Genomic DNA, 114889 nt, shown 5'->3' with positions numbered 1-114889 from the left:
AACAAAAGAGTGATTTTTAATAGCATTAAAGATCATATATGAACAGCCTTATCTGGTCAGCTAAATTTTCCACAGTATAACTAGAAAGTCGAGTTGATCACACAAGTATTTTTTTATCTTCGTCAGAATGCACGTCCATTGATTCAATAAAAATCTTCGGAGGAGGAAAGGAAATTGAACTTTTAATGTACAGTACAGAGATTAGTACACAAACCCAGTACCGCATATGCACAACCGGGACGGTGTCAGAATACATAGAGTATATGAGAATTACATGTTACAGACCAAGCAGTACAAAATGAATAATGGAGTAAGAGTAAAAACAAAAATAAAATAATATAAAATAAAATAAAGGAGTAAATACATTATGAAGGAATACAATGAATGAGCTATATACATAATAAAGCTTATAAACTATATACATTGGATAAACTTGTTAAAATACAATGGATGAGATATGAACATAAAGTAAACACACAGAAATATGGCTAAATAACACGAGTAAAATAAAATACAAAAGAAATATATACATGAGTAAGTACATAAACACACTAATGAATACCTTGAACCAGCGCCGGATTAAGCCTCTAGCGGGCCCTAGACAAAATTTAAATTGGAGCCCCATATAAATAAGTTGCTTGTAAACAAATCTTAAATAATGTCACTTAAAATTTTTATTAATAATAGAAAATACAAACACTAATACAATAGTAATTGTACAACAAAAGAGTTTCTGGTACTTTGCTTTGCACAGCTTGGTACAGCGCTTTGTGGTCTAGGAACGCATCCCCCGCTTAACGCGGGGGATGCGTTCCTAGACCACAAAGCGCTAAACGAGACCATTTTAACATAGAGTAAATAGGGATACGGGAACACGCGACCAAAAAATAAGCAATTTTACTATAATTTTAAGTAATTTTTATATAAATTTTCTCATAATAATATATGTTAAATAACACATAAACTTGTTTTTTGCGATGAAATCCTGTAGTTTCATTGGTCGCTTTCTTTTTCTTTCCTTAAGCAAATGTCGGTAGCAGAAGATCGCATCAAAAATGCCTCGTTTTGCTTTGGTACTCCTAACAAAATTTGGATCATTCGCTACAACGATATCGGTTATCGTTACCAAACTTTTCCTAAGGAAATCTGTAGCAAGTTCTTTGGTTCTTCGTCTTCAGAATCTTTATTTTCCAGTTCTACACGAATTCCTTGTTCTGCCAGTTCTTGAGTCGTTGGTAAGGCTCTTACCAGAAACCTGCAGTAACTCCCAGTTTCCTGCTCGCCTACATCTGTATCGATTAAGTTGACAATTTTGTCAACCTAACGATACAGCGATAGACTCTTCTCGATGAGAATTCTTGGATACCTCCAGCCATAACTTCTTCCACACTCCGTTCATGCATTTATCAGTTAATTCTTGCCAAGCGAAGTGTGTATTTCCTATGGCATCCATGATGTTATATTTTTTCTAAAATTGAACAAAACAAACGTAGATTTAAGGGAAGAACAACGCTACGACGAATTGCCACCTTTTGCAGATTGGTTCGTGTTTGGGAATAATTGTATTATATATGAATCAATGAAGTACTGCGTTAATTTGAATCAGCATAAATTTTGAGCGTTTTTTAGGCGTCGAGCAGACCGCGTTATATTGAATCAGCGTTAAGCGGAGTCTTACTGTATATAATTTTAGCCATTAATCAGCCTTTTGAATATTTAAATTTTTCGTTTTTGGATTTTCATTTCAGAAAATTGATCAATCTAGCCGTTTCAGAGTGTGTCTTTCTTTAGTAAGCATTGTTAAAGACAGCCTTTCCTGTCCTATCGAATTTCTTAAATAATTTTTTAACTCGTTTTAAAACAGAGAAAGATTCTGCACTGAAGCCGGGCCCCTCCGGATTACGGGCCCTAGACATTTGTCTAATTTGTCTATTGGTTAATCCGGCCCTGCCTTGAACCGTACAGAACCAGGGAAGCATTGGAGTCCTTGAAGCACTGTTCAGTTGATAGAAGTGCGGCGTAAATAGTTTTTCGCAAGGTCCAAAAGGGCTGAAGTCAGATTTTTATCCTGAAGGAGGAGGCTTTCTTGGCAGGGCCAGCTGCTGCCCAAAGGAAGAAGAAGACGAATAGGTTCTCTGAAGTCCTCCAGCATCGGGCAGTAGAAAATGTAGTGCCGGACTCCATCCGGAACACGACAGAGATGGCACAGGTCACTATCAGAATGACCAAACCTATGGAGGTAGCTGTTAAACCTACCATGGCCGGTCAGGAATTGACTGAGCTGGTGGGTGTCATGGCTGTAAATGGTTGGTTTACTGGTTGGGACGCTGGGTAAAAAGTTCCATGTTGTCCTTCCCTCCTGACAGTTGTCCCACCGTTCTTGCCAGGTGTTGATTGCCCCAGTTTTAAGGAGAGATTTAATGTAGGAGGCAGGAATGAGAGAGTAAAGACACTCATTCGAAGAGAGACTGGCAGCTTCCCTGGCCAGGAAGTCAGCCCTCTCATTGCCGAGCAGGCCTGTGTGTCCTCTTATCCGTGAGATGGCAAAGGTGTTTGTGGAGAGTCATATCTTTATCTGTTCAGCAGAGAATCTTCGTTAAAATACGTAACTGCTTGCTTTCAAACTTAGAGGAAGCCAACCAATGGCCGAGTAGATAAAACCTCTGAACTGATAGCTCAGGAGTGGCGAACAGTTTTTGCCCCCGGGCCGGATTAGAAAGAAAAATTTTTTCACGGGCCGAACGAAATATTAAAATTAAATCATGTTAAATACAAACACGCTGACTCGGGTGGCAGGTCATGTTTGTTCGAACAGAAGTTTCTGACGCAAGCGCAATGTCATTTTACAATGCGAAGAAACGTACAAGGAAAAAAAAAGAGAAAAAGAAAAAAGTCGACAAACAGGAGGCGCTGTGTGTCACATGTCAGCATAAACAGTGACATGGCGGAATGGCAGATGAGTTTCAGTGAGCGTGGGGTCTTTCGTTCTTCAGATAGTGTAAATTTATAACAGACGAATACAAAAGTTGTAAATCTCTACAATGAAATTTTTTTAAGAAATGAAGAAGTATCGCGAATCATCCATTCGACCAATTATTGGATGTTAAGTAGCTAATATTGAAAAATTAATCGCGGGCCGCATAAACCCATTACGCGGGCCGTATGTTGACCACCCCTGGGCTAGCTACTTGGAATTTTCCGGGTTTTCTTCGTGTGTTAAATAAGGAACAATTTCCCATACAAAATTCTCCCAGAGGTACTGCAATCTTCGTGCATTAAAACTTCCAATGAATCGGAAATATGTAGTCAACTTTTCAGAATTTCTTTCGTATGGCAATATTGAATTTAAAAAATTCTAAAACATGGTGGTTCTTTTAAAAATCGAAAAATTACACTTGACTACTGTATGAAGTCAATAAAATGATCTTGTTTCTATATCATCCTACTACTCTGAATAATGTTACCAGACGTCCTATATTCCAAAGGATAATCCCTCTTTTTAATTAAACTGTCCCCATGCTTTATTTAAATTATAAAGGATGCAATTTATTCAATTGTTGATATTTCCATTTTTAAATGCCGATGATTAAAGTTTGAGAATGATAACATTAATCATTTTTAAGTGTTCTTCAATCTTCATTTTTAAGTGTCCTTCAATCTAGTCGTAGAAATCTGACAACCTTGCCGCTGGAGAATCAAACCCAGGAAGATTCCTGGGATCGCTATCTTTAACGATTTTAGGGGTATTGTCCCGCACCTATTAGTCTTCATCCATCTCCACTATAGGGCCTGTCAAATCTGTTGTAGATCGAAAAAAGCCTTCTTAGTGCCCACACGATAAAATGCAACTATTATGGGTTCAGCATGGTCTACAAGGGAGCGGGATCCATAGTAAGCATAGTAAAACGTCTTTTTCAGTGCCGAAAGTGCAATGAAAATATTAGTGTTTTCTTGATGTTTTATTAAATATTCTCATTATCATTATTATTTAAAATAAAATATTTAATTTTTCGAAAAATTAATGTTTTAATGTAATCTGTCGATCTAGTGGCACGTAAACGTGTTAAAGTTGCAAGTTTGTCTTCATTTGAACATGAATGTTGTGTTTTCTCAGACTTTACAGAGAGAGTATACTACATATCTGTTGTTATTTGCAGCATTATATTTTTTCAAAATTAACAATGAAAACAATAATATGATCATGAACTTATAAAACATATGAAATTACTCTTTTATCAACAATTCAAATAAATAAATACAAAACAACACTAAAAAATTGATTATATGCTGAATTAGTTATTAAAAATATATGTATTTTGTTATTAATAAATATGCAAATATTCTATAATTCTGTGTTTTAAATTAATCATTAAGCAAACTCGTTTTAATTATAATTAATTAAATAGCACAATTACACATGATTTTTCTTTTATCATTAAACGATTGGTTTGATTGAATACAGCAACGCAACATGTGGGCAATCTGCCAAGGGGGAGGATTTTTTATGGTTAAATTGGTTACTATTTACACGTTAAACCTAGAAAACTACATGTGGCATGCATGATACTGAGATGCTACGGAAAAAAATGACCTCTATTTAGGTGTTACACACGTGAAGAAAACCCGGAAAACTCCACGTGGACGGCATGAGGTGCGAACCCACAACCATTGTTTACCAGTTTTACCCAATAAGCCTTTTATCATTCAAAAATTACAATTCTGGAAGTTTTCTGCCTTATTCTAAAATATAATATTAAAAATTTCTATGCTTCTGCTTATAATATTTCTGATTTGTTCAGTTGAAAACAGACTTTAATTAATCTAAAATTAAGAAAATTGTTTATAAAAATTCTGAGTTAGAAATTTGGTTTTTTTAATTTAAAATCTTGTTATTATTATTTTTTAAACAGCATAGTAACATATTTTAACCAAAATTATCATAACCAAATTTTCTTTTTATCATTAGCAAAGTTTAGAAGTGACATTGAAATTATCTCTTTAATTATATCATATAAAACAATACAAACAGATGGTAAGAAACTTATATTGTAGATAAACTCTGCTATAAAATATAAGATAGATACTTCACGTGTAATATAAAATTAAAGAGTATTTTATGATAACTTTTACTTACCAAGGCTTTAAATTAAAGTAAGAATTAAAGCTTAGTTTATTCTTTAAGCAAACCATTACTGATTTCCAATTAATAAGGATGGAAAGTAATGTGTATGCTTTAAGGGTTTGAAAACGTAAAAAAATATAACAATATTTTTCCATGTTTCAATACCTTATCAATTATTAGATTAGATTTAATTCTAATTTAATTTAGACTATTATTTATTATTAATTAATTAATATCAAATTATTTTATTTCAAGGAATAAACTACAGGTTTAATCATTAAAGCTTCATAGGTGATCATAAAATAATAAATAATATTAAGAAGAAATAATAAATTTTCATATTTTAGTAATATTAATGATCTTTCTATAATATTCATAAAGGACAACTTATATATTATTTACATGAAAAATGACAACTCTCATTTTTCATGTTCATAATATATAAGTTGTCCTTTATGGAGCTATACATTAAAATAACCCAATTTCTATATAATATTTACTCATAACTTACAGAAACAGGAAGAGATTAAAAGTCGTAAACGCACGTGGAAGATCTAAACATGTTTACATATTTGAATTTTGAATATACAAACCGGAAATTGCGTCATATCATTTTAAAAATCTAAAATTACTTGTAATCGATATCTTCTGTTTTCTTATCTGAATTGATATTTTTAGTTTAGAAAATATTGATATTAATTCAATTTATGACGCATTAGTAAAGTTTGATTTGAAGGAAAAAAATCGAATAAAAAAAAGCAGACGATTTTTAGCACTCGCCAAAATTCGTCTGCTATTTTTTTCATTTGAAATTTTTAAATAATACTATTTAATTTTTGAAAATAAATTAATCTAGTTTTATTATATTGTTATTCGTACCTCGATGCAATAAAATAATATATAATTAACGAATTTAATAATTTTTATTTTTAAATTAATGTCGATTTTACTTATCTCAAAACTAAATTTGATGATAATGTCATCCGAACAGCTGATGTTAATTTCTGATTATTAGTTTCTCATTAAATTTTAATAATGTTCATGAGTCAAGTTGTCAAAATATCTCGAGGACATTTATCACGTTGGGTTTAATTAGCGCACCTTTAATTCTTCATATTTTTCCATCTGATTTCATCGAAGAAGATAGAAAAATTTTCATAGAATTAATAGTAAAAACATTATCGGTAGCCGAAAATAAAGGAAATGAAAACGAGGAAGTTAGTTTGGCCTTCGGGAAAGCTAACTTTAGGGGAAGGGGTGTCGCTAAAACCTCACATATTACGTCACTAAGATTACGTTACGTCACATGCATAAGGTAGAAAAATCGCTTCGCCATCCCAGATGACACACACAGAACATCCAAACAGCAGAGATGCATTCGATAAGTATTTTTTCTATCTTCATATCTATAATTTACTCTGCTCAAGCAGATTTTAAGGTATATTGGGAAGTTCCTTCTTTTCTTTGCAGTAAAAAGTATAAAATTAATATAACACAAGACTTAACGAGTCATAAAGTATTAGTTAATCAGGGAGAGGGTTTTAATGGAGATAAAATAGTTATTTTTTATGAAAATCAACTCGGAAAATACCCTTATATCGATTCTACTAAAGGTGACGTTAATGGAGGCCTCTTACAAGTAAGTTATGACTTTCTTTACCTATTTCTCTTTGCTAAATTGAATTTATCAACTCTCTTATGTTCGAATTCTTAATCAAGGAGCACGAGTCATGAGTTAACCAATTATCACTTATTTTACTTTAAGTATGAGAATACTTATTGGTTAACTTCTGACTCAAACCCTCAATCCTTAGTTAAGAAAAGAGCGATGCAGTGAAAGGGCTACACTTTACTCCAAAAAATTAAATATTTCGTCAAGTTTTCCAGTAATCTTTATGCATGTATTACCCTCGATAAAAGCATCAAAAGTATATTTTTTAAAGTCACTTTTAATTCTTTTATTTTATCCATTTTTCCACAAAGCCTCTTCCAATTATAAAGTTATAGTTTGTTATCAGATAAAAGAGTTGAGGAATGAGTTTCAGAACCCGGAAGAGAATCTATTGAACTCTATATTTTAAAGGAAATGACGATAGTAAAGTTATAATATATCCGGTCAATATTATCTTTACCATGTTCTGGTTAAACAAAAAAAAAAAAAAAAAAAAAAAAAAGGTCATTGAACAAACAAACGTTGGTTACGTTCAGCCTTGAACCATAGCAAAATCCTTTTCTTTGGAATCATTAAGATAAGAAATCACTGCAAAGTTATTGAAACAAGGTCATGGAAGTTTTACATTATTAATCCACTTTCATTAAGTTAGAGCATGTATAAACCATACGAAACCATGATTCGTACTATTTATTAGCCTTGCAATACTTATTATTATTTATATAAAGATGATTCATATTTGAAACTGTATACAGTACACATTCATGACATATACAGTAAACAGAAATTTTGTTTAGAAAAGTTAAATTATGTTATAGAAGAATTTTATATTTACACAATAAATCAAAATGAAATTAATTATCAAACTGAATATGCAATTGTGCAATTTACAATCGAATGTATGAGAATGTCTGCTAAGAGAACATATGGCAATTTACCGAATTAATTATTAGACATATATGAATCGACTTTCAAGCATAAAGTTGCGTGTGGCATACAATAAAGGAATCATGTATACTAAGGTGGTGCCAAAATTTTTTGGTGCATGTCGATTTCCGGGAAGATAAATCAATAGAAGTAAGGGGCAATTACCTAACTTACAACCCCTGTCTGCACCCCTGCATGTATCGTAATGTGGTGTATTGTAAAATACCTCATTACCATTATTTACATTATGGATATGCAATAAGTATAAACGAACATGACTCAAATGATATGATGTGAGTGAATGCACTGAAGAATATGCATTGTTTTTATTTGGTTTATAAAAAGATGAAATAAAAATACACTAATAATTTCTCTATATGAAATATTGTTAAGAAATAACATTTTCATATAAAGAATGATTTATTTAACGGTTCAAAATCAACTTTTTTACATTAAAATATCTGAATTGTAGAGAATAATTACAAAGTTATGGCCTTTCTATTAATTTAAGAAAACCGAGTCTTATTCATAATTTATTTAAATGTTTAATTCATTTAAACGAAGGATTTATGACTATAATTTTTTAGCCGTTTTATAGTCTATTAGTAAATAAATCGAGCATCCTAAGATTTTATAAGTTACTAGCTGACCCGGCCACGCGTTGTTGTGGCTCAAAATGTATCTATTATAAATGTATAACACTTTCCCCGTGGGGAAAATTTGAAAAAAATCCCTTCTTAGTGTACATTCTCTTGACGTACCCTATTAAAACGCAATCAAAAACGCATCTAAAATAGTATAATAAAAGCCGAGTTCTTCAAAGTAAGCCTTAATCCTGTCCCTCTCCCCCGCAAGGAAATATCGAAAAATCCCTTTTTAGTGTATATTCTGTTGACGTAACCTATTAAAACGCAATTAAAAACGCAAAAAAAAAACCGCATCTAAAATAGTACAATAGAAGCCAAGTTCTTCACGGTAAGCCTTAATCCTGTCCATCTCCCCCCAATGGGGGGAATTCGACATATATATTATATAAAAACACGTGCATATTCGAATGCAACGTTGTGTCAAAATTTCAAAGGAATCGGTAGGAACAAACGAACGTTATATTTTATTTATATAAATAGATAGAAAATGATCTGCTTTAGTCCATTCTCACAGAAAAGCATAATGTCTCACAGAAAAGCAAACTTAGGTCGTCAGAGTTAGCGCCATCTGTTGGACATAAAAGCCTTAATCCATATATAAATATATTTTTGGAAGGGGGGAAATGGTGGTCTTCACATATGCCACAAACCTTCGCGGGAGTGTATTAAACAACTTCCCGAAGTTTCATGGCAATCGGATAAATGGTGTGGTAATGCATGAAGGACAAACACACACACAGACAGACATACATTCGTTTTTATATATATAGATAAATATCTTCATAAATTCAATCTTCTATTTTCTTAACTCTTTTCATCCTGCAACTACTAAGAGGATTTTTCCGTGTCATTAAGGATCCGATAAGGGTCACAATGAGAATAGCCAAGTATTAAAAAAATGGAATTCGATATATCTGAATGGTTTGACTTTGATTTGTCAACATCCATGAAGATTTCTGGAGATCCAATCTAATGGCGGATCCAGAAGAACCCAAAAGAGGCTAACTCAAAAAGTAAAAATGTATGAATAATTACAAGTATCTTTTATTAACATGATTATATTGCAGTGGTTTGATAAATCATACTTGCCATGATAACTAGTTTTTAAAAACAACTTTTGAAGTTCGAACAAATGAATTTTAATTGTTTTGTATCAATAAGAAAGGTTTAAGTCCTTGTAGCCTCCATGGAACTGCCTTTGATTCGAAATTTTCTCCAAGTGGTAAGCTTGTATCTTTACCTTCTTCTCCACTCCCCATTTTAATAATTTCATTGATAATTTTTAATCTTATTTTACTTTTTATGATTTACAAGTAGTGTTATTTGATTTAAAAAAGAAACGAAATGCTACTAAAACGCCATCGATTGATAATAATCGAAACAAATTTTTGAATGAAATTTTAAAGAAATGCAACTGTTAATGAATTATTACTACAGTGAAAATTTGTAATTATTAATGAATCAAGACAATTAAATGTTGAAAAAGGTAAATAATTAAGTAAACTGTTTTGCTTTTGATGAAACATTAGATTTTCTAATGTTTCATCAAAAGTTGTTCCTTCTATTGTTCCGGATTTACGTCCTATTCAAATACTACTTAATCCCATTGCGGGTCAGACCTTCCATAATGTAAAAAATCGAAGCCCGTCATATGTCTAACAGTGGCGTGCCGTGACATTTGATGATAGGGAAGCTGTGTTTCTGTAAGAAGCCGACTTTCAGGGGCAATCAATTAATTGCGCGTCAGGGCCCGTTCGTATTCGTTTGTCCGACAAGCCAGTAAAAACCGTATACTTCTTTAAATGTATTTTCAATAGATTATCTGACGTACTTAATAAATAAGAAAGTTCAATATAATTACCTCCGTTATTAGATTCAATAAATTTCCTACGCCCTCTAAATGCCAATTCTTGCTTTGAGAAAAAACATATAACATCTATTAATTTAGATATACCTATTAATCCTAATTATCTCGTTATAATTTTCAATATTTATTTTATATTGTTTACCAATGTTAAATTCTATTCTATTTTGATATCCAAATTGCTTCAATTTTACGAAAGAATCGTCATTCGTCATAAATTTTATCGTCAAAATGTCGAAATTTTTTGTTGACGTATTTATATTTAATTTAGGCATTGGTCTTTCTCTTTTAATAATGTTTTCTTTTTCATTATATGGTCTTGAGCCAAAACTTTTTTAAAATAAATTTTTGAATCACTAGCCACGATATGAAGGGCTAAAATTAAAATTATCAGAAAAACTTACTTGGTAAAACAAAATGTGTGACGAATATACATACCTAGTACAAAAAATTCTTCAATTGTATGAATATACTTTTAAAGAAACTTATAATTAAATATAACTTTGTGAAGAAACGTACATAAAAATAACAAAATATTCTTTACTTTTTAAATCTTAAAACAATCCACTTAGTGAAATAGCTCCCTACGAGTGGCTAATGAATGGAATCAGAGACGTCCTGGACAGTGGCGTAGCGAACATAACTGGCGCCCGAGGTACGACACTTTATTGGCGCCCCCTCTCCCTTCCAGAAACATATAGTTTGTCTTAAAGACCATTTGGGCGCCCCCTCCCCTTCCAGAAACACGTATAGTTTGTCTTGGAGGCCATTTGGGCACCCCTCTGCGAGTGGCGCCCGGAGCATGATACACCCCCTTGCAACCCCCTCGCTACGCTACTAGTCCTGGTAGGTGTGCGGCGCGTGCATACACCAAGTTGCCAAATCCCGAGGGTGCCGACCAATACCGGTCAATGTCAAATGCCTCTTTTGTCGCGTCATTAGTATATCTCAAAGGACGCCACAGGGCTGTTGTAAATTTTAAACGTTTCTCACCATAGCTGTAAAAATCTAAATATGTTAAAGTTAATAGTCATTTGTTTTCTAACTAATTCGTTTTAATACCAGGTGTACACGGAAATCAGTTCCCCACTGTACTGAGCTAGTGATTGGTTCGGTTGAGCTTTTGTTTAAGTAAAATTCTGGCTCTTTCAGCAGGGTTTTATTTATATCCCCATTCCCTAATTTCTTAATTATTTAACTACTTCTTAGTAGAAATAAAGTCGAAACCAGTTACTTTGTACTTGAATATCTGTAGTCTTGGGAAAACATTGGAAAGACACATTTTTATGACAACGGATATATGAATCGTAAATTTAAAGAAAATAAATTCTAGAGCTTTTTTTGTACCTTGTACGTCTCATTCATTAAATTTGGTTGTAAATGATGCTGCCAAAGTAACAGTTAATTTTTTAACATTATGCAAGAATTGTACACGTTTTTTCTGCATTCCCTTACAGATGGGACATACTATAATCGTAATATCACCGGTTTAACATTGAAATTCGTAAGTAATATAAGATGGGAGAGCAGAATAAACGTAGAATAAATATATCAAATATTTTAATGGATTTTTTTTTAAAAACTCCTGTCAACTATACAGAACTATCATAAAAACATGTCAGTAAACTCCTATCGGTTGGGTTATGTTATAAATCTAGTCTAGGATGAGCAACCGTTTTTATAACATGCGCCAGAATAAATTTTACGTTTTTTCCGCGGGCCGTAGTAGTCAATTGACGCCTTCTTGTGACTTGTAATTTTTTAGTCTGCAAATATGAAATAAATAAATAAAAAGTTTATTACTACATTTATTTCTCTTATCGTTTTCGAAAATTACAAAGAATTGGAAAAATAACTATTAATTAGTTATTTTTCCAATTCAATAATCTATTAAAGATCTCGCGGGCCGGATAGAAACTTTTCGCGAGCCGTAGCTGGCCCGCGGGCCGGGGGTTGCCCGCCGTTGATCTAGTCTGCTCATGATTCACATAATCGGGCGAGGGTGGCCGATTATCTAGCAGGCGGCTAACAGCTCAGAACCGGTCCGGGATATAAAGTCGGACTCTTTATGCGTGTGTTGCTTCTACCAGCTAAACCGGGTGAGGTTGGTGCACTGTAAACCGCATGTGCTAATGCCTATATAATCTGGCTGATTAGAAACTGACCAGGTTTCGACATTCCTTCCGCCACTGAATTATTCGAATATACAATAGCAATCTTATCGTTTTTTTCACATGTAGTATAGAAATTTTGTAAAAGATACATAATGCAGTTATAATAAAATATTAATTTTAATTAATGCAAAGTACGTTAAAATATGAAAATTTATATTTTATAAAATACAAGGGAAGGTCATTCGAAGGTGGAAGCGGCGCTTCCATCGCTTCCAATGACGGCACGCCACTGATGTCTAATTATATTGCGAATTCATTTTAAGACGGCTTAATACTCACAATTGCATCATCGTTACTATTATGGTTTTCTAACGTAAATAAAGTAGTGTTCATTGGCCGCTTTCAGATGGACCACTTAGTCTCATCCATTCACCTTTCCGAAGCTATGCTTTCACATGAGCGTTAGTGTCTCACGTCTGTGGTAACGAGTCGCAGATCTCCACCACAAGTGACACCACAATGGCGTGGAGCTTTTCGCACGGATTACCGAGAGATGTCACTTAGTGGCGCATCTGAGTCGTTGATACACGTGACTGAGTAGCGCAACCCAATGGCGTAACCGTCTAAAAGTGGCTTTTATCTTTTTAATAGTCTAATTTTATAATACTTTCTACTTTTAGGTAGCAGATTTAAAAGAGCATTTAAAGGTATCGAAAGATGATATTACGAAATTTATACCAAATCCAAAGTTCGATGGAATTGGTGTGATAGACTGGGAATCGTGGCGCCCTAGCTGGGATTTTAACTGGGGAAAAATGAAAGTATATAGAGAAAGATCGATAGATCTTGTGAAAAGTAAACATCCAGATTGGTCATCAAAGAGGATTGAAGAAGCTGCTAAAAAAGAATGGGAAGAAAGTGCCAAGTAAGATGACTTAATATTATCGAGTGATTTCAAAGGTATATTGTTTTAATTGAATATTAATGCTAACTTTCCTTGATTTTAGGGAATGGATGTTGAAAACATTGAAACTTGCTAAAGATATGAGGCCTGATGCAGGCTGGTGCTACTATTATTTTCCTGATTGTTATAATTATAATGGAAAAGATCAACCATCACAATTTACTTGTAATTTTAGAGTGCGGGAGCAAAATACCAGGTATATTTCTATCTCTTTTATCTTAGCAAATTATTTCGCAAAAGTTTTCACTACATCAATATTTTACAGACTATCTTGGCTATGGAATCAATCTACTGCACTTTGTCCATCTATTTATACTCAAGAATCTCATATCAAAAAATATAATATGTCTCAACGAGCTTGGTGGATTGATGCACGATTGAGGGAAACCATGAGAGTAGCCAACCCTAATACACCAATTTATCCGTACATAAATTATGTTTTACCGGGTACTAATGAAACAATACCATCGGTAGGTAAAAATTTATATATATATAATGATTTTTAAGAAACTATAATTCTTATATACACTTTATTAATGTGCAGATGGATTTCAAGAGAATGCTAGGGCAAATTGCTTCGCTTGGTTTAGATGGCGCTATCATTTGGGGTTCTTCTTATCACGTTTTAACTAAACAACAGTGTGAACTGACGGCTAAGTATGTGAAAGATGTGATGGCTCCTACAATAGCTACTGTGGTACTCAATACAAATCGTTGTAGTCAATTAATTTGCAAAGGAAGAGGACACTGTTATTGGCCAGATGAACCATTTACTTCATGGAAATATTTAATAGATCCTAAAATGCCTGTATTCAAACCTACTAATATCTCTTGCAAATGTAAAGGTTATACCGGACGTTATTGTCAAATCGCACCTTAATGTTGTATCTAAGATTGCATTGTAATTTTAACGTGTTCAATACTGAATTATTATTATTTAATGTAAATTTTAAGACTCTTTTAAATAATTTAATGATAAAAATTGTTTTTAACATATAAAATAAAGGGATGGTTTTGGCATAATGTTGTTCAATTATTTACATAATTGTTCTTAAGACGTATAAAAAATTCTCAAATGGCAATTTAAAATCGACATTCAATACCATATTAATACAAATAATTTACTGTTTTCTTATAGTTCTCATGCAATGTATGTAATGTATAAAGTAACATGCGTGGCCACCAGTGTCCAATTGAATAAAATTATTAAATTTTGAAAGTTGGGCGCGGGTTCGCGCCGGACCAACTGGCTGACCACGTAGAGTTTTCTTCACGAATCTAACGTTTAAGCGGGGACCAGTTTCCCATAGAAAGTTCTCTCAGGAGGCATCCCCTTGGCAGATTGACCAAGTGTCCTGTCGCTTTTTCCCATCAATCCAATCTAATCTAATTAATATGGAGTACAATATGTAATAATCATGAATCGACTGATTTAAGTCAACTGTCACAAATTATAATTAATTTAATATGTATAATTTGTCTTATCAAGGAATACTTAGTTAAGCAACATGCAACGCTTTTATTTATTCTTATTTATGTTGACTACGAACACAATATAGTGCTTTCGACGATCACTTGGCTTTTCTTCTCCCTGTTATTTAGTTGAGACAAGCATTACGTGCGTATGTAGCTCGTTTCGGGCCTAATATGCCCCTCTTCAGTCAACTAAATATTAAGACGATGACACTTTACAACCAATGTTTCAGGCAATGGCACTTTACAACTAATGTTAAGAACGTTGGTTTTAAAAACTTTTTAACTTTAAAACTTCGACTAAAATCAGTATTCTTTCCGTACATGGTAACTTAAAAAGGTCGCAGGAACCACAATTCACAATGCACTAATCAATACTAAACTGTCTGAATTATTCGTTCGTATCCTATCCGATTCTTGCTTCACGGCACTTCAGCTGTCGTGCTCATTAGCATATTCTATCGTGTCCGAGGTTAACTGATGCGGAGTTGGATTTTCGTGACTATGATTGAAGATAATAATTCTTATAATATGTTTTATAATATTTTTAGCCAATTTCCATTTATCTTAACGCCTGGGTATTTATTAATGCTGTTCTGACTCTTAAAAATTTCGACACTTTCTTTAAACTTCCTATTATATGCTTTAGGTTCTTTATGTAAAATTTTTATGTTATTTTGATCAATGTTACAACTGTTTATCGTGCAATGCTCGAGGAACGCTGAATTAATTCTACGATATTTGAGATCTGCTACGTGCTCTTTGAGTCTTATTTTCATTTGTCTCTTTGTTTCACCTATATAAACTTTTTTGGTACTGCATGTACATGGGATTTGGTAAACTATATTCGCATTTCTTCTATTGGTTGTGCTCCTTCTTTAACAGTTTGCCTAGCTTTGATTCTGGCCGATAGCTTGTCGTACTTGGGTGCTAATTTGATATTAATTTTTTGTGTTTCTTTATTTATTTCTTCGTATAGCCCTTTAATGTATGGGAACGTAACGTATTGGAGTTTTAAATTTTCTTTTTTACTTATAGTGATATCCGGATTGTTAAGCTCTCTTTCCCATGCGTCAAGTAATCGTCTCGGATAGCCATCTAAGATGAATTTTTTCTTTAGCTCCAGTATATTTTTTTGCGTATTAATTATTTTACTTGTTCTGTTTCTGATTTTTTTGTATTCCATGGTAAAAATGTTCCTTTTTATATGTAAAGGGATATTTGAGCTGTATTTTATGGTTGTATTTATTGCGCACGGTTTTTTGTAAACTTCAAACTCGAGTTCATTTTCTCTTCGTTTTATCGTAATATCTAAATAACTCAACTTGTGCTCTATGTTATCTTCTTCTTCCACTGTAAATTGTATATTTTCGCTTATATTATTTACCAACTTAATTATTTCTTCTATTTTTACTTGTGTTTCATTATATATAATCAAGATGTCGTCGACGTATCTCCTGTAAAATTTTATTCCGTTTATATTATCAATCAGTTTATCAATGTCTAACATTATCAGCTCGGCCGATTTAGGTCCTATAATAGACCACAGGCTGATACTTTCGACTTGTGTGTAGTATTTATCGTTTATTTGAAAATAGTTACTACGGTAACAAAATTCTATTAAATCTGTTTTTTCTTTTTCCATGTTAAGTTGTGTGAGTTTATTTTCGATTATATCTCATGTTATCGACGGGTACTGTACATATCCACTATATCTAAGCTGGGCAATTTTATATGTCTCTTCAATGTTAAGTTTTTTCAGTTCATGCAACAGTTCATCGGTGTTTTTAACAGTTCATTTTAGTAATAAGAAAAAGAAATATGTGACAATAAGTAAAGGAAAGACAGTTATCAGAGACAAAAGTTAGATGATAAACAAAAATGGTTCATACTCAGTGAGGATAATGAACGCACGCCTAAACTGAATATCCAATTAAAAACCCACAAGGTTGGTGAGAAAGTCAGGCCAATTGTAGATTTTAGGAATTCCACATTGTATAACCTAGAAAAATTTCTTAAACATGAACTGAGCCAATATCAAAATTCGTATTACTCCGTTAAAAACACCGATGAACTGTTGCATGAACTGAAAAACTTAACATTGAAGAGACATATAAAATTGCCCAGCTTAGATATAGTGGATATGTACAGTACCCGTCGATAACATGAGATATAATCGAAAATAAACTCACACAACTTAACATGGAAAAAGAAAAAACAGATTTAATAGAATTTTGTTACCGTAGTAACTATTTTCAAATAAACGATAAATACTACACACAAGTCGAAAGTATCAGCCTGTGGTCTATTATAGGACCTAAATCGGCCGAGCTGATAATGTTAGACATTGATAAACTGATTGATAATATAAACGGAATAAAATTTTACAGGAGATACGTCGACGACATCTTGATTATATATAATGAAACACAAGTAAAAATAGAAGAAATAATTAAGTTGGTAAATAATATAAGCGAAAATATACAATTTACAGTGGAAGAAGAAGATAACATAGAGCACAAGTTGAGTTATTTAGATATTACGATAAAACGAAGAGAAAATGAACTCGAGTTTGAAGTTTACAAAAAACCGTGCGCAATAAATACAACCATAAAATACAGCTCAAATATCCCTTTACATATAAAAAGGAACATTTTTACCATGGAATACAAAAAAATCAGAAACAGAACAAGTAAAATAATTAATACGCAAAAAAATATACTGGAGCTAAAGAAAAAATTCATCTTAGATGGCTATCCGAGACGATTACTTGACGCATGGGAAAGAGAGCTTAACAATCCGGATATCACTATAAGTAAAAAAGAAAATTTAAAACTCCAATACGTTACGTTCCCATACATTAAAGGGCTATACGAAGAAATAAATAAAGAAACACAAAAAATTAATATCAAATTAGCACCCAAGTACGACAAGCTATCGGCCAGAATCAAAGCTAGGCAAACTGTTAAAGAAGGAGCACAACCAATAGAAGAAATGCGAAATATAGTTTACCAAATCCCATGTACATGCAGTACCAAAAAAGTTTATATAGGTGAAACAAAGAGACAAATGAAAATAAGACTCAAAGAGCACGTAGCAGATCTCAAATATCGTAGAATTAATTCAGCGTTCCTCGAGCATTGCACGATAAACAGTTGTAACATTGATCAAAATAACATAAAAATTTTACATAAAGAACCTAAAGCATATAATAGGAAGTTTAAAGAAAGTGTCGAAATTTTTAAGAGTCAGAACAGCATTAATAAATACCCAGGCGTTAAGATAAATGGAAATTGGCTAAAAATATTATAAAACATATTATAAGAATTATTATCTTCAATCATAGTCACGAAAATCCAACTCCGCATCAGTTAACCTCGGACACGATAGAATATGCTAATGAGCACGACAGCTGAAGTGCCGTGAAGCAAGAATCGGATAGGATACGAACGAATAATTCAGACAGTTTAGTATTGATTAGTGCATTGTGAATTGTGGTTCCTGCGACCTTTTTAAGTTACCATGTACGGAAAGAATACTGATTTTAGTCGAAGTTTTAAAGTTAAAAAGTTTTTAAAACCAACGTTCTTAACATTAGTTGTAAAGTGCCATTGCCTGAAACATTGGTTGTAAAGTGTCATCGTCTTAATATTTAGTTGACTGAAGAGGGGCATATTAGGCCCGAAACGAGCTACATACGCACGTAATGCTTGTCTCAACTAAATAACAGGGAGAAGAAAAGCCAAGTGATCGTCGAAAGCACTATATTGTGTTCGTAGTCAACAAAAATCAAGCGCGACACGGTGTCAAGTCATTAATTATTCTTATTTATGTCATTCTGACAGCGGTATGATAAATGGTAAGATGCCAAAAGCCGTGTAGGATCCGAGTTCGAATTGAATCCTAATGCCATAATTTTATCATGCATAATATGAAGCATGCCCTGTCTTTCAGCAATGTTGTCTAGTAGTATTTGGATCTGGTTGTTTGTCATAAGAGAAATTGTGGAAGACCATAAAGCATTTATGTATTGGTTCTTAAGTAAAACCCTAAATTAGTCAAATCAATTAACTATATCATTATAAAAATGAATGAATGGCATTTCCAATATATACATAAACATACTGTATATACATACTAAACTTTGTTTTCAGTTTAACTCAAGGTTACGCGAAGTAATGTACAAAAATGCAAAATGTTTGGTTGCTTTCTCTCACTCATTGGGGTATTCTAATGTTTATGAACTTATTTGTTATAATTAAACAAGTGAATTTCATATCAATAAAGTAAAATAAAGTATAGATGTTTGTATCGTTAAAAAAAAAAAAAAATTATGATAGTGGACCGCGGGAGTTTAAAGAAAAAGTAATAAGTGTTATTAATCGGAACACGAAGTGCAATGACTCGGTAGATGAATGGTGGACACAGGTGGCCAGGGAAATACGAAGGATTGCAAAGGAACTTCTGGGAGAAACTAAGCCAGTTAGGAAAATAGAGAAGGAGGTATGGTGGTGGAATGAAGAAGTTAAGAAAGCTATAAGAGAGAAAAAAGATGCTTTTAAAAGTTGGCAGAATGAGAAAGGAGATAATAAGGTAAGGGAAGAGAAAAGAGTGGTCTATGTGCAGATGAAAAAGAAGGCGAAGACAGTGGTTGCCATAGCTAAGGCACAAGCCCAGGACGAAATGTATGGATCACTCACGGGAAAAGAGGGTAGAAAAGCCATATATAGACTTGCGAAAATGAGAGACAGAGGGAGTAAAGATATGTCCTATATCAAGTGTATAAAGGACACAAATGGCAAAGTGTTAACTAAAAATGAAGAAATTAAGGCCCGGTAGAAAACATACTTTAAAGACCTTATGAACGTGGAGAATGACAGACAAACTAACACTGAAAATGTAGAGCCAAATATTGGCCTAGTAGGCATGGTAGAGAAAGGGGAGGTAAAGCTGGCATTGAATAAAATGAAAAATGGGAAATCAGTGGGCCCGGATCAGATACCAATTGAGGTATGGAAAGTCCTAGGAGAGGAGGGAACAGACTGGTTAACAGAGCTGTTTAACAAAATACTGTTAGAGGGAACTATACCCAATGAATGGAGAAAAAGCTATTTAGTACCCATCTATAAAGAAAAAGGGGATGTGCAGGAATGTAATAATTATAGGGGGATAAAACTATTGGCTCACACAATGAAACTTTTTGAAAGGGTAATTGAACGAAGGATTAGAGAGGAAACTAGTGTCACTGAAGGCCAGTTTTGATTTATGCCTAGGAGGAGTACTACAGACGCCATATTCGTGGTGAGACAGGTGATGGAAAAGTACCGATCTGTGAGGAAAAACCTGCATATGGTGTTCATAGACTTGGAAAAAGCGTATGACAGAGTCCCGAGAGAAGTCCTTTGGTGGTCCCTTAGGAAGAAAGGTGTGCCGCTTCAGTACATTGCAACAATTGAAGATATGTACTATAGGGCCAGCACGCAGGTTAGAACTGCAGCCGGATTGACGGACATGTTTGAAGTAAGAGTGGGATTACATCAGGGGTCAGCACTCAGCCCATACCTCTTCCTATTAGTTATGGAGGCGATAACATCTGCTGTACAAGAGGACGTACCCTGGTGTGTGCTGTTTGCAGATGACATTGTCCTCATTGATGAGAACAGGGAAGAACTACAGAGACGGCTAAACAAATGGCAACACGTGCTGGAAAATGAGGGACTAAAAATCAGCCAAATGAAGACGGAGTATATGTTCTGTAATTTTGACGGTCTCCCTGGTACTGGTTCATTAAAACTAAATGGAATACCATTGCCAGAGAGTACTGAATTCCGCTATCTGGGATCTCTGTTGCAGAAAGATGGCAACATTGATAGGGAGATTACTAGAAGGATCAATGCAGGGTGGTTAAAGTGGAAACAGGTGACAGGAATAACTTGTGACAAACGCATGCCACTTAAAGTAAGAGGGCTAATATATAAAACTGTCATCAGACCCGTGCTTATGTATGGGTGCGAGTGCTGGCCAACGACAGCCACCGAAGAGAAGCCATTGCATGTGGCAGAGATGCGTATGCTGAGGTGGATGTGCGGGGTCACAAGGATGGATAGAATTAGAAATGACTACATTAGAGGAAATCTAAAGGTAGCATTTATCTCAGAAAAAATAAAAAGACTGACATGGTTTGGACATGTGGTGAGAAGGAATGAGGAACATGTAACAAAAAGGCACTAAATATGAAAGTACAGAGAGATAGAGGTAGAGGAAGACCTAAGAAGAGGTGGATTGAGTGTGTAAAAACGGATATGCTGGACTGGGGAGTGGATGAAGAAACAGTTAGAGATAGACCAACGTGGCGCAAATTGACATTCCGGGCTGACCCCAAATAATCTGGGATATAGCCAGGACAAAGAAGAAGAAGTGGACCGCGGGATTCAAAACTGAGTTTAGGAGTCGGTGAGGTCAGAATGGTTGGCAACCGCTGCCTTAGACGACGTTTTATGCTATCGCGATAGGCCGTTGGTCTTTAAAAGTAAACTTCATGTTGCTCTAAAGTGTAACAACCGTCACTTAATTAAATTTTGTTACACATTTAAGGAGACTGTTGATTAAATACAAATTACTGATGAGGGTCGTAAAATGTAAGTCTGCCGCCCCGAAATGCATCTATTAATGTGTGTAATGTGATAAGTAAATTTTAAGTTTTGGATCATTGAATCACTGGTAGAGTTCCTATACATCTGCAGACGCAGGATTACAGAATTTTCCAAGAATTATGCAATTGAAATATAGTCTGTGATTTCAACAACAAAGGAAATTAACAGTAATGTTTCTTACGGTAGGGCAACTAACGGATTTATAAATTTCTTATCAAAATTCATAAATATGCTACTTATTTTTAAAGTATGTGGCGATTTATACTTACAGCGTGTAAGCAATTGGCTATTTATACACGGTGGCGGATTCAGAGAAGACCAAATTAAAAAATTTAAAATATTAAAATAATAATAACCTTTCGTTAATATGTGCATAACGACTGTATTGTGGATGATCTGAAAAACCATATTTAACATCTCAAATGTTTTTAAAAACATTTTAAAGTTAGAATAGATAAATTTTTATTTTGTATTAATGGGGAGAGCTTATGCCACTGTAGCTCTCCCTTCGTGTAGCTAATTTATTTTATGTTAATTAGTTTGTGTTCAATATCAGATGTAAATAAAATAATAAAAAAATCATTTTTATCCTTCGACTTTGGAAAACCTGGCACCACTTAAAATATTATGGGGGCTAACTGATTTCGAGTCATTGGGGTTGGCGTCAATCATAACCTGATCTCTCACACTTCTAACATTCTGAGAATAGTGGGAAAACGACTATACAGGAAACTAAATTAATATGTAGGAGAAGAACAATTCGGATTCAGAAAAGTAATAAATACAGTAGAGAGTCGTTTATCGGAATCAGTTGGGGTTTGGGGTTGTTCAGATTAGTGATTTGTTCACATTACCGATTATGTACGAAAAAATATATTAACATGTCCGATGTTCAAATTTTTCTCCGTTGCGTGTCGCTTCGTGTTGAATTTTCGTCGATTTTAAGCCTAACGAAAATTTTTATAATAATAATCGAGGCTATCGTATCGTTAAAAATTATTTCTTCATTTTGTACAAACAAAATAAATATATTGAAGAATAGAAAAACATGAAAATTATACTTTAGAACTTTAGAAGTAAATCTAGTGTCAAAAACGTTCGATTCAGCACGACACAGTCCGACTGAAAATCGTTCCGATTACCGGGGTTCAGATTAACGACTCTCTACTGTACCAGGAATGAGATAGGAGTATCGAGAAGAATTGGAGATAGACAGTGGCGTGTTATAGCTTCGTAAGGCTCAGAAGAATCTGAAATAGGGGGTTCCATATACAGTGTTGACTTTAGACATTTTTCTTCGTTTCCAGGCAATTGCTTTTTTTGCCCATAGGACAACGCATCACTAGAGATGGATTTTTCGTAGGCATTTAGATAATGTGAATTGGAGAAAATTACTGGATATTTTAAGATAAAAAGATGTTGATTGGAAAGAAAAAAACATATGATTCTCAACCTATACAAATACTAGAGAGCGGTCATAAAAGTAAAAGGAAATTTCAGTGAAGAGTTTTGTTTTGGGAGGACATTAGACAGGAGAACCGTCTATTGCCAATTCTCTGTAATATATATTTGGAAGAAATGGTACGTGAGTCTCTTCGTGAAGAAGGAGGCACCAAAATAGGCGGAATAACAATACAATGTTTAAAATTTGCGGATGACATGTCTCCTCTTGCGGAAAACGAAAACCACATGTAATAGATGCTGAAGAGATTAAAAAGAAGTTGTGAGAGATATACGATGAACTTTAATGTAAGTAAAACTAAAGTATTCTGAATTGGAGAAGAGGAAAGAAGAACAAACACGAATTTATTATGAAGAAATTGAATAAGTCGATGGCTTCAGATATATGGGTACATGGATTGATTTTGATTGCAAAAGAGGAGAAAAAATAACAAGAAAACGAGAATGGAAAAAAAGAGGATTACAATAAAATGAAAAAGTATTGTGAATCAAAACCTGGACTCTGAGCAGAAAGACATAAAGAGAATAGAAACATTACAAATGTGGATCCGGAGAAGAATAGAAAAAAGTATATATAGCTAGATAAACAAGATGAGTAATGATGAAGTTTTGAAAAAAGGTGAATGAAAACGGGGACTTAACAAAATATGTTAAGAGAGAAACCGCTAACTGGTTAGGCCATGTGATTAGGGAAGGTGACCTACTAATGAATGCTTTAGAGGGAATGCTAATCAGCAGGAGAAAGAGAGAAAGAAGAAGAACAAAGATGATTGATGACCGAAAGGAAGGAATTATCAATAGCTACAAGGACTTAAAATCAAGACATGGAAGTCTTGATGTGGACCTGCTGGCAATAACAGAACCCCGAAGAGAAAGATATTCTTAAAATCCTAACTGTGACGAAAACAAGTACAGTCCACATTGCAACATAAAAGGAATTTTGTAGACTATACCGCTATAGTCTGTACAGTTTCTGTTTCTAGGCCTATACAATTCCAGAAAATACAATGTATCTAGTAGATGAATAAATCGAAAGAAAATAAAATACTAGATGCCATAATTAATCGAATTAATTAGTTTTGTGACGATTTCCGTTTTTTATTTTAAAACTTTTATTTTCGATTTAAAATATAATCTCTACTTTTCTACGGTAGCTTTTACACCAATTACAGTCGTGTGGTCAAAGTGACAGTCTACCGCTCCGAAGAACCCGAGTTCGAAACCGGACGGATCGATAAAATTCCAGGAATTTTTTAGGTATTATAATTATAATTAAAAACTTGTACTAAAATTATATAAAAGTACTGAAAACATTTTAAAGTAATACATTAAAAAACAATAAATAATTATAATAATTTCGCAGCCGGCAACACTGCTATTCGGTTGGACTTATTAATCAGACGATAAGAATGGTCGGCAATGGTGGAAAGGTCGTTCGGTTCTGAGCTAAACGGGAATATGTCCTCGGAAATTAATGATTTCCAGTGGAATGAGTCGCAGGAAGAATCTGTAGATCCAAGAGTACAAGTTAGTCCTAATATATAATATTGTATTGTTGAATTAAGGATTATGCTGTGATTTGATTACTTTAATATGGAAATTTGTGTAGACGTTACTTTTAGGTACTTTGCTGCTACATACACGTACATCAGAGAGACTTAAAGGTAACTTCTGCCGAAATTTTATCATTTCGTGCTTCAGATTCGTATAAATTGGAAAGCAAAGCTTTAATTTATGTGAATGATGCCATTTGTGTTCATTTTATAAATAAACTTCGCCATCTTGGAACCTTAGGTAACATTAACCATAAACTTTAATATGTGAAACATGTAAATTGTTTTTAATACATAATCTATGAAAATTTACTCAAAATCGTCATAAAAGTGCATTAAAAACACAAAAATTACACACCTGAATGAGACGGTTGGGGTGTTATCGGAGTGGTAGACTGAATTTGTACAAGCAAAAAAGTCAAAGGAACCGCACCTCTGTGTGTGACCCTAAGTGAGATACAGCCTTGTGAAATTGGTCCACTTCTGGGTCACGCGGGTTTGGGAATTGTATCACTCCGCCAGACTCTTGTTTAACTATTTGGTACTTTATGTTATGTGGTTTTAGGGGATGTGGGGAACGACTACAGTGAAGTGTCGATTGAGACGAGCAATAGCCAGCCTTGACCTATGCGGAGCGTAGAGAATAGGCAGTAGTACCGGTACACGGTAAAAACTGACTTTTGGAATATGTCGTAAAGGGCTGCATGCTTGGGCATGGTTCCATTAACTTTTTTATTTGTATGGGGGGTCTGTAACTCTGAGGGAGTGGCAAATCTCTCGTTCAGAGTTCACATCTTACTCTAAAATTTACTTATGATATTAAGAAAACATTGTAGAAATGATCTAGTTCATATTTATTAGAATAATTAATTTTAATTTGTTAAATTAGTTGTTAATGTGTGTTTTTGATTACAGACATAAGCTTTGTAGCATGGTTTCAAGGATGGAATTGAAGTTATTTTAATGATGAGGATCCTCAGTCAGTGTTAAGTCATCAGTGTTTAAAAAGCTGCATCCGGACCATTATGTGATTGGTTAAACTGCCTGTTAAACTTTTTAGTAACTTTACACTGACTGCATGTCCTTGTTGTCAATATAACCTAAATTCATTCCTCCTTATTTAGTATCATGCTGTGAAAGAATAAACAAACATTAATGTAACTCTTATGGGGCCAGACTTATGAGATACTCTGTAGTAACTAGAATTAATTCAAATTAAACATGTATATTAGGGATACATAGGTTTTATTACATTTTGAGGTGGATTTTATGGAGAATACTATTGAAACTATGGTTTATTTGGTCTATTTACTTGTATAGTGAGGACTTGCAATCTTTGTAAAGTCCAACAGTTTTTCAAATGAAAGTTAACTTTGGGAACTTGTACAGTACAAGCCTGTAACAGTTTCACTTTCTTCTGGACAGGTTCAAAGCTACTACTTAAGGCATTCCTGCTTGAGTTATGTAATTTTTGGTGTTTGGCTGTATAAGTGGTAAGCATTCTGGTTGTGATTCCTGTAAAAGATATATAGAATTTTAACAAAAATATTTAGAAATAAAGGTTTTGTTTTAGCCATATTTTCCCAACCCATCTCAGGTGGTTACTAACAAATGATATAGACAATCTTGTTCTATTGGAAAAATGTGGACTTTAAAAATCTCTGTTAAGCATTACAACTTGTGCTAGTGCATCTTAGCCCTTATTAGACTAGGCCGCCAGGTGGCGCAGCCAGTTGTGCCCTGGCGGCCTAGTCTAATAAGGGCCTTGTATAGAAGCCACAACCAGAATGCTGACCACTCATATTGCTGAACTTCAAAGGAACATTACACAGGCCAAACAGGCAACACAATTAAGTAGGAATGTCTTAAGGCAGGTGTGGCCAACAGTTTTTGCCCCTTGGGACAAATTGGAAAGAAAATTTTTTCAGCCGAATGAAATATTAAAATTAAAAAATGTTAAATACAAAAAAGATTCATTTACCTAAATACATGTTTAAATATATTAGTATTATATTCTAGCAAAGCACATGAATTACTAAGTTAAATTGAATATCACTTGTATATCTTGAATTACTATCTAACATATATTATTTTATGATAAATATTAATATTTTAAATTTATCATTTTTTTTTATTCTGGCACTATCACACAGACGAGTACAAAAATTGTAAATCTCTACAATGGAATTTTTTCAAAAAATAAAGAAGTATCGCGAATCCATTCGACCAATTATTGGAAGTTAAATAGCTAATATTGAAAAATTAATCGCGGGCCGCATAAATTTATTACGCAGGCTGGATCCAGCCTGCGGGCCGTATGTTGGCCATGCTTGTCTTAAGGGGTAACTTTGAATTTGTCTGGAAGAAAGTGTAACTGTTACAGGCTTGTACAAATTTCCAGGTTAACTTCTGTTTGGAAGAGAACACACATCTTACATAGCAACCCTTGTAATTCTGTGTTCAATGGTTTTTGACTTGGATGGTATTACAAGAAAATTATACATTAGCACCTTGCTTTTTTTTTTCTATTCTAGCTTTGATTGTAGTCCTTTTTGAAAATTTTGTGAAATTTTAATTCAGAAAAGTTGCATTTCTAGTTTTATTTATTTTTTAACAGGTTATAATTTCATTTCTCTTAATCTTAATAAAAATTTATTCATATTTAATATAAAATATTAATAAATTAAGATGAATAAAAGATAAATTAAGTTTGTAAATGTTTTATTAATAATAATTGATATTGTATTACTAAAACTCAATATTCTGTTAATTGATATTGCAAAAAATTAAGCAACATTTCCTCACAGGATTGATATAAACAAACTATTGAATATTTACATTAAGTAGCAAATAAAATAATGAATTAGTTGGAAATTGTAAGTACAAGATATGATATTAAATAATAATAGTAATGCCAAGCATTGGAAATATAAAAGAATTATGACATTGGCTGTAAAAAAAATTATTACATTTTGCAGCTTGATCTGACAATTATGCAGCAAAATATAATGAAGTAAGTTTCTAATATCTATGCTGAATTAATAAATTGATATCAATGTTATTGAATGACATATTGATAGATGAAATCAATTCAACAAGAGAATGAATTATTCTTGTTAAAATATTATCTTGTTAAGACTGGAGAAAGTAGAAGCTATGTAGAATTGTACAGAGTCACCAATGAAAGGATAGTAAAATGACAAAAATGTAAGAATTTGTGATTTTCTGATTAATTCTATCATTGACAAATTATAATTACACAAATTTCAATTGTAGAAGTACTATAAGACTGGATTAACTGTCAAGCTAGAACTTAGCTAATTAACTTCATGGATATTAGGTACATTCTAACTATACTTAATCCAGGCATATTTTTGGTCATTAGAATAATTCAGGCATGGTGGTGGTTATGTATTTATAGAAGTGTTGTTAATTTCCTATAAATTTTTTTTATTACTCTTGTAGCATATATAAAAAATGTTCTCTTGTATAGATATTAGGAAAACTGTTAATTTTTTACCTTATCAAAAAAGATCAATTCTAAGGAACTTTTTTTTCCTTTGGTTATCATTTATCATTTTATTTTTAATTTTTTTTAGTATATTCAGCTAATTTACATTTCCTTTTCTACTATCATTTTTTATGTTCCTGAAACTTTTTCTTCCTTACTAAGAATATTGTCATTGAGCTCTTAATAACTTTCAGAATAAATAACCTGAGTTGTATCTATGAATGTTTCTGGCCAATTATAGGTCTAAATTAGTTGTGAGCAGGCCACATGTGACCTCCAGGACTTTGGCAATTTAATTTTTCTCCTGTTTTCTGTTTTGTGTTGTTCATACAAACCAAATTAAGCTGCTGTTTGTGATGAAAATCCAAACCAAACTGGATCAGTAAACATGAGAATAAGCTATATATTACTAGTGTGCATATCATTAGTACGTATTATTTTAATACCTAGTGCACTGGCAGTTAAGAAGTATGCTGGTACTCAGCAGGTTTAAAGCCTGCAATTCCATAAGAAAAAATGAAATTTGAAATTTGCTTGTGGCCTGCATTTAGAAAAGGTTGTTTGTCGCTAATGTGTAGGTTTAGCCAAAACGCTACTCCATTTTATCGTAACCTTATTGTGGTTGTTGCTATAATATTTATCTACCGCAGATTTTTCTGGACTGCTTTAATTTCTCTTGAACCTTGTTGTGTGTTTGGATGTATTCTGTACCCTTGCAAACCAGAACTTCATTTTTTTTTAACACTGATATTTTTAATCTGTTTTATGGCTGGGTAAAAGTAATAAAAACGAACATTAAAATTTAAACCATATTGAAATCATACTTTAGGCCAAAGTCAAGTCAAATCAACTGTGTTATTTCAAGAACTTCTACATACAGATGATGACTCCTATACTTGTTGAATTTATCACTAAGAATATAATTCATGGACTGTGTAGCACTCTCCATTAATTATTAGTATGATTTTGTAATAATGCATTAAACTTAAATCATTACAAGGTATAGAGGGAATTAAATCGGTGGTGTCGATCTTTTACGATAGCCTATTTCTACCTCTGGATTCTAGAGTGTGATGGAAAAATTTGATCCAGATTGGTCAAAGGGTTTAGAAGTGTAAAGGAAATAGACAGACATTCAATTTTTATATATAGACAATTGTAATGCGTACAGAATAAATTTGTTGGAATAAAATTGAATTCAATGAGATAAGACTTTTATATATTCTATTAATTTTTAACACCTATAATAGTCATTCTACATATTGCTTCCAAATGCTCATCACTATCTTAAGCGTTGAAATCTTAAGTTCTATCAAATTAAATAGTTTTATTCTATTTAGAAGTTGTAATTTATTAACTATTTTAATGTAATTGTTCTGTTTTGCATTATTAAGAATAAAGCATTTTGTTAAAGTTTAGAGTTTACAATTAATGAAATAAAGGTTTTATTGTATACTGACCGATAGCATTAAGCAGGATAATCAAATGAAATTACAGTTAGTGGAAATATTGATTTTATTGACTCTGATATTAAAAGACTGTGTTAAAAGAATTAATAAATATCCAAGTTATAATCATTATTATTAATTAATTGGTGTTGTCTGTCTGCTGTCTTTTGCAATATCATTTTTTTACAATAACTTAATTGAAGTAAGAAATAACAAACAAGCAAACAATGATTAAAATTAACATTTAGTTTATAAGCACTGTTTACCTCGTAAGATTGATAACAATTGCCTGTTAACTGCCTGTTGAAGTTGGTAGTGGGAAAAGAACTTAAAAATACATATTTACCTTAAGACAATAACTGTTACTTAATTCTGATTGTTAACAAACAAAAGTAATTGAATATAACCCAGTATTCTTACAAAAATAAAAAATGTAATCACTAAGTTATAAAAGAAATTGACCTTATTATTCCCATTGATGATAATCATTACGAGCAAGTATAAAATTTCAGTTACTACAATTGCATTGTGAACTTGTGAAAAAAAAACAGCATGAAAATCTGTATTTAACATGCAAATTCTGATTTTCATTCCAAGCATGTATTTCTTCTACTTTTAGATAAATAATTAATGAAAAATTTATATAACATTTTCCCTATTAACTCAAAAAGTAAAAAATAAAAAAAAGCAATAATTTTGTTTATAAATCACTTCTGTAATATCTTTAGAATAATTTAATTTTATACTCAAAACTCTTTGAAATTAGATTATTTCAGGAAAAAAAAAATTATAATTTTTTGAAGAGTTCTATTTTATTTATTTCAACTATACTTCTTCCTGTAGACTGGATGAAACTTAATTCTTTCTTACACGAAAAACCTTGACAATCCAGTGTTTTTATATACAACTGCAAACGTTTTCAACCCCTTCGGGGTCTTCATCAGGCACAGCACAAAGGTAGTTTCAAATGCCCGTGAATGGAACCAAGAAACCAAAGCGAGTTCTATTCCAATTTTTGAAATCAAAGAAATTGGAAGATAAAAATGGAACATTATGCACGAGCTATTATCTATTATCTACGCCTGCGTACTATTTACGTTCACCGCTCTTTAAATTTAAAACAATTAATGCAATATTAAGTTATTTGTGGGTGTGGGATTCCCTCATAGCAAAATTTCCATGCTTGCGAGATGTTGATTGCATCCTTGTAGTTGATGCACGTGTTGTGCAAACCCGCTTTATATATCTCTAGGGTCTCCAGCGTTCTGAGTTGGTCCGTGTGTTGTGACATTCTGATTATACGGGCGTTTTTGAGGTCGGCAGTGATTCCCTGCTGTGTGGCATACGTTGCCAGTGTGGTAGATAGTTTATTATTGGCAATGTCGTACCTGTGCTCTCGGAGTCGCTGATGGAGGGAGCGTTTGGTCGAACCCACGTAGACCAGACTTCTATTAAATCTGTCATCCCACAGGGGAACCTCATATACGCCCGGTGCGTGTTTCATGTCCAAATTGTCCTTCCCATTTCGAAGTAAGCTGTAAACTGATCGCGGTCTCCTGTAAGTTATTTTATTTCGGGTGCTGGATGCGATTTCTCTGTATATCGCATCTAAATGGTGGTTGTACTCAACTATTTTTCTTGCACTAATATCTGCGGATCTTACCCCGGCTTGTAGGTTGTTACGAGTATTTCCCCGTGCGTACTTGCGTGCCATGTTGTACACTATTTTTCTATCATAACCGTGTTGAGATGCCACTTCCTGGATACGGCCTAGCTCGGCCACTGTGTCTTCATACTTCGAGTTGTGCGTGAATGCGCGCTTAATTAGTGCCCTAAAAGCCGCTATCTTATACGAATATGGATCCTCCGAGGAAGCTGGGATGAACAGAGGTACATGGCATTGTTTGTAAAATACTTTATGAGTGATTTTATTATCTCTTATTTGAATGTCCAAGTCGAGGAAATGTGCGGAGGTGTTGCTTTTTTGTTCCAATTTAACGCTTAGCCCATACCCGTTGTTGTTCATTGCATTGATAAACTCATTTATGTCTGGTTCTGCCTTCCATATGATAAGGATGTCATCTACATACCTCCTGTAGAGGAGGATGTTGGTAAGGAATGACGGGATTATTTGTTGTTCAAGTCTCCTGATCACTAGCTCGCATAAGTCACCCGATAGTGGGCTACCCATGGGGACACCTCGTTTTTGTACGTATGTTTTGTTATTAAACCGGAAAAAGGATGAGTAACAGAGGATATGCGCCAATTCTAGTATCTGTTTGCGGTGTGTATAGGCGTGTGGTCGGGCGAGTAATATATCCCTGAGCTCGCAAAAGCACGGCTGTATTTTAATGGATGGGAACAGTGATACAAAATCAAGAACGGTGATACACGTTGATTCTGTAGTGGTAAGAACCCTCAATGACTCCACCAGTTCGATCGGATTCCTGATAGCCCAAGGGTACGCCCTCATTTGGTCACACACAAGTTTGTGTATGGCCGATTCTAAAGCCCTGGTGGGGGATCTGGCCTTGTCTAGGACTGGTCAGAGAGAGGGTAGGTCCTTATGAGTTTTGGCAAAGGCGAACAGCCTTGGAACGTCAGGGGACGCCACAACCGCCCTACGCAAGCCCCACTCTCCAGCTAACTTGGTTTGTGTGAAACGTTTCACCCTTGCCTGTAACCTTTGGAGGTATCCATCTTCCGCGTTTTCACAGTCAGTGTCATTGATGTATCTTTGCATCATAGCCTCGTATGTGCATCTCTTCATTAGTACCAGGGACTTGCTTTTGTCAGCTCTGAGGATAACATTGTTTTGTTGCCTTAACCATTTCCTGGATGCATGTATAAGGCTCCAGAACCCGTCATCTTGCCTCCTCTTGTTGTTTTCGCTTATCTTGCTCACCACTTTCCACCTGTAATATTCCTTTTGGACCTCCGGAAGCCCGGTAATCAGGTGTTCCACGTCAGGCATAAACATCAGACACTGACTGTGAAAACGCGGAAGATGGATACCTCCAAAGGTTACAGGCAAGGGTGAAACGTTTCACACAAACCAAGTTAGCTGGAGAGTGGGGCTTGCGTAGGGCGGTTGTGGCGTCCCCCGACGTTCCAAGGCTGTTCGCCTTTGCCAAAACTCATAAGGACCTACCCTCTCTCTGACCAGTCCTAGACAAGGCCAGATCCCCCACCAGGGCTTTAGAATCGGCCATACACAAACTTGTGTGTGACCAAATGAGGGCGTACCCTTGGGCTATCAGGAATCCGATCGAACTGGTGGAGTCATTGAGGGTTCTTACCACTACAGAATCAACGTGTATCACCGTTCTTGATTTTGTATCACTGTTCCCATCCATTAAAATACAGCCGTGCTTTTGCGAGCTCAGGGATATATTACTCGCCCGACCACACGCCTATACACACCGCAAACAGATACTAGAATTGGCGCATATCCTCTGTTACTCATCCTTTTTCCGGTTTAATAACAAAACATACGTACAAAAACGAGGTGTCCCCATGGGTAGCCCACTATCGGGTGACTTATGCGAGCTAGTGATCAGGAGACTTGAACAACAAATAATCCCGTCATTCCTTACCAACATCCTCCTCTACAGGAGGTATGTAGATGACATCCTTATCATATGGAAGGCAGAACCAGACATAAATGAGTTTATCAATGCAATGAACAACAACGGGTATGGGCTAAGCGTTAAATTGGAACAAAAAAGCAACACCTCCGCACATTTCCTCGACTTGGACATTCAAATAAGAGATAATAAAATCACTCATAAAGTATTTTACAAACAATGCCATGTACCTCTGTTCATCCCAGCTTCCTCGGAGGATCCATATTCGTATAAGATAGCGGCTTTTAGGGCACTAATTAAGCGCGCATTCACGCACAACTCGAAGTATGAAGACACAGTGGCCGAGCTAGGCCGTATCCAGGAAGTGGCATCTCAACACGGTTATGATAGAAAAATAGTGTACAACATGGCACGCAAGTACGCACGGGGAAATACTCGTAACAACCTACAAGCCGGGGTAAGATCCGCAGATATTAGTGCAAGAAAAATAGTTGAGTACAACCACCATTTAGATGCGATATACAGAGAAATCGCATCCAGCACCCGAAATAAAATAACTTACAGGAGACCGCGATCAGTTTACAGCTTACTTCGAAATGGGAAGGACAATTTGGACATGAAACACGCACCGGGCGTATATGAGGTTCCCCTGTGGGATGACAGATTTAATAGAAGTCTGGTCTACGTGGGTTCGACCAAACGCTCCCTCCATCAGCGACTCCGAGAGCACAGGTACGACATTGCCAATAATAAACTATCTACCACACTGGCAACGTATGCCACACAGCAGGGAATCACTGCCGACCTCAAAAACGCCCGTATAATCAGAATGTCACAACACACGGACCAACTCAGAACGCTGGAGACCCTAGAGATATATAAAGCGGGTTTGCACAACACGTGCATCAACTACAAGGATGCAATCAACATCTCGCAAGCATGGAAATTTTGCTATGAGGGAATCCCACACCCACAAATAACTTAATATTGCATTAATTGTTTTAAATTTAAAGAGCGGTGAACGTAAATAGTACGCAGGCGTAGATAATAGATAATAGCTCGTGCATAATGTTCCATTTTTATCTTCCAATTTCTTTGATTTCAAAAATTGGAATAGAACTCGCTTTGGTTTCTTGGTTCCATTCACGGGCATTTGAAACTACCTTTGTGCTGTGCCTGATGAAGACCCCGAAGGGGTTGAAAACGTTTGCAGTTGTATATAAAAACACTGGATTGTCAAGGTTTTTCGTGTAAGAAAGAATTTATTTATTTCAGTTAAATATAAGAAATTATGTACCTTCTATCAGTGGAGTTTTATATATAAGTTCAATATAACAATATTTCATCACCTGTATGGTGTCATTATATCTATGTTTTGATGTTTTAATATTAATACACTGATACTTATCTAGAATGAATCACAAAATTAGAATAACTAATTGCCACCCTGATACAGATGTGAATGGCTGATTAGAATTTACTTAGAGATTACAGTATAAAAATAGTATTAATCATATTCATATCTATGAACTTGTTAAATATATATATATATATATATATATTATAATTATATATTAAATATATAATATATATATATATATAAATGAGTACAGTAATAAAAAAAATGAGTACAGTAATACCTCAACTTACGCGATTTTCAAATCTCGACGATTCATCTTTTGTTTGAGGTCCACGCAACTCTTGATTACTCATTCCCCCACACTATTGTTCAGCTTACATGTTCAGACGTGTCGCATGGAATTGACGCGTAGCTACAATTTATTTTGTGTTATTTATTTCTGTGTTTGTTATATCTATGGAGACTTGAGAGACTCTACTATGTCATCCAAACGAAGTAGAACCGATTCTTCTGCATCAAACAAAAGAAAAACTTTATCTTTGGAATGTTAAGTTAACATTATTAAAGACTTTGATATGAAAATGAAAATTTGTGAATTGGCAAAGAAGTTTGATCTACCAGAATCGACGGTCAGAACAATTATAAAAGATAAAGAAAAAATTTTCGAAGCTGTGAAAACTTGACAGAAGGCCTCAGTTCAATTGAATAGGGGTTACATATTTTAGAAAATATAGACTCCAACGAAGAGCACATTTCTTCTACAAAATGAGAAATAAAAAATTATTAGCATGCTACGAGGAAATTTTGCGGGAGAAAAAAAGCTTTGAGTCGTCAGACGAATTTGTTGGATTTTATGAAGCCTTCTACATCAAAATAACTTCGATTTACGATTTTAATAATATAATTTGTTATACATATGTATTATCTAAGATTTTATTAAACATTTTTTTTATAAATTATTGTTTTCTTTTGTCTCCAGCCCCAATTAAAAATAACTTGTATTTATATGCGAAATTATACCCCAACTTACGCGGTTATCGCTCGGTCCCACCTATCACGTAAGTTCGGGGTATTCCTGTAAGTGAAATTTCACTTCCTAATTGGATTTCCTTATTAAAATACAAAATTAATAGCCACGTTCAGATTGTCCTTAATATATTTTGCTCTTAGTGACAATACAAATGAAAATATTAATTTTTTTTATTATTGATTTTATAAACTTTGTAATTTAACAAAAAGGAAAAGTTTTCATTTAATTATCTTCTACAATAAAGAGTTAATACTTTTAATTATGTTCAGCTTGCAAATTTCACACACATTTTTGAGAGTGCATTTTTAAATCATAATTATATAATCTGATTCACTTCTTGAAATTGGCACTAAATCGAGTGTTGCACTAAACTGGAGTATCTCAATTGATATGAATTGTATTCTCATCACTACAAATGAGTGTTCAAAAGTCAAATGATTTGATGATAATGATGCTGTTTTCTTGCAAAATCATATATTTAGTAATTCATAGATACTGAAGGGTTTTTATTTAATATTTATGGATGGAAAAGATCTATTCACAAGTAAACTTATGAATGGATTTTTTCTATAAATATTTAAATAAAAACCTGACATGGAAATCATACAGTAACCTATGTAAAGAGGGATTGCATGGTACCAAACATTTTTTCTGTTTTGGCAGGTTGTTTTATGCCTTCATATATATATAGGTCATAGGTTCTCCAAAAAAAAGTTATCATTTTAAATTATTGTAAATATGTTAATTATTATCTGAGAATGTTGTAATGTACATTTAAAATGTTGGAAAACTATCCAAGTTTCAAATTTGCCCATTATAATTTCTCGATGCATGCGCCTTGTGTCGCATGGCACACATCCAACCAACCAATACTCATATTCTTCTTAAGCTCACTAGGGCATGTCTGTTGTCACTCTTCCCACGGCAGTCACAATTCTAAGGCTGCCACAAATTACTTGTGCTGCACAATGACGAGCAATTCCAATTTTGTGAATGCCAGAACACAAAATGCCTTCTCTGTTGTAGTGTAACTATTTTTATTTATCTGCTTCCTAGAAGTAGTAGACAGGGTGTTTAAGTGCAGATGGGAGAGGAAACTCAGATACTCTATCAATTGGTTTATGTCACATACTTCTCAGATAATAATAAACATAATTACAGTAATTTAAAATGGTAGCATTCATTTGGAAGCCCTGTATATACTGTACATACCTATATAATGATTTTTATCTTAGTCTTTAATAAAATTTTTAATTACTAAGATTTAAAACAACTCTCTAATTTAATTATACAAATAATCATGTATTAATTTTCACAAAAATAAATACGAGAATTTACAATTTTGTAGTTAATGACATTTTTGATGCAAGATTAAATGTAAATTCAATTTTTGTCCCAGAATAAAATAATTTATTTCAAAATAAAGCAAAAGAACAGAAAATAGAACAAAATATTTACGATTAATATATTATTAATGCCTTTTATTCAAGTAAATTGATTTACCATTTACCTCGCTCGTTATTTTATTGATTTTCTTTCCTTATTACCAGGAACATTATTACATGATTGAGAAAATTTAAAAGAAATGAAACTTTCCATATTTTTTTCCTTAAAAATATTAAAACTTAAAGAGCTATAGAACAGTTTATAATAATATTTATAAATTATACAGGACTATTTAAAAATATTTTATAGATTTTTAACAAAGAATTTTATTATTAAAATAAGTCTGAGATGAAGTGAAGGAAATAAACATATTTTTAACTCTAAGGTTAAAAGTTTAATGCTAAATTAGATAAGAAAAGAATGCTTGATTGATTTTAATGCCAAATTTTAAACTTGTAAAATTTTATGACTGAAAGAACATAAGACATATGACAAGACACAAGATTTATTATTTTGTGACACTGTAGAGGTTAAACATTATCGAATTGGCAGACAGGTTGTAACAATAATAAATCAATAGGAATTGTCTGTGTGCTTGGAATTTAATAATTTTCTTAGGTAATGGCATAATGTCTTGACACAATCGAACTGTAATTTAAAATTATATGTATTTCTTTTTAAATTTAATTTTATTAAATTGTATATTAAATAAATTTTACACTTCAAAATTAATTTAGCATTTTTTAAAAACATATCAGAAGTGTCTTCTATGTTTGATTTTTGAGACAAAAGAACATACAAATGTTTTAAAAATCTTCATACTTCTTTGGTTTTGAAGTCATAATTTATTTGAAAATATAAATTTTAATTTAATATTATTTAAATTTTTGATATTAAATTTTTTTTCATTATATAAATGTTTTCCTTCCCTGTAACTTGACATGCTATTTAAAATACCTTACATAAAATTGTTTTTAATAATGTAAAACAGGTCGGCAGCCTTTTTGTTCCTAAGGGCGCAATAAAAAATTTTAAAATTTGTCGAAAAAGTTTAATTTTTGAAAAGACAAAAAACATAATGTTGTAATAAATTAACAATGAAAAACCTAGTGTTCTAGACCAAACATTAGATGTTGGTCTGAGTGACGAATCAAGAGATGCCAAGGTATCTCATAATGTAGAAGTAGGGTATCTCATAATGGGGTAGAAAAGAATTAGAAAGCATGGGAGGTCAGTGTGGAAAGGAATATTGAAAAGAAAGAAGATTGGAAGAGGGAGAAGCAGAAGAGCATCTATGCTAAGAAGAAAAGGAAGGAGTAGGTGGAGGAATTGATATTAATATTTTTAAATTTGATTAATATTTTTAGAAATGCATCTTTATAAACAAAATTGCTGATTTATGCCTACAAAATAAATTGTATGAATATTATTTATCAATTTTTTATTACTTCTATTTTGGTAGATGTAGGAAAATTACATGCATTAATATTTTATATGCAATATAAAGATTAAATCTAATAAGATTATCAAATTCAAAAATAGCATTGTTCGAATTTAACAACTCATATTTGACCTAATATATTGTTTTTTTTTTAGTCAAGGCATACTTCAAAGAAATTGAATTTCATTCCTGAAATTCTAATTTAAGTAATGTTGTTTGTAATTCAACATTATTGTCATTTTTCTGTCTTATATTGATTCAATAATTTCATTTGTTGGAAAGAAATCATTTGAAAAATACTTAGCGATTGTAATAGAAAATAACTTAATAGTTATTTATTTTAATAAAATTAGAAACAAATTGTAAGTGGACTTATTTATACATCAACTTTATAAGAACTGTAAGGTACTTTCTTGACTGTTATGTATATAACATGGAAAAGTATTGTAATCATGTCAAATTTGACCCTCTAGATTTTTTGCAAATTTTGACATTTTGAGGCCTCCCGAACAAAAAAAAAAGGATAAAACTCCATGTGTTTGTATGTTGGCATCTATTTTGTTTAATATCTCAGGATGAGGTAAAGATAAGAAATGAAATTTGGCATGATAACTTGTATATAAGAGGGCATTGATGCTACTAAATTTTGCAGTATGGAACTTAGGGTGGGGAGATAGATGGAGGGCCATATGGGGTAAGATGTAATGAAACTTTTACTTGTGTGAGTTTAAGCTCTTTTTAGAAACTCATTGCTACCCTAAAAAATGAGCCTTTTGCCTTTTTATAATAATTAGTAATATAAAATTATTTTTTCATAAAATCTCATAACAGATGGTGCCATACACAATTGCTTTTCTGGCTGTTACAATGTAACACAGGAAAGTATTGTAACTGTGCCAAATTTAATCCTTTGGGTTTTTTTGCAAGTTTCAAAATTTTGAGACCTCAAACTCAAAAAAGTAAAAAAGAAAATTCTAAAGGAAGATATTTAATTGTTTAATCATAGAAAGGTGCCTTTTTGATATTGTGTGGTGAACACAAGGAAACTAATATCATTAAAGCTCTGAGAAACTTAAGACTTAAGCTTAATGTACTATTGTTTTATAAGGTTTATTTGTAAATAAAATAGTTACTTCTAATCATATAAAATATAATAAACATTAAAACTTATAATCGTATTTAGATTGATATTAATGTAATAAATTCTTTTATTTCTATTAATGACTCTACTTAAAGATAATTTAGAACTTTAAAATGATTCTCATAAATCATTAGTAAAGTTAATTTTGTTTGTAATTCTGATTAAATATTTAATTACAAGTATTTTATTTTAAATTATATTTCAGATAGAATTAGAGAGACTTAATACTGCAACAGATTTAATAAATAGATTGGAAATTGAATTGGATGTAAGTAGTGTGTATTTAATTAATTTTTAAATATCATTCAAATAATTATTTAATTTATTACAACTGACATGTAAATAGCTTCCAAGCCATATTGATCGGGAGAGTACACATACACTCATCAACTTGACAATACATTGATAGAAGAATCGGGAAAAACATGAAAATTTTGATGTAAAACAAAAAAAATTACATAAGTTAATCACCAATCATTTAGTTATTAATAAAATATTAATTGTTTATTATTCAAAATTTAATCATTATTATTCTTATAAACTCTATATAATAGTCAAATAATGTCATATTTTTAAGTAAGACATGCTAATTACCGAACATACTACTTTAAAGCTACATTTTTAAGTATTTAAAATTTGGAAGTGATTAGATGCTCCTACTTGGCAGAACTTTTATATGGAGTGATTTTATTGCTGTTTAATATTGACTTTTTGTTTGATGACAAATTCATTCATTTTTTAAATTATTGAAAAAGTTATGAATAGAAAGGTTTATACTTCTACTGATTAAATGAATAATAAGATCGAAATGGAATGGGTGGAAAAATGGTATCGTGCCAAGCTACTATCTGGCATTTGTCTCTGCTCTAAAAATCTGTTTTTTTTTTTTTTTTTTTCTTTTTTTTTCTGTTGAAGTGCTCTAAAGTTCTTATTTTAAAGAAGCCAGTTTTTATGAATTTCTTTAAATTAATAAAGTTTTTAAATTAGACTATTTTATATTTAGAAAGTTTTTAAGTGGAGAATAGAAAGGAAAAAAAGGAGGCTTTTAAAATTGAGCTTAACATATTTCTAGATGAAATCATTTTAAAATATTGATGTATATTTTGGAAAATAGTAGAAAATATAATATGGAATACTCTTGGGAATATAATTTAAAATACATCAATGTTTTAAGCTATATTTACCTAGTAAATATTTTAAGAATATTCTATTTAAATGCATTTCTCTATTTCCCGTTTGGAGAATTTGAGGATAAACAGTTTAATTCTGAAAAGTTAAATATATAAAAAAAGAATAATAAATTACTTCTGAATTTTAAGCAAGATACACATTGGCATAAGAGCCACTACGAAGTAGATACAAACTGCCAGCTTGTCCCATTTCAGAACTGTTCCCAATTCATTAGGAGTTAGAAATATCTCAACTTTTGTCAAACATCTGTTTGTTCAACGAATCAACTTTTCATGGCTAATGTTTAAATAATTTCAACCAATCACATTCTAACTCATTTTGTTTGTTTGTATGACAGTGTGACTCTTGCTTAGATGTTCTGTAATACATTAATCAAATAAGTTATATTTCTGAACCTTTTATTTATTTTCCTGGCTTAAATCTATAGAATGTTGGTCCAAATCCAGCTTTTTTCCAGATTATTTTTTAATTTGAATAAAATTGAATTTAAATAAATATTCAAGTCTTAATTTTTGATTTTGTGGCATCTCTAATATAAAAATATAGATAAGAAAAGTAAAAATGTTTTTGATTATGTAAAGCAATATTTTTAATTGTAATTTGATATGTATTTTGATTTTATTTTTTAAAATTTATTTTATAATCTGTTATTTGAAAACAGGAAGCACGTTCCAATTTTAGATTGTTATTGAGTGAATCATCTCAAAAAATAAATCAGTTAACCGGTAAATTAGGGTCTTGTATTGAGAAAGCTCGGCCATATTACGATGCTCGCATTAGAGCTAAAGAGGTAAGTTCATATGAAAGCAGTATTTGAATGTGATATCATAAATTAAAAATTTTAAAATACAGTTTTTATCAATTTTCAGATTCAGGCGGAATCACAGAAAGCTGCCCTACGTTATGAAAGAGCAAGCAGTGCTCATACTGTAGCTAAGGAAATGGTTCATTTGGCAGAAGAAGGTTTGCAGAAAGAAGGAAGAACATTTGATCCTGCATGGCAAGAGATGCTCAATCATGCAACCAAAAGGGTAAAATATAATTATTAGATATTTTAATAATAATAAACATATTACATTTTTCAATATTTAAATTTGTTTTTTTTTGTCAGGTCAATGAAGCAGAAATTGAAAGAGTTAGAAGTGAGAGAGAGCATCAAGAAACATCACTTGCTTACAATGAAGCCGAGCAAATGGTTTTACATTTACATCAAGAATTAAAGAGAGCGATTGTAAAATCAAGGTTTGTTGTAAACTAAATTTTTAATTACATTTCAGATTTTACATTAATTTGTGTGTTTTATTTTGTGTTGTTTTTAATTGAAAATTATTTACACTTTCATTATATTATTTCTTACACTGCCAATTATTTTATTTTGTTATGTATGTAAGACTGCAGTGAAATCTCAAAAATATATATTTATATCTAATAATGTACAGAATCATTTTTAAATATTTCAAAAGAGGTATTTTAATTTAAACATTAAAAATTTTTCTTAAATTGAGTTTGTCATACTACAGCTTATAACTTATTTGTTTAGAAATAGCATCAGTCACCACAGTAAATTTAATGTTTAGTAGCATTTGCATTATAACAATATTTATTTCATAATTTATAAATAAGTATAAATAGTGCAGGTGTAAAAATTGATTTAATGCAGAGACTATATAATGATAAAACTGTTTTATCCCAGATAATTAGTTTTCTCTTCAGTCTGCATAATAATATGAAATAGAAAATATATCTTCCAATATTTATTGTTTAAATTAATAATAAATATTGGAAGGTATAGTTTGTGTTTTATTATTAGATTTTTATATTTAAACTTTTTATAAGTTATGTTTCATTGACACACAGTTATATACATTGCTTGACAATTGCTAGGGAACAGTGCCAAATTTTGGCATAATCATTCATTAGTGGGCACTGCTAAAGGAAGAACTCCATATCATATTTAAATAGAGGCTCTCTGATGACATAATGAATATGATCTCTCTATTGACATAAAATGGCAGGCATTCGTTGCTATGGAAATGAACAGGACAACAAAAACAAGAAAAGTGTGCATATAGATCATTGTGGTATCATAACAGTAAATGCTTTGGCCCGTATGAATACTGCAGATTTGGCAAAATTAGTATGGTGTACCTCAAACAGCACGATTTGCATTTGTTTGGCATACTGTCCACAAGACTGTTTAGGAGTATGGTTGAGATGTTTTCCCATTCTTCTTTTTAAGGTTGTTTTAAGATCCTGAAGAGTCCCAGATGGTAGTTTTCTCTGTGCAAAACATCTGAGTATTCCTAGGCAAATAAGATTTCTGAAAGATCATTTAATATGATTAAAAATGTTTGAATAAAGAAAATTTTTACTGCATATGATGATTGTAGGATTGTTAGTTGTACAAGTGCAGTTTTTGTAGGAGTTAATAAGTTCCTAGGCAAGTTCTGTTGGGTTGAGATCCAAGGAATATGCAGGCAATTTCATGTGTTGAATGTACTGTACTTGAACATCTTGAGCAGTCCTGTGTGGATGGGCATTGTTGTCTATAAATACAAAGTTTGGACTCTGCTCCACGGAAAGACAAACACAATCTTCTGAATCTCGTGACGATACCACTCTCCAATGACTGACTCTGTTGAAAAGATGCAAAGTTGTTATTTTTCCATTAATCTTGATACCTGCTCAAACTATGACATATCAGGATCATAATTCTAAACTGCATGAATGCTTTGTTGTTGGTATCCTGTTTCTCATTCTTGCCATACCAACTAATATCCAGCATTGCGTACAACACTGAACTGGGATTTATTTGAATACATCCCCTTGTTCCCACTGCCGATGTTCCCAGTCACGATGCTCTCTACACCACTGTACTCTGGTATAACAATGACAAGATAATAATGGAAGCCCATGAAGTGTGTTCCAAGCGTATAGACCAACAGCATTCAGTCCATGATATGGTTCAGGGGATACTCAAGTGCCTGAAGCACTTGCTAGGTTGGCAGTTATGTGAAGGAATAGAAGTATAAACAGCAAAAGGTGTAAATAAGTGATAAACTCACTTATCAAGAGTCATTGATGATGTAAGTTCATAGCAAATGCAATTATTTGGTGTAAGTTGGAATTTATCAGTTTTAATTGTAATCTTTCTTAAAATTTATTATTTTAATATAATTTTGGTTTATATAGAAAAATGAATTTAAGTGAATTGTTAAATTTGGAAATATAACTCTTTTGTACAAGCAATTACGATATGTCCTTACTGTAAGCTTAAAAAAAAAATGATTTTATTGTTGTGAATTTTTTTATACACATTGTCTTATTTATTTATTTAATTATTTTTAGCTGTTTTTGGTAATACTGCTGATGAGGGGTATGTTAATCCAAAACACACATATGTGTATGTGTATAGAAAAAATTACTACTACAGGTGAATTTTAATAAAAGTTTTGTTTTTTTGATCTAACTGTCAATTTTGTATCAAATATCAAACTAAACACCAGTGTAACATCCTACTAATAAGCAATGTCCAAGTAGACAGTTAAAGATAAAAATAGAAGTACTGTTTCGTTCATACTTATTATTCTCTTGGAATGTTTTGCACCTTTTCTGACCACCACTGTGCATACATAAGGCTGTTCCTCTGGACTCAAAAGCTATTTTCAATTGGGAAATCACACTCTTAGACACACCCAATACTGCTACAACTTCAGTGATTCTGGCCTCTCTGAAGTTATCCAACTGTTCATCACATTGCAGTTACAGAAGAACAATGACATAAATGATGAATTAATAATTTTATTAATTTCAGACCAAAATTCTATAATATAAAGGTTTATGCACTGAGAACAACTGCTGATGAACACCTTTTATGCAAATTGCAGGAATTGTATAATAGTGCAGGTTGATTCAAGCAGTTGTGTTCCCATTGGGAAGCATTTCATGGGAAATATATCACTGTTCCCTAGCAATTGTCAAGCACTGTATATTATAAACTGAAATGCCAGATTCAATTATAGATAAGTTAGATTCAAGAAGACAAGGAATCATAGTTATTACAAACTTTAGTTTTTTTTATTGAAAAAATTGAAACTGTTCCAGTGATTATAATTTTGAAAAAATTATTAATTAAAATTAAAAGTTTTTAAAATATGCAAGTTGATTATGATTTGAAATGTTAATTTACTTCAAATATCATTCAATTTTTTGCATTTAAAACTTATCAGAGGAAAAAAATATGAAATTCAGCAGCACTTGTGTATATCTTTATTCTTATAAACTCGATAAAATTGATGAAAATAAATATAGCTGTATGTCAAAATATATGAAGAATTTGTTTTCTCATTAATTCATAAAAACAAAAAGTAATTTTTCATATTATGTACTGGCATAAAATAATTATTTTTATCGGTTATCTGTGTCTAGGTAGTGATTTATTGATAGATTTTTCGTTAATTTGTCAAGAAATTTGCTTAAGAATATTTTCATATTAAATTTGATATAGTTTATTGAATATGGTATGTAATATAAAAGATTCTAACTTTGGAAAAATATAAGATGAAATATTTATTTCATATTAATAACAAATGGAATCTTTGTAATGACTTGCCAAATTGCAGAGATTTTAAAAATTTTACTTAAAATGAGAAAGATTTAAGATTAAAAATATATTTAACAGATTTAAACCAAATGACAAACTTCTTTTAAGAAAAATTTGAATTAAAATTTAAAATATTTTAATTCCAAGTAGATTTTACTTTTCAAGAATTAAAACAATTGATTCAATTAAATATATTCTAGCAAAAATGTACAAAAAATCTTTACATATTATTATATTTAAAATATCTTTGTATAAAAATGCATAATATACGAATTTTGAATGAATTTAAATTCATGAATATTTATAAAATTTTCTAAATAACTTAATTTTAAAACATCTATATAAAATATCACACACTGATTTTGACCCAAAAATCTAAATACTGTTGAAGAAATGAATAAATTCATTTTTTCTAATATATTGATTTTTCTAAATCACAGTCTATCAACACGCAGAAGTTTACTTGAAATAAACAATCTAGCCAATCAACATCAGTTACAACTCTTGTAAGTATAGCAGTAGGTCATGAATACAAATTTTTATTTTATTTACTTTTTATTATCAGTATTTTTGGTTATGTTTTCTTTCTGTAATGAATCTTACAGTCTTATAAACACAGTTTGGTTTATTATTATTATTATTTTGTTTTACATGAATATATTTGTTATTTTATGTTCATGTTTAAATAAACAAAATTTTAATTTAAAAAATTATTGATTTATTCAAAAATTAATAGTAAACAAATGCAGTTGAATCTGGTTAATTTGAATTATTGGATAATTTTTACCTGACCTGAAATTTGTATTTCAGTTAGTGTTTAAAATATATACAGTTAGTTCAAATTTTTAAGTATAAATCCTGATAATTTGAAGCTAATATATTTTCTGTTTTAAATATAAAACTCAAAAAGAGAAAGCATGTGGTTAAACAATAATTTAAATTTTGTGTGTGTAATCTAAGAAGTTTTATATGATTGCACTAGATTCATTTTAAAAATATTTTTCAGCATTTAAAATGTAAAATGTTTAGTTAGAAGAAATTTTTTTTAATTATCTACATTATAAATATGTATGTTCGTTAGTAAAATATAAATGATCTGTAATTTAAAAAAATATTTTATTCTCTTAACATGTATTATTTTTTTAAAAAACCTTGCATGAGAGCCAACAATGCTCTGATTTATCATTTTAAGTTATAACTTACAAAAAATTATATTTTTGTACATGATTAATTTAATATTAAGATATTCTCATTAAATAATTTTAAAATACTTTATATGTAGTTGTTTTATAAAATTGTTTTTATATGTATGTGTATTTCTTTTCAGACCATACTTTGAAATGAAGGCTCAGTTTAATCAAATGCTAGAGGTCAGTTTTAATCACATATATCAGTACTATTGAAACATGTCTGTGAACCAGTGTCAGTCTGTGAATGATTTATTATTGAGCTCAAGCAAGATTTCACTTAAGATTTCATAATTTTATATATTAATTTAATAAAACAATTTTAAAATGTTTTAAAAGTCTATTATTTCATTATTTAAAAAGTTAGTGCTAGAGATGGACTGATGATTGAAATCAGCTTAGGAAATTTCTTGGCAATGCCCACAAACCCTTTTTTTCAGAATGATTAGAATTAAATTTTGTTTTTCATGCTAATTCAATCTAAAAATTAAAACAAAACAAAAAAAAAAATGCAACTCTTCTCTGTTTTATAATTATTTAATTTTATAAAAATACTGGTCTGCAAACATAGGGTTTGAGAAGCACTGATATAGATAATTTATATTTCCAAAATTTTATTGTTATTATTTTAGTTTATTATTAAATTTTCATGCATTTTGTTCACGAGCATGAGATCAAAAGCTTATCTTTATTATACTAATCTTATTGAAACTATTATATAAATTCTTTATGGAATTTGTTTTCATATTCATAAAGAAAATTATTAGACCATACATGAAAATTAATTCCAAAGTACTTTATTTATATGAAATTTTTATAATTATTTACTGAAGCTGACAAATTTCTCAAACATTAAAATGTAGTTACAGATGTTCAGATATTCTAATCTGTTCTAAAAAGCAAATGATCAATAATAATTCAGACAGATTCCAGATTACTTTACATTGTTTGAAAGCCATTATCAAATGTGTCATGAAAGTATTGTTAGTGCTATCTCAATTTGTTTGGCCAATAGGAGATGCAAAGTAAGTACTGTAATAAAATTGACAAATCCTGCCATATTACTTGTATTACATGAATAGCACTAATAAATGCTCTTCCAGTTATTGATTAGCTGCATATATTAGATGAATCATACTTTAAGAGAAGTAATTAATCTCTTTTTTTTATTTTTAAATTTCACTTTACAGCTCTTGTTATCACTGTCAATGTGAATCTGAAGAATGTCACCCAGCTTGTGACATCTTACTAGTGAGGTTGTGGCTGAAGTTTTCAATGCAAAAATGTGAACTTTGGACATTCAGTGCTGTCTTCCTGTAAGCCTAAAAGTTTGACAATGGTGTTTGGAACGTCAAGCATGATAAATAACATCACTAGACTCAATATACTATAAAGCTAGACTCCAACTAAATACCAAATTCTATTGGGCTAGATATGGCTAAATACTAAATAAATTATGCAACCAATTTGGCACTAGAGGGAGGCATTAGGCACCATCTCTTATTAACTTTAATAATTATAATTTTAATTAATTAATTTAAATAATTTAGAATTACTGGAAGAAAAAATTGGCCCATAGTGGGACTCAAACCCACAACTCCTGCTTACCATGCAGATGTGTTGCCAGTTACGCTATCTAGACCTCCAGTCCAATCTCCTCTTCCAGCATATATAAGCTTACGGTATAACCATCAATGGTTATAACATAAGCTTAATTATGTGGTGGTTGGTTGAGTGCCTTGGAAGATGTTTACAGGAAGTGTGCACTGAATGCGTCCCCAACTAGCATTGTAATAACTGTCAATGGTTATAACGTAAGCTTATAAATGTTGGAAGAGGAGATTGAACTGGAGGTCCGGATAGCGTAACTGGCAACTCATCTGCACGATAAGCAAGAATTGTGGGTTTGAGTCCTGCTCTGGGCCGATTTTTTTCTTCCAGTAATTCTAAATTATTTAAATTAATAATTATAATTTTAATTAATTAAAGTTAATAAGAGATGGTGCCTAACGCCTCCCTCCAGTGCCAAATTGGTTGCATAATTTATTTAGTATTTAGCCATATCTATGTGAAGATCAGGGTCTTTATATTGTGAACTTTAACATCTTTATGTAATTTTATAATCTTTTAATATCATCTTTATATAATCTTAATTAAAACATTTAACTACATTTTATACAAAAATGGAACAAAGTAGACCAAAAAGGGTTAGTTAATGGGAAATCAACTGATAAAACTTTCTGATAAGATCGGTTTGAACTCAATTCCCACGAGTTAAGTTCCTTGTTAAGATGAGTAAAATTTCTGTGTCACGACTATGTCACCCATCACTTTATTGGTCCAAGAAGATCATCTCCTCTGATGAAATCAAGGAAGGGCCTGCAAAACACCTCTCCATATAAAAAGGATGTACGATGAGTAAGACAGGGGAGGTTGTCACTTGACTGTGTGTGTGTCCCTGTTCGGATTTACCCATCGTCATCAAGCTCCTCCTCCACTGTTCATCCTCCTCGGACTAGCGTACAATTGGATTGAAATCTAGGACAATTGGATTAATCTACATTTAGCCTGAAATCTAGAATCGAAGATATTATATCATCTATCATATGTTCATCGATACGATCAGCATATATCCTAAGGTATTTATCCTACCCGCGAATATCTGTAAGCTCTCTCTCTAATCTGTGTAGAATTTACGTTCACAGATCGTGAGTCATGTATCTTATCAATCTCTCTGTAAAGTAACTGTCTTGTATCTAATTGGATATATGGGTAAATAAACGGGTATATTTTTATATATAAAAATCTCCGAGTGCGTTCCTTCCGTCCTCCTCTCCACTTGCTTCATTCCGGGTCTAACCCATATGTAACCGCTCGCGCAATTTTACGATTCTCTGTATCAATCTAAGGATACAGTGGTGTCATCCTGACACGGTATCAAAGAGATACCGGCCCTACGGTCACATCTAGCCTGATAGAATTTGGCATTTGGTTGGAGTCTAGCATCAAGCATGATTCCACTGACGTTCCAAACACCATTGTCAAACTTCTAGGCTTACAGGAAGGTGGCACTTAACGTCTGATGTTCACATTTTCATGTTGATAACTTTGGCCACAACCTCTCTACTTTGTCAATTTTTTGGATAGACCTTGTTAGTATTGTTGAAGAGGAACCTGTAAATAACTATGAACATTTGCTATAACCATTACTTCAAAATAATCAATGGTTTGGATTTTGGAGATTGTTGAATGATGCACAAGGAAGAGGATCAAGTACAAGAGGTGGATCTTATGATATGCTTTGACAAAGAACTATGAACTGATTGTAAGTTTGGAAGTAAAAGGCTTATCAGTCAGTCTCTAAAAGCAGATTATTCTATAGTTCAATTCCTACAAAAATGCCAAAGAACCTGGTATCTATAAGATAACAGGTTCCAGAATGAGGTAGACATTAGAATTGCACACAATAGAGATTTTTCAAGATTTTTCCTGGTTGTCACAGTAAGGATTCTGTTAGTAACAAATTTAACTTATGTAAGGAGCTTATCAAGTGCAGGTTTCTTGAGAAGCTCAAGAAATTACTCCATTATTCTTTAATGGTCTGTGGAAGCAGGACTATAAGATCATGATTGTCACTTTCTATTCTGATCTTGTGAAGTCAGCATAGAGATAAAACTCATGAACTTCAAAGCGTCAAAATCATGGGTTACAATATTTAAGATAGTAAATTACATTTCAGCCAGAAGATCAATAGAATTATTTACCAAAAGATTTGGTCACAAAGGGTCATCCAAGCAAAAGCTGAATAGTAAATCAGCAATATCAACAATGAAAAGGATGGCTTCCTGCTGTTAATGTATAACAGTGGTAAATTTGGATTTCAATATGAAAATCTGGAAGAACTGTTGATTATAAAGGAACTTTAATCATTACAGTAGAGCATCGTTTATCCGAATCAATTGGGGACTGGGGTTGTTTGGATAACCAATTATGTACGAAAAAATATATTAACCTATCCGATGTTGAAATTTTTCTCCGTTGCGTGTCGCTTCGTGTTGAATTTTCATTGATTTTAAGCCTTACAAAAATTTTTATAATAATAATCAAGACTATTGTATCGTTAAAAATCATTTCTTTATTTTGTACAAACAAAATAAATATATTGAAAAATATTTTTAAAAAAATATTATACTTTAGAAGTTAATCTAGTATCAAAAATGTTCAATTCAGCACGACACAGTCTGACTGGAAAGCTTTTGGGTAACCGACGTTTCGGTTGACCGGCTTTCGGATAAATGACTCTCTACTGTGCTTCTTTGGTTTAATCAGAAGATGCTAACCAATCACTCTTACACAATTCAATCTATGATCAGAATTGATTAATCTTGCTTCTATTTATATATTCGAGAAAACAGTGGTAATTTTCCTGAAAATCAAAGACAGCCTATTCTATCCATGGAAACATTTACTTGAAGTATTCATCATCTGGCAAGATTGATAAAAATCTGACTAAAGACTTGTTTACTGATGTTTTCTTTCCAGAAGTTGAAAAAAATGCTATCAAAGACAGCCATACCACTTCATGATGCTTGGCCTGGATTCAAATCCAGAGTGTCAAAGGACTTACCATCAATATGAGAATGATACCAGCCAAGACCACATAAATTGTTCTGCCTATAGATATGTTCTTCTGTACTTGGAAGACATATTTCTGACTACATTCTTCTGATGGTCATCAGTATTCCTCTGCAGCAGTGAAACACAATTGTGAATCTAGTCTTTTGTTTACTATTAATTCACTGCCAGTTGCTACAAAGAAATGATCAAATATTTTTGGTTTCAAGTGCAAGAGCTTCCAATGAGATATCATACTTGCTCTATTATTCAGCTTTGCAATCATTCTTCCAGAAAAGGATTGTTTGGGAAGCCTTTAAATTGTAAATCATTTGTATGCTGTGGTCACTGTGAGAACTATTTATGCTTCACTTGTTTTTCTGTATCCAATTCTGATACATATCATAAATGCATTGATTATTTTAGTCATTGAAATTTCAATAAAATGTATTCACTTTATCTTTTACTTGTATTTTTAACACTATTACAATATTGTAGCCCTTCCTTTTACCCAATTAATATTACTTCTAGACCAATATAACTTATATTAATGCATTTTTCTGTTGGGTGCTAATATGGCTATAGTGGCCAAACAAAATCAAGGCAGTGTTAAACTGACAACAGTATAATGACACACACAAAAGCTTTCAAATAACATACAGTATAATAAACTAGAATCTCTGAATCACTACTGACACTAATCAATATTAATATAAGATATAGTAATCAAATAACATATTCATCTACTACTAAATTCTTTTTTATTATTTCATTCAGGTTAATTCGAGGAGATATTACATATAACTTCAATAAAAATGACTTTTTAATGGTTTTGATTATGCTGTTAATAATTATATTTGATATTTCTGATGATTGGTGTGCATGCAAGCTTCTTAACTTGCAATAAACTTATGTAGTTTGATAAAAGTATGTAATTTCACTGATAAAACTAGCTAATTAATGTTTAAGTGCATTATAATTTAATAACAGTTATAATTTCGGTTATAAATATTATTTTTTCTTGATTTAATATAAATTAATTAATTTTATTTTATTGTAAATCAGAATTATTAATATAAAAATCAATTAGTAATTAGTATAATTAATTATATTTGTACAGGAACAAAAAAGAAAAGTCCAGCAGTTAGAAGAAAATGTAACAAAAGTAAAAATGAGTTATTCTGATGCCCTTCATAATTTGGAAGAAATTAGTGATGAAATACATCATAGGCGTAAATCCAAAGAACTACAGAATCAAGAGAGAGGTGAGGGAGTTGGAGCTGAATCACCTTTACCTTCACACCATCGTATACCATATATAAATGATGTGAAGAATGAGAGGAAACAGGTTAGAAACTATTTCTTGATTCAACCAATTATGTTATACTATGTGTCTACGTAATAGGGATGCAGTATATTCTAGATGTATATAAATTCACTTTAATCCAAAAAATTTGGTTTATTTTCTCACAGCAACTTCGGTTAGGTAATTTAAGACTTTATTGTATAAATTTAACACAGGTTATACATATGCATTTTGAGTTGTAATTTCACAATCTCTCCCTTAGTACTGCTAAAGAACAACAATATGATTAGAAACCCAACATCATCATTATCTTTTACAAAGATTTTACAATAACACTTACATTCTTTTAGAGAGAGAATAACAAACCTCCATTTTCATATTTGGGTTTTTTCCATAAATTCACTTGTTATCTTTATAACAAGTGAAAACCCAGTAAATACATAAAACTGGATGTAGATTTAAAGTTTATTGAATTCTATGTTTTATGTTGTTATAAATTTTATAGTAAATTACATTTTATATAATTTATGGAAAAACCCAGATATGAAAATGGAGGTTTTATGTTATTTTCTCTCTAAAAGAATGTAAGTGTTATTGTAAAATCTTTGTAAAAGATGATAATGATGTCGAGTTTCTAATCATATTGTTGTTCTTTGGCAGCACTGACGGAGAGGTTGTGAAATTACAACAACTTGAAATGCATATGTGTAACCTGTGTTAAATTTATACAATAAAGTCTTAAATTACCTAACCGAATTTATGACAAGACTATGTCTTGTTTATAAAATTGTACTGCCTGCTGTGTATGAAGCTTAGAGGTATGAAAGAGTACATGTCAGGAGTTGAAATTTGGCACAGAGTATTAGGTGCCCAAATCATGTACGTATAAAAAAAACCAGACTTGTAGGTAGTCAGGGGACCGAGAACTGAGTCAAAATAAAATACAAAATGGCGACACTCTCTACAAACAGGCAGTAGTGCAAGATTTGCGCATGCATTGCTGGTTGGGAAGTTGGAAATACGAATGTTGTGAAATCGAATTTTGACAAACGACTCTTTGAAAAATCCCATTTACCTGTCCCGTGTTGTTCCCCACGTATTTCCAGTCACCACGTACTAACCTTGACCGTTGACCAGAGATATCTTGTTTCATCATTGGAATGTTTTTGAAACCAGATGGCACGTCTTTATGATTTTATATTAAAACTAACTTCCGAAATATAATTATTTTTTCTTTTTACATTTATTAATATATATATATTTTGTTTGTGCAAAATAAAAAAATAATTTCAAACGATACAATAGCCACCATTATTTTTTTCAAAAATGGGAAATTTTCGCATTGACAAAAATTCAACCTGGGGTGTCATGCAACGGAGAGAAATTTCAACATTAGATATGTTAATTTTACTGAAAATGCATCGTGGATGACCTCATGGTCTTGGCTGTGGCTGGCGAAGTTTGAACACTTGTGCTCAAACCAGCGATACCAAAGATGATTGGAGAATGAGAACGAGACCCGCCGTGAGCGTCAAAATGATCCTGCTTAGTCCTAAGACATAGCCTTGTCCCAAATACGGCCTGGCCATTTTACTTGTTTCGGATTAAAGTGAATTTGTATACATCTACATACATTATACTATATGTACAACATAAAAGCTGTTTGAGTCATTGATTAAGATAAATCTTGTAAGATTAAATTAGTTTTCTAGTAGCAATTTCTTTTCACAAAGAAAATGATAAGTAAATAAACTGATAAAAATTTGATTCCTACAATACTAGTTTCCAGAAAAATCAAATTAGATTTGATGATAAAATTAAAATCAAATGTTAACATTAAATCATTTAAATATAATGACTTCACAGGAAGGGGGAAAACATATTTAGCTATTAATTTTTTTGAAAAAAAGTCAGTTTAAAGAAATGTTATCATAAAGCAGGGGTTGCAAACTGGCAGGCCGGATACAGCCCATTAAGGCTTCGTATCTTGCCTACAGCCTTGATGATTTCTTTTCTAAAAATCAATGTTTCTAACATCTTGCAGTAATAAAACAAGAAACATAACAGTTAGAAGTTTAAAATTTTCTAAGTTGTAAAGGCCTGGCAACAAAGGGGCCTTTGTAAGAACTCTTTAGAAAGTTTCCAGAAAGTGATTATTAGTCATAAACAGAATGCTATATTTATAATTAATTGATGCAAGCATAAACTTGTTAAGACTAGTTTTAGTCCATATCTAGCCCCATCAGACTTTTTTCAATTCTGAAATTTAAAAAAAAGATATTAAAGACATTTGCTGGTGATCAATAGATGGAGTGAAATGTTTTGTAGTGCAGTGGCTAGAATCAAAGAGAACTGATTTCTACCAGAAGAGCTTAAAAGAGTGATGAAACAGTATGGAAAAATGTTTTAATTTGAATAGAACATATGTTGAAAAATAAAGTGCTAAATTTGATTTGCTGTCTTTTTATTTAAATTTTCCAGGAACTTTTTGAATACCTCATGTACTTTTTACAAAAAATATTGCTTGAAAACTAAGTAATTGTTTTATGAGAAAAAATATATGTAAAACAATCTTTTAAATGTATTATGGTTCATCTATAGCAACTAATACAATCAGTTATAAGTCTAAGAAATAATTTTTTATGATGATATAGTAGAACCCCATTTAACAAGTGGTTTGTTAATACGATTTTAGTTTGTGAATTATCTCGCACAAAGATGCTCATTTCTGTAAATGAGTGGGAATTTGATTAAAGATACTGTTATGCCAATTTTGCTATTATTGCCTACGTATGAAATCGATAGTGATTGGTTCTCAGTTAAACCTTTTTAACAATTACAGTAAATGGTCCAGTGATAGAAATGATTGAACCACCAAACACTCTTCTGTGCTTCATTAACAGGCTGCTTGTGGATTTTTTTGAGTTTTCTTCATATATCTAACATTTAAATAGGGGCTAAGTTTCCTTTAAATGTTCTCCTGGGAGATAGTTCCCTTGGCAGATCACCCAAGTGTTGTTGTTCTATCAGTCTAATCCATTACAATAAATGTACAAGAAAGTTAGTTTATCACTACAGAGGTTTTTGATAGTATAAATGTGATTTTCCTTTCAAGTTAACACTTTGATTAATTTAAAGGAGATTATATAAACTGGAATTAATTCCTTATCCTATCAAAATAATAGATTCAGTTAACAAGTAATTTTGTGTGGTCATTAAATGAGAAACCACCATATTTATCAACTGTTACTAACAGTGGGGTGATACAAATGGCTGTTTATGTAATAAATATATCTGTTTAATCACGAGCACTTATTTTATAAATTTAAAAACACATTAAAGGAATCATTAATTATTTAATGTGTATTAAAAGAATTAATAATGTAAATTTTCTTGTTTTGAATTTTAAGAAACGAAATCTAAGTGATTTGAACTTCAATGCTATAATAATTATATCCCTCTGTTGTTTATTATTACAAATTACACACTTATAAAGTTTAATAGATCACAAAATTTGAATTGCATTTTCTTGTGAATGCAAATTAAAGAGAAGTCACTTCTAAATTGTATGATTTTTAAAGTATGGAGCAAATGAAGTAAAATTATGGCTGGATTTTGCTGGATCAAAATCCAACCATGTTTTTGCTCCATTAGGGTTTTCTTGTTACTTAAAGTAAGAAATACAGATCTCCACCAGCAGATTCTAGTTGATCTGTTATAGGATGCCACCTGCAAGTTCTCTCAAAAAATATGGTATTGCCTTTAGCACCAGAAGTGATCATATTTATAGTGAATAAACAAAAATTATAGGGTATAGACATCTGATATAAGAATGACAAATGAGCTATTGTACCAGAGAACAAAATTATTCCCAGAAAAATAATAAAGTAATCGAAAGTGTTATGAAAACTGATGAAAAGATTTTTTTGAAAGATTGTTAAACATAAAATTAGTTTCTCTTGGCATTCTGTAGTGTGTTTTGATAACATTTAAAAAAAATCTTTTGTTCATATTTGACTTGGTTTGGATGGGTGCAATTTTCTTTTAGTGGGTGTTGTAGTCTTTAAAGATATAAATTGATAAATTTTGATAAATTTCGATAAATTTCATAGTCCTAGTTCTTTTACAGTATTTGGAATTTTATCTCTAGTTAGCTAGTTCAACAACAAACTGAACATTTATGTTATGGAAGAGGATGTATACACTTTGTATAAATATTTCCAGATTATGTAATACAATTTTTTCAGCCATTATCAGCATGTGTGCACGTGTGGTGTGTGGTGTGTGTGTGTGTGTGTGTGTGTACCTGCAAACACACACACACTATATATATATATATATATAAGACATTGATATGAGGAAATGAAGATTGTTTTAAAAATGTGAATAAAGTCTACTTCTAAAGTGCACCTAAACTACCTTTTTTGTATGAAATTCTGACTCCTGTCTGGTCTCTATTTCCTGTTTGCCCATCATCTTGTCCTGTAGATTGATTCCCTCTACTTCCAGCTCTTGGAATCAGTCCAAATATAATACTATGTTTATATACTTGTTTAACAAGTGGTAAGGTCATAATATTGAAGAAAAGACATTTACTATAAACAAACTAATAGTAATATCAGTGCTATTACTGTTTCTTTGATAGGGTCATGAGCCACATACTACTCACTACTTTAGGATCACACATTTCTTTAGGATTTGTACAAAATATACATAAAATTTTCATGTGCATCCCATATTAAATGGTAGTGGTGATGACTAATTTAAAATTCAGATTTTAAATTCATTTCCAAAGAGATAAATTTTAAACTTAAATTGCATGTACCTTTTAAAACAATATTTAAATATAATAGACTCAGCTTTTTATAAAGTAACTAATTACTTTGTTATTCTTGTTGGTTTAAACAAATGCCAGACCGATAATGTTAAGTGGGGTAAGTAAATCAGATTATAATTAGAGGGAATTCTTGATTTTATCGATTCTGGCATTAAAAAGACATGTTATAATTAAAATATAATTAATAAATCTTCACATTATGCATAATTCATCTAATGTTAAAATTTCTAGCAGACAAACAATAACAACCGGTATAAAAATTTAAATTACTATATTTCAAGTAAATAAGAATTAACACTTAAAGCACTGGTTAAGACTGCAGCATGCAATCAGTAGGTCTTTTTAAGCACTCTTTGTGTTATCAGTCTCAAGCTTTGGCTGATAACACAAAAAAAAGAGCTTAAAAAACCTACTTATGTAAAGATGATGATAAAGGTATCACTTATTGATATCAGAATTTAAGTTGTTATTATGTATTTTAAAATGTAGCTTTACGGACTTGCTAATTCTGATAACATTAACTGGCTGGTAACAATACTTGGAGTGTACTTTACTTAATTTTACACAAATTGTATTTAATCACTATATAATTTTGTCAAGATCTGATTAGATAATTCACAAACCTATAAGAAATTAATGGAAGTTGGTGTCATATGTAAATAAACAGGAAACTCAAACTGCTTGTTAAAGTTTTCAGCTATTTAGCCTAAGTGGGCCAAAACATTTCTATCAAACCCTTATTTTTTCGACCTTATTTTGTAGCCCAACATGTCTAAATATATTTTGTACTTATTATAATAGACAATACCAAATAAAGATTTTGCTAAATTTGCTTTTTCTTCAAGAACATTTTTTATTGATGAAATTTATTAAATAATGTGTTGTCGCAGTTCTTACAAAACGTTTTTGTGATTATATTTGGATGTTAAAATCAGAAGTTGTAGTTAAATAAAACGGAGTTGGATTTCATTATTTAAAAAAAATCTTGCATCGTGAAGTCTTATAACATTTCCAAAGCAGTTCACTACATGAAACTTCTGAACGTGAAGCCAGAAAAATGCTCCTGAAAGTCAGTTTTGTATTAAAAACACATCTTACAGCACTTATTTGACTTTAGTATTTCTTTATGGATCTTGCTAAATTAAAGGCTTTGGATTAGTAAATAAAATTGAAATACTTTAAAAGTTTATTACTACTTTGATAATATTTGAATGCAAGTTTGCAGATTAGAGGAGCAATCTGCCAAAAAATTTTATCAGCTATTATCTCTATTAAAACAATGAGTTTCTTTTTTATAATGGAACAGTAGAGAATTCTCTGTATTTACTGACAACAAATATTTAAGTCAAACATAAAAATATTACGTTATTGGAGTCAAAAATGGTAAAAACAGCAATCCGTCTTTATGGATTATAAACAAAATCAAAATGTGAAACATTTATTCGGGATGTCTAAGTCTGGACCCGTAGGGGTCACATTGAGGTGAAGCATGTGCCAAGTAAGGTAGAATGAATTTGAGTTAATTTGATAATGACTCATTGCCAATGTCAAAAAGTTTAACGATTGTATCTAGACTTTCCACCAGTTGTGCATGATAGTCCAAATCTAGCCTTTCGAACTCTTCGGTGACTTTGTGCCGACTGAGGGTCCTTGCCAAGATAACTTCAGTTTGTTTTTCCTTACTCATTACCATGCTTCATTCATAAAAGAATAAACAAACATCAACGTAACTCCCATGGGATCAGACTTATAGTATTTGACTTTGTTTGAATTTTGTTTGCATTCCCTGAAGATAGATCTAAGAAGTCTAAATCTACTAGGAGAGTTGTTTTAGTTTTCTAGACTATTTTGATTCCACTTAAATTAGTATTTTTCTATTCCGTTCCAGTTTGTTACCTATTTCTGAAACCGTATCGGCATTAAATTATTTGGCAAATAAATCATTGGGTTCTAATAAATTAAGACAGAATTCAAACATTATAGAAATTAGACAAGACTGTGGAATTTTTGAATTTACTGTATTTAAACTCTATATAAATAATGTTGGAAATTGAATAAAATTAAATTTTTGTGTCCTGTAATAATGTAAATATTTATGGTATGAGACGAATAAAACTTGATAAGGCCTTTGATTATTATCCACAACATTGCTACTCGACATGGTTACCATCAAAAATTAAATATCTTAATATAACATATTAATAAGTTCTGTGCACACAATCCAGGTTTATATTTGTGCAAATTGACTAGTAATTCTGTAGAGTGTTGGTAAAACATGCCACCTTCAATTTCAGATTTTAGACCTATACTTAAAGGTTACATCTAAGTATAGAAAGTAGTCTGATGGTTCATGACAAAATGTTTACAATTTCAGCATGTTTGTGTACTAGCAGTGTAGTTTTAATGAAAGAATTGGAATTGGGAGTTTAAAAATCGAGGCACCAGGGTCAGCGGTTTGGTATACTAATTCCACTATCCCAATAAAAACATATTTAAGTTTATAAAATATGTTCTGCAAGTGCATAAATAATTGCAAAATGATTCTAGCTGCATAAAAAGCAAACAAATTCTCTCAAACAACATAATGTGTCTAAAATTTAATCTCACATTGTTTAATTTTAGAAAATAAATCACACTCCTAGAACCTATGTCTGGTGTGATGAAAAAAAATGAAAGGGCTCATCACAAACATTTTCGAACTGCTGCGAGTTCTTCCTCAGGTATAAAACAGTTTCTGATGGGATGGAGTGATTGGTTAATGAAAAACCGATTGCTCCGCTCATCAGAAACTCTGTTTTACACCTGAGGAAGAACTCGCAGCAGTTCGAAAATGTTTGTGGTGAGCCCTTTCATTTTTTTCGTCACACTGGATATAGGTTCTAGGAGTGCCATTTATTTTTTAACATTCCGGTGTTTTGTGTTGTTGTTGGTTTAATTTTAGGTTACCGACTTAAAAAATTTAATACTGGTTTCTAAAGTGGTGAAATCTCTATTTTACAAACATTTTACATACATGAAATTAAGGTATTTCCATCTGCAAACAAAATTGGATCACTTTCAAATTCATTTTCACTGCCAAATATAATTTTGAAAGCAAAATATATATACACAAACAAATGATTAAGATTTATATATGTGTGTATTTATAGAATCCACAATGATATGTTTCCAAAAGGAAGCTAAACAAACTATAAAATTAGAATTGCATTCAGTGATTTGTGATTCATAGTTTTTTAAAAGCATTTAAACATTTGAAAGTAGATGGGTGCTAAATAATATATATATATTATTTAGCTCTATATATAATATTAACTATAATAACTATATATAATTATATTATATTTGCATTATATATATAATGCAAACTTCCTGATGATAAAAAATATAATAAATTACAAAACAACACATTTTTTATGCATATTAGTAAATCTTAACTGTCTTTCATAAAATTTTACTTTGTATGCAAAGCTCTTATTTGAATTATTCTGTCAGGACAATTACATAATGCAGTTTTTATGCAGTTTCATTCAATTTATCTAGGTTTTTCCATATTTACATTTTAAATTAACTACTCGTCTGCACAACTGAAGATTGTTTTGACAGTTTTGTAAAAATAGTGCGTCAAGTTTGACAGACAAGTCGTTTGCAGCCATACCGAAGTGCAGCCAACCGCTGCTTTGATTTATTGACGACATTTTGTAGCGAGACAATAGATTGTTTTTAGTTTCTAAAAATGCCTACTACTTGTTTAAAAGGTTAAGTATTAATATGTAGTCAGAGTGTAAGGTAAATTTAGTATATGAGAGAGGAATTCCGAGGAAAAACATTTAAAATTTGCTAGTACATTGATGAGGGAAGAACAACTGTATTGGAATATTTTATGACAAAATTTACACACAAATGTTATTGATAATTAAATTGTTATATGGATAATTTATTAAGGTATTTGAATTAGAGCTTGAGAAATTTTCTTGCCATATTTGCATGACAAGAATAATGTTTATTCAAGAGAATCTGATTGATTTTCCCCAAGTTTAATTCGTTCTCCTTCATAGAAATTTTGAGAAAAATAGTTTACTAATTTTACTATTATAAAGTACTGTAGGTGTCACAGGGGGGGTCGGACGGCTTGATTCCAGGTGGGGCAAATGCCCCACCTGGAATCAAGTTAAAAATCCACAGATTATAATCGTAAAAGTGATCAAGGTACGTAACCTCACACCCTCGATTGAGGGAAACTTTGTCTATCTTTCAGTATCAATGCAATACTGTATTTTATAATTTGCTTGTGAAAAAACCCCAGAAAAATTAAAAATTCATTGATTTAATCATTTTTCTCCAAGATTCAACTGGAAACTTTTGTCAATATATGATCTAATAATAAAATTAAGTGTTAATACAGATTAGATATTCCAATACAGAGAAGAGAAAGGACACACTCCTAGTCAAGTATTTTATGTTAAATCTACAGAATATATGAAATGACAAAATAGTTTTCAGATATTTCTTACAGTCGGCTACGAGTCTGAGAAGCAATTTATTTTGAATCTATGAATGATTTATCAATTTCAGTTAAATTTTCCTTTATCAAACGAGCATTTTAATTTTGAAAGCCTTAAAAAATTCACTAAATTAAAGTCAGAAAATCACATGCATAAATATTATTTCCAAACTTGATTTTTTTTTAACAAAACAGTAAAATGTCCATACTACAAGTCAAGTTTATATAATGATCTTGCTTTACTAGTATACATGCAACTTTTATTTATCATTATTTATTAATATATATTTATAAAAAAAAAAAATATCAAGATCTGATGGCACGAAACAAATGTTTACTCTCGTTAGGTGATTTTGCACCTGGCACCTGTGAAATTAATGTAAAAAGTGACACGACTTTTTTTTTTTCCACTTAGGTTTAACAGCACAAGTCTGTGCTTATTCTTCCACAGAACAAATATTATACAAGACGTATTTATTTTTAATGTATTTTGAATGGTCGGTCGTATGTAAAAAGTAGCTTAAATCCAAAAATAGTTAACTATTATAGAATTTGGCTGAGGGGTGTGCAATTAAGCTTGATGATCTTATTAGTAAAATAAAAGATAAACACTAGCTCAAAAGTAGTTTAAGTACTGTTCAACTACTAGTGGTTTATTGAGTGTTTTCTTTAAACTATATGTTATATCAAAGGCCAGAATTTTGTCCATAAAGTTTGAAATTATTTTTGTAATTAAGTTTTATGCATTTGTGTTTAAACAATGCAGCAGCATAGAATTGTTTGGAAAGGAAGTGCTGTAATTATTATATTACATAAATCCATGGTGGCCAAACTGCTGCTCTTCTAGACCCTTATTGTGACTCTCGTATATTGGATGCTTATTACTTAAGTCAGACCCTCTACTCCTAAGTGCTATTCTTCTATATATGTGTAAGTATACACATTTCAATACAGGATGCCGCTCATGTATTTCTGATACACAGTATATGGTTCCAATCGTAATGACATTTGACCACCCCTAGTATATATACTAAATATTTACCCATTCAATTGTTGTTTTCTTTTTATTGGATATTTTGGCTGCATTTACTTGGCCTAATAATTGCAGATTTTGTTAAATGTAGCTTGATTGTCTAAAACCAGACAGTTGCATTCTTGCCTGAAGCATCGTGTTGAAAAGCTACCTGTTATTAATTAAATATGTAAATTGGTGTTCTTTTAAAAATTAAATTAATTTTTTCCCATCTTTTTGCCTTTAACCAGAAAACTAACACATTTTATAACTGCCTTTAAGCATTTCCTTCAAGTATTTATGCAGTATTATATTAACTTTTTCTGTTTGATATATTTACAGGAACAGAAACAAATCTGCAGGAGATCTATAGAAACGGAAACAGATGATATATATCTAAGGCTTCCCGATTCTCTGAGTGCTAAAACGGCCATTCTTGTTAATTCGTTCTCCTCGCCTTCATCGATAAAATCTTTTGATGATGGAGAATTACCAAATACTACTGTAAGTATTGACTTCAAATTTCCGCATAGGAAATTCTGTAAATTTTTCAAATAACTTTGATTTTTATATTTTTACCCATAGAATATTCAAACAGATAATCTGGATAGCAATAGACAAATCATCATATCTGCATCTGCATTAAATTCCAAAGAGAAAACGAATCAAAAGTTACTTAACGAATCCAAGAATGGGTCCCATCTTGATCCTACGGGTCACTCGCAAGACAGTTGCTCTCCTAGTCCTTCCGCGCTGAGTATCTGTGACGAATTAGATCAATCAAAGTACATGGGTGTTAATCAGTTGAATACGGGCGATGGAAACAAAAGTATACAATTGTTTCAAGAAGACAAGTATATTATTTCGTCAAACGGAGTATTTGACAGGTACGAAACGAAAACTCAGGACAACAATACTGTGACCAATCCGAACAGTCCCATAATACAGTCAAGGAAAGTCTCAGGTGCAGACTGCAACATGCTGCGCATTCAGAAAGAGGATCTCTCAGACACAGACAGCCTGGCGAGCGGAGGCACTGCAGACACACTAGACGATCATCAGATCGAGTGTCTACTGCTCGACAAATTCTTCGAGGAGGACTTTCAGACGTTGACGAACGCGTGTGAGGACCTGGCAATTAACTCCGACCTCTGAAAAAGTACTATTATCTAATTTTATAGATATTTGACATTACAAAATGAATCGGGATAAGTTTAATTTATAAGCGTTCTGTCGTTTAGAAAATTATTTATAAGTGATTGTTAACTCTTATACTTTGTTACTGTTATGTTTTTATTTTCCTAGAGCTTGATATTAGTACTGTGACAGCATACACACATAAATTATTAAATTTATTGTATTAGATACAGTCATTGCATCAGTTATCTGGATTATTTAAAGAAAGTTTTAACTATGTTACCAAATACCACACTGATTTTTAATTTTTTTATTTACGTGATGCAGAAATAATCCAGATGATTGACAGGTGACTGCACTAGATACTGTGATATATACATACATAAATAATTTTAAAGGCAGTTTATGGCTATGGGTAATTGTATCTTCAATGAAGACAATATTCTAGTGATTATCTTCTGTTTATGGAATGAGAGATTCCTTGACCATGCATAATTGTGGTATTGTTATCTTGTATTTGTATATAGTAGTGTATATACATATACACGTTAGTTTTAAGGTTTCACGGGTAATGTGATAATTTAGAACATTTATTTATTTAAATATTTTGTTAAGTTCTTTAAAGTTGTTTTATCTGTATATATGCAAGATGAGAGCTGGTTTGGAAGATAAAAAATGAGGAATATTTATGCAAGAAGTAGATTTATTTACAAACAATTTTGCTGAGTTCGATCTTTCTTGATAGCACTTTACGAAAATTATCATAGAATGTAGAAATAAAGGAAGCATGACGGCTAGAGTCACGAGCGATAAAGTGTAATTTCTTCTTGGCCCTGTATGGATTCGCTTCTGTAATGACTTGAGACATTCCAATTTATGATATTTTTTAAAACAACTGATCAAAGATGACAACCTCAAATATATACATTTGACGTCAGGCAATCAACAGTTCGATATTTTGTCTAGTTTCCATTATATGAATTTGCGTCTTAGATTTAGAAACCAAAGCAATATCACAAATGTGCAGCTATTAGAAAGTACACTAACGGAAATCAACTTCCTTTGCAATAATCATCGGCACAGTTTTTGAAACTTCACATAAAATACTTAATTTAGAATAATTTATTATGGTGCATCGTTTATGCTAATTATCGACACTACCTTTAAAATATTTTTGAGGAAAGTATTTTAATTTAAAACTACAAAAAGTATTTATTAGATTTAACCGATGTTTTAATGTAGGTTTCAAATTGCATAAAAATTAAGATGTTAAAAGATTTCTTTTTATTAATGTAATTTAAATACCTGTAAAATAAAATCATAGTTGGCAAGATTATAGTGTTGTGTGGTTGTGTATTGTGTATGGCAGACTAGTTGTTAAAATACTAGAAACAAAAACAAATCTACAAATCAATACAATATGAATTACAGCTGTAATGTATTCCCAAAGATGATTTTGAACATCAGGAAGTGTTTATTTCTTATGGGAAAATTCTAATGTTAACTTGTCCATCTGAATAACCCAAATGATGCTAAAACAATGCAAAATAACTGTTTGTAACATACTAAAAACTCCAATTTCCATGCAAGCATCACATAAGCATTCATTATTACTAATAATGCAATAAATAAATTGTTTCTAACAGGGGTGTTAAACAGTGTTTTCTTAATACACAATAGACAGCTATGGAAATGTAACATTGTTGTATAGTTTGTACAGGATCTTCCAAAACGAATACCATTTCAAATTACTGTAATTATGTTATTATCCAAGGAGTATGCAACGTGTAACCATAGAGTTTCATCACCTGTCTGCATTCAAGCATCTTGTGTACCACCTCTAGGAAGTGCCATAAACAAAAATGGCGACTTGGCGGGAGAGGACATTTCACGTTAAATTGTAATGGGCAAATGTGAAACTTTGACTGTTTTTTAATGTTTTAATCTACGTAACGTTCTCAGATAATAATTTAACATTGCTACCATTTTGAATTGTAATTTTCACTTTGGAAGATCCTGTATATAAATGACTATTGTACAAACAATACAACAATGAAAATAAAACAAACCTATAGTAGCGAGTCTATTGTAATGAACCATTTAGTGAATTTTATCACAAATTGCATAACTATTAGAATGTGTGCACACCATCAAAACAAAACAGACACCAATTGGAAAAATTCAAAAATTGCTTCAATGTTTTAAAGAAATTTGTAATAGCAGGATTGTTTAGTATCTGTTGCAATATACAAGTCAAAGAACGTTTGTTGTAGGCGAGATTCAGATACTGGAGTATTGCTGTATTTCATCTCCAATTTGAGAACTGTAGTGTGTTCCAGCTAATTTATACCATAATGATTTATAAAATTACGCTGAAATCACTAGTTTGCTATTGTTTGGATGTAACAGATACAGATGCCATTTGTGCTATGACTCAAATATTTGAATGGATGAATGACAAAAAGAAGTAACTAGACGGCAGCAGAAAAGTAAGTATAATTATTAAATAGAATAATGATTATAAATTCTATTTATAAAATCTTTTATTGTATATTAAAAATACTATATATAAATTTGTATAAAAGCAAATTAAGTAATTAAATTAGATAAATAATAATATTAATATTATAATCTACAAATAACACTGAGGTTTCAAATAATCTGGAGTCGTTAAGATCTGCGTTCTGTCAGACGATGTGTCCTGATTTTGTGTGACTTCGGCTTTCTGTTCCGTTTGATTCAGACTGTTACACGAGCATCCGGTGACTATCAGACACAGAACTACGGCCAGAATTGCCACACAGGCTATCGACGTGTGAAAGGCGAGCGTGTTGTTTGATTTCTGAGCAAATTTTTCCACCCAACTGGCAAGCGTAGAATTCAGTACTTCTTTGGTCAGGAGTAACATTGCTATTTGTTCTCTCACGCCGTCCAAATAGGGAATGGCCAGTTCACGGTGACCCCTCAGGGATCCTCCGGAGACGAGATCTTCTGCCATGGCACCCAGTACTTTCTGTACCCGGGGTTCCTGTTCCTGTAATTCCCACCATTTGGTTCGGGCTCTGGGCGTGAAGTGAAAGGCAGATTCCATCAGTTCGTCGCCACCCGTTCTCAGGGAGAGAAATTCAGACTTGTTTACGGGCAAATCGGATTTGACGTAGACGGTTCCGAAGGCCATTTCTCCGAATTTCTGAGTCATTCCCTTTAGAAACAAAGTATATGACAGACTGGGAATGGGAAGGTGTTGACCTGCGTAGTCAAGAAGGAAGCACTTTCTAATGATCATGTTATTTAGTTCTAAATAAAAATCTATAACTTGTAGAGGATTTGTATTCGGAGTTAATGTCTCTCGAAATTTATTCAGCTTCACTTCTATCGTGTCTAGAAGAGTCACGACGCTATGAACCCATCGTTGCGAACTGGTCTCTTGTATGTTCTCGAGCACACTATCGGTGAATTTCCAAGTGACAGATAGAATGTCTCTGTCTGTCACGTTTTCGGAAATTTTTGAGAGTAACCAATCGACAATAGACACTACAAAAAGATTTTTTTTTTAATTATAAAAAAAAGTCACAATTAAAACGTATCTAAAAGTTATTTTATATTAAACTAATTACCCAATTCATGTCCGAGTGCAAACGTTACTTTTCCAACGTCTTCGTGCGTGTGAAAAACTCTCGTAGTTTCTTCCGCTATGTGACTATCCTACAGAACGTTTAAAATTTATATTAACATACACTTTAATATTAAAAAATCCAAGATTTATGAAGTTTAAGAGTAATAAACGAAAGACACTACCTTGACTGCCCTCGATACTAGTAATCCAGCCAAAACTGCAGTCCAAATGACCAGAAAACCTAGGGCAAGCGAGACAAAAGCGAGATGTTTTGGCGGATAAATGTGCGACTGCGATGCCATGTGTTATCTAAAACAAATGCAAGATAATTTTTAGTGTTTAAGACTTCACAAAACAATTAATTGTAGGGTATACATTCCTCTTAACTCGCCTTGACTTATTGCCACTAAGAGGAGTTATGCAACTAATTTAAGAGCTAACTTGTCGACTTTTCACCGCACCCGAAACTAATTCAGAGAACTTTGACCGACACCCTCACTAAAAATACCTTTCACTCTTCGAATATATCTTGCTGCTCACCAATCCGCTTTTCCCCAACATTTCTGACTGTTTTTAGAGTTCAAGTAGTTCGAAAAAGGTAATGCTTGAGGCCACATTTGGGTAAGGGAAGGGCGTGGTGTGGTGCACTGTCAACACTCGAGTAGGAAGGGAGCAATTTGCATAAGACAGTATTAACCTCCGACAAAGGTTAAGTGGATTTTTACTTGACGATTTAAGTAATATTTTTGTATCTTAAAACTAGTAGAGTTCTTTTTACATCAAATCGAGATACCGGCAGCCAGAGGAACCATAAAATTTGTAAAGAAGCAATGACAAATATCAACATAGAGAACTTATGGTTGAAGGATAAGCTCGGATGGTTTTATAGCCCTTTTTTTAATGGTTACTTGTACTATATTTTCAAAAATCATAAAATATTATGGGTACTTTTCCAGTTTTAGTATAAAAAAAAAAATGTTAAACTGGAATGCATTGCTACATCCCTTTGATTTATACAGCTACATGTGTAGATACACAATAATTTAGTGCAGTTTACTGATTTTCAGTGAGAATGAATCATGTAAAATTGGCTAATTGATAAGATTAAAAGCAGAATACAGCTTAAAATCAGCTTCAATCGTGATTATGAGGCCAAATCAATTAACTGTTTGAACTGTGATGATTAAATTAATAGAAATAATTGATTTTAAGCATGATTTTCAATGAATAAATCAGAAGAGACTAATTTTGAGCATGATCTGTATCATTTAACTAAATTTTTGAAATGATTCATTGTTTAGATCATCCAAAATATTGGATTTTAGCTCAATAGTAACGTGTAAAAAGTCAAATATCCAGCAGAAAAAACAAAACAAAAATGGCGATTATTGTAGAGTTGCTTAGCATCATTTGACTATAAAACCATTCATGCCTTTTGTATCTTTCGAGTAAACAGGATGTTACCATAGTAATCGCCCTTTTGTGACCATTTCCTAGAAAACCGCCGCCAAAAAGTGGCATTAATATTACCCATTCGGTCATAAATTTAAAATTGTTGCCATGGTAATAGTTAAAAAAAAACAAAACATCTATTGCCATGGAAACTAACGAATGTTTTTAAAACTGTTACCACGGCGACGTCTGGTTTTACACTTTAAAAACGCGAATTCTGACAAATAGGCTTAATGTAAATTACGATTTTACGCGTAAAACCCCTCGAAAAATACTTTTTAAAAAAAATTCCCTCGTGTTTTACCGACGTAAAACCGTTGAAAATTAAAAAAATGCCCGAAAGGTAATTTTCGGTAACCGTGGCAACTCGGCGTTGTTTTAGTTACGGACGACAGGGGGCGAAATTTGAAATTTCAGATTTAAAACAGTCGAACTTACCTTGAACTCGAATCTACGCAACAATAACACGAAAAGCGACGAACGACTGAGAACAAATTCGCTGATCCTGAATCGTACGAGAAAGGAAACGGACGGAAACGCATCAGTTGGTCCGTTGCCATAGAAACGGTTCTACACGGCAGCACCTGGAGTCTAAGTGCAGCATCCACCCCACAACACACGACTGAACAAACCCCGGACGTAGCAGGTGTGCGCAACACCTGGTGGACGTTCACCTTTTTTTTATTTTTATTTTTATTTTCTTTTAAACATTTCGATTAACCCCCCGAGAAATAAAAAGACGTAAAAATGACCATCATAAAGTGTCTAACCGACGTGTTAGGCTTTTATGTAATAAATCCGCGTTAATTATTAACTAAAATTGGCAACAATGCTAAAATATAAACCAGACGATTATTGTTTAATCCGATTACGTCACCATTACGTAATTGTCTTAACCGATTTTATAAGTTTTAGCCGTAATTATTTTAACTTTTAGTTGATAAAAACGTTGCAATTTTGGAATAAATGCGTGTTTAAAATATTTAATTTATGTAATAAAAACAACAACTTTAATTAATCAATTAATAATTAATTAATTATTTAACCGAAATTGACATGTCAAAATCAAAACCAAACGATATTAACCTAAAACGTCACGCTAATTTCTTCGATTTTATTAATATTTTTAAAGTTAAATTGAAGAAAGGGCGTATCTCTCTATTTACTTAAAAAGGAAAACAAATCTTTAAAAATAATATAATATAATAATAACACTGTTTTAAACATAACGGAAATAATTTATAAAATTATTAATTTTTTTCGAAATTGGCAACAATGATAAAATCTGTGAAATTAAACCAATACGTCACAGTTACGTAAGTATTGTCTCCGATTCAAATTTTCAAATGTTATGTCTGAAAATGCGTCATTTTCAGACAAAACACGTCTTTAAAAGATTTTTACGATAGTTACAAGGATGATTATTGTTTAGATTGAATTTTTCAAAAGCGTAAAACAGAAAAAAAACAAGAAAAAAAAGGTTAAAACTTTGCTTGTCTGAAAATCGGTTGACTACATCTTCTTTCAGGCAAGACGAAGCGAAAAAAATGTTATACTTGGCTTTTAAACAGGTAAAAAACGAGACAATTTTATCGTGTTTCTACTTAATTTTTATCGATTTTTAGCGATAAACTTTTAAAGAAGTCGAAATAAATCTAAAATGTCGGCTCTTCTAAAGGTCATTTTTCCCTATTAAAGCTTCTAAATTACTTGGATATTTGTTAAAAATCTTATAAATTTAACAAAATTCGACTCGCACATTAAGCAGAATTCTATATATAAATTCTCCAATGGTTTCTTACTCTTGTCTGTCCGTCACGCTTTAAAACTCGAATATTATTGTTTTATTGAAATATGCGATTAAATAGGAATTTATCCCTTTTTAGGGCAATTATTTCATGTTTTTCTGTGCCATTTTACAACAAAATGGTCCATTTAAGAGGATATTTTGGCAGCAGAAATAATAGGAACAAATTGTCTTGATTTCAAATATATTCGGCATTTTAAAGAAAAGGTTGACATTATTACGCGGAAATTGCGCTTTGTAAAAAATAATTTTATATTTTATTCTAAAATTGTTTTTTCCAAAATGGTTGCGAGACGCGACGCGTCTCGTAGTATGTTTACGATAATACACAAATGGCATTTAATTATACGATAATAAGTTATAAATTAATTCGTTAAATAGTAAAATGTTTAAATATAAAATCTACAAATAAATTTATTGTAAATATACTTTTTAAGTTTCGTTATATACATCATGCGCTGCGGAAGGTTTCGCGTCGTAAATGCGACACGTCACGTATTAGAATAATGTATGTTTGCTTTCGATTTATTTTGATATTTTATACATAAGTATGTTACTAAGTTACTTAACGAATTGATTTAAAACGTACTAAATTACAATAAAGTTTTTAATATTTATTTTTTAGCGCTTCGTAATGCGTCGCGCATGGCGTCGTCGTCATGCGAAGCGACGCGCCTGACATAAAAATTATTCAAAACTTTATTAATTTGGAAGGAACCGAATGTAAAAATGTCGTATAACAGGTTATATTAACAGGAAATTGTTTAATGACGTTTAATTATAATTATACTAAATTGAAATAATTTTACAAGGAAAAAAAAAATTGGCTTTGTTAGAACAGAACAACAACTTGTTTAAAAGCAAAGACAAAATAGGGTGCGGAAATGACGTAGAATCGTCGATTCTACGTCATTTCCGCAATAAGTTGTGGCTATTATAATTATGGCTATTGTAAGACGACGCTATTATAAAGAATGAATTGGGAGGAAGTGACGTAACCCAACGTTCGTGTGCCGTATTCTGTAAAGCGCCATCTGCAAAGAAGGAATCTAACGAAGTTTTAAATTTGTATTAATTACATTAAATCCGATTTAATTTAAACCATTCTTTTATATATTATTTATTATGCTTATAATTATTATCTTCAATTCTATAACGAAAATAATCCACATTAAGCCTCATTTTTTAAATGTATCTTAATTTATATCTTTTTAAAATTAATCCATAGACATCTTAAATTATATATAGTTTAACCAGATTCGATTGATATACTGGTTTCCCAACCACGATTACTAGAATATAAGGTTGGAGGATGCCCAAAATTTGTCTAGGACAAGCTCACAAGGGCGGCGCTATCAGCAACTCGGGCCTATTTTCATCTAGAGTATGTGGATACAATACAGTACACAAGGCACAATACAGTACACTATCATTCTATACAGTTTATATTGATGTACTGTACGGTACAAAATGACCTTTACATCCTAAAGTGATTAAGACCAAATTACTATCTGTTACAATATCATCAAATATCCTAACAATAACAAATTTCTTGTCTTCTACATACTGAGAAATGTGTTTTTCACATAACAGTAGTAAATGCAGCAGCTGTTTGGAAGGATGTAGGAGTCTTCCATGACTTTTGGTTATGGTCAGCCCTGCAATTTTCTCTCTTGGTTCCTTCTGCTCCTGGGGAAAATAGTAGGAAATAGTGTTGGTTGTAAACGCTTCTCTGTATGCTACATCTCGCGAAAGGTCACATTTAGAGGTATAGTTCCTTTGACTTTTTTGCTCTTATGGACATACTCTACAGCTCTGTTAAGGTTCAACACTGTCATTCGCATCTGTAATTGTATCCTAAGAAAGGAGTTTTTGGTGATTTCGAAGTTTCTTGGTATATTTCTTCTCCACGCATTTTGTTTTTCCGGATCTCTCGGAAACGAAAACTGGCACTTTTTTTTACAAGAGTCATAGCCATTTCAGAACACACCACTGAGAAGGCATTATTACATCAAAATCAAACGATTTCTATATTAACAAACCTGCTATAGCAGTAACTAAAGTGGACCGAATTGCTGGCAGTGCCGCCCTGGTGGCAAAGTTTGTCTCTAGACGCTTTTTTGGCACACTTCAACCTTATAATAATCGTGTCTCAGCTATGTTCTAAAGTAGAGTTAATGTGTCAGGTTGCCGATAACTGGCACTCGAGTCGCTTTATCCATTTGGTTAATAAATAGTTTTGCCATTTTCGAGAATTTTTGTAATTTTTTTCTGCGAGAAAAAGAAACAACAGCATGCCGAATAAGTGTTTCATGACTGGGTGTAAGTCTGGCAAGTGCAAATCTGGTGAGAAGTGGCATTTTTTCTCTTTCTATGTAAAGTATATAATTACAGCCAGCTCTGGCTGCGCTCGAACCGAACCGTCGCCTCAAATCGATTACAGCATTCGAAGTGGCAGAGATATTTATTACTCCACTTTTCTAGCATTACAACTAGAGTACCTAGATATCAGAGTAGCGACATACGAGTCATTGCCGCCATGTTCTGTCGATTGTCATCACGTGGTCTATGGGTTTACATTAAGAAATGTCGATTTTTTTTAGTTTAATAAAGCGTTTTAGTCGTAAAAATGCTTTATTAAACTAAAAAAATCGTCACGCCGTACAGGATTTAATGCCAATTTCCAAGGCAAAGAAACGGTGATGCTAAATCGAAGTTTTAACTGTATGTAGGCCTATAAAAAATTATCATCATTATTCTAAGACTATGGTATTTTTCGTTTTATTATTATGAAACTTAGAAATGATAGTTATTCTTTATTTTATTTTATTTATTTATTTTTCGAAATTTTAGTGTATATAAATCAATACATTTTGGCAAGTTTTTAAAAATTTATTTTCGCCCCGTGGGCACTAAGAAGGCCTTTTTTAGCAAGCCGCGGCCGGATGATGAGGGACGGACCGGATATATATAGACGGACGTCCCCGAAATACTGTTGGTGGTGTTTTCGACCCTTCCGAATCCGATCCCAAGTTTCCTAGAGCGGCACGCTGCCACCCTAACCGCTTGGCCATCCGGCCTAATATTTTGGTGGGTACAGAAATTTATGATCGTTAAAACGATTTAGCATTTAACTTGCTGTAAAAAATGTGATTATTTATCAGTTTTTCTGGGTTTCTAGGTAAATATTGTTAAGGCCGTTTGATTCTACAACCCTCGCGGTTACAGAAAAAGGAGACTTGAGAAACTTTTTTCATTTATACTTTTTTCACGCTGTAGGCAGTAGAAGGGTCTTTTTTCATGGGTTCGGATAAGTCGAAACTGATTGAGGGACCGAACCCGACATATTCGAAACAGACCGACTATAAATGAATTCCTGGAGTTTTTCGACTTCCCGGATTCGATCCCGGGACCCCCAGAGCATTAATGATGTTAGCCTCCAATCCCGTTAATTAGAAAGCTTTATTATGGCGAATGTTTTAAACCTTTGTTATAACGAATAATCAACAAATTATTTAAAATTATATAAGCATATATATTTCATTTTCCGATATGTAATTTTTCAAGCTAACGTCTTTAATCGCCTTGGATACCCGGCCGCCCCATTGTGGACCTGGTCGAACCCGTAATAGGCTTGCTCAAAGAGGCTTTCTTAGTGCCCCCAGGGCGGAGAGTTAAAAAAAATTGCCTTGGATAGTTAAAATTCGTATTAGTAATTAGTACATTATTTATTCGTAATGGGCTAATTTTTAGATTTAATTTAATTAGGAAAGAACTACAGCTGGCAACAGGTAGAAGGCATTATCATTTAGTTCTGCCATTTAGTGACCGAAATATAACACTACTATTAAAATTTTTCTGAAATTTTTATGTATTATTAATTATTTAATAAATTATATATTTTAAAGCTATTTTATTATTATTTTACTTTAATATAATCAATTAGTTTTCAATTTATTCCAATTATTGTACAAGCAAATCAAATCGACGGCATCTGGTGGACAGAAGTGTAATTAAGGATGATAGGCTGGAGAAGATGGAGGAAGTTAGTGATGCAAGCCAGCACATTTCAGATGATATTATTTGCTATATTACTCCATTCGTTGATATCTATATTCATTATATATACTCATTTGATATCCTACATAACAGATGATGAGAATTGGTAACTTATATTTTGATATTTTCTACAATTAAAGTGTAGTTTCAATGTCACCCTCTTAGAATCCCTACCAAAGTGATGCTAGATAATTATCCAGTGAAGTTTATAATGTAAATACCTGATAAAGGGATACAAAAGATACATCTGGATTATGTAGGCATTATAATAACTATTTATAATTATTATTAGTATGATTTTTAAAATAAATTTTACAGGAAAATCAATGAAAAACAGCAAAGAAACTTGCCTAGAGTGATATGGAACAGGAAATCAGCAATGAACCTGTTATCAAGCGATGTAACGCCTCAGCACGAGATCTCCCTTCACGGGTGGTGGATGGATCACGCTAAATGGGACGTCAACGTGCAATGCTTCAATCAGAAGTGGAGCCTCTGCTCAAAAGTACTTTTACGAAGCTTTAAAATCGTGTTTGCAGTTGGAAATTTAATTTCTGTTTCCGTTTCAGGTGTTAAGTACGAAATGTAAGAGCGACGGAGTGCGCGCCGTTTATCAGTATCTTCCGATTCGCGAACAGAGTCTGTTACGGATTATAGACATTAACGTTCGCGCTTCCTTTGATGAATTAGAACCTCAGGTGAGAGATTTGAGTAATTGTTTTTTTTTTTTTTTTTTTTATTACATATTCTGTGTGTATGGAACCAGCTAGAAGGGTAAAATTGCAGCTCTGAATGAGGTGGTTGGGGAACTTAATGGAGCTGTAGACTGTGCCTCTATAAGTAAAAAAAGTCAAAGGAACTGATGGCCTATGTGTGACATATAGTCTCCTAAAATTTAGCCTATCTGGTTGTTAAACCTGTGATAGACTTAATTGAGCATGCAGCACAACTTCAATTGTGCCCCAGGAGTAATCGGTGAAGTGGCATTTCTAGTATTTTACAAGCTTTCGGCCATCTCTAGTAAAGTGGAAAAGAGTTGTTTTCTAGCATGTTTTTGAGAAATAGTTTCGGACTTTTCATTTTTAAATTTTACTCCATCTTTGAAGGTCCGGAAATCCAGATGGACCAATTTCAGGGAATCTATATCTCATGAAGGATCATTTGCTGACCATCAGTTTCTTTGACTTTTTTACTCCTATGGGCATGATCTGCATCTCTGATAAGGTCCCAACCATCTCATTTAAAGGTGCATTTGTACCCAAAGAGGGGGTACAAATCATTTTGAGTGATTCTAATTTTAATCTGGTTTGATCTACTGGGAATTTTTCTTGGATTGTTTGAACCTATATGTATAACCTGTCTCTCACATCCAATATTTCTTTGGCAAAATCCAGCAATGTATCCAGGGAGGGTGCATTGTCTTTGTAAATAAATAAATGAATAAATCAAAATAAAGTACTACGTACAGGAAAAAATTTGAATGTGACAAATGCACCTGTACTCGTGTATATACAATATATGAGTTTATTCTTTATTCACACCACTAGTGACTATATCCACAGTACGGTAAGGTGAACATAGTATTGTTTGTTCTAACTTGGGCCCTCTAATATCAGTTCTAATTATGCTACCGACAGAATCACAACAGCACAAAGGTTATGGGACTCCATAAATTACATAATGTAGAAAAGAGTGGAGGGGAAGTGCATAATCATTTTAATGCATTACAAAATGTTATGCAAGTATAATGCTAAGGTCTCAACTCTTTGGTAAAAGAATAGATTCATTTTTGTTTCAGAAATGTTGCATAAGGAACCATACTGTTTATTTTGCTGTTTTGTATCCCATGCTGTGTATTATTTCTTGATATAATTAATTGATTGAGGATATACGTTACATAATTTTGGAAGTGGGTATTTGCAATGGTGTTGCAAGGGGTGGGATGGTAGTTGAAAGATATAAAATTAGTGTTAATTTATAGACAATCCCCATCTTGGTCTATGACTTTGTTTTTGAGATATAACATCATTTCACAAGTGCATGCAATAAAAGGATATTGCATGAATTGTGCGATGTTTCAGTTACTAGCAAGTCTTTGGTTGTCTTCTCTATAGACTCGAGTTTGTTCTCAAAATTTAAAGAAGGCTGACTTTGATAAAACTTTGCTATTTTCCATTAATTGAGACGAGGAATCTAAAAATGTAATCAGGATTCATTTAAAAAAATAGGAATTCAGGGGTTTTCGTGGTTACAGGGGTTACAGTGGGTGATCGGTTAACGAATAAATTGGATAACAAACACTTTAGTGAAAGATTTTTATGATCGGACAATGAACACATGTTTGGATAACGAACGCTTCACTGAACAAACATAAAAAGAAGCAACGGAAATAGCAAATACCGATTGATTTTTCCTTGTCTTCAGGTAACAATTCAAAACTTTTTGGAGCACAGGAGACATTGACATCAATGCTCAATCCGATATATACTGATCAGATAGTATTCCTTGAACTTTGAAATACTCCCTTGTAATTCCAGCCCTTTATTTTTCTGACAGAAACAATTCTTTTATAGAATTTGTGAGACTGTCGGGCGGGCACTCATTAAGTTTTGCGTGGGTTTTTATTTTCGAAAGGTGAGAGTATAATAGCAAAGGTAGAGTGTGGGCAGAAGATGTCTGATATTGCTGGGCAGTATGGCTTGAACAGGTCTACAGTAGGGCACAGTTCAATCTTATCTAACAAGGGGAGGGCATGACCTGGGAAATTTACTTTGGGATGAGACTTGGTATATAGGTAGTACTCCTTTAGGATGTTCAATCCTCAAAACAAGAAAGTGCAATGGCCAGCCAATTTTAAGAAAAAGGCCTTTAAAAATTCGAGCTCAGCTTATGTACTAATAAGTTTCGCTAGGTCAGCAGCTGCTGAGCAGCTCAGTCGACATCGTTCTTGGCTACCGCCAAGTCGTTCAGGGTTCAAATCTTGGTCTCGATTAGTATTTTTTTTTCTTTCTAAAAATTTTTTAAAATAAGTATTTTGAATATATATAAATATTAAAATTTTATTATAATAAATAATTTCATTTAAAAAAATGTTTAACACATATTACATGTCATTTTAATTATAATAATACAAAATAATTAATAATAATAGTTATAAATAATTAGTTATGAAACAACAGTTTTCATTTATTATTCTATTGTATCAAATTTTTCGAAGGTTACTACTCTTATTAATTCTCACCGCTTAAAAATAAAAAGTATAAAACATGTCTTTTATATTCATCCTTTACTTCCATTTTAACAAAAATAAACAACTAAAATGTTTCCAATTCCAACAGTATTATATAAATGAAATCCAATTTAACACTTCAGTGTGAAAAGTATCACATTAGACTGACATTTTCAACAGCAAAACAAGATTTTTCTCAAGGTCATAAAAATGAGCATGGACTTATGGACTGACCTGATATTTGGAGTGTCAGTTTACTTTTGGATTTCGAAGAGATAATAGTGTTCCGTAATATATCACACCATAATACAAATAGTTTCAATATTTTACAGTAAAATGTCTGTGAATGAAGATACTATCAGTTTACCAATAGTTGATGATGATGATTATTAATTATTTTGTATTATTATAATTAAAATGACATGTAATATGTGTTAAACATTTTTTAAAATGAAATTATTTATTATAATAAAATTTTAATATTTATATATATTCAAAATACTTATTTTAAAAAATTTTTAGAAAGAAAAAAAAAAAATACTAATCGAGACCGAGATTTGAACCCTGAACGACTTGGCAGTAGCCAAGAACGATGTCGACTGAGCTGCTCAGCAGCTGCTGACGTAGCGAAACTTATTAGTACATAAGCTGAGCTCAAATTTTTAAAGGCCTTTTTCTTAAAATTGGCTGGCCATTGCGCTTTCTTGTTTTGAGGATTGAACATCCTAAAGGAGTACTACCTATATACAAAGTCTCATCCCAAAGTGAATTTCCCAGGTCGTGCCCTCCCCTTGTAAGAAAGATACAGTATAATCAAGAAGACTCAAGCAGTTTAAGAAGTAACAAAAATCACATCTGAGAAATAAAGAACATTGAAGAGCTCATAATGGAACCTTGAACAGATCTGACAACAGAAGAATGCCAAGAACTCTTGAATGAAGAAAACCAAGAAACTCTGCGAGTTATGTTTTCTTCTGAAAAAGAGGATTAATGTCAATATCTGCTATTAATTAAAGATCTTTTGAAGAAGTGGGGGATGTCAGATCAACGGTCTTAAAATGGCATACAAACCAGGTTGAGGTTAATAGGCTTGGGGATATCTACAATTACAATGCTATTAATTACTTCTGAAAATCCTGAAGAAGAGAGAAAAGCAATCGACATTAGACAGATTCTTTAACCCCCACAAACAAAAAAACATGACTAATAAAAATGCAAGACTATGTATATATGTGTTTTTATTATTACATATAAATAAATGTAGTAAGAAAGTATATATTTTTTTATTTTTTGGGATCTCCAGAACGAATTAATCAAATTCCCATAAAAACCTATGGTAAGTCAATAATCGGTTAACGAACAATTCAGATAGCAAACAAAGTCTTGGAACGGATTATGTTCGTTAACTGATCACCTACTGTACTGAGGTTAAACTGACAATGTCTGTGCCCTCTGATATGACTAACAGACTTAGGCCTAGAGGTCAAAAATAAAAACAGCATTGTGTGTGCCTAATGGAAAATAGATGTGAGAAACGAACAAAACACAACAACAAAGCAGTTGATGAGCATTGCTTTGTTTTTAGATCACCCCTCCATGTCGGCTAGTGCAAAGATTGTCTCTTCGTATCTGGCCAATGCAAGGGTCGCCTCTCCCGTAGCCAGCAGGTACAAGGATTGCCTTCTGAGCCTAATAAGTGCACAGATTGCTTCTTTCTGGCTCTGCCTCAATTGTATCACAATATGATAAAGTTGTGCAATGTTGTAGTATAATTTATAAAAAGCAATTGTTCAACTATATGGTAGCCATGGTAAGGGTCTAGAAGAGCTGTATGCAGTTTGCAAGAGGCATTTTGGCCATTCCTGATGTATGTATTGTATATATTTATTGCCTTTTCTAGTCAAATTGATTATAATTTTATATTAACCTGTATTAACAAATTTGGGAGAAGTCAGGGAAGCCTATGTTCAACAGTGGATGACAAAGGGCTGATGATGATACAGTTAAAACCCATTCTATGACTGTACGAAATGCTGTATTTAAGTGGCATATTACTTTTCTGGCTGTTATGTATACATAACAAGGGAAAGGAATTAGAATCGTGTCAAATTAGATCCTCCAGGTATTTTGCAAATCTTCATGTTTTGAGACCTCTTGAATTAAAAAATAAAAAAAAAAACAGGAAAAATTCTGTGGACATGTGTGTTGGCATCTAATTTATTTAATGTCACAAGGTGTGGTAAAGATGAAATGAAATATGACATGGTAACTTGTGTATAGGTCCATCAGTGACCAAGCTGTTCCATTCTCCGAACACTGGGAATCTGGTTGTGGGTTTGCGCCTCGCCAGGACGGGCTGACTACATGGAGTTTTCCGGGTTTTCTCCATGTCTGTTATGCCCAAATAGTGACCAGTTACCCTTAAAAAAACTCTCAGAAGACATTCCCTCCTATGCAGATTGCCCAAGCATTGCATTGCCATAACTAAACAAACTAACTCATGTATAAGGGATATCAATGCTATTAACTTTTGGTGGTTAAGGTCAAAGAGTGGGAAGATAAGAGGGGTTGAGTCGTGGTTGGACATAATTAAGGTTTTATTTGTTATTAACATTTACATTTTTTTTTATAAAATGCATCTTTATCTTCAAAATTAAAGCTTTTGTTATTTTATAATAATAAATAATATAGAAATTATCTTTTAAACAAAATCTCAAAGAAGATAGTGCCACAAACAATTTTAATTTTATACTAGGGTTTTTTTGCTTGGAAAATTATACTACTTGTTGGATTTTTTTGTTTTATTAGTTGATCTTTTATAATATTATATAGTTTGAACTATATTTTTAATTTAATTTGTTTGATAAGTAAAATAATAATGGATTTTTTGGGCTATAATTCTGCAAATTTTTTAACTAACTAAAAATGAACAATTATAGCCCAAAAAGTCTAGCATTATTTCATCTAAGTTTAGATATGTTCTGCTTTGATGCTATTGCACGTTAAATTATATATATACATATATATACAATGGAAACTTGATCATCCAAACTTGATAGGAGCTGGATAATCCAGAAACTTGCTTTTGTGTTTTTGGTACAACATAAATGCTGTGCATTTAAAGTTTTGTGAAGTTTTGTCTGTCGATTATAGTTCTACAAAACTCGATCATATATGTAACAAAGTGTTGCATATGTGATGGAGCTTCATGGTGCTATGATCGACTGGTGACTAGAGAGCCTGTGAATAGCAATAGGCTCTTTGACAGATGATGGTAGTGATTACCAGTTACATAAAGAATTTGTCTCTGTATATTATATTTTGTGGTTAAAGATCAAGGTTTTAGGTGAGAGTCTATATATTCTGTGTTGCATACAACACTACACATTATACTTGTTTTAAATCAGTTTGGATAATTGAGTTTCCACTCTACAAGGTCTGTCTGGTAAGTTCTGGAACTTTCCAATTTGCCTGCTAGTAAGTGCAAACAGAATGTGAATCATGCTTCCATGTAGTGGCAGAATTGGTAAGTATTCTAGTGAAAACTGCACTACATGATGTTGCATAGTCATTGTGCTCTTCCTGTTTATATCAATGAGTGTTGTGTGTTTGTGATTTTTATGGTATTTAAAATGAGAATAAAGTGTTTAAAATGATTTTCATAAACAGCAAATTTGTGTGAAATTTTGTGTTAAATTGGGAAAATCCTTTATGGAGACATTTGAAATGTTAAAAACAGCATTTGGTGTTAACTTTCTCAGCATTAAAGTCACGCTGAGAAAGTTATTCACCAGGAATTCCTTCCAAGAAGCAGAACAGCGACAAAGGAATATTATCTTGAAGTAGTGAAACATCTTCGCAAGGTTATCGTTGGAAAATGCTCTATGCTTGGAGGTCAAACTGATGGATGCTCTGTGCATGCATCACTATTAATGTCAGTTTTTGGCAAAATGCAAGACAACTGTTGTTCCACTCCTTACTCATCTGATCTAGCACTAGTGGACTTTGTTTTTACTCCCCAAATTAAAACTGAAGTAAAATGTTTTGAGTTGATTGACTCGATAAAGGAAAATTCACTATCAGAACTCTGCAGTATCCCAAATGAAGCATTCCAAAAATGTTTTGAAGGATTTACCAGACAGACATTGTATATAATATACATATTGCTATATATTTGAATATTTAAATATTTAAAAGAATGTAAACTATGTTTATTTGCAGACAAGTGGAGCAACATTTGGTGCCTTTGTTCTCATAAAATTATCGGATGAAAGTTCTGATGTAGTCAGGTTGTTCTGTTTGTTTATTTTTCAATGTTTCGTACATTAAAATTTTTCTATTCTTTAAAATTATAATTTTAACCAGGGACAGATCTAGAGGAGGGATGAAAGATAGGGCATTCATCCTCTTAAGAGTTTTTATTGCTAACAAGAACTTTAATAAAATTTTTAAAGAAATAATGAACTTAAACAGTATTAAATTAGACTGCGTAAAGCAATTTTCATTACAGGAATTAAAAACTTGCCCTCACTCGATTTTAACAATTGCAAAATATTTCAGGATTCAATTCTTGCCCAATATAAAACCGCAAACTCTACACAGTGCAAATTACAAAAGTCCGGAAAACAAAACCATTGCAAGCATCACTGTCATGCTAACGTGTTACGGATTCTCAGGTACCGTCCACTTTACGGATGTCAGCATTCTTCCTCAACACGGTGAGTTGCATGAACAATTTATCTTTTATTAAGTTAATTTTTAGTTTAAATTAAATAAATATGAAACATTTAAAGAGTAGTAAGCAATAATCTGTTCATAATTTCATAATAATGGTGCTTCATTTAATTTTGATACATGAGATTACGATCAAATTATACAAATTACGCATTTATATTCCGGCACTGCTTTTAATCCTGACAGAATTAAGAGAAGTCAGGTAAAATTCCATCTGTCAGACAGAATGGTCACAGATAGTATTGTGTAGTGCCATCTGTGTTTATTTGAATTGTTACATTGCAATTATTAATATGCTTCTAAGGAGACGAAAGTATCAGTGATATCAAATGCAAATGCCAATCAAAACTTTAATCCATATTTAAGTTTCTAGCAGTTTACAATGCTTTAGAGATGGAAGGTATACAATTAGCAGTATTAAGATATATTATCAAACTAGCAGATAAGCCCGGCGTTGCTCGGGCAAAAAGTAATGATAGCGAAGATTAAAATTATTACGTTATAGCCAATCTTATCCGTTTTCACAGAATACAAGAATTAGGTCCCCCTGTTTCCAGACTAATTAGAGAATTTTTAGATGGATCTAAAAATATGATCGATTTTTCGCAAAAAACCGCATCTGCACCTGTAAATCTTGCACACCGCTTTCTCTTAACACTTCCATTGTTAAGGAATAAACTTCTTTCATCCCCACGTAGTACTCTACTAAAACGCAGTTAAAAACAAAAAATTGCATCTAAAATAGTACAGTAGAAGCTGAGTTCTTTAGGATAAGCTATAATCCTCTCCCCCATGGGAAAATTTCAAAAAATCTTTTCTAAACGTTTTCGTGACGTACCCTGTGTACTAAATTTCAACTTTCAACTCCTAACTGTTTGGGCTCTGCGCTGGGTCCAGAACATTCGAGAGTATTCAAGAGTGTTCTGGAATGTTCCACAATGATCTGGGATGTTCCCAAACGTTCCAGAACATCCCGGAACATTCTGGAATGCTCTCGAATGTTCTGGACTGTTCTAGAAATTTCTAGAGGGCGAAACTTCCAGCCCTTATATCTTCAACAGCATGCCCTTCAGGTAAAAACAGGAACTTTCTTCATGGATGGGGGATAGAGGGCTACCACACCATATAACTCCCTTGATCATACCGGGACTTGTTTTTGAGTTTAAGTGGCACGCACATTGTACACTTACTTTTATAATATATATTGATTGATTATCATCATGTAATGTTGGTTTGGCAAGTCTTTGGAACTGTGTCAGAAAATACAAGGTTGATCTGTATATACTTCACTTAATTGTCAAAATTGGATGATAATTATGGATAAAGATGTGTGTTATTTATACTCAATCCTCTGTATCACAGAAATAATCCTAAGCATTTTGAATATCCTAATTTGTTGATGTGGTAGAAGAGTTTGTTAAATCGTGTTTCTAGTTTGTGTAGATTAAGTTCAAATCTTACTTTGGGCATTGACATTTTTATGTGGATTATTTCTTGGAACTGAGAGCATTATATATAATTGTTATCCATTTAAGAAAAAATAAAAGATCAGAAGAGATGCCACAAAGTCCCGCAAGGCAGCCTTTGATTGCCGAACATCAAAAGCCATGTTTTTGGGGTTGAGTTAACTTGGTTTCTGATAATGACATGGGAGAAAATTATGCTTCGCATCTTATGATATATGCAATTGCTCCCAAGTTGATGCAAGTTGAAAACTCGATTGCCAGCTCTTAAATTTAATACTAAAATAGACGTTTAAGTGAATATTAATTTAATTAATATAAAATGGATTCACACACTCCGGAGTTTAAAAAATGAATAAAACAAAGCAAAATGCTAATGACACTGTTTTTAGCTTCTGTTTTGTTAATAGTATGGCAGAAAGTAATGCTGTTTTATGTAAACAACATCTCGTAACCACTTAACTTGAGACTATAGAGGTCACAATGCTGCTGCAATTGGAGTGGATAAATCTAAAGACTCTGTTGTGTTATCCGGGGCATTTTAAGTCTATGCATGTTGTGGCTACCTGGTGCCCCGGACCAATATCTGGATTGCTTATGAAGTGGAATAAAATGGTTTGCTGACACCAATGTACAGGTATACCCCGAGTGACGTCGTTCTTGATTATACGTCGTTTGTCAAAAAAGTACATGGAAAAATAAAAATCAAGTTTAAGTCATTTTATTTCACTTTACATCTGTCCGCCACAAATATCGAAGTTGTAATATCACTAGAAAAGTGTTAAAAGCACATAAAATCATATTAAAATATGTACATTTACAGTAAATGTTAATATAATCATCATAAATCCTAGAGAATGAAACACGAAAACATCTGTGTTTCTGTGTTGTCATCTTATTTAGCGGTCTTTAAGTGCTCATTATTGGCGTTTTCCACTGTAGTTTCATAACTACACAAGTAAATTCAACTTACATCACCTCTCCTGGAACCAATTATCGACATAAGGTGAGGTATACCTGTAATGTAAACTGTGAGGGATATTGCACAATGAAGTTAAGTCTATCGTTTTAAATGTATATAATTATATTTTGTCAAAATTTGCATTACTGCAATAAGAAGTAATGATACATGACAAACTCAAGTCAGTTTCTGAGCAGTTCTCTGAAATGATGACATTATATAAAAACTGAGAGAATTCACCTTGAAAATCTTGGATTTTTGGTTGAAGTTCAAATAGGAATGTGTAGTAATAATTAAAGTGTGAATCATAGTGTAAGAATACAGGTGATACCACTTCTGTTGTTTGACTGTCGAAAATTTATCAGGAATGTGGTCATATTTCAGATGTTCACAACTGGGTCCCATCTTATCAGGAAGTCCATTTTGTATTGTCGTTTACCAATTACTACTACCTTGTTATGATTTTGTAAGAATTTCTTAAAAACACTATCAGTCTTATAAATGATGTGTGAATAATTGCAAAGGCAATTATTATCCAAGAAACAAATAGTAAATGTATTTAAGGCACCAAAAGATTTGGAATTATTTAAAAAATAAAAAACGAGTAATACTGCGTACAGCTCAAGAACTGACTGAATGCTACGATTTTTGTGGAAAGCATTTTTCTCCACATCAAATTCTTTGTTCGTGGAGAGTATATAAAAATGATGGAAAGGAAATTATCAGCGTTCCTTATAAAACTTCTCGACAAACAATGTTGAGAAACATTAAACACCTTGAAATAAGGAAAAACTTGTCACTCCCTGTCAATGTCCATTGTTGAGAGGTTATACTACGACACACAACTTTTATGGGGGCAAAATTAAAAATCTTTTAATGGTTTACGAGCTTAAATGACATTTAATAACTAAAGTAATATATATTTTAAACCTTTTTAGAGTATAAAAATATAAGTTTAATAAAGATTTAAAAAAAAAATTATAAATGTATTCTATTACTTTGTGTTAATTTCAATAAAATAATCAAATTAGAGTTTGATTAGCAATTGTTGATAGTAGTAATCAATTGTAAAAGTTGGACTTCTACATTGTCATGACATCTGGTGGATACTTGAGTGAGCTCGACCACTTTGCCAACATCCTCGAACGGAGAGTGGTATCACCCGTATTCTTACACCGTGCTGTGAATTGACACAAAGAAAATGAATAATAGGGATTGAAAGGTGAATATGTCTGGGTTATGTATATGATTTTTTCAATTTTCTAAAGATGCTCTCGGTGACTTCAGACAAAAGAAAAGCTAGTCGACGGGTTTATAATTGTAATTTAAAACAAACATATAACCCACACTTGCTTTCAAATCACCTTTAACACAGAACTCTCTTTTCTTTTAGTACCATAGTACCTTAAATTATAGCTTCCACTACACAATTTTGTTCAGCTAAATGGATTTGTATAGACTATTGCCCAGTGACAACCCCTTTTATGGGTGTCAAAATCGCACCTATGGTTAGATTTCTTCGAACTCAATAGGAAACCTTTTCTGTTCAAAAGTTATGGTAGCATGCGACAAAAACCTTATTGAGCCGGTGGAAGAAATCTACTTTTATATGATTGGTCAGGGGGAGAATATCACAATAAAATTTTAAAAAATAATATATGGATGAAAATTTTGGAAAAATTAGAAATTGCTATTGGATGGAAAATGTCTAGTGTGATCAAGTATTCACTGTTTGGTAACTTTTCTGATGCAAAACACCCAATGTGTACACTTTGGCTTTATTTATAACCATAAACTGTGTGGCTATATCGTCCATTGTTGTGCAATATCAATCTATTTCGTCACCGACCACTATATTAAAATATTCATTTTATTCGTTAAAGTACAGTAATGGCTAGCCTGGGGATCCGGCCCCTTGTATGCAAGTATGCATGAACTGCACACCTACTAGAACTGCCTCGTTTATATGTTACACCAAATGAGCAGCTCCGATCTTCAATGAGATCATCCAGCATTATTGACAGATAGAGAATGATGGTCTAGTTTAGTCTATACCACGCCATTTAAACTCATGAGGGTTTGTTTGGATTACTAGGACTTTACCACACAGCCATGTGGCAGGCAGGCAGAATATTTAAATTTAAAGTAAGAAAACAGTGTGTAATTTAAAGTTTTTTAAAGTAAATTGGATGTAAACACATTTAAATTGTTTACAATAAACTTTATAATAATGATGTATAACTACAGTGCCGTATCTTATGTGATGATAAATATAAACTTCTCATTAGAGTCACGAGAGATTTCTTAATGCAAGGAATTTTTTCATTTTAGCGAGTTTAGAGATAGGCTATGCATTTTTGAAGATTAAAACACGAGTGAAAAGTATTTAATGAAGCATTTTCTATAATAAAATAATATTTTTAATCATTTATGCCTGTGTATTTATATTTATATTTTTTGTATCAGTTATGATGACTCCAATAGTGGAAATGGTGTAATTAATCGTTGTCTCGTGCAGAACGGCAATATGTTTATAATGTATAACAGGAATTGCTTACTTTAAATACTTTTTTAAAACTCTTTTTGCCCTGCTGGCATTAAGAGGGGCCTTTTTAATGAGCAATTTTGCATTCAGCCAGGCCCACGATGGAGTGGCTGGGTGACACATCTGGACAGACCACGCCCGAAATATGGGCGATTCGATCCCGGGTCTCTGGAGTGGTAGATTGCCACGACTTTCATAAACAAAGTTTTTTGATTTGTCGTTGAAATGCCAAACCGAGTAATTTTGGATAATACATTACGTTCACACTAAAATGTCCATTCATAGAAACACTAAGATTAAGCCTTTTGGTCACAGATTTTGCCGAAATTAATTTCTAAATGTATTGCTTTCTGCAATTTCCTCCTCCACAAACTGTTTTAAGATTTCTTCAAGGTAACCGCATGTATCTTTTATTAAATTAGACACAAAATTCATTTATATTTTTGGCTTTATTAAAATAAACACACCTATAAACTGTTTCTAGCGAGATATACACATGGCATACAAAGGTTATGGTCAACTTTATAACTTTATATTATTAAATCTTTCAATAGAACCACACAAACTAAAAATGAAATGTAGCTAAATATAAAAGTACAGATCTTTAATACTAGCCGTAGACTCAATGTATATGCATCAAATTGTCCTTTTCTAAGACATAACAAATTTGGACTTTTCAGATGGAAACTTATCTTCCGCATTACAAATTGCATTATGGAAATTGACAAAAATCCAGTTGGGATCTAACAATATCAGTTTTTCTTTCTAGAAACTCATCAGAAGTTATGGAATTCCGCCGAGCAGCTTATACAGAAATGCCCCCATCGTGTTTCTTCTAGAAAACTGCAGAATTGGGTTTTTAAGGAAGAATCGTTATGGAAAGCTAATAAACAAGAGTACGCTATAATTTATTTTTAGCTTTTTTTTACTAAATGGCAGAACAATTCTTAACCTTTATTTTGATTTTGAATCATTTAGCATCAAAACTAACGACGTGACGGATTTAGTGACTCTGGTGACTCAAATTTCCATGGACAGAATATCTATTCTGGAAAGAAGCCTCACTCAGTGGAACGGTCCAATTTCGCTAGTCGTGTACATTCCTTTGAAAGGAACCACTAAAGAAGACGTTGAATGGCAAAGGTAATTGTAATAGTTAATATGCCTTTGTGTCCTTATCTTAATTTAAACTTACCTTGTTTACTAGTACTTTATCAGTTAACAAGACTTAATTGTCCTGTATAAGTCCTGTTAATTGATAAAGTACTAGTAGACGAGATAAACTACTATTACAATTACTTTAAACTTATTTTTTAAATACAGACTAAAATTTATAAAAGTGTCGTAATGTGGCATCATTATGTTTTAACCAAGATGATGATGATTTGATTTTGAGCTACTGGCCAGTTGTTCATTTGGTAACTATGGTGATATATTGCTATTTTACCGATAAGGAACGTTACTTGGTGATTAAAGGTTAAAAAAACAACTCGTTAAACTTGCTGCCATGGTGTGACAAAATTCAATTATTACAGATTGTATTTTATTCGTCATGTAAACAAGTACACTGAATTTATTGTATAATTCTCTTCTTTCAGTTTTTGCATTTACATTAATACACAAATGTTATCTAGATTTCTTTCATTTATCAAAATGTATCTTCTGCCTTAGCATGGTATCCTGGACAGCATTGGCATCACCTTGGTCTCAGCTACTAACTTGCAAAGTGACGTCTTTAAAGTGTAATTAATTGATACAAGATGTATTCAAACAAAAACAGATAAAGTAATGCAATAAATATGTATAATTCTCAGCTTTTTTGGAGATCAAGATGAAAAATTTCACTTTAAATCCTAGTACTTTCAGGGCTTCATCCATTCTTAGTTGCACTAAAACAGCTGCAACAAGCAGAGTGTAGATTCTACTGCTAAATATTGTAAAAACGTCACTCAGCTTCCAACTCGCCCCCACTCCCTGGCAAACACATTATGCAATTATATCCATTCCCCTTACCTCCCACTACAGGAATGACCACTCACCTTGTATTCATCCTGAGAATGTATTTTCTTTTGGGACTAATGCCAGAAATTTCCCAGAAACCACCCAGTTCATACCTAGAATATTGGAAGAGGCATCCATGTCTGCTCCCACCTGTGTTCTGGCATTGTTCTTCTCCTTGAAAAATGTCATTAATAATAAAGTTATAGGTGGATGGAAAGAAAGTGTAGAATCAGTGTGTTAAGACCATATTCTTGCATTTAGGGAACTCTCAGATTTGACTCTTGGCCGAATTCCCAATACAGCGAGAATGAAAATCTCCACTTTTAAAACTTGATGTCATTTATTTGTTTCGACGGGTCAGTTTAAAAGTTGCGAGTGCAGTATTATTATTTTTCAAGTGGCAGCCACCTATCAGTGCACCTATGATAAAATATAACTGTCTAGAATCAATTGTCTACTTGGACCTTGTTTATAAATAGGACTTAATATACTGATGTAGTTTCTGATTAGCAAAAAGAGACAAAGTCTTACAAGGTGACCTTACGGTCTCGGAAATTCAGTTTGGGATGAGACTTTGCAGGTTAGTAGTCCAGGGTGTCCAGCCAGAAGAATTGTAAAGCACACTAGCCAGAACATTCCGAGAAAAAGGGCTCGAAAAGTTTTAAGCGCAGCTCATATACTGGTTGATTTTACACTACGACAGCACAGTGAAATGGCTGAGTCTGTGGCGAACTCGCTTGCCACGTTGGCCATCTAGGTTCAATCCTATCTTCGGATAACTTTGTTTTAATTGTTTTAAATAAAGTTAATGACCTAAAAATATTATCAATTAAATCATAAATAATTTTATTTTATTTATGAAATGACTGTTACAGCTAATTAAAATGTGAATTAAAGATACAGTAATATTTTATTTTTAAAAAGTTGAATAATTTCAAATACATTTTTAATGGAGGTAAATTAAAACTTTAATTACTATTGTATTAAAAAGTTATTACAAATTTTAAGACATTATAAGCTGTGGAGAGGTTAAAAATATTCGTTGTAAAGATAGGCAGATGGTCAGGAATTTTTCAAGTCCCTAACAGAACTAATTGAACAGTGGTCCTTACATGCTACAGTACAATATATACAGGTTTACCCACCCTTATTCCTCCAGAAACTTGAACTAACGTGCCAGTTCATTCTTGACTTTCGCAGGATTGGAGCATTCTGTACTGTGAAATGTTATCGGAATTTTTAAAATATTGTGAATTGAAAATGTCTGTTAGGCCTAATAGAGAAATCGCGAAAGTATCAGAAGCTGCAGAGGAAATCAGTTAACTTTATTTAAAAGTTATAATTTTTAAAACAATTAAAAAAAAGTTAGCCGAAGGTAGGATCGAACCTAGATGGCCAATGCGGCAAGTGAGTTCGCTGCAGACTCAGCCATTTTGCTGTGCTGTCATAGTGTAAAATCGACCAGTATATGAGCTGTGCTTAAAACTTTGAGCCCTTAAGAGTTGAGTTTAGTTGGGAGCTTTGAAGTGATAAAATCTATGTTGTGCTTTTGGTATCAAAGGATGGAATAGAAACCCTAAAAGTATTAGGATTTAAGCAGAATGTTCTCCAAAACAGCAGAGAACTTTACATGAAAACCACTCATTAGGGGGACGAAAATATATTAAAAAAAATCACCATAATTTTTGGTCTGATACCTATTATACAATGTAATCACGTCACTCTACAGACTGTAAAGCAGCAAAATGTTATTAGCTACTGATTGATCACTCGGTTAAAGGGGAAGCAGTGAAATCTTTCAGCTAAAATATATGTATTTTTAAGCATTTAGTTTATTGCTTGCTAATTTATGGACTTGTGTGAGAAATATTTATTGGGATAGGACATTGATTAAATAATGCATAGACAGAGAACAAAGTAGTATTGGCAATATAGAACCGAGCTTCCTGGACACTTTAATTTTGTCTTTAACACCTTCAAAGCATTTGTGTTCCTAATTAATGTGTGTAGTCACTCCTCACTAGGTCGATAAACTAGGAGCTTAATAGATTCTATTTATTGTGGATAAAGAAAAAAAGGTCTAAAGGAAACTCCAACTTGATAATTTTGTTTCAATTGTCATCTTTTACATATTACAGAACTTTAATATTTTATTCATTGAATTTTTCAAATGGGATGCACAATACAAAAGAAATATATAGTCTTGGAGATAGTCTAGTTTCTGCAGTTAATCTTTGTAACTGCTAGACTAAGAAACAGCCAGCTCTCCAGCATGGGAAAATCTCCTAAAGTGAGGTGGTTTACTTCATACCATGTAGCAATAAAAAATGTCTTGGGGAATGTCATATGAGTAATGAAAACTAAGCACCCAGATATGCACAAAGTTTCACTAATTTCAATGGTTACAATTTAAGGTACTAAAGGTTTCTTTGCCTGTGATAGTTGGGTATATGGATACCATATATGGTATACTCTCGTTAATTCAAACCCAGAGGGATAGCCTAAACAGTTCAAATTAAAAAGGAGACCATTTATTTTTAGCTAAGCGTTATCTTGCTGGAAAATAGCTGTTTGAAGCCCTGCCATGAAAGGCAGCAGTACACGCACAAAATGTTGTGCTTGTGTCATGTCATCTCATCTGTGACCAATTTTGTATGAGATGGCTCCTCGTACCAGCAAGCCGGCAGTGGGGACATTATGCCATTCAACAGTAATGGAGGGATTGAAGTACGATCCCAAACAGAATTGGGGTTTGTTGGTAAAGACAATGCAATGCTAGTCTGTAGCAGTCTGTGCCTTTCTCTCACGGAACCACAAGTTAAGCCAATAATGCGTTGCAGTTGCCATGCATGCAAATTTGCATCTGCTTTTGTCTGTCAATGGTGGGGTAATGGTAAGAGTCTATGGTAAGAGGCAGGAATTTTGTAGTAAGGCTCCCACCCATCTCTGGATGGCGGACAAAGTGTCTGTTTGTGCTTGCCTTGTAATCATCTCTCCTGGTGATTGTGTACAAGCTTCCATGTATCCATTGCCCCAAAATCAGATCAGAAAGACATTGGTCATCCTATGGAGTTTGAGAAACAGTATCATACAAGCATGCCTGGCATTCAAAGACCTCCAAACAACAGGTACAGTAAAAATTCTGAACACAGTACCCTGCTATCCAATAAAAAAGGCTGAGTGATTTTAAGGCATATGGTAACATTACCTGGCACAATCAGATTACAGTTGTAATCATTTACATACCTGTCCAAGACAGAGCCAAGTTTGTAGTAAATCAGATAATTCTGTTTGAGTGCATAACATTTTTGTCAACGAATTAATACCAGGATATAATTACTAGAGAGCTTTGCCTCCGAATATAGACTAACACATACATACAGTGGGTGATCGGTTAACAAACATCCATTCAAAGATAATGTTTGCTATCTGAATTGTTCATTAACCCATTGTACTTAGCAACCACGAAATTTGGCCTATCATACTCGACGTAATGTACCATATGGTCCTTCCAACTTGAAGTTGTAGCCGTCATTTTCAGCCCAAAATGTGAACATCAGACATTCAAGTGCCGCCATCTGGCAATTCTAGAAAGTTGATAATGGCGTTCACTACATCTAGCATGGCGAGTAGATGATCGGCTTAAAATTATGACATCATTCATAAATGCTTAAATAAATACAATTTTAATAAATCATTATGTAAAAAAACAGACGAATTTAATCCAGAAATTTTTTAATTATTCAATTCTTCTGCAAGTGTTTCTTCTGCCTATAGAATTTACATATATTTGTCTTCATAATAGCTTATCATAATTCTGTAAGAGTGGGTTTGTTTTTTCTCAGCATCTTCTACCATCAACAGTGTAATACATTTGTAAATTTTTTAAAAATAATTTCCTGAGCTACTTTCGGATTTGTCAAGACACAACCCTTATTTTGGTTTGCCACTTACACTAGAGTTTATGCCCCATTTAGGCTTACATTCATTCATTCATTTTTGGGATCTCCTGGATTTAAAAACATTTAGTTTTATTGTGTGTGATGCTCTAGAAAAACAATGAGCAATGATTGACTACCATTCACGATGAAGTATCACACCATCGACTGTAACATATATATAAGTAGATCAATCCTATTGTTTGTTGGAGAATTCCAATGTTATATATTTTAGTGTTTTTTGCCCAAGAAGTATAAAATTTTAAAGGATACTCAATAGTTATAAGAAAACTGAACAATAAATCTATATTATTTACCATATCACTTGACTACTCTTATGGAGTGGTGTGAATAATTTGAGACTTGGGCTCCAACTTTATTAGGTGTGTTCTAATCATGTATTAACATTATAACTAAACTGCTGAATTGTTTAAAACTCGACACTGTGCTATTATATAAAGTCTTTGATATGAAAATTTATCATGCAATACAAAAATTTGACAGTGATGTATGAGCTATGGGTTGACAAGTTTTGTCCCAGACCAATTATAGTTATTTCTATTGTTTGTCTAGCTCTCATATAAAATCATTATGATAATTCTGCTAAAATGTTGGAGACCAAATACACTAAAGGTGCTGTTGAAATTGTGTTCTTATTTTAAACATAGCATTGTTGTTTTCTCATGAGGTACTATACATTAATTCTTCTATCATTATGTTCAAATTTTTTTTTAATCTAGACTTTACATCCAGAAAAAGCTAAAGAGTTTGAACTTGGGAAGAAAATGCTCTGTAACGCTGGTCTATGGTCAAAGCAATGATGGAGACTACCCCATCAATCTGCTGAGAAACATTGCTATAAAGTAAGTACAGATATTGCACTCAAAATTATAAATGTCCTTAAATAAATTACTTAAATTTAATAGACAGACGGAAACTAAATTTCTCCTCCTGCTCGACGCGGACTTCCAACCCTCCCCGAATTTCCAACAGCACTTTGCGTCGGTGATTAAACACTTGCGTACGAATCCGAAGACTGCTTTCGTAGTGCCTGCCTTCGAATATATCGAACTACCTCAGGTAAAAATAATGAAAGGTATACACAAGAATACTAAGTTTGCATTTCTAGAGGCAATCCAAGTATTTTCTTGGAGCAGTTGTAATTGTAATTTTCCTCCCCCTCCTGGCATTATCTGTAAGTAATTAATTCGACTGAGATTCTTATCAATTTTTTTTTAGTAGAAACGAGACAATGTTCCACAAACAAAAGAAGAATTACTTCAGCTGCTTCACAGAGAAGATCCCTTTATACTTCCTTTTAGTATCCTTTTGATTGTTAATTGTAATTTAAATTAGCTTTAGATAATGCCATTTTTCTACAAGTGGCATTCCTTTACCAAACGATCAGGATTATCCGAGTCTGCGGAATCTCACCGACTCACAGACTACTGGAAGTGGTACAGGGCAGATAGAATTTATCAAGTGCACGGCTACAGTGATAAATACGAACCGTATCTAGTTGTGCAGTGAGTTTTGATATTTTTCATAAATATGAAAGCTATTCATGTTTACATTGATTTTATTTCAACAGAAATTCTGCTCACTTACCTCTGTACGACGAGCGTTTCACCGGTTATGGTATGAATAAAGTGACACACTGTACAGAACTATTTGCATCTGGGTAAGTTTGTGTGAAATCTTAAAATTAACACGTTCTTATTAATAACAAATCAATGTTTTTGATATAGGTTTGTGTTTTATGTCCTTTCGGATGCATGGGTGATTCATCTTCCTCACAAAGCATCTTCGTATTCATTAGAATTTCTTCAGGTATGTTTTTGTGATTATTACCTATATCAGATGGTCTGTTTCTAAATTAAATTTTTGCCTGCCGGCAGAATCCATATCAGCGACTGAGAAATCGTATGGAGCGGTTTGAATTTATTGCAACCATCATGAGGAAGCACAGACTAGGAAAATGTAAACTTAAATAAGAAAATAAAATGTTTTAATTACTAAAATTTCTATATTAATAATCTTTGCTTAAATAAATACAATAAATTTCATTAAAAAATGTGTATAAATCTTCCGCTTGCTCTAAATATATCACAAATATCAATTAGTTTTTACTTGTATCCAAAATATCTGCGGAGAAGTCATCATTGCCAAATGAAAGTCCGCAGCTGAAACCATCCTATTTGAGGAAAAAAAATCTGTAAATATGCTTGGTGTGAAAAAACAAGCTTCAACTTACCCTCATTTCTAGAAGCTTTTTATCGATTGCACCTATTGCATTCTCCAGATCTATTTCTTTTATTGAGAAAGCGCTGAAATCACCCATTCCAAAGGGATCATCTACTGTCGATTGTGTTGGATTGAATGGTTCCGCACCAAACAAATCTGTGTTGCCTGAAAAATTCGGCTTTTAGGCTCAAAGATTACAAAATGTTGTTGTGCGAAAAGGATTTACCATTTGTAACGTGTTTGTTTCCCGTGTTGACGTCCTCCATGTCGGCCAGCAACAGATTTTCGAGTCGTCTACCGACCGTTGGCATTTCATCGCCAAGAAGATCCTTAAACATAAAAGTAACAATTTAGAAGTTTTAAAATTAATCACAAACAAATCAGATGCAAAATTATACCTGAACGTCCAATTTCTTATTGCCATCGATGAGCTGTTGATATTCAGATATTTTCTTCTTTAATTCGGCATTTTCTGCTGTTAGATCACAAACCTAGTTGGCAACAAAATGGGCTCAACTTTGGTTCAAAAGAATTAGAAAAAAATTAAGAACCGTACAAACCCTCTTTTGCAATATCATGCAGCGTTTCTTCATTTCTAGATCCTTGTTAAATGTTTCTAGAAATCTTCTGTAAGCTAGATCGAATGCTTGTCCAATCGTCAATGTGATTTCTTCTGCCTGAGGACAACATCCGTGTTAGTTGTATGTCCCGCAAAAATATACATGAATATTAAAGTAAAGCTACTTACTAGTTTATCGCTTACAAATACGAAACATTTATGCTTATCAGTCTCTATCTCCTTTGCAATGAAGCTGAAGAATTTCTTGTCTGACTTATCATCAGCACAATATGATATTCTATGTAGGGGATATGTGTAGTATACTTTCTACAAACATTATAAAAGATATTTAGCTTTAGCTAGACTTATAGTGTGCTTTTTATTTCATTTATACTAACTTTGGCTTTTGGCTCTTGGATTGCTACGCCATCTATGGATATGGTCAGTTCAACTTTCGGAATCTTTGTGCCATCAGCCCGTTTCACTTGCTGGTTGAACTGAATAGCAGAATTTGATTCAATATCGGCTTTAAAACTCTGTTTTTGCTACAAAATAATTACGTACCTTCAACTTTCTGATTCCTTCCTTGACGACATCTATACCCTTTGCCTGTTCGACTTCCGTGCTTCCTAGAAACTTAAAATGAAAATAATTCCAATTGTTTTTAAATGATTTTTCATTTTTCTTAATTGTATAAATATTAATTTAAACGATTTTTTGTTTTCCTAGAAACTTCATCGCTCTCTAAATTACTGGAAAACCTGTTTTGTGAAAACGTAAGCTGAAATTACCGCCAACAAATTACTATTATAATGACGGTCGTGGTGCCGAATATAAATGATGCATATCAAGTTTTTGACATGGTTTGCATTAGCCATGCTTACCGGAAAATGTCGACCTTGTACAGATGTTTGGCATCGAAACCACAAGTAATTTCTTTTTTCTAGGAAGAACGTAAAATTACTTTTGCAGAGAGTAGAACTACAGAAAGATTAATCAAGCTTGCAGTTTTGATTTTTACTAACAGAAATTAACCACAGAACTTCAAATGTGACGAGGCAAATGGAAGTAAGACAACACTACTACTTACGGCACTTTATATCCATAGCATTGCCAGCCAAAGCATAGCTGAATGTAAATTAATGATAAATTGCTAAATTATGCACATGTATTAGTCAAACATTCAGATTAACTATTCTTTAAATGCAATTTAAATAGTCAATATCATTAATATTTTGCTGTTTTCCAGTGCTGTTTTAGCATTTTTTTGTATTTATTTGTGTTAATGTGAAGTATCGGCACACAAACTTTATGACTGACCACAATTACATTTGTCATGAGTAAGCCCAATCCGCAATAGGTCAACTAGCACAGGCAAAGAAGAATGAGGACGACACATCAATCCATCTATCTACAGGCCATTGAGAGCTTATACAGGATCTGAGGATAGAGCAGGCCTCTTTAGCCCCCTTTTGTTTTTGAATAAATGTTTCTTTACTAACAAAAAGCATTCTACTTATTTCAGTCTTAATTTATAGGGAGAGAAACCACTATGGGCCTCTAATTGTTTCTCTTGTCTTGGGAAAAAATTTTCAGCTCTCCAGTTCTCAATGGCTCATCTACACACAACAAAGAACAGCGATCTGAGTCGGATTTAAATCCAGATCCTTCTCTGCAGTATGACCATCTGACCAATTGCAGTTTTTACTGCCACCCTTTTGCAAACCTTAATTATCACGAGTTAAAGTGGAAATTTGTTACAAATTCTAAGTGCTAGCTCGAAGCATACAGCATAATTTGCAGATAATTACATTCTAATAATTAATTCATCCAATAAAGCATAAAACTGTTTTAGACAAACTAATTAAAGAGAATTTATAAAATGCTTACTTTAACCAAATAAACAACGTGTCCACTCTTCAGTGCCTCGGCTGAATGAATCCAGTGCTTGTTCCCTAAAGTTCGAATAATTTAAATGTTTCCAAACACTGTGTGATACAAAGCAGAAGCAGCAATTTGATGCAACTTACCTTGTTTCGAGTTACTCTTGTTGCTGTGAGTCCTCTTCAATAAAGATGACTGTTTGATCATGTCAACTACGGTTACGTTCCGAAATTTGCAAGTGATCTATGCTCCGTCAAATCCTACCTGCGCAGAATTTTAAAATCAGACTGCAGAACATAGATTTGAATTTATAAACGAGTTTCCAAATGCTCGATTCCACAATTTTAAATAAGAGCTGTATTGTACGAGAGCAGAATTAAACAAAATTACAAATGTGCTCAATGACAATTAATCCACACGTCTCGACCGGTTTAGAATTTCATAAGTATTATTAGATCCTGCTGCAAGATTTCGCAATTTGAATACTCTGAAATCCTATGCATTGTGGACGAAGACAATTCTTTTGTCTCATTTTTAATTACATTCTAACCTCTTAAGAAGGTTTTCTAGCTGAATAAATCTCTTTCATTTTTCCTTCTTTCATAAAATAATAAAAATAAAATTCCTTACAATTCATTATAAAGAAAAATAAAACACTTAATATTCCCCGTAAAGAGAATACTACAGGATGTAATAAAATTTAGCAGATGTTTCCTGCTCATAAAGGATGTTTGTCATTATAGAATACATCCTATTTTGCAATAAAGTGACCACCGACATCAAAAGATGCTAAAACTTTGATTAATTTACAACGTTCGGTGCTATCAAATGAACATTTGTACGTCGTAGCAATCTGCATGCAATAATCTGTAAATTTTAATCAAAAAATGAATGTGCACCTTCATTATATGCTCTTGTGCAAGTGGGTGATTATATTTAATAAACCCATGTCAAATATTAATCATTTATGTGCGTTTCCTTCAATTCTTATTTTATCATGATATCTTAGATAACTGTCAATGTTTTTCATACATCATTAATGTATGTTTGCTTGTGTTTATAAGTTATCTGCTACACTAATAATGTCACCAACATGCACATTATAAATACAGAAATATGTAAGAAGTTATGCAACTTCCACCCACCTGCTTTAGTCACTAAACTCAGGCTACTACTACTAAGACTAGGAAAAATTATTATAAATTTTTATTTGTAATCTTAGCTATCCAATGCAACCTTTGAGCAGATATTTACACAGAACATTTTCTTACAAACCGCCATCAAGTATAATCAAAATACTAGACAAGATCATTGAAGCTGGCACTGTTAGTGGATGTGTGTGGGGCACACCCAATATTTGAAATTTAAATAAATTATTAGGCAAGTTATTAGGTATCAGAGAATCTTGTAATATCCACAGGAATGAATCTGTTGCACTCGTGTTGGAGTATTCTAAAAGCCGGAATTACTACTCTGTTTTTCTAAATATAGGTTATATTCCATTTTTACACATTTTAGAAATTCTACGTAACTGAATTTGCGGCATTACAAACAACCTGTCAGAGCTTTACATCAAATTAAATATTAACTTTAAAAATTCCATCGCTTTCTTTATATTGTACCAGTTCAAGCATTACTAAGAATTGAAAAAAAAAAAAAAAAATTCTTGAAAAATGCATTGGTACTAAGAGAATGAATGCAGAAACAGAAGCATGACACCATTGCTTCATTCCACACGAGAGGTCCTTATCTATTCAAAAGAAATAGTTACAAATCTAAATCTCCATGCACTGGGTTTAATTATTGCATGATAATTAATTAAACACAAAAGAATTTAATAAATAAAATACTAAAACCTGGAAAGGTCTACGAGCAAGAGCATTACAAGCCCAATTCAAAAATCATTGCAGGGCCCCACAAAGTTTATATTTTATTAGCTGACAGGGCCCCCAAACACCAAAACAACTATGCTAACTAGATTCTCCATCATTACTACTACAAATCTACAATTATTAATTTGATATACTCAATATGAATGTGCCGTTTGCATTATTGAAAGAATCGGTATTCAATATTACTATTATTATTATTATTTTGACATCACCACTGATCCTGAATTACTCTGCTGTCACTAATATAATAATTGTAGAGAAGCATACAGCTGTACAGATTATCTATGGCCATTTCTAATGTATTTATAATCAGAAACATAACATAAATTATGCCTTTAACTCTAAGATTTGAGTGTACAAATTTCAGCTGTAAGAAGAATAATAAGAAACTTGTTGCATTATTATTGAATTATTCAGTTGAAAGTTAAAAAAAAAAAAACAACAAAAATTGAATATTCAAAGCCAACACACACACAAAAATAAAATGTGCTGCGGTGAGCAAATTTTCAAAGTAACAATACATTACACAACATATCCTCCATCCTTATCCTAAATAAAATGCAGGAAAAACGTGTTTAAATATAGGAGTGGGAAAATTGACTTTTGTTCCTAATTAAGCTATATATATATACGTAAATAAATACACACAGACAAAGAAAACTTATTAGAAAAATACACGTACTGTACGCATCCATACACGAATAACGTACTTTCTAGACAGTAAATTAATAATTTAATAAAGAATAAATGAAAAATTATGCACGGGTGTTGGCTAGCATGCAACATAATACATAGAGATTATGCAAAACGTCAGCATTTTCGGTACATAAATAACATCCTGTCAACGTATTGGGCAATTGACAGGTGTCAAAAAAAAAAAATTGTCTATAACAGAAATGTATGAGAAATTGGCTAGAAGATGAAAGACGTGACCTTCTGACCTAAATGCATAAAGCTTCCTTAATTTACAAACTTTACAAATTACACACTTGTAAATAGATTTTTTTACACGTTAAATTATACGTAACACCCTGTACGTGTTTATAAAACACTTTAAACACACAAAGAGTTTATTAAACTTACTTTTTATCGAAGTACGTTCCTTATCTGTCTTTCGGGTTCGACTTTGCTTTCAACCTGTTGCTGACGTCACCGGTGTGAGTAGTGGCCGTCACGTGATCGACAGCTGGGGCGATGTGTACTGTACTGTACTTATATACACAGTATAAGAGCAAACCAGAATTTTTCACATCGACGCCTTCCAGAAAATAAAATGCTGTACTTACCGACACTTTTACAACTTTGAGGGGAGGGGTTCGAATTTTTAGGGATTTTTCTTCATTCTCTCGTGTTTAAACTCGTACATTTAGTGTAGAATCATAAATTAACACGAATTATCGGTCGGGTTGTACCGTTAACAAATGAAAATTCAATTTATAAATTACACCAGGAAGTGATTTGTGTGTCAACTATGCACAGCTGCATTTTACAGGATTGGACATCGAGGTGATACGAAGATATTTTTTCCTGCTTTAGAAATTAAAAAGAAAAAAAAATCGTAGACGAATTTGTGATGTAAAGTTTTATAGTTTAAGAGGTTATTGACCACTAAATAAACGTTTTCTGTGTAGCGACGTCTGACTAATGGCGATACAAATAGTAAAGCACAACAATTTCACCATTCTATAAGGGCGTAGAAAACAGGGATTCTTTCGAAGAAAACGTGAAGGTCACGACGGTTGAAATCATTTAAAAAATGTTGAAAAAATAATAATTTCTTTTCTTTTTAAAAAAATGTTTTATTAAAATTAAAGCAAATAATATTTAAAAAGTTGCTTTGAAAATGAATCATTTTTAGCTTATTTTTATTCATCGGTTTAAATAATAGGAAATCGATTATTTACATTAGAACAGCTGATGAAAATGACGCAATAGAAACGTCACTAACAAACAACGAAATTGATTAATAAAGAATAAAATTGAATATTTTAAATAATAAAATTAATTAATTAACATTGAAATCGAAACTGCTGATTTAACTTGAATAAATCTGATGAAATTTATTTTTATTGATATTTAATTTTATTATTTTTGTTTTATTAGTAGACGAATTAAGTTGGATTCTAACGCTAAAATCTGCTTCCGTTTTGGACAATTATTGAAAAAGCAGTGTCTCGTGTACAGTACCGTACTACATTACCATAGAAAAAGCATTAAATTTTTACCGCCATCTGGTGGAGATCGCGTGCATAAACAAAGGTTATAATTAGCCTTAAAATAAAACTAAATTAAAAATGAATAAAGTCACTTTTTTTTCATTCTTATCTCTAATTTAATTGTAATTAAATTATCTGTTTCGGTTTCCGTTTAAACTGCCTTTTTCTAATCAATTTTGTACTCATCAGCTGATTTTTTTAAACAGTTTAACGGAGTAAAAATCAGTTTTATTAATTGTCTCCGGCCTTTTCTAATTTGTCGGTGTAATTTATTTATAAATGAAAATCAGTCAGTTTCGTTATTTTACGTAATAAATCATGAAATTGACTACAAAAAAGGACATCTGATTAAAATGATTATTTAAAATGAATTACAATTTTAAAAAGGTTTAATTTAAATTTAAATTTAATTTAATTTAAATTTAATTTTAAAGGTTTAATTTTTAAGGTTTAATTACAATTAACGAAACTAAATTTTTTTAAAAATAATTGTGTAATGACGTAAAAAATAAGTAACGAGTGTTGAACTGATAAGAAAAGAATACTGTAAATGAAACTAAAACAATTAAGTAAGTGTTTAAGTAATTAAACAGCAATTAAGCTAAATATTTTAATAATCAACAAGCTGAATTGTTATTAAGAAGATAATTGATTAAAATAGATCTTTCTAGTTACAGAAATCAACAAAAAAAAAAAAAAGAAAAGAAACACAGAATAGTACACTCTTTAGTGGTATTTAACTTATAATTAACGTTTTCAGATAAACTTAACTCAGCCCTTATCTAAAATTATCCCGCTCTATAACTTATCACGAAAGAGGAATAAATATCGACAGAAAGGAATTTATATTCGTTAATTATACCGTGTGTAATCGAAAATATCCATAAGAGGAAAGAGCAATAATAGTATTTAAATAGCTTAAAGGCGGATAATGATCGATATAAAAAACTTCCAGAACAAAGATAGACGGGGGAGATTTATTAGATATTATTGAGAAGTTGTCATTTCCACAGGAATTATTTTCTAAGCAAAATGAATCACTGTACTATTCAAGAGGCTCCTTAATTGTGGGTGCACAGCAAGGTTTCTTATACATCTAGAGTGCTTAATGTTCTCAGTGTTTTGTTCGTTAGCAGGCTGATCATGACAGCTTCCACTTAGATCATCCTTTCTTGTAATATATATATATATAAGGGGTGATAATATAACTGGAGATGTGCAGAGCTGCCCATATATAACCTAGATCTTGAAACCTGCACATCCCTTAAGGTACCGTAAGTTGAAATTTAGAATTTTTTAATAAAAAATAACTTGTTTATATTCAGTACAGATGAATATTTTTACTTCAAAAATGGGTAAATATTACTATACTTGCCTCATATTTATCATGGTTGCATCTGTAACGGTTCAAGGGCATGGTGATAGAAGTGATGTCTCGTTGTTGGATGTGGCATCGCAACCTGTGGTTTTTAACAGCCCCGACGAACTAAGATCTTATCTTCAAGAACTGGATAAATTCTTCGTTATAGCCGGAAGACCCAGGTAAATTTACAGTTTAGATATTTTTCTATAGATTTTTTTTCTTTTGTTTACAAAAGTGGTTTACGCAGCTCTCGCTTCTTACAGATTCGGGAGGAGCGGAGGTAATGGCGCACTTTTCAATCGTAACTACTATCCAAGAAGTAACGCTATTTCGAGTTCTTTCTAGATATTATTCATTCTTTGTTTCTCTTTCTTCGATAACAGTCTCTGTATTAACAACAATTTATTATGTAAATTAACATGAAGAAAATAAACCGTCTTGCATCAATATAGTGTGACGTGATTATAATATATTTATTTAAAACATGTTTAAAGTAATATGACGCGTAATTTATTTCATTTTCATAGCAGATTTATTTACAAGATGGCCTCATAAGCGACTAAGCAACTTAAACTTTAAAATTATTGACTACAATTTTACCTTTAATTATGATTAAATATATTTTCTAAGATTTTATACATAAAAATTCGACGATTTTTTATATTAATAAAAGCTCAATTTTGCAATTATAAGTGCATGAAGTCTTTACATTTTTCCAACTTCAAACATATGACACATTAAATTTTCTAAATTATTTATTTTAAAATATTATATAAATTATTATTTTAAGAAAATTATCAAGAAATAACATAGAGAAATAAAATATATAAAGTTATTAAAGAATATTTTCATGATTTATTCCTTAAATCCTTCTTTGGATAATTTACTTTTATAAGATTATCTAGACTTTGTGCTTTTAATATTTAAATGCAAAAATATTGTGAAATTTTAAATTTTAATCACTTAAATAATATTAAATTTTTTGAAAGTTTTTTAATTAATGTTGAATTTATCAAAAGGTCAAATTTCTATCTATATTGAGTGAATTGGAAAAGGTAAATTTGTTTACAAGTTGTTAGAGATTCAAACTTACGTGTAATGACGCAGAAGAGACGTAAGAGTATCTCGGAATAATTTAATACGTCACAAATACTATTTACGTAGGTTAAATGACCCTCTAAGGATTAGTTATATGTCTAAATGACAAGTTCAAATTGTGTTGTTTTGAATTTGCATAGCGTGACCAGCTGCTCTCTTAGTTTTATTATAATTCAAATATTTATCTTTTATAAAATATTTTATAATTTAATTTGTAATATTTTAACTAAATTTGAATCAAACAAATTAATTATTAAAAAAAATAATTAAATAAATAACTTGTACATAAAGATATGTGGCGCTAAACGTAAAAATTACGTATTACATTCTTTAGATATTTTACGAAATTTAAAAAAAAATCTAACGGTTTAAAATATAAATAAAATTTGAAAAAATAATTTTATTAGATTTAATTTGGAAAAAATCAAAATTTTTTTTAAATAAATATTTTAAGTATTAGCTCACCAGTGGCCGAGTGGGTAAAACAACCGAAACTGGTCGGGAGTTCTCGCCTGGCCAACGGGATGGCCACGTGGAGTTTTCCGGGTTTTCTTCACGTTATTAACACCGGTGAGTTTCTTTTAAAAATCCTTCCGGGACAGTGGCGTAGCGAACATAACTGGCGCCCGGGGCACGACAATTTATTGGCGCCCCTCCCCCTCCAGAAACACATATAGTTTGTCTTGGAGACCATTTGGGCGCCCCTCTGTGAGTGGCGCCCGGTGCATGATATACCCCCTTGCCACCCTCGCTACGCCACTGTTCCGGGATCATCCCATGTGTCGCGTTGCCGTAACAAAATAAAGTGTATCTTCGCCTTGTGGGCACTAAGAGGGTTTTTTTCCCCTCTATATCTGTCATTGGTTCATCCAGATTCACAATAGGGGCGGCCAGGTGTTGAGGGACAGATCGCCTCCAAAAATTCCTGTTGTTGATCGCGCGGATTCGATCCCGGATCCCCAGAGAGGAATGTTGACGCCTTATCGGACCGCTTCGTTAGCCAGTTTGCACGTTATCACCTGTTCTTAATATACAAAACTAATAACTTTTAAGCAATCAAATATAAAAATTTATACTTAAAAATTTATTTTCAAGTAGTTTAAATAAGAATTTCTATTGCAATATATAAATTTACATTTAAATACACTAATAAAATGCATATATATCTTATTTTAAGACTAATTTATTCATAATGCGCTTCCGCATCTATGATTTTAATACGATTAATCTGTTACTAACTAAAAAGTACTGCAAATAAATACAGTATTCAAAATATTTATTGAATTTATATTATATTTATTAAACGGTACATAATTTAAATTTAAAAAATAATTACAAACTTCCTTTTTTCAATTTTTAATTGATAGCCAGAGGGCGCGCTTGTAAATTAAGCGTAAAAAAGCGTCCTCTGGATGCTGTCTGTATAAATTTTGTATATTGTGCACAATGTATTTTTTTTTTTTTTTTTTTTTTTTAATTTCTAAGTGTTCATATTTACTTTCGGCACGTGTTAATCAATATTACTTTCTTAATTAGCGACTTAAGTGCTTTCGTTTTAAATGGAAACGGAATTTACTTCCTCTATTCGAAAATCGAACTAATGACACAAATGTGAATTAATGGCATAAGACCACACTTAATAATTTTCTTGTTCTCTGCGGGTTGTTGATCGAATTTATAATCTAAAATGTCAAAGATTTCAAATGTTTTCATGTAGTCAACAATATTAACTTTTAATTAATTAATATATTTATATTAAAACAATTATAGAATTCGCAAACTTTTCAATTTTATATTACAATTTTCCATTTTCTATTGATAAAAAATATTTATAGAAATTCTTTAATAGTTATTAAGAATTTTAACGCGCTACTACTTTAATGATGGCTGAAATACACGAAATTTTCAGTGAAAAATTTTGTGATTTACACATATATGTTTCCTTTATATGAAATAATTTCATTGTTTCTAAGCGAACATTTAAGTGCTGAAGAACATGCATACAAAACAAATTTGACCTTCCGATTTAACCTGTATTTCCGATTTTAATAAATATTTGTGAAATTTATGAAATTTCCCTGTTAAAGATTTATTTAATAACATTTTAACGTTATTCGAACATTAAAAATTATTCGAATTCACTCGAGAAACTTTTCAATGATCGATCCGTTAATGTTAGGAAGAGGTGGTGACCAAACGGATTAACTTTATTGTCATCATCTATCCTTTACTCCTATTGGTTGTCTGTAGTGTGTAAAATATATATTCGGCACCACAGAGTACAAAATACAATTAAATCGCTAGTTGTGAATAGTTGTCATCACACACATCTCGACATGTGTAGAGTAAGTTCCGAGTTCACTTTCTTTATCCTGATTTTCTTGGTAGGAATTGCTGTTTGGAATGTGGATGGAAATCCTTTAGGGGATGACGTAGCGAATGTTGCCGAAACTTTACGATTTCTAGAACGTCTGGACAGCTATTATTCTAAACTAGCTCGTCCGAGGTAAGTCTAGAATTTTGGTGATTATAAGAAGAAAATGTGCTAGATATTCTATTACTAGGGGAGAAGCTATTGGGTATTTTTGAGGGTCGTCTCACCCCAAATGTGAACTCCACAGGAAAGATTTTTTTTAATTTCAGGATTAAGAGAAATACAAAACGTTAAAAAAGGGCACGAGGAAGGCCATAGATATCAATCAGCAAAATCAGCTTCCACTCCCCAAATGATAAATATTTAAGTATAGCTCTGTATTACATCCTACAATTTCAAAAATCTTACTTATTGGTTAAAAATTATGAAAATTTTAAGGGTTCTAAATTTGAATAAATACTAATTACATAAATCAAATTTGTTTCATATGATACATCTATCTTGTGGTATTATTCCAAGTTTCAAAATTCTGTAACTTTCTAAATAATTGATCAAATAAGATAATTTTCTGATATTTTAATGCATTTTACATGTTCTACACATGCACAAATTTTGATTGTGATTAGTTTAATAGTTTGGTAGTTATACACGGTTATGTAACGCAGTATACTATACAGTATTTGCATGCTGAAAAATTTATATTTTTTTTTAAACACAAAAATATTGAAAATTTAAAAATATTGCATATTAATGTAGCAAAAAAGAGAAAACATCGCTCGTAGTTCCTTTCAATTTTTGCATGTTAAAATGAAAATTATTGAGATAATTCTAAAAACGATAATATTTTATCATTTTATTACATGTACACATGTGATTTTTTTAGAAACTTTACTGTAATATTATAAAAAGCGTAAGAAACATAACTTTTTTAAGTTCCTAAGAAAATCGCAAGAAACAAAAACATCAACGGCAAAAACTTAAACTTTTTTTTAAACTAGCAGAACGAAAACATAATAATTATCATTAAAAATATATAAAAGCGATCATTTTAATTATAAATTTTAAATAATAGTTATTTTTTTAACTCGTAAAAAATGGCAACTCTACTGACAATTCCAAATGTAAGAATTTTTAAAATAATAATTATTATAAATGTATTTTAATTATTAATTTTCTTTATTAAAAGCATTTAATTTTAAATAAAAAATCAGAGATTAAAAAAAATAAAAATAAAATAACATTATGTAATGTGTGGAAAAACTTATGCAAATGAGCTTATGGAGGAAGAAAATCATTCAAAGAGGCAATTAAAAAGTTATTTTAAAAATTAATCTCTAGAATAAAAGTCAATAAAGTTTGATACCTTCTGTCATTTCATTTACTTTAATCTCTTTAATGAAGTCTATGTATTACTTTGATGGGATTAACCAGTTGTAAATTCAAAAAGATGAATTCTTTTCTAATGGACTTTTAGCTGTTGACAAATTACGACATCATTTATATATATATATTAACTGAAAAATATTAATAAAAATAAAACATAATGTTAGATTTTATGCTCGTTTTATATAATTAAAACATAAAAAATTATTTATTATAATACGGAGTGATGGACAAACACGAAAACAATTGTTTAATCAATAGAAAATTAATCTGTTTAATTAATTTTTTTCTCTAATTTTTAAGGTTTGGAAGAAGCGTCAATGATAAGTTAAAATTAACAGAAGTGGTAAGTTAATTAATTAATTAATTAAAAGGTAAATGGCGCTGTAAATTAAATATGTTTTTCAGTTCAGTTTTAAATAAAATAAAATGTTGTTTTTAAGAAATTTTAACTTAATTTTTTCATACATTTACATTATCAATTTATTATTATTATTTTTTTAATTTAGAGAATGTTAGAAGATTTTTTAAAATTATTTTATTAAAGCCTAAGAAGATTTCTAATTTCTATATATAAATAAGGCACTGGCGCTTAAAACGGGTTCGAGTTTTTATTATTTAAATCCATTATCGGGACGATTAGAAAATCGAATTTGAATATTTTTATAAATTCAAAAATTTTAAATGCAAATGTTTAAATAAAATAATAATAAAAATATTATTTTTCAGTCAAGAGGACGTGTGACAGGTGGATCCCTCCACGATGAAGTTTATTAACGAACAAATATGTGTTCTTCAATCTGTAGTGTTATATTTTTATTAGAAGTGATCCTATGTCATCTTTTATTATTTGAATTTAAAAAAAATATATATATGTATAAATATTAAATTATCTTTAAAAAATAAAATATATTTCAGCAATTTGAAAATTGTTATTATTCATGAATAATTAATTAAAATTTTTTCAGAAAATACGTCATTGAATTCTTTATTTAAAATGTACCAATTAAACACAAGTTATATCAACACGCTGTCTCCGATTGGTGATTTCGAATTACGTCATTATTATTAGTTTTGAATGGGCCAATTACAGTTATCGGTTCGTTTTTACGTAATGTAATTTGAATATTTGAATTGTAATGGAGTCTGTTTGTTTTGGGATTGGCATCAGTGTGTGTTACTTAAAAGGATTTCTTAATTAATGCTCGAAGAGGAGTAAAAAAAATGCTACTGAAGGTAGGGCAAAGGAAGACAGCTACTTCAAACACTGATGTTCCAGGTAGCGTTTCCATGGAGGGCGTTCAACAGAAAAATACTAAACCGCATGGAAACTATAGGGTCTTCTGACGCAGCCAACGAATCCTTAACTATTACGCCAAATTACATAAAAGTATGCACTGTCTCAACCAGTCGAACATACCTAAGACTACAACTTATAAGTCGCTTCATACAGCGATAATATAGATCACAATATATAAAATAGGAGTAAATGAACAAAGTTAACGCGTGTGCAGTCAGAGACTGGAGTTTAATTGATGAATGCTCGTAATACAACAATATATAAAATATTAATGTATAGACATACTTATCTATTTCAATATATAATACAGTCAAACCTGTTTTTATGCGGGGGATAGGGACCGCATTAAAAAAAACGCATAAAAAAAATCTCACGAAACTTCACGAATGGCTGTAAATAATAGTTTTCGCGACACAATTAAAAAATATTTTTTTATGCGGTCAACAGGGACCGCATAAAAAAAGTCTCACATAGAAAATAACTCAAAACCGTACGAAATAGAATTTATTGACAACAGATGTCAGCACTTGACTGCATCGTCTGGTCTATCGTCTGTTTTACATATTTTTGTCCAGGTGGTGTTTTGTTGACTTAAAAAGTAAATTATTTCATTTTTCGCATATTCATGCAATAATATTACTATAATAAGTGCATTTATGCTATAATAAGTTTATTTAGCTATAATAAGTCAACGTAAGACATGACGAATCGCACGAGACTAGTCGCCAACTATACCGCACAAATTAAAAATTCGCATTAAAAAAATCGCACAAATAAAAATCAACAATATATAAAATATTAATGTATAGACATACTTATCTATTTCAATATAATATTTACAAATAAAATATGGTTTTATTCAATTTTTTCGATCAGGTGGCGCTTCTATTGTAACTGCTATTAAGGCATGCCCAACCACCCCATCAGAGCAAGCAATAAGGCATAATTCAAAAATATATAGACACAGTGTGAAGTGTTACAAAAAGGGGATTTAGAGTGGATTTCGGAGTGGATATCTTTTTTATTAATATTAGGAGAATTATTGTAGAATGCAGTGACAAAGGAGCTATGGTCTATGTTATTTATACAATTGTAAATAACATTTACCATTGATATTGTGTTTACTCATGAGATGGAGAGTAATTAAAGTTGAGCCAGAAAAGGTTAGGAACAGACTAGGGAGAAAAGTATTAAAAGTCAGTTTTCATATTTACAAGCAGATAACACTGGACAACAATGATTTTGTTTCGAGCTCAAAATTAGCATATTCTTATGTATTTTCATCTGCTGAATTCAAAAATCACTATAAAAATGACCGATTAGCTCTTGCTTTGGGGCAGCGGTTCCCAACCAGTGGTCCGCAAGAGCTAAAATATGATCCGCGAATTTTATTCATTTTAAATTATAATTTAAAATGATTGACGTAATCTAAATAATACAAAATACACGAGAAAGGTTTTATAGTAAAATTTGTAAAAAAATGTTTCATTACAAAATAGTGAATCTTCAATTATTTCAAATTTTCGTTGGCGTTTTTCCTGTAAAACTCCTCAGATCAGCATATAATAAAAGTACACTCTATTATAGAATATATATTTTTCTGATATAAGATATTTCATTTATTTTTGTATAAAATTATTATACATGTAAAAACATTTATAAAGAACAGAACATCTGGTTGCAATTATCAAGTTTTCGACTTCACAATGTGTATACATTTACTACACTGTCGAAGAAAAAATGTCACTACATTGTAAATAGATTTTATGACTGTTTTTTGAACAGTTGTAGAATATCTCACTCTTGGTAGTGCTCTTGCTTGGTCAAGTCAAATTCCTGGTTTTGGAGTGAAGTGTAATATTATACCGGTTATACCAAAATGCCACGAAAATGTGTTAATTTAGTGAACAATTTTTGTTACATTTGTGGTGAAATAACATTTTCGTCACAGAAATCTGGCGTCTCTCGTGAAGACTGCTTATCACCATTATTTTGGTATGAAGGTAGAGGACCGGGATAAGTCATGGGCTCCACATATATGTTGCAACTCTTGTTCAGTTATACTACGAGAATGGCTGGAAAATAAAAAACAATCTATGGCTTTTGCTGTGCATATGGTTTGGCGGGAGCCTACAAACCATACAGATGACTGCTATTTCTGCTTCGCTCCACCTTTAAAGGCAGGATTGTCAAAGAAGAAAAAAGTAACAGTTCAATACCCAAATCGTCCATCTGCTATTCGACCTATTCCACATTCAGACAGTTTACCAGTTCCTACTCCACCTAAACATTATGAGCTTGAAGTAGAAAACGAAGACAGTATGGAAGACGAAGAACCCTACAAGCCTTCCAATATCTCATGACCCTGATTTTGAGTTAAAATATGATACACCACACAGACTGAGTCAAGTGGAATTGAGTGATCTCATTCGAGACATAGACTTGTCAAAGCAGAAGGCGGAACTTCTAGGGCAGGGATGGCGAACTTTTTCGAGTCCGCGTGCCATATTGTAAGCATACTTAGCTTTAAAGATGTTAATGCGTGCCAAAGTCTTAGACTTCGAATAATGATATTTAAAGAAATTAAACGAATACGCTTTAATTCGAATAAATGTAAAAAATCTGATTGAAAAAAAGATGGATAATCAGGTAATAAATAGAAAGGATGATTGAAAAAGACAGAAATCATATGATACATTACGTGCCAGATGATTTCTCTTACGTGCCACTTTGGGCACGCGTGCCATAGGTTCGCCACCCCTGTTCTAGGTTCAAGACTACAGCAATGGAATCTTCTCCAATGTGATGTCAGGGTCTGACAGTACAGAGAACGTCAGAGGAATCGGCTTCCTTTTTTTCAGAAGAAAAACAATCTGGTTGTTTGCTGCAACGTTAATGGCTTGATGAAATGTTTGAATTTGAACCATGTTCCAAGTGAATGGAGGCTATTTATAGACTCCTCCAAGCTTAGTTTGAAAGCTGTATTACTTCACAACGTCAACCGTCTTCCTTCTATTCCTGTTGGCAATACTGCTCACATGGCGGAGACTTATGCAAACATGACAGCCCTCCTTGACTCAATCAATTATGCTAAGCACGAGTGGAAAATATGTGGCGATCTAAAAGTCATCGCTGTACTCTTAGGAATGCAACTGGGGCACACTAAATACTGTTGCTTTTTATGTATGTGTGACAGTAGAGATAGGAAATCACATTACATTCAAGAGGACTGGCCTGCAAGAAACCTTGACTCTACCGAGAAAAATATCGTTGCCGAGCCTCTCGTGAACCCAAAAGATGTTCTTCTTCCACCCCTTCATATCAAGCTGGGTTTAATGAAAACTTTTGTCAAAGGTATGAACGAGAAAGGACAGGCATTTAAGTACTTAAGAGACAAATTTCCTAGATTGAGTGATGCAAAGGTTAATTAAGGAAGGTATTTTTGTTGGGCAACAAATTCGAAAACTTGTAAAGGATCACTTGCGTTTGACCAAGTTTTGGAGGGAAAAGAAAAGGAAGCTTGGGAAGCCTTAAAGGGATTCGTGGATTCTTAGGCAACAAAAGAGACGATAACTACACTCAGTTGGTGACAATACTTCTGGAAAAATATCATCAACTCGGTTGCAACAGGTCCCTCAAAATCCATTTTCTCCATTCCCACCTAGACTTTTACCCTCTTAGTTGTGGGACTGTCAGTGATGAACATGGGGAAAGATTCCACCAGGATATTTCTGTATTGGAACAAAGATATCAGGGCCATTGAAATGAAGCAATGCTTGCAAATTACTGCTGGTCTGTGTGTAGGGATGCTCCAGAACTCACTTACAAGAGGCAAGCCAAAAGAAAACGATCTCATGAAGTCACCACATGATTCTCTTCACACCGAACCACCTGCCAGGTATTCTATTAATTTAGAACTCTTAAAATGTTACTGTAATTTTAAAAAAATTCAAAAGCACTTTCAATGTTTTTAGCATATGCAATTAAAATGTATCGTTTTCTCTTATGCTGTTAAAATCACCTATTGTATACCGCAGAAACTAGAGCTAATAAAAATTTTTCTTTGTCATATTCAATTTTCTCACCCCAAAATTAGTAAGATTTCACTCATGAAATAAAGGAAACATTCAAAAACATTTTTTTTTTTTTTGTTGTCCAGTGTAATGAGTTAGAGGTTGACAAATAGAACAAATGTAAGATGGCAAGAACTCAAACAGTATTATTTTTAGTGACAATGATAGCAACGATACAGAATCTAAAAGACATGCTACTTGATATTTTAATCGTGTATATATATACACACCTACATATAAACAAGGAAAGATGTGAGAGGAGTAGGCTATCGATAATTCTGCATTCATATTCTACTTTTAATGGTGCAGAATATCTTATAAACTGCTAACATATATAGACACAATGCAAATGTCATAAGAAAAGCAATATCTTTGTTCCTGTGTGTCAAAAATACAAAGTGTATGACATCCCAAATACAGCTTATTATTACCGAATCAAATAAAAAAATTATGTAATTCACGTAGTATTAAAATTAATAAATTATTTGAAAAATAAAGTTTACCTTTATTCGAATTAAATTTCTGTGGATGTTTAAATGCATTAGAGGTTACGCTATGATTTTTCTAATTATATTGTCACAGATATGATACAGACCTACTTATTAAACAGATATACTTTACACAGACGGCCCACCAGTGGCCAAGCTGCTCCGTTCCCTGAATACTAGGAGGTCGGTTAGGGGTTCACGCCTCGCTTGGACGGGCTGGCCATGTGGAGTTTTCCGGGTTTTTTCCACGTCTGTACGGCTGAATAGGGATTAGTTACCCTTAAAAAAGACATCCCATAGGCAGATAGATCGCCCAAGTGTTGCGTCGTTGTAACTTGATAGCCATAACAGTGTACTGTACCAGCAACATTAGCGAGGTTGAGGCCGAAGTTTTTAAACGCGAAAACGTGTACGTCGGACGTTCAGCGCCACTTTCCTGTAAGCCTAGAAGTTTGACAATGGCGTTTG

General features: G+C 32.2%; 7 protein-coding genes across 8 annotated transcripts; 5 read left to right on the top strand and 2 right to left on the bottom strand.

Annotated features, from left to right (window-relative positions):
• The first annotated feature begins 6454 nt into the window (after positions 1 to 6454).
• On the top strand, positions 6455 to 14333 carry LOC136984690 (hyaluronidase 1-like). Its single transcript, XM_067281772.1, has 5 exons — positions 6455 to 6761; positions 13027 to 13271; positions 13354 to 13506; positions 13576 to 13780; positions 13855 to 14333. Exons 1-5 carry the CDS (start codon positions 6495 to 6497, stop codon positions 14188 to 14190), a joined length of 1206 nt encoding a protein of 401 aa, XP_067137873.1. The 5' UTR covers positions 6455 to 6494; the 3' UTR covers positions 14191 to 14333.
• Positions 14334 to 19085: 4752 nt separating this feature from the next.
• LOC136984115 (uncharacterized) lies at positions 19086 to 19622 on the top strand. Its single transcript, XM_067281044.1, has one exon. The coding sequence runs from the start codon at positions 19086 to 19088 to the stop codon at positions 19620 to 19622; it is 537 nt and encodes a 178-aa protein (XP_067137145.1).
• A 4646-nt stretch (positions 19623 to 24268) lies between these two features.
• LOC136984668 (SH3 domain-binding protein 5-like) lies at positions 24269 to 65078 on the top strand. 2 transcript variants are annotated; one of them, XM_067281746.1, is made up of 10 exons: positions 24269 to 24424; positions 39560 to 39622; positions 41207 to 41335; positions 41415 to 41576; positions 41657 to 41787; positions 45589 to 45654; positions 46476 to 46518; positions 52070 to 52297; positions 62948 to 63109; positions 63191 to 65078. In XM_067281746.1, exons 1-10 carry the CDS (start codon positions 24317 to 24319, stop codon positions 63758 to 63760), a joined length of 1662 nt encoding a protein of 553 aa, XP_067137847.1. In that variant the 5' UTR covers positions 24269 to 24316; the 3' UTR covers positions 63761 to 65078. The 2 variants fall into 2 exon arrangements, with proteins under 2 accessions (XP_067137847.1, XP_067137853.1); XM_067281752.1 differs by lacking the exon at positions 45589 to 45654.
• Positions 65079 to 66267: 1189 nt separating this feature from the next.
• On the bottom strand, positions 66268 to 69647 carry LOC136984661 (uncharacterized). The gene is made up of 4 exons (XM_067281737.1): positions 69249 to 69647; positions 67541 to 67667; positions 67360 to 67447; positions 66268 to 67276 (listed from the first exon to the last, which is right to left on the bottom strand). The coding sequence occupies exons 2-4, from the start codon at positions 67658 to 67660 to the stop codon at positions 66375 to 66377; spliced, it is 1110 nt and encodes a 369-aa protein (XP_067137838.1). The 5' UTR covers positions 67661 to 67667; positions 69249 to 69647; the 3' UTR covers positions 66268 to 66374.
• A 4926-nt stretch (positions 69648 to 74573) lies between these two features.
• LOC136984735 (glycosyltransferase-like protein gnt14) lies at positions 74574 to 95568 on the top strand. Its single transcript, XM_067281841.1, has 14 exons — positions 74574 to 74782; positions 74995 to 75181; positions 75246 to 75374; positions 82127 to 82194; positions 82466 to 82623; positions 88378 to 88504; positions 88587 to 88751; positions 94288 to 94410; positions 94474 to 94627; positions 94790 to 94868; positions 94956 to 95073; positions 95139 to 95228; positions 95296 to 95377; positions 95446 to 95568. The coding sequence occupies exons 1-14, from the start codon at positions 74637 to 74639 to the stop codon at positions 95539 to 95541; spliced, it is 1722 nt and encodes a 573-aa protein (XP_067137942.1). The 5' UTR covers positions 74574 to 74636; the 3' UTR covers positions 95542 to 95568.
• LOC136984763 (PTB domain-containing engulfment adapter protein 1-like) lies at positions 95539 to 101318 on the bottom strand. The gene is made up of 11 exons (XM_067281880.1): positions 101210 to 101318; positions 98381 to 98498; positions 98241 to 98305; positions 96915 to 96986; positions 96749 to 96847; positions 96540 to 96677; positions 96352 to 96468; positions 96190 to 96282; positions 96018 to 96120; positions 95802 to 95956; positions 95539 to 95741 (listed from the first exon to the last, which is right to left on the bottom strand). The coding sequence occupies exons 2-11, from the start codon at positions 98439 to 98441 to the stop codon at positions 95667 to 95669; spliced, it is 978 nt and encodes a 325-aa protein (XP_067137981.1). The 5' UTR covers positions 98442 to 98498; positions 101210 to 101318; the 3' UTR covers positions 95539 to 95666.
• Positions 101319 to 106955: 5637 nt separating this feature from the next.
• On the top strand, positions 106956 to 109472 carry LOC136984805 (uncharacterized). The gene is made up of 3 exons (XM_067281952.1): positions 106956 to 107309; positions 108864 to 108906; positions 109290 to 109472. Exons 1-3 carry the CDS (start codon positions 107140 to 107142, stop codon positions 109335 to 109337), a joined length of 261 nt encoding a protein of 86 aa, XP_067138053.1. The 5' UTR covers positions 106956 to 107139; the 3' UTR covers positions 109338 to 109472.
• The last annotated feature ends 5417 nt before the right edge of the window (positions 109473 to 114889 follow it).

The sequence above is a fragment of the Centruroides vittatus genome, unplaced genomic scaffold, assembly GCF_030686945.1.
Source record: "Centruroides vittatus isolate TY-2023 unplaced genomic scaffold, ASM3068694v2 contig_120, whole genome shotgun sequence".
NCBI lineage: Eukaryota > Metazoa > Arthropoda > Arachnida > Scorpiones > Buthidae > Centruroides > Centruroides vittatus.
The sequence above is the reverse complement of the archived record's forward strand: the minus strand, read 5'-3'. Positions and strand labels throughout refer to the sequence as shown.

Coding starts and splice junctions, on each gene's coding strand:
- LOC136984690 (XM_067281772.1), top strand. CDS start 6,495: ATGCATTCGATAAGTATTTTTTCTATCTTCATATCTATAATTTACTCT. Junction 6,762..13,026: donor TTAATGGAGGCCTCTTACAA/GTAAGTTATGAC, acceptor TTCTACTTTTAG/GTAGCAGATTTAAAAGAGCA. Junction 13,781..13,854: donor CTAATGAAACAATACCATCG/GTAGGTAAAAAT, acceptor ATTAATGTGCAG/ATGGATTTCAAGAGAATGCT.
- LOC136984115 (XM_067281044.1), top strand. CDS start 19,086: ATGTTTGTATCGTTAAAAAAAAAAAAAAATTATGATAGTGGACCGCGG.
- LOC136984668 (XM_067281746.1), top strand. CDS start 24,317: ATGGTGGAAAGGTCGTTCGGTTCTGAGCTAAACGGGAATATGTCCTCG. Junction 45,655..46,475: donor CAACATCAGTTACAACTCTT/GTAAGTATAGCA, acceptor ATTTCTTTTCAG/ACCATACTTTGAAATGAAGG. Junction 52,298..62,947: donor TGAAGAATGAGAGGAAACAG/GTTAGAAACTAT, acceptor ATATATTTACAG/GAACAGAAACAAATCTGCAG.
- LOC136984661 (XM_067281737.1), bottom strand. CDS start 67,660: ATGGCATCGCAGTCGCACATTTATCCGCCAAAACATCTCGCTTTTGTC. Junction 67,448..67,540: donor TAGTATCGAGGGCAGTCAAG/GTAGTGTCTTTC, acceptor AACGTTCTGTAG/GATAGTCACATAGCGGAAGA. Junction 67,277..67,359: donor TGCACTCGGACATGAATTGG/GTAATTAGTTTA, acceptor ATCTTTTTGTAG/TGTCTATTGTCGATTGGTTA.
- LOC136984735 (XM_067281841.1), top strand. CDS start 74,637: ATGATAGGCTGGAGAAGATGGAGGAAGTTAGTGATGCAAGCCAGCACA. Junction 82,624..88,377: donor CAGCATTCTTCCTCAACACG/GTGAGTTGCATG, acceptor TTTTCTTTCTAG/AAACTCATCAGAAGTTATGG. Junction 94,628..94,789: donor AATATATCGAACTACCTCAG/GTAAAAATAATG, acceptor TTTTTTTAGTAG/AAACGAGACAATGTTCCACA.
- LOC136984763 (XM_067281880.1), bottom strand. CDS start 98,441: ATGATCAAACAGTCATCTTTATTGAAGAGGACTCACAGCAACAAGAGT. Junction 98,306..98,380: donor CAAGAGTAACTCGAAACAAG/GTAAGTTGCATC, acceptor TTCGAACTTTAG/GGAACAAGCACTGGATTCAT. Junction 96,987..98,240: donor ACGTTGTTTATTTGGTTAAA/GTAAGCATTTTA, acceptor TTTCATTTTAAG/TTTCTAGGAAGCACGGAAGT.
- LOC136984805 (XM_067281952.1), top strand. CDS start 107,140: ATGTGTAGAGTAAGTTCCGAGTTCACTTTCTTTATCCTGATTTTCTTG. Junction 107,310..108,863: donor TCTAAACTAGCTCGTCCGAG/GTAAGTCTAGAA, acceptor CTAATTTTTAAG/GTTTGGAAGAAGCGTCAATG. Junction 108,907..109,289: donor AGTTAAAATTAACAGAAGTG/GTAAGTTAATTA, acceptor ATTATTTTTCAG/TCAAGAGGACGTGTGACAGG.